Source organism: Antedon mediterranea, chromosome 10 (genome assembly GCF_964355755.1).
Source record: "Antedon mediterranea chromosome 10, ecAntMedi1.1, whole genome shotgun sequence".
Taxonomy (NCBI): domain Eukaryota; kingdom Metazoa; phylum Echinodermata; class Crinoidea; order Comatulida; family Antedonidae; genus Antedon; species Antedon mediterranea.
In genome coordinates, this window is record NC_092679.1 from 13,482,179 (window position 1) to 13,589,423 (window position 107,245).

A 107,245-nucleotide genomic window follows, 5' to 3' on the forward strand; every position below is an offset into this window, starting at 1 on the left:
CATATCAATCAAAGTGTTTCCATTAGGCCTATATATTATAGAAGTAAAACCAAAGTACACAAAAATGAACAAGTTAACCAATTTAAGTAGATCAAAGTTATAAGTAAACAAATTAAAGTTAACCTAACAAAGTAGATCTAGGCCCTAAGTAAGCAAACCAAGTAATTAAAAAAAGTTGAAAAACAAAGGCAACCCAAAGTAAATTTACAGAGGTAAAGTTAACTAAACAAAAGTAAGTAAACCAAAGTAAGGAGATCAAAGGAAAGTTTTTTTCCTTTTTCATAACTTTATCGTTTTATTGAGAATAAGTATTATTGTTTTTACTATTACCATGGGATGTACGCTTAAAACTATTCAAGTCAAGTCAATTATCATTTATTGTCATTTGTTTTAAGAAAAATAAATTTTGAAAATTTTAAGCGCGCGTACGCATGCGTTACATGCGCTACGCACGTAATTGTATTGCCATATGATGATTTATGCCCTGAAATTTATGAGTACCAAATTTTATTTAATTGTGATTCATGCTTGTGAAGATAATTATGATTACAAACGTGATTTCGTTAAATCCTGCGTAGACCGCGTAATTTTTTATTGCGCACCGTGAAAACATAACCACATCGATTCCTGACCATAAGGAATATACTGTGAAAAATTGACTTAGCTAGATTAAACTGATATCAAGATAAGGTCAGAAAGCAATAAAACGCATAGTGATACCGGACCGACAGACAGACCGACCGACCGACATAGTGAACTATAGAGTCGCGTCCACGCGACTAAAAACATAGAAATTCTGTTGAGTAAAGTTATTGTTTCATTTCATATTTCTGTATTTTATTTTTAATTATAAATTTTACTTTTTCAAAAAATGACAAGTTATTGTTTTTATGAATGATCCATGTGAATAAAGTGATTGGTCAAACTTATTTGAAAAAGAAAAGTAAACCAAAGTAGACGAAGATCCTGGGGGAAGGGTAGGGGGAACATGTCCCCCCACATATTTTTTAGTAAGGCACACCCCCCCCCCCCCCCACCCCCCACCCACTTTTCGACAGCAAAATCATTCAATTGAAATAGAAAGTAAGACTTTTATCGACATATCGTATGTAATTTTATAAATAAAAAAAAACTAAATACAAATACAGTATATATATTTTGAGTGAAACTGAAAACAGTGGGGCGTCAGGACCAGTGCCTAAAAAGTGCGTAACCCAAAATAATTATAATTATTCTTCTGGGCGGAATTTTTATGTGCTCAGAAATCGATTGAAACGATCTATAAATTATTCAAAGAGCCGAGCTTCCAGGTGGACCCCACCGAGGGCCTTTGGTGGCCCCTGGCTACACTGCCTAAGGTTGCTGGCTTTGCTCGCAAAGTATTTCATTTTTATACGTCCCCCCCCCCCCCTATTAAAAACGGATCTGCGCCGTTGGATACTAGTAAGTAATCCAAAGTAAGTAAACCAAATTAAGTAAATCAAAAAGTAAATAAAAGTAGATCAAAGTAAGTAAACCAAAGTTTAGTGGATCAACGAAAGGAACCCAAAGTAAGTAGATCAAAGTAAGTATACTAAATTAAGTAGATCAAAGTAAGTAAACCAAAGTTTAGTGGATCAACGAAAGTAACCCAAAGCAAGTAGATCAAAGTAAGTATACTAAATTAGGTAGATCAAGTAAGTAAACCAAAGTAAGCAGATCAAAGGAAATAAACCAAAGTAATTAGATCAAAGTAAGTTGATCAAAGTAAGTAAACTAAAGTAAGTAGATCAAAGTTAGTAAACCAAAGTTAGTAAACCAAAGTAATTAGATCAAAGTTAGTAAACCAAAGTAAGTAGATCAAAGTTAGTAAACCAAAGTTAGTAAACCAAAGTTAGTAAACCAAAGTAATTAGATCAAAGTTAGTAAACCAAAGTAATTAGATCAAAGTAAGTAGATTAAAGTAAGTAAAGCAAAGAGATTAGATCAAAGTAAGTAGATTAAAGTAAGTAAACCAAAGTAATTAGATCAAAGTAAGTAAGTAAACCAAAGTAAGTAAACCAAAGTAAGTAAACCAAAGTAAGTAGATCAAAGAAAGAAACGCAAAGTAAGTTTATCAAAGTAAGTAAACCAAAGTAAGTAGATCAAAGAAAGAAACGCAAAGTAAGTTTATCAAAAGTAAGTAAACCAACGTACAAAAGTACTAGTTAACTAAGTTACGTAAGTAAGTACACTGCTGGAAATCACAGTAAGTAAACCAAAGTATGTTTGAAAACATGGAAAATCAAAGTAATCATAATAAGTAAGTAAACAAAGGAAGGAAACACAATTAAATAAACCCAACTATGTCGATCAGAGTAAGTTTAAAGTACACAAAAATGATGAAAATAAAAGAAAATCAAGCTAAGTAAACATAAGTAAACTAACGTATAAGTAAAACCAAAACAAACAAAAAACATTCCAGTATACTTCTGACAGGGAAAGAAATCGTACGTAAGATGTCTGTAAAAATCATAAAACTTGATCTTGATCAAAACCAATGTAAGTAGATGAAAAGCTATTAACCAAACTAAGCCAAAGTAATAATTATATGACAAATTAAACAACATTAGTTATACCAATGCCAATAGCGAATATGTATTATCTAAATATCAAAACTGTAACGGTTTATTGTTTTAAAATATCAGTTTTAATCATATTATCAATATCGTTGTAACACCGATTTGAATATTGCATTTTCCTACAAACATTTATTGAATTATTCAAGGAAAACCTCTAATTGTGTTCCCTCTTCCCTTCAATCTAAGTAATAATAATGATTTTAATCAGAAAATGCGAAAATGAAACAGTTGCATATGTCACGTCTGTTTAGCCTTACCCAGTATTGCAATTCATATTCCTAAGATTGTGATTTAATTGATGGAGCTGTTGCTAAAGTGTAGAAACTACCGTTACTGTATTAGTACGCTTATGTAAGACAATTCACATGCTTCATAATGTTCAATGGCGATAGACTGTATCAACAACATACAATCTAATCTATGTTTCTATATTAGCTAGAAAAATAGAGGCTGAATGCGTTTCTATTTAGCTGGCGTGTTATGATGATATGCGGCTGACTGACATAAACAATGTTTTTAGTCGCGTGGAAGCGACTCTATAGTTCACTATGTCGGTCGGTCGGTCGGTCTGTCGGTCCGGTATCACTATGCGTTTTATCGCTTTCTGACCTTATCTTGATATCAGTTTAATCTAACTAAGTCAATTTTTCACAGTATATTCCTTATGGCCAGGAATCGATGTGGTTATGTTTTCACGGTGCGCAATAAAAAAGTTACGCGGTCTACGCACGATTTAACGAAATCACGTTTGTAATCATATCTTCACAACCATGAATCACAATTAAATAAAATTTGGTACTCATAAATTTCAGGGCATAAATCATCATATGGCAATACAATTACGTGCGTAGCGCATGTAACGCATGCGTACGCGCACTTAAAATTTTCAAAATTTATTTTCGATGAAATAAGAGTACGTTTCAGGCAATTTTAAGCGTTTACAAAATTGCCATGAGTGCGCAGATTTTTGCGCGCGCACTGCGCGTTAATTGTTATTGAGCACTCTTTTTGCCCGATTTCTGTTTTCTTGACTTACTTTTCAACTCGAAATTACGTTATACGAGCACGTCAAAAGTGACAGGCTACGCACGTGTAAATTAAAAAAACATAACTGTTTTTAAACATTTCAACATTTTTAAACATGTTCAGTCATTTCGGTCAGTTGGTAGGTTGGTCGGTCGGTCGGTAAACACTAAGCACGTGACTGCAGTCATCTATATGGCCTTGTTGTTAAAAGAGCATGTATATATTGTATACATTGTAATGCCAGCCTCATGTTTACAGAATCTACCGAATTCCTTCTTTATGAATTTTTAAGAAAATCGATATAGGCAGAACTGGCACAATATATAGCATATATTTTTAATTATTCATTTATTTCACATCATTTTCTTAATTGACCTAGATAATCGGTGAAATGTGTGTTTTATAGCAATATACTTTTACAATTATTCTGCAATTGAAGGCTCGTGCCTGACACGATTTAAAAGGGTTAGTAAGACGTGTGTTAATGGTCAACATGGGCCGTATATAAAGCATTACAAGATTTATGAAAAGCTATATAAACATTGAAGGCTGTTTGTAACGTGTGTATTACGATCACGAGATCGTTACAATTTGCCTTAAGTGCAGCGTAAAAAAGTCCTTATTACAAGTGTTTTCATTAGGTCATCAGCGGACAACTTCAGAGGCTTTTAAGCACGAGAGTATAATGCTGAGGTTTTTATCATAGTGTGTGTTTAGAGGTAATGTGACCGCGCAACCGCCCCCACCCTAACACAACAGCCATAAAACAGTAGGTCACCCATAATTGTATGGACGAAAAGAAGATTAGAAGAAAAATATCGCACAGAACGCACACATTGCGTGCGATATGGACGATTTATCGCTCAATATAGAAAACAAATTCCACATATTGTATTAATATTTTCTGTATTATGTAAGCCCGGAGACATTTAATGATAACATTTAGAAAGCGCTTGTGATCTTAAAATAAACATCATTCAGCCAGTACAGTTCCAATAAAATTTGAAGGCGGGATTTAAATTACTGAAAAGATGACAATGCTATGGTATCAGTGGCTGGATCTCAATTGAGATAAAAAATAAAATAAGCAAAAGCTAAATCAAAACGATAAAGTAAAAGAGTTGGAAAAATTAGCAGAGCTTTCGGGCAACACTAACCCTTCATCAGTGCATTTTATATAAATACATTTTAAAATACATTTATTGAAAATGTACTGTATTCTTATTTTCGATTTACACTTAACGAAATCAATTTATCAACTGTAAAAAAAAACGGAACCTGAATATGTTGCTTCTTGCCTTTAGGACATGAGAAATGCCCATTTTATACCATTATTATAAAATGAAATTCAACCTTGTGTTAATTTAGAAATAAAACCTAAACTATTGTGTTCTACATTTTACTGTAGCCTATCTACGTGAACTGTAAGATGAACTTGAAGATCCAAAATATGAAAATAATCTAACAATAGCAGTAATCCACCACGGAACGCCTCCCGCCTGCTCGCTTCTTGCTTGATCGTGACACCAACGAGCAAAATGCTCACAGTTGTTGGTCACCACATCGTACGGTCTGACTCTAAATGAAATTCCCTCTGCACCTTTCGCACGTTCTATAACATCTTGGCGTATCACATAATGAGGGCAAGATACACATTCCGAATTGTTACCACCAGCGAACTCCTGCAGTGTCACACGATGTACCTCGTTTTCAAGCATTAGGTGCATAACTTCACCGTTACCAATGTAGACTCCTGAAATCAAATTTAATTCAAACCTTTGTTTTATTTGTTGAAGATAACAGCCATAAACAATAAAGTCATAAACAAATAGGAACATCACATTTTAGAACTGAACTTTCGGTTAAAATAAATAAAACGTCTTGGAAATCATCAACATCAGATAGACATAAACAATGTAGCAGAATAGAATTTGTAGTACGATCCATTTAACCTTTTTTGTATAAAAAAAAGTAATGATCAAAACACAGCAAGCATTGTTTTTACCAAATATTTAATACAAATAATGAATGTTTATGATAGCCCTTTCACACCAAAACTCCGTAGTGTCTCCGGAGTTTTGCTTTTGGTGTGAAAGGGGTATTAGTTAGATAACTCGCTCTTGCTTGGTGCCCGCGAAGTTGATCTTAAACGAATACAGCAATTGCAGAACAAGGCGGCGCGACTGGTCTTTGCGTGTGGACGGGATCAACTCCCGGGATGATTTATTGAAAGATTTCCATTGGCTTCATATAAAAAAAAAAAAGAATTTTGTACAAAGTTATTGTTTTTGTTTATAAATGTATTTACTCTGTTGTTCCTTTGTCCATTTTTTAGTTAATTAAGTTTAACCGTGACCAGCTTTCATTTAATTTGCATATGCCGATTCGCTCCTCTGATGATCCCACCCGACTTTTCGTTCCACGATGTAATCGGAAAGCTGGTGACAATGCGTTTTCTGTCACCGCTTCGCGGATCTGGAACGCACTACCTGTCGATTTGAGAGGAGCGAATTCGGCACCTCTATTTAAACGTCAACTTAAAACTTGTCTTTGTTCTTTGTAGGAAACCAAAAAACTTGTATAGAATAGAATAGAATCAAGGACAATGTTGTTAGATTGCCTTACTTGGATGGTGAGAATACCGTGAGTTGAAAAATTGACTGCTCAAGCAGAGTTGAAAATTAAAGCAGTCAATTTTTCAACGAATGAATATTCTCTCCATTCAACGAATACAAAACATTCATTTATTTATAACACAACTACTCTTTTATTCAATTTACACCATGTATATAGGCCTATGGTAAATCATTGAGGAATATTAGGCCGAGAAGCTTGGTCATTAAAATGGTGAATAGGCAGTGCTGGCTCCAACTTTAGACGCGGAGCAGAACAGTTATATTACAACAAGTTGATTTCCGACCACGATCAGTCAACGTCACGTGGCAAACATTCTCAAAATGTTTACAGAAAGATGAAAGTGCATTATAGCACTCCAGTTCACTTTTATATCACCATTAGATATCACTTTTTCGTTATATAGGCCTAGGTTAATTCCTAATGACACGTGATGCAATCAAATTCCAATTGAGAATACAAGTTGCGTTATAAATGTTTTTAAAATTACCCCAATGAGTGCAGCCAATTTGATCCCGCACCTTGATAAGGTCACCTGCTTGAAACATTGATGAAAACGTATCGAAACTGTAAAAAAAAAACCATTCAATTTCTATATAAACGTTACAGTAACAGAATATTTGAAAATTATTGCCACTCTGGGGCAACTTACATGATACGTAGCCCTCGTCGCTGCTTTGATGTTTGGGTTTCCTCCTAGTGCTTTTACAGGATTTTGGCAATGGTAAGATTTTCTGGTGGTCTGGTTATGTTATGATGATAATGATATGATATGATATAGTAAAACAAACCTTTTGTAAATTTCGCCTGGTGCCCGATTAATTACCTCAGCAGCTGGTGTACAATATGCATCATATCAAAGGCGTATCTAGAATTTATAGCAATACAAAAAACATTTTTCGAAACTGGCAAAAAAAAAGAAAAGAGCTTTCTTACCTTAATCGTGAATCTCTCTCAAGCCTACGGTAAACCCGTTGATTTTGAGATCAAAACAAATGTGGACACTTTATATATGTATAATGGCAGAATCCAAAGACCATAAATAAAGCCTTTAGTGGTGTAAACCCAGATGTGGATTTTGGGACAATTTGAGAGAAAGATACAGTGGGAACAACTACAACAACTATGGAAATCTGTTCCGTTTGATGACGTGGGTTGAGTAATTAGAGATGGTGGATACGAATGCTTCTATAGACAACAATATATTCCGTTTCTATAGAACCATGGTTAAATTACATTAGGCCCTACATTAGGATGATTTAATTAATAAATTTAAAAAAAATATTCTATCAGAAATCGGATAAACCCAATATTTCGTTTACATTTCGCCACTAATTTCACTAACACATGTTATACAGTATTTATTCAATAAAACGTTTTTTCCTTTCAGTTCTAATTTAACAAGTGGTTTTTAAATTGTTTTATCGGAATCTAAACTAAGCTACTAGGCTGTGGATGGCCCATTCATTATATTTGAGCGTCCCCTGCCCCTGGTGATCTCCGGGATCACACTGACCCGACGGAAAAGTCCTACGGCGTCAGGAACATTCTAATTACAGAACAAATGCTGTTTAATAGTACATTACAGCATTTGTTCTTGTTACAAAAAAAAGGTAATAAGAATTATTTACAAATACTGTATGACTATTTGGCTCACACCAAACCAATATTTTATTCACTTAAAACACTTAAATATATTTGATATAATCGAATAAAATACTGCTGTAACAATGTACAAATCCCATAAACTACAACTTCCTCCTATAAGTCAACGGTATTTTAAATTAAACAGAGATGTCCAGAACTATAATACCAGACAGAAGGATAAATGTAATATTAAATTAAGGAAAACCTTAAAAGCAATGTGTTTATCAAATAAAGGAATTGTATTGTGGAATAAACTATCTAGTAATCTTAAAGAATCCACAAATGTATATGGATTTCGAAAACTATATACAAACTATTGAAAATTATACAAAATGAGTGTAAGTAATTATAAATATTAAGAACTTGTAAATCTTTTCTTCTTCTATTAACAAACGTATGTTACCGGATTTTTTAAGTTTAAAAGCCAGCTGATGAATAACTGAATGAAATGTTGTATTTATTTGCATAGTATTTGTATTGAAGTGTTGTAATTTGTTGAAAAACCTTTGCAATTATTATTTAAGAGCTGATTTTCATATATTTAATGAAATTTATATTTAAATGGGGTTATTTCTTTTATAAGCTTTTGCTTCTTGAATTTTCCCCTTTTCTTTGTTTAAATGTCATATTGAAATTTAATTCTTCTCTCAAAGAAAATAAAAGAATTTGTCATTGTCAGGATCACATCCTGGGTTAAGGGCAGCCAGATTATCTTAATTATTTTATCTAAATCTTTTAAATAATATCGTAGCATTAAGTGTCAATTTAATGTTTATTGTATCGTTAACACTGCTCGTAAGTAATAATCTTCTCTACGATTATCATCGTAACCATATTTGTTATTATAAAAGAGGCATAAAACAATTTGTCAATGGTCAAACCAAAGGTAATTGGTGACGATTTAAAACATTGAGATATCTATATATCTGTATAAATTTTATTCATTATGGGCAATCGCAAACGCAATATCGCGAAACCACGTGTGCGTGTCTTGGCAAAAATATGCTCATATTAGTTGCTTTTAATCCAATTCTTGAACTTAGCGTCACGTCAACGTATTGAGTGTATTTACAAAACACTCGGTCACCTGAATTGGTTTACCATTTCAAATTCAATTTAATGGCACAATATATTCATGAAAGTAATAATAACGGTGTATCAATGTGCAGGACAGCACTTAGTCGCATTGTTAATTTTCTTTAGTACATAATAAAAGTGCCAATGTAGAGTGTACAATCGGTAATGTCAAATATACCGATAATGTATAATATTCCGGTAATATCAATTTATCCATCTACCGTTAATTTCATTATTCCGGTAATCAATGTAGGCCTACAGTTGTACTGATAATTTCAATACACCGGTAATGTCAATGTCAATGCAACGTCATGCTAATGTACCGGTAATTCCAATGTACCGGTGGCAATGTATACAGGTAATGTCAATGTACCGATGTCTAATGTGGCGGTAACATCAATGTACCGGTAATTTCAATTTCAATGTACTGATAATATATCAATGCAGCGCCATGCTAATATAGCGGTAATTTCAATGTACCGGTGGCAATGTATACAGGTAATGTCAATGTACCGATGTCTAATGTGGTGGTAACATCAAGGTACCGGTAATGCCAATGTACCGATAATATAGCAATGCACCGTCATGCTAATGTACCGGTAATTTCAATGTACCGGTAGCAATATATACAGGTAATATCAATGTACCGATGTAATGTGGTGGTAACATCAAACTAACATCATACTGTACCGTATGTCATAAATTTGATGTTCGAAAACTGGTGAATATTGTTACTGTAAATACGCGCCCTGAATGTAGATGGAGATTTCATGGATTTTCCATATATGGAAAAAATGTATTGACAAGACTTTATTATAACATACGAAACACGTTAGAATGTGTCGAATTTGTACGCAATATCGCATCTTCACAGGTAATTCGACTACATTCGAACATTCACTCTACCAGAGTGAATGAAAATCGCATAATCTCACCGAGAGATGTAAGTGCACCAACTTTCTATCGGTGGAAATATCTTTTTAAAAAGTAAGCCGTCTCTTGTAATAAAAGTTTTTTTTCTATCGAATTATTATCAAAAGTATTACATATTCACCAAGTCCTATATTCATCGACCATAATCTATATCAATGAGTAATAGCACTTCAGAGTCAACATTCTGTAATGTTATCTATAACATAATAACACATGACTACATTATTGATTTTAGAATAAATAACGATTTTAATAGGGGTTATGCAGTGTCGACATCCAGGTCTCAATACAAAGCAACGATCTTTAACATTAAACATTAATCACATGATACATTATCATTATTACATGAGTATTTCAAGAATGACCTCGTAATGTTAGATACTTCACAAAACATTAAGCTTAAATATTTATTATCAGGCCTAAGTACACACAATTTCAACAAATACTATTGATACATGTTTCATATAAATCATTATGTATTTAATACAAATATAAGAATTTATTAATTAAAGATGTCAGTCTTTAAATCATAAAACATTAATTTGACAATAACCCACATCCTTCAACCACATTCAGTCTGATGATTTACAGTGCAGACATAATAATGAGACATGGCTTATATGAAACATACATAGAGTTGATAATATTTATTTTGTAATCCTCAAAGATTTGACAATAAACCCACAAGTATTCAATCATATGCCAGATAAAGAAAAATAAATACAGACATAATTGACTCAATTTAACATGTTTAAATCTTAAAACATTGTCAATAATCCCACCAACCATGAATGAGATTAAGAAAACAAGTTTGATGATTTTTTATAGGCATTTTGATCTTTTATCCCTACCTTGAAATGTTTTTCTATTGTCCTCATACAATTATGATTTTAACACTAACCAAACCCATTTCAGTGGACATTACTATTAAGCAGACACTTTGTTGGGTCCCAAAGATGTCCCTTTAATAGGGGTTTTACTGTTAATTAAATTAATGAAAATATTTTTTTATATCATTTGTTAGTGCAGTGGAATCACCTGCTAAGGTGACAGCTTTGGGACCCAGTAACGTGTCACCTTAATAAGGGTGTCAAAAAGGAATGGTTCTACTAGGAATGCCATGTATTGTGTCTATCTTAATCAATACCACAAACTCATTGCACATTATCTAGACAGATGTTGCTTAAATGTTTTTTTATATCTCAGTTAAAAAAATACTTGAAAAAAACTCCAATTTCTTCACCTTCATTAGCATTGGGCCATTAACCCATTTAAAAACATGATGTATTTTTAATTAATAAATATGTATATGTGACTATTTCCTTCCATGGAGAGAATCGCAGACATAGGTTATGTTCAGGACAAAAGAAAATTCTCATAAGGGAATTAAAAGCTCTGTGAAGGTGAAAATTTGCAACAAAAGAAATTCTGAATATAATTAGAAAATTCAGTATTATTTTATTATGAATAACAGATTGAAAAAGTATGAAGGATAATTGCTGATGTATACAATCCAGTATACAGCGTATATGTATAAGTAGTTTTTATTTACAATAACTCACAAACTTCATTTTAATTGACTGTCTTTTACAATCAGTACTGTCAATCTCTTCTTTTCTTATACCTTCTTCACTGCCCAACGAAAAACAATCAATCCCTATGAAAGATATTTTATAGCACACTTGAACACAAAACAAGTCTACTACAATATCAAGATACTTAATCGTCATTTCCTCGCCCTTCGGAATGGACATAAAAGCTGTTAGTATTTGAAAAGAGTATGGATGGTGATTATGGTTCTGTACTGGGCCATCTAGTAGAAAAGTCTTGTTCTGAAGAGGTCACCCAGTATAAAGAAGAAATAAATATTTATACAACAAACACTTTTCCTAGATTTAAAATAGTGTTTACTAAAGTTTTCATTTTAATCCTTAGAATTTATTATTAATAAGATTTCAATATTGTCATTAACCAAGGAATTTTAGTCCGGGACTCAATTTAGCATTGTAGTCATGATTTTTGGCCAGATCTAGAGGTGGGAGCTAAGGGCATGCACTCCTCACTTTTGACAGCTAAAATGAATTACTGTTTGATATCTATTTTTGAAGGACTATTAATATCATATGTTAGAGTTCCCGTTTAAAAAAATCCTGGATCTGCCACAGCCCCTGAGGTTCAGTCATTATTCTACAAGAAATGTAAATGGCTGATTGGTATTAAGGCCTAATAGACAGAAGAGCCATAATCACTACTGAGTTGCTTCATGATTCTGGTGATAGAAGTCTTCTCAGATAAAGGACTTTGAACTGTAGACTCAGTGTATTTCATTCACTTGTGTGCTCTAGGAAAAGATTTATTTTCTAGCTGGGTATAATTTTCTAAGAATTATTTGCATATTACGATAATGTTGGTCATGGGTGTCGTAAAATCGAAAGCTCCTTATTACAGAACCCATTAACTGTTACATTAGGAGAAAGACAATCAGATTAAATAGCCTATTCAACATGGCCCTGCTTTTTTCATTTTTCATCAAGTCTTATGTATTCTATTTTAAGGCAAATTTATACTAGGACGATAACGATTGACTTGATAAGTAGAAAAATATGTATTTTTTATACAGAAAACAAACAAAATCAAAAAAGTTTTCAACCTATAAGTATAGGATAGCCATTTCTGTTGTCTTTGATGAAAATAATATTGTTAAAATGCAATATAGAATTCATGATCTATAAGAACAATAAAATCATTGTAGTCACAATTGTTTGTATTGCTCTTACTAATCATGACATCATCTGATTGGACTTTATCTTAGCACATTATCCAACAACATTAAAACTTGGTATTAAGATTGTGTTCTTGGCAAAACTGGTGTACTGATAAAAACTCCATCCACACCATGGTAGTCATCTAACCATGGGTAGTCTAAAACTGGAAATCTCTGGAACGAAACAAGAGGTTCTGTATAATAGGCTGGAATTCTATAAAACAAGTCAAATTAAAATTTAACATTTTAATTTATACCAAATTCATTATACCAAATTTGCATGCAATGTGTGAAATATTTAATTGGTATATGTGGTAACTGTGCATTTGAGAATACATGTTAATAAGATGAATTTTGCAGTAATTAAGCTCTGTCTACTGTATACTATCAAACTAGTTTGTATAGAAACAAAAAAAGTGTAATGTACCCAAATATGGTAGTGATATACCCAAATATAGTAGTTATCTGACATCATCATGTCCATATATGAACACATCACATTTTTTTGTCACATAAAGTTTAAAATAAAGTAGACAGAGCTTTAGTTCTAGTAAGCACCTCTCAAAATATTGGTGCAGAATTATGGTTATAATTTCCACCTTTCATCACAACTCAAGGCCGTTATTAGGACATAAGTATGTAGCAACAAAGCTAAGCTTAGTCCTACAGTATAATATTTTCGATTAACATCACATCAAGTCATGTTTTGTGAAAATATACGAATAGAAAAGAATGAAAACAAAGACGAAAGATGAACTTCAATTTTGAATGAAACATTTAATCTATTTCTTATGGCCTTAGGAAAGTTATAACTAATAGCAGATAAACAATTTGGTTGCTTTGGCTAATTCATGATGATGATGATGAAGAGATTTGCTGAGTAACAAAATCAATTCAGTTTTAATACATGAGCTTTTTACATAATTGGAGGGGAATAGCTTTTAGTTCTACTTATGATATGACTCTTTATAAAAGAGAACAATTTATATTTATCTACTATAATTATGATGTACTGTTTAAAAGTATTGTAGATGATTAATTTCAGATGGGATGAGTGTTTAGTTTAATTGCTTAAAAGGTTTTATGCTTGATCTTACTCTTTTTTTAAATAGTAGTTTCCCATTCTAAACTTTTAAAATACGAAAATGGAATAATATAAAGAAAATGTTATACCATTTACGGAATCCTATCATATCATACATCAATATGATATTAACAACCGACCTATTTTCTTTTAAAAAGCATTTTTTACAAATAAAAAGTAAAAGTATACTTGCTTTGTTTTTGTTTGGTTATATTAATTTATAAGTGAAATCATTGTTTTGCTTTTATGGAAGTGAATAAATAATAATCTGATTTATATTTTTCATGTTTTGTAGACAATACATAAATTAGCACTATACCTCATAGTTGGTGATTTATTCAGTCATCATCTCCAACTGTGGTTTCTAAAAGTTCTATAAGCTCTTCCATTTGAGGAGTCATTGTTGCTATGGACACACTACCAGTACTTAAGCTGCGTACATGGCCTTCTGCACCTTCTGGTCTGGTACACTATAAAAACAATTACTGTACAATTACTAATACGGTAAAACGGGCAAGTTTCTTTTTGATATAGGCTTCTTTTTGAGATGGGCTTCTTTTCGAAATGAATGGTGTAAATTGAGAGTTGCTACTACAATAATAATAATAATAATAAACAGTATTTATATAGCGCCTAATGGATCACTGACCCCTCTAGGTGCTTTACATAGGACCTTAACTAATGGTAATAAACTATCCCCCGCCGGACACCATTCCGGTATTTCTTAGTCGAGGTTTCGGGGATGGAGACAATCAATAATGTGAAAAAAAAAAAAATGTAACTAAGCTTAACTATGCTTATAACTAAGGTAAAACTATCCCCCGCCGGACACCATCCCGGTATTTCTGAGTCAAGGTTTCGGGGCCAGAATTAAGAATAGAGAGTAAATGAAGCATGCACAACTTAAGCTAGGGTTAAACTATCCCCCGCCGGACACCATCCCGGGATTTCTGAGTCAAGGTTTCAGGGAAGGAATAAATGAATGAATGAATAAGTTAATTAATACCGGATGAGAACAGATGGGCTTTCATAATATGATTATTAGACATTCCCTGCCAACTTTACATATTTTCCAGCAAAACAGACAAGAAGAAGATACAAAATGGAACTTGAAAAACAGTGAACTGTAAAATAAATGAGGATTGAATGCTTAGGGTTGATCATTAATATATTAATATAAATAACTGGATCATACAAATTTCTATTTATTTGAAGTTCCATAAAATCTTTCTCGAAAAGAAACCCATACTATCTAATAAAGAAATTCATTGGGCTTTGATTTCGAGATGGGTTCCAAGATTACTTTTGCAAAACAAAGAGTGAGCTTTTTTTATGTTTGACAGTATAATTAATTAATATTAATAATTGTCTTTTATATAGTGCTTAACCAATTAAATTTTCTCTAAAGCGTTACGACCCAAGTCTCGAAACAAGGTAGAAATTACGTCATTTCATATGCTATGCAAAATAGATGGGTTTTCAGCAATAATAAACAACAATAATTAAAAATGTATAATAACTTTAGTCATGTTTACTGATTGGAAATCGTGTACATTGTTCTTGGGTGCAACACAAACCCATAACCTCCAGAGCACTGTTGTGGTACTCATACCTCTAGACCACCAATTTGTACGATTGATGACTAGAGCCAGGCTTTGGGCACAAGTTTGCAACTGTGTTATTACTTGCATAAAAATACATAATTGAAGTAACCTTTAAAGAACCATAAACATTCTAAAAAGCCTATACTTTACAGAACATGGGCAAAAAAAAAGGCTGTCAGATTTTTGTCAGATTTATTTGTCAAAACACACATTCAGGAAAAAAACCTGTGGTTTTAAAGTTTGCTCAACTTGCCGTTAAATTAAGGATCCACACATACTCATGCATCATAGGATTAGGAAACAATTCGTAGGATAAAAAATATGATACAGTATGAACTGAAAAGTTGATGAAGGAATTTCAGAGTTCAAAAGATTCATAACCGACTGATCTTTTCGAGTTTAAAACAGTATGAACTAATAAAGGTAAATCAGAGTCATTTAAAAAAAATAGTTGCAATGAATAATAAGATAGCAATAAGCATTCTAAAAATCATACATTTTTTAATATATTTTACGGTCTGCTAAGAAGTAATTTGGCTGAGTACATTTTTCAATTTTGATTTCCACAGAGTATGTGTTGATTAGACGCCAATAACATGCTTTTTTGCTGTTGCTCAAAGAATCACAAGGGAAATTTGCACAGATAGATGAAAGACACAGACTTGTTTGTTTCTCGTTTATTACAATAAAGTATTTTATCATAATTATGGTAATTAGAATTTAAGACTTTCAGGTTTAATGCAGTTTGTTCATTACACTCTCAACATCACAAAACGTTTGATGAAAAAGTAAAATAAAAAACATTAATACTATTAAAAAATGATTGCTTTGGCTCATTTGGCACCGTATATTATTTCTTTAAACACTTCATGGCCGCAGTATGTCTATAGATTTGTTTACAGCATACAAAGTGAATATTTTATTTAATCTTTCTTTATTCTGAAATACACTTTAAATACAATGTACTGATTTCCAAAGTGGTTCAGTTCTTAACTACATAAATGTAAACAAAATACAGTATATAAATGGACAAAAGAAAATATAAAATTAAACCTAAATTGTCAAAATCAAATTAACACAATTAAAGTAAACACATTTAAAGGTAAAAACAGAAATAATTGAGATTTTTAAACAAGATAAAAGACGTTTAATCATTGAGCATTAATTAGATTTAGTTTTGAATTAAAATTAAAGTTTTGAAATTTGTGATTTGTAATGAAATTTTGAAATCACACAAAATAACCAATGAAAAGAATGGAGTTGACAACTTGGGGAACCAACATAGTTGCATAGGGTTTGAAAGGCCGTAGTGTTAAAACATATTGTCGTCATCCTATAGGTCATGACTGACCCTTTGTGACCTTCTTGATGACGTTGCTACAACAATGCCGCTGGGTACAGTGGTACACTGTGCACATATCCATCTCAGTGATGTTCTTTATCCCAACGGATTCTTTGTCTAGACCATGCTTTCGATTGCCTTTTGAGTGACCTTGCATAATAATCTTCTCTATGTTTTCATCCTCTCTTCTCGCTATGTGCCCAAGGTATTGAAGTTTGTTCTTATCCTATCTGTTGGCACAAAGTGACATTAGTTCCAATTAGAGACTTGACGAATTCATTGGTCTTATGCTCCTTCCAGAATATTCTCAACATCTTCTGCCAGCAACACATCTCAAATGCTGCAACCTTTTTTCTATCTGCTGCTCTGGGTGAACAAGTCTCAGAACTATACCAATGCAAACCAGAAAAGAAAGAGAATTCATAATTTTGGTTTTTGTATTCCTAGAAATCCCTCGGTCCTTCCAAATACTTGTAAGGCCAATTGCTGATGATCTGGCTAAGTTAAGACTTCATTTTGTTTCAACAGAGCTACTGCCTTCCTCAACAACCATTGAGCCTAGGAAGTTGAAGTGATCGATAACCTTTATATCCTCACCGTCGACTTGAACTTGTTGGTCATTTCTTTTTGCACAAACCATCACTTTTGTCTTGTTAACATTATGGAACTGTCCAGTATCCCTTTTAGGCTAATTTACACAGTCAAGCGGTAATGGTAAACTTGTATGTGTCTTGTTTGTTTGTTTTTTATTTGTTGCTTAATCACCAAAATTCAAAAATTCATATACAAATGACAAAATGAGAGCAAGATGATAACTCTAGCTCTAGGGCTTGTTTCCATAGGACCCCCCCCCCCACATATATGAAAAATCTTAATTAACAGGCTAATTGTAAATTAAAGTTGCATTTCAGAAGATGTTTTTCAATTGAATTTATGGTTTCCAACATCCTTTAAAGTTTTTCATTCCATATTTTTATTGCATCAAAGTAGATGTTTTGAAGAATATTTTTGAAGAATATAATTATTTAGAATATCTCGTGTGTTGTAATAATAATTGAATAAAATTAAATTTGTGTCCCACATAGAATCTCTATGCTGAGCGCATTTTCGCTCCATGTTTTGTGTAAATGGAAAAAAGAAATAACATAGATCCTATATTTTTGGTTTCTGCTTTACAATTCACATTGTGTAAATTGGCCTTAATAGGGGTGTCCCAAAGGAGGGGTTGTAACAAGTAAATGCTCATATGATGTATTTTCTAGCAAGCAAGTATATTGGTTAAAAGTGGTGTTTTTTGGGCAATTTACAATTAACTGATGTTAGTAACAAAACAACTTATATAACAGTTCTTTAAACGTTAAGTTCCTTAATCTTGATAACTTCATTGATATTTTATTTGAGAAGAAAAAATGCACATTCAAATAAAACTATGAAACATAGGGGAAGTTATAGATCGATAATTATTAGGATATAGATCAATAGTAATAATATCAATAAATAAGATATTCAAAATTGGGTTTATAGTCAAAACCATCTCAATTTTGATGCTATTAAAGGCAATTGCACAAAGCAGAAATTTACCCCCTTTTCTAAGGGCTTCTGAAGGCCATGCAGAAAAAATATCTTGGTTAGCATACTTTAAATTAAATTAAAGGTGATAAGAATATCTTGTATCTGATGAGGTAATTGATTGTGTCAGCTTGCTGAGAAGATGGTATTCATAGAATGTGCCATTTACAATTTCATTAATTGATTAATGATCTCTGGAATTTAAAGAAAAACAAAACACACCACAATCATACAAAGTATTACTTAAGAAAAACATAAAGTTTATGATTCTAAGTAACAAATATAATTGGTAATATTATACAGGGGTTTGTCTAAACAGAAAATTAGATAATAATCTGATTAAAAGTTACCTGATGTCAAAATATATATATCACCGTCACAAAACCTTGAATATTTATACATAATAATAAAATAAATATTAGTAAATTTGTTTATCAATAAATTTAGGCATATTGAACTATTTTACTTATTATTATTATTTTTACATTAATTTTAAAATTTTGTTTAGCAATTGCTAATCATTTTTGTATAGAACATACTTTTTTTTATTGAATGTTTTGTTATAAAATTCTATAGCTTTTTCCTTTGCCACACTGGCAAAATTATTCCCTAAGGCTGTGTTTATACAACTCCCTAAAGTTGAATCAGTCTTTAATTTTTAGCGTGTTGCACAGGCCGAGGTCAACCCCACAAAAACCTTGCAGTTATACATGAAATCGTAATACCGTGTTATACCGTAGTTCATAATCCTAAGTTGTACAATATACTTGCATGCATTATGAATTAATATGAGTTTATATTAAGAATTTTAATAAAGGATGATTTCGTTTAAAATTTAGTTTATTCAATTATTGATTTTTTAAATCTGCTTTTGAAATTAGAAAAAAAATGTTTTAGAATTAGGATAAAACTATGCTACATTTTGCCAAATTATGCTAACATTTGATTAGCGTTAATTTTAAGTGCTAAATCAGTTAAAATATGCAAAAAAGCACAATTATCTACTAGATTTGGTCAACATTTTCACCGCACATACTTTTATTTAACGAGAGGTCAAAACAATACCCTGAGGACACTTCCAACACGCCAACAGCAACCGGGAATCCACAAAATTTTAGGATTCAGCCAAGTAGCCTTTTTTGCAATTAAAATCTCATTACACGGAATCTCTTCGATGTTATACAACACACTTTTTGTAGGCGTGTGGAATATGCGTGTAATAGCGTGTTGTATAAACGCGCCCTTAGTTAGATGCATTGTTCCCAACAATTCAAAATGATTAAAATTCAAAAGTATCATCAGACAATTGAATTATACGAATGCTATTCACAACAAATTTGGACTTTTAGAAGTTCTAGGCTTACATATATTGGCTTTTGGTGGTCGTAGTATGCAAAAATTAGAATATAACAGTTAAAATCATAGATGAAATTTTAAATGACATAATTAATTATAAGTAAGTTTCTATTTGAGTTATGACACTGCAGATTAAATAAATTAAAAATGTTTTAAACTTTGCTGCCATATATCATTCATTTCATTGTTGATTTATTCTTAACATTCCAAAAACAACTATAAAACAAAGATACTGCCTCAGCAGCTGTTTGATTACCTTGTGTAAACTCTGAATTTAATACCTTGACAATTATTTAATTAAAAGAAAATGTTTACCAATGATGTGTTAGTCCATGGATGAACCTTCATGGTTATTCAAATTACAATGCAAATTTAATAAAGTAATATATGTACCGTCATTTTGAACAATGTCTTCTAGAATTCTATATTTAGAATCTATTATCATGATTTTTATAAGGGGGTGGTGGTCGACAATAATTATTTTAATTGATGTTTTATTGGGGAGGTGTTCCGGGCGTTTATTCAAATAAATACCGTCCTAATTGGTGTAATTAATACATTATTCCGCGACACAGTGAGCCGTTTTGACCTAAGAAGGAAGACGTTTTAGACGGCTTGCAACATGGGCAGAAGTATCCCAGGGCCCTAACGGGACACATAGCGCACAGTATACATAAAGTCCTGGCAGCTTACTCAACAACTCGGCTATCGGGGTTTCACTCGATTTCAAACAACAGCTCTTATCATCAGTTCTCCTGATGTAATTTTATATACTTAATCCCCAAAATATACTCTTATGTTTTATGAATATATTTAATTGATCTTTATTAATGTACTACTGTACCTTCATACGTGCGGTCTGAAAATAAACAAAAAACTAAAATGGCTATCACCACCAACGGCCAACCAAGTTGAAACCAACCATACAGGAAGTTGCACTGTGATTGACACACCTTACCATGAACCCAGAAATTACCTCTACCGCGCGTAGAGGTAAAAAGCTACCGATGAAATCACAAATTTTGTTATAAAACCTTTTATAATATCTTCCTAAGATAGAAATATGGAACAATATCGTAATAGTGGAAACTAATGTTATCGCGGTACATCTGAGATAGATAAGGTTGCTATCTAAGGCGGAGATTTGTCCCGAAGTTTTTCCATTGTGCTCGCCTATGTCAGAATTAACCATAATTTATATATAGATTATTATTATTTATTGTTAGAGAAATAATAACATGGTCATAAAGGGCAAACATCAAAAGGGCAAACATTGAAAACTGAAAGTAAATGGGCAGGTACCATAAAAGGTTTCAATATTATTGGATTTGGATATGTAACATAAACACTTTGTTGATATAATAAAGTTAGTGCAGTACACCACGTAATATACTGTAGTTCTGAAAAAACTCTTTTGTTTCTCGACGTATTGATCAATATACTTTGTATCGTATATTGAACGAAATGTGGATAAACTCACTGAGGAACACTCAAAACTATGTATATGGTGTACCGCAAACTTTATATCAGCATTTGATTTTGACATGAAAACCTTCAAACAATATAAACACTTTTCTTATTTGGTGGCTAGATTGTGCATAAAAAAAATTTTTTTTTTCTTTCTTCTTGCATAAAATTTGTTTTGTGTTTGTTAATGATGCTTTGCTGTGTGGCAAAGCCATTGTAAACATTTTAGGAAGATCAAAAATGGTAAATAGTCAAATTGCGAATCTATATATCACTGTAGGCATTAATCAGGGAATAAATCCTGTAGAAACCAGCATCTCTTCAAACTGTATTAAGCCTGTGCACCTTAATATCCCATTGTAGCTAAAGTTGATTAATACTTAATAATGCTGTCGCATTTTGCACACACAGTGCTCAGATCCATTCTTAACATACTGAAAACAGACAGACGTTAGGGAGTATATGAAACAGCATCTCTAAGTAAATTAATATTGTATTCGGTCTTTTTCCTCAAACTACTTTCCTCGTGGGGTTTTATTAAACGTTGATTTATTATCATTGTTTGAGCTGGAGTTAGTAGATACGTAATAATACACTATACCATACATCATTTACTAATAAGCTCATCGACTCATAGATTCTTATTATTTGGATCCCATACTTTAGTTTGTCAATTAAGTACAAATTTAAAAAATGTTTCATGTTGATGTATGCTGTAGAGTAAAGAAAGGTATAAGCAATAAAAACATGTCTGAATATTGTATTCATTTAAATAATTACCCTTGTTTCTTGATTTACCAAGCAACAATGCTGTTTAATCAAAAAGTCATTCTGTGGACGTTCAGAAACAAATAAAAGAATTACTGATTGAGGTTCAATAGCTGCAAATTTGTATGGTACATTGTGAAAACGAATGTTGATAAGCAAACAAGCAGACGCAAATAGAAATATAACATATTAAAAGTATAAAGCTTTGCCTCTTAATTCATTTTAAACGTATGTATATTTTTGCATGTCTTAAAGACACCTTCCCTACAATTTGTGACGTTTTGTAAAAATAATACATATATATTACTTTCAAAACATTAAACCAGGTCATTCCTTGTCCTAAATGTACGTTTTATGGTAAATTATGATAAAAAGTGAGAAACAATGCACTACCTAAGTAGCTGGAGGCGACTGACCTCTCGTGGACGGTCTTAGGCCTAGCCTAGCTAGGCTTAGTTTTGTAGGCCTAGCTGGTAAACATCGGTAACGTACGCTAGCTATATACCTAGCCTGACGTTGTATAGTTGCTGCATTAATTGTCTTTCTATTTTTGCCAGACTCCGTTGATACAAATTGGGGAAAACCCGGTATTTTCGCTGAAAAGTTAGGAGTCTTCCATTTGTTTTGGCCTCACGATCGATCGAAAAGTGGGTGAATTACAGAAGAAAAACAGAAATATCAATCCATGCGCAATGCATTTTGGGATTTATAGGGGGCCGCTATAACTATTAGAATCGACTTATTTTCCACATTTTTAACCATTTAAAGACGAAAAAAGTTATCGCAATAGGACCACATAGTATTATTTTTACATTAAATATAGTTTGTGATCTTAAATTACAGTAGATCTAAAAAACGTAGGGAAGGTGTCTTTAAACTCAATTGAACTTTGACCCCCCAAAAATAACTGCAAACAATACAATACTATATACTGTACCTCCATGAAATGAACATTGCCACTAAGCCAAATTAAAATTTAAAAAAAATACTTTTTACTGAAAAGTTCAATTCACATTAGTGAGGAGCTTCAAGTCAAATATTTATATCTTAGCTAATTACAGTACTGTAGGTGATGATTAAAGACTTCATTTTCACTATGCTGTAAAAATAATAGTATTACAAATTAGGATTACAATTATCTTCATTTCTTCATCATAGTTTATATCAAATGAAACAATTCAAATTAAATTTAATTTGTGTTTACCAAGGCCAAGTATTAGCCTGCACAGTTACAACTGAAAATGCAGAAACAAAAGATTCACGGCTGTGGAGAGGTTAATTCATTTCAACACAGAAACTGCTGTGGCAAAAATGCGATAAAGCTGGATTAAACTCCTTCACATAGAAGGTGATATTGTGGTAATCTTTTTTAAAGAAAAAGTTGCAAAATTAGCGTATTTACAGAATAAACCCTGCAAAAGACCACATATTTTCAACATTTACAATTGTTTTACTATGTTTGCTGGATATACCAGGCATTACAGAGCAGATTTGTATATTTAACCAACAGTTTATAATATAAAGGCATATACAGTAGTTCTCCTGAGCAATAATGGATAACTACATGTATGCCCCTTCAGTCAAGTCAACTCATTCTGCCATGCCATCTGTCACATGACTTCCTGCCAAATATCTCTATGGTGGATGAGCTGACCAACATAGAATTCATCTTCAACGCAACACAAGAAAATTCCCTTCCAGTAATTGTGTTTGCGTCTGCGTGAAATCAAACCTGCTTAGTTGCGCGTAGTAGTTGCCATAAACTTTTACCTGGTTCATCCTGCGTACTACAAGTTGTACTATGTTTCTCCTAAGTCCTTGCCTTGCGTTATCATGAATTGATTTCCCATAGCAACATTTGCAGCAATATTGCGTCGTCGGTTGCCACTTGTGATTTACGCAATACAAAATGCTGCGTTAATATGTCGCTGCTGGAACCAAGCTTAAGGATATAGTTTCTTGATGTGTGATAGTGTGATAATCCATATACAGTATCTCACCTCAAACAAAACATTGCCTGTGTCCTTAGGCAAGACACTTTACTTATATTTGCTTCTATCCACAACTTTGCACTGATTATGGCTGCAACATTATGAAGTATATTTTACATGTTTGACCAAAATAGCTGGGGTAAAAATGTGAAAGCATCATTTGAACATGTATATATGGAATGTGTACTTTATAAATGAATACAAAAATGAAAATATTATTTCCATACTGGGATTTGGTGCAGGTGAACCTGATAAACAGCACGCCTCACACATCATGAAAGATGCCCTGGGTTCCGAGTGCGACCATAAGCCATAATAATGCCTACACTTCCTAGACCTCCATTTTAAGTCATTATTCGAGAAGACTTTATCACCTATATTAGGAGAGACTTAAACTTGTGCCAACATTATGACTTTGGTTTGCGGCCATGTGACTCTCCCAGCCAGAGAAACTTTTTAGCAAGCCCCATAAGTAGCCTCTTTCTAGCTGACATAATTTAACATACAGCTACTCTTTGCTGTCTGCCACCTGCTGTAAGGTTTTGTAGCTTAGCTAACCCATATATCTCAGCTAATAGGGTGACAATTATCGACATTATTTGCACTCAACTAGCATCAAAATCATTGCAATTGTTGATAATTGACACTAGAAAATATGAAGCTCATTGTTGTTGAATGGTGCTGTCAGCTGTCTGGCAACAGCAGACATCTGTTCAGCTGTGTAGTATACCACACGCAACTATGTGTAATTGACATTAGAAATCTATACAACAATGTATATGTAGCTGTATACATGTTTGAGAGATCCTTACAGGTGATTCAAACATACCCAGTAGCATAAAAAGTTAAATGAATTGTTTGACTGAGCTCATCGCACTTAGATATATACTGTATATGTATATATCGCACTTTTTATATAGCCAAATCTTTAATCTGTGTACACTCCTATCTTGACCAACTTTTTAATTTGGAAAGACTTTCATTCGGAGTCGATTGCTTACAGCATCACTCAATAAATTTTCCTGATCTACCTACAATTCTATTCTTCTAAGAATTGACAATTAACAAAAAGTATCAACTATAGCTAGGTATATGACAGATTAGATTTTGAGGATTAAAGAAAACAATGGAAAATCAGTGTAGGGTCTAATAAGCAAGTTACGCTAGTTAGATTTTCACAATGATTTCCAAACTTTTCTTGAAATTTTCTATTTTTGTAATTTTAGATAACTTATTGGAATATTTTTTTTACTTGTTGTTTGTGTAATACTAATACAATTGCCAAAGGACATAAATTGTAACAAATTGGATGAATCAATATACAGTACCTTGGCAGGCATACAAAGACAGATAGCGGAGTCAAAGTACAGCTAATACTATTTACCAAATAATACATTATTAGGAAAATTGATGTAACAAAAATGTTTTATTTATGTCTTGTTGTCTTGTAAAACTCTTAAATCACAAAACTAAAATGAAATCATTAATTTATTCATCAGGCTCTGTTGATCCATTGTTTTGGGTTAAGCCTCGTCCAAAAATTTTCCATTTTCTTCTGTCATGTCATTTTCGTCTAGGTTGCTGTGTTAGTGATTTTAGTGATTTCATCTTTTCTTTTGTCTTTCTCTTATTCTTTAAATCAAATAAATTCTCTTTAAATGATTAATTTCAAATATTTAAATTAATTCATCAATTGCGTTCTCTTTAAAGGGGAACTAAAGTGAACATTCAATATTTATGACTTCTAAAAAGCTATTTGAATTGAAAAAGAATTTGTTTAATGCTCTATTTGAGCGATTTTGTAAATTTATACTGCCAAAGAATTGTTAATGCTAGCATTTTCACTGCTATAGCGCTGCTCTTTGATGTTGTAAAACTCAACGAGATGTTATCAATAAAGTGTTTCAAATTGATTCTGGATCAATGCTGAAATCATGGTAAGCAAAAGAATGTAGTTTAGCATTTATAACCATTCTAAAAATAAGACCGAAAAGAATTTATGTTTGTTTATAATTCGAGTCAAATGGCCGAGCGATTAAGGCAGTGGTGCCGTTTTCTGTACCTAAAGAGCCAACAATATCAGCATGGGTTCAATGTCGACTCGCTCCTAGCTGGTAGTGGAACAAGTTTTCTCGGATAAAACTATAACCTTTGCCTGTGTACATTTTAAAGAACCTAGGTAGGGGATTACACCAGTGAACTGGTTCATAAAATAGACTACCACCTATCTGATAGGACAGTGATTAATTCACTATTGGTAATCCTTGGCCACATGTGCAAAAAGACAAATACATTTTTTTAATAATAATAATGTTGGAGGAAAAAAAAAAATTTTATCAAATCTAGGGTCAGGCTAATTGAGCATTACATTTGTTTAATGTAATTTCATACATAATTGAATTTCTTATATCATGTACCCTCAATTTTGTTTAAATTATAGATTTTTGCTAAGTAACACAAAATCAGCTTTAAAAAATGAAAAAACAAAAGAAAAACCGACCAATCCTTTTTTTAATGTAACAATTATTGTTACATTACATACAAACAAAATAGATGTGATATTTATAGATTTTTTTTAGAAGAATAGTAAGGCTATAATATTTAATATGTCAATGAAAATGTGTTATACATAGTTATAAAAAACAATTTATTAAAGCTGAATTGTTAAAAGAAAACCTACTGTAGGCCTGGGGGAAATTTACTAATTGTTATTACACAAAATAAAGAATTATTCTTCATCACTGAGAGTGTAAGTAAGTACCTAGATTTATAGAACCTGTAATGTTGCCTATCTATTGAATGTCCAACATATCAATCAATAACATACAGTACTAAAACAACCTACGGTTTTATCTCATCCTCCTCATACGATCTGTTAGTCGTTTGTTTATAACTCTTAATCGCCAACGGAGCCTTGCTTTGTGGTTGTCAGTATGACAACACCGATTTAAAAACTTGCATGAATTTTAATCATTAAAAGCTTACGAGAAAACTACAGGCAGTATCAGTAAACAATTATGATAGAAATTTACTAAATTTAGCTATGAAATGAATAGATGGTAATTAATTCTGTCTTCTGAAATATAAACCTAGCAAGACATACTACAGTATGTAGTTATGTAACTGTTCTATTTTCTGTATCGATATTCTAATTTGCTATATAGATAAATGTACATTTATGTCTTGGTGACTCACTATTCAATAAGCAACGGATTTGAAGATATAATGAAAATTCTAACATCATCTTTAGATGCTTTTAAAAATATTAGTCTGCCAAGTGGAATGACATTTCATGTACAAAACAAAAAACACAATTTGCATAATATGTCTTTGTTTTGATAAAATATTTCCTAGAAACCATGTAAAAAACCACTATTATTATTATTATTATTATTATTATTATTATTATATAATGGAATTGGGTTAGCATCAAATTTGTGTTAAAGAACGAAGTTTTTTTTAATAGAAGTTATTGTGGAGGTGTATTATTCAATGAAATATTGTTTGAATTTTTGGGGGGATTTAGCATCACCCAAAAGAGATTAAATGAATTTATACTGCTCATAAATGTGTTTCTTTGAATGTACAGTTTGTAGCATTAGAGGAATAAATTACAATTTTAGTTGAAACTGCTTAAGGAAATTTAATTTGAAGTATTAAATTTGCCCTATAGTATTAAAAAAGCTTTCTCATACATATTCATATAAATATGTTATTGTTAGGTTTACTGAGGTGATACTTGATGCAGCTAGAGTCTTTTATGCTGTATTTTGTATTTTTAGATTTTTTTGTACATAATTTATTTAAATGAACATTTTTATCAGAATGTAAATTTGACACAATTCAGATTTTTCTGCAATGCAATTTTTTTTAATACACTAAATTTTAATTGAATTGAACATATCCATATCTGATTTGTCTAATCTTTGTCTTGTGATTCAGCTTGCTTTGTTGGTAATACATTGCATGTAGTAGAACTAAGGCCTCTGCAATCCAGGTCTAATTTTTCCAATCCTGGAACTTTGTGACGAAACAGAACGTTTTTCTTTTGTAAGAACTCTTCTGAACATGAAATTATTTAGTGAGGTTATTATAACAACATATCTAGGAAGATCATCAGATATATTGATAAATCATCTCCACCCGATAAGAAACCCTATTGATTGAAACTTAAAGTATCCTTATGTTTTACCAGATATGTTACACTATAAAATAAAAAAACTAATTTGGTTGACTTCCAGTAAGGTCCATACATACTGAATTACCTTAATAGATAAAAAACAAGGCATTGTCATCATTATTATTATGAAAGGTCTAAAACCCTCTAAAAATAAAAAAAAAATCATGTGTAAATGCCACAAAGCATCCCATTAAAAAGGTATGATGATATAAATAGAAAGATATAATAAAAGGTCAAAGCTTTTAGATCTTAAGTGAAAAAGTTTAAATTTCCCATACAGAAATTTACCTTTGCGAAAGTCAGAGCAGAACTGTGGTAGAAAAGTAGAACAGTTTAGGTATGGACATAAACTGCTTTGAAACATAAGTTAAATTTATACTGGTTTACAAAATCAATAACAACATGAACATGTTAGTTAATGGACAACTATATTCAGTACACTATATTCATAAAGTTTTAAAAAACTTATAAAACATGGTGAGTAGAAGAGTTCTTGCTTTTGTGATCTTAAAATGAATAATAGATGACATTTGAATGCATAATATTCTAAAATGGTTATTTCTATGGTTCTTTTGTTATACAATTCATGTAAACAAAATTTTCTTGAACTAAATGCCAAAAAAACTAAAGAGGTTATTGTCGATTTTAGAAGGAAAAATAAAACTAATCATGTAAATATTGAAATCGATAATGAAATTGTTGAAATAGTAGAAAGTCATAAGTACTTGGGATTAATAATTGATAATAAACTAAATTGGCAGAGCAACACTAAAGAACTCCGTACCAAGGCTAATAAGAGAATGTACTTTATATACAAAATGAAATGGTTTAATGTTAGTTCTCATCTCATTCATATGTTTTATTCCTCTGTTGTTCCTTGGTTTTCTCATATCAATGTAAACAGTAAAAGTCAAATTCAGAGATTAGTAAACAAGGCCAGCAGAGTTATTGGTGTAGAAGTGAAATCTTTAGATGAAATGTTTAATACATTCATACTTAAGAAATTTGACATAATTATCAAGACCCATCACACCCATTACATTCAGACATCATTATAAGTAGATCAGGAAGGGTTAGACTGACACAGGAAAAAATATCCACAAACCGTTTCAGATTTTCACCAATGTACGTAGCATGCAATTTATTTAACAAAAACTTTTCAAGATAGTCACTTGTATCATTTGTATTTATTTATAGTTATCACATCGTATTATTTATTCTACTCAGGTACAAAACATATCTCGAAATTGTTAACAATTTTGACAATAAAGTTATCTTGTATCTTGTATCTTGTAATATAGTTTAGATGTTGATAGGAAACATTTTGAATGATCATGAAAACAACACATATAAAAAACATATATCTAAACACTCCCACCTGCATGTAGAACTCTCTTAAAAGAGAAACGAAATTAAAATTGCCTAACGCAAGATTAATAAAGAATTTGAATTTGCCTTTAAACTCTTGTTTGGAAAGAATGTTACTTTAAGATGACATAGAAAACTGGCAGAAACAAAAACAAATGGCACACCATCAAGAACGCCACAAACAAAATTAATTCTTAACAACATATAGTTATGGTCTTGTATCGACTAGTGAGATCACATTAGCACTGGACAGACTTGATTAATTAAACACTTTCGTTCCAAAAAAACTCAAGGCCAGTGCGTATTACAATAATATTTTTCAAGTTCCGATAATATAATATATAGTGCTATAAACTCTTTAGAGTATTATAGGTTTGTTTTGTATGCACCATAAAAGAAAGTAGTAACTTACCCGGGTTGCGTCAACATGTTCCTTCAATCTTTCTAGTGTCATATTAATTGTAGATTGAGGTAGTTGTACACGTACTTGATGTGCATCGTTGTTCTGGACCGAGATGGAATGACCAGAAGGTAGGAATGGAGAAAACCCACATAGGAGATCTTTATGACCAATGAAATTTTGGCAGATATTTAACATCATTTTGGCAATTGATGTGCTAAATAAAAAAGAAAATGAAATTAAAATCCATATGTTTCAATAAAAAAAAAAAAGATAAATGCATACATATAAAAAAGAACACTTTATAAATTAATGAACTCAATTTTATAGTAGACTGCAGAATTCCAGTAAAGTCTGGTAAAGGGCAACCACTTTACTCATTCCGATAACTATGTTCTTTAACCTTATCATTTTGCCACTAGACTACGGGCCTGTTCAGACCTACGGAGTTATGCTTTCGTATTGTACGCGGCGTACAAGTCCATAGGTCTGAACCAGGAAAAGATTAGTGGAAGCCACCTCGTACGACACTGATATTTCGTACGCTACGAAAGCTCAAGGTATGAGTTTAGTGGACGTCGCTTACAATACGAAAGTCACGCATCGATGAATATGACCTAGGTTATATATCTAGCCAATCAAATTACAATATTCGCCACATCACATCGTGACATGTGCTCCTCATCGTATAGCCAAGCTGATCCATTTGTTGTGATCGGTAAACATGCGAAAAAATCATACCTTTTGTTTGTTGTTACACTAGGTATACAGTATTATTATTATTAATATTATTATATTAATTAATTTAAAATGTCATCGAAGCGTGCGCATTGGCGAGAAACCGAAGTAAAATACCTTATTTCATTGTGGGGAAGCCCTGAGTTTAGAGATCGGTTGGAAGTGAAAAACTGGCGTAAAAGCACCGGCAACAAGATGTCTGTGTTCAACGAGATGGCGGACACGTTAGCAGATGGGCCATCCTCATAATATTAATAAAGAAGGATTTAAATTATATCCAAACGAAATTGAAGGGGTCGTCGTATAAAGCGGCGAAAGACCGAGTAAATAAGTACAAGTACGGGATTTGAACATTTTTCTGCCATAAATGATATTTTAGGCCTAGACCAAATATAAACCCAAACCCCAAAACGATCGGCTGGTTGGTATGCCTGACAACCCATCGATAATTCCGAGCCCAAGTGTTCGGTCTAGGCCTGTAACTCCTACCCCAACCACTACTACTTTTAATAACAACGAAGGTAGGTCTATACGTGCGTTAGAGTTTGGTTAATCACCAGCGAGTGACATCATATCCGTTTGTAACGCAACTTCGTTGCAATGAATCTGAACACTTTGCTCTTACGACACTCATTAAAATATGACCTTGGCTGTGATACGAAAGCATAACTCCGTAGGTCTGAACATACCCTATATAGCTGCTGTCATGTCAAAAATCATTCTGTGTAATGGCAGAAACACAACATGTTTAATAGGTGCAGTCATTTGGCACATCGTTAAATCAAGAAGTTGTTTTATTGCACATTACATAACAACTTTTTTGATGGAACAATTATTATTTGCTTGGCTATGTTGGCAAAACCTGATTCAAACAGAACTGGTACAAAACAGACCAGAGTTCTTTTATAATACAAAAAAGACCTAAGTTCTTTCATGGTACCAAACAGACCTCAGTACTGTTCTGCTATGGTAAAAAGCAGACCCGAGTTCTTCCATGGTACAAATCAGACCCGAGTTTTTCCATGGTACAAAAACAGACCAGAGTTCTTCCATGGTACAGAACAAACCAGAGTTCTTTCATGGTACAGAACAGACCCGAGTTCTTCCATGATACAGAACAGACCCAAGTTCTTCCATGGTACAGAACAGACCCAAGTTCTTCCATGGTACAGAACAGACCAGAGTTCTTCCATGGCACAAAAACAGACCTACTTAGGTCTTCTTAACTTTAGGAGTCAAAAGTTAAGAAGGGTGGCACAAAATAATACTTTCAAGTAGACAGAAGTTTCTCAAGTCAGGAGCTGGGTGGAAATATTGAACACATGTGGGTGATTTATCCAACCTCCATCCACCATTAAATTGTTGACAGGCAGATACATGCAATTGGTCCTCCAAAATTCAGAACCTCTGAAGGAGGATATGGAGATATTGAAATATTAATGGAAAAAAACTAATGTAGTGACAAAACACTATAAAAAGGATTTAAGTCAGAGGACATCTGTGATCCAATGAAGTTGATCCAAAATTCTTTGTATGAAAAACACAATTTCGATGCATGTTTGTAAGAAATCCTGTCTAGATTATTCTATTGCAGTTATTACATTTTCTTTTCTGCTATAACAAATATGATATAGTTTGGTACAATGTAGAGAAGTTTAGCAGTCATTTGTAATAAAAATTGTTTTATGATTAAAAAAATAGCTTGCTAAATAATTGCAAATAAAGAAAAGGTAGTTCCTACAGATTAATGACTTTGACATGGATGGTCCTTGAGAATAAAAGAGGTTGTATGTTTGAAATCTACACAGCTAATTTTAATTGCAGATGCATGTAGAATGGCAATATAAACTGTGTCATGTCATTAAATGCCCAGGCACCACTTTGTAAGCTTACAATAATGACAGCTAATATATTTAAAGATATCACAAAAAAGCTGATTGAAAATGTATCAACCTCTTTTCTGATACAACAGTCTCAGAGATCGAGTCACATCATTCATTGCTGTAAAATTATGTGCATCATTTAATATACTATATTACAAGTTGTGATAACACAATCCAAACATATACGTAAATCATTTAAAAATATATTTTGTGATAGGAAAGGTAAAAACAGATGATGGATATTTGTTAAAAATTATTCAACGTGATCGTACAGAGGATGCTACAGGGAAAATGTTTGCTTGTGTAGGCAGCAAGTGATAAATTTCACTCTTCCCTGGTGTAGAATAACCAAATGCTACACATACTATTTTTTATTCATCGTTCTTGATTCAAAGAACCTAGCGCCAAGATACTTTAAAAAAAGTATGTTTTACAGTATTCTTCCTTTCAATAGCCCCATCTTTAAAGCTCAGGTACAGGCATGAATTTTAAATATAATATTTGGTTAATTGTACATAAATCAAATATTTGTAACAGAAATCAAGACGAAAAAACATGAATTTCCCTTAATATGGTCAAATACAAAAGTTAGCAAAATTCTTCCATAAAAACCAGAAAGACTTTTTTTCAGTAGTAGGTAGTTAACCTAATGTAATATTAAACATGTCTTGTGACTCCCTAGAAGGTGAAAAAAGATGGTGGATATACAGTGGATAATTTTTGCTATAGCATGAAAATAAAAGTTGAATAAAAATACCAGAAATGTAATATTCAAGTTATATTACCTATATTTAGTCATCTGATAACATTTTTTACCACACTGTTTATTTTTCATAGCTTTTTAAAATGCCTCTCTATTTACAAAATTTGTGTACAAAAAAATAGAGATTTTACTGTTTAATTTGAACTATCCCCCCACTGATAAGAAAGTGCTTATTTTCAACAAGCTCTGTAACACACATAAAATCCCAAAAATTATGAAACATAGGGGAAACTATAGATCGATAATTATTGGAATGTATGATCAATAGAAATTTTTTGCCCGCACCTGGCCTTTAAAGTTCAACAGAAATGTCCTAATTTTGAGAATTCAGACCGTGTTCATAATATATTATTCATATTTGCTTATCAAAACTAAATACAGTATCAAAAAAGATTTTATTTCAATGCAACTGCGTAAATTTGCGTAATCTTAGATGAATATTTTTCACTCGATGTTGCATACTGCATTTAAGCAATTAACGAAAGAGATACAAACAAACAAGTTAAGTCTAAAGGGAATTTCTGTAAAAAGATCAAAGTTGAAGTGTATGTACTGTATATTATTATCAAGATAGGGCATAGTGTAATCAAATCAATTTTAATTCAGCATACACTAAAGTGATTATGGATTGGCAATGTTATCATTGTGTTTATGCCTACAGACTATTAATGGCATTCGTATGTTCCTCATCATCATTTAACTATGTGTTTAAAAGTGGAGGACAAATTAATAAATAAAAAATTATATTTTAAGAGTAAGATTCTAAATAGTATTAAAACCACATTGATTGTGTTTTACTTTACTTTGATTGTGTTATTAGAGTAAAGGTTAGTAGTGGGTTGCTATATTTCTAAGCATAATTTTGTAGGGCTGTTGAAATAGTAGCCCACCAGCTCACCATCAGTTTCTAAAAATTGTCATTTTTTAGTTATTAGAAGAGCATGAAGAATGAAAGAAAGAAGACTGTCATGGACCTGTCAAATAGCAGATGACAATCGTAGGCAATGCAGGTAGTAGGTATATTAATAGGCCACTGTCAATTTAAGATAGGTTACCAATAGAGAGTGTGGGGTTATTAATAGACAGAAGTTGGGGTGGGGATTATTAAGTAATAGAGGGAAGCAGGAAGGTACAGTATTAATTAGTCAATGTCTTATTTAAAGTTGGAGATGTTAGGAAACATCTGAACTAAATCAGATTGGGCAACATGACAAATAGTAACACCAGAATACTGGACTTTTAACAGATGATTAACAGAAAGATTATGCACACAAACACGCATTTAGGATTGAGAAACAACATTTTTTTTTTTACTAAAAAGGCATTTAAAATGAAAGATCATGTTGCTTCATATGCATCTAGTACTTGGTAGGAACTTACCAGTGTTGAGTGAAGTGAACTGACTGCTGGGCCAAAGAAATCCCAAAGAAAGAGTGACTCCATACAATCTTGACGTGACGCATATTGAGTGAAATTGACTGATGAAAACATTGAAACATGTAAGATTTATATGAGTAAATTATGACATCAATAAACAATGACAACGCTTTGTATATCATAGTGTCAATCAAATGGAGTATTGGAAGTCTACACGTCTCTGTTCCTGGCGGAGAACTTTAGTATCTGTGTACCGTAAAACCTTGTAAAGAAACCAATGGGCTTCTATCTTTAAAACTCTTTAGTTAGACTTCTTTTCGAGATGGGCTTCTTTTCAAGATTACTTTTGCAAACAAAAGGCTTCTTTTTTAAATGAATGCTGTTCATTGTGTGAATTGCTACTAAAAAAATATGATTTTTGAGACATTCAATGGCAATTTTACATAGTTGGCAAGGAGACAGACAAGAGAAAAAAACCATTTAGAAAATCAATAAATATTGATTGTTGAGATAATTAAGGATTGTAAGGTCATTAATATCGATATGATAACACGATCATACAATTATTTTCCTTTGACATTCAAATAACAGTCTATCTTGAAAAGAAGCCCATACAATATTAAAAAGAAGCTAAGTAGACCTGATTTCGAGATGAGCTTCTTTTCAAAACTTTTTCAACCCACAGAGGGGAATTTTTTTTCGAGATGGGGTCCTTTTTAGTATACCTTGTAACATCATTGCATACAGTTTTAAATCTAAAATAAGTATGAAAAGAAATTAATTAGTGTGCATTTAATGTTTCTTCAAAATGATAAATGCATATTGGATACTTTTAAAAATGAGATATAATATTATAGTGTGTATCACAAAATCAATCAATCATGCAATTCAAAAGCCTTTAGTGTTTCTAAGAACTGTGAGTTATGAGTAGCATTAATGATCGATATGATGAAGGTCACATTTTGCCTATTAATGATTTGTTTGTTTTGTGAATGAATATCTTACAGGAGATGATAAATTAATAGCATGGCTTTAAGATTTTTTCCACAAATCACTGTTATTTTTGCTTAATATGAATTTGATTGACATTTTTTTGCCAAATAAAATACTGTAGCTTGAATCATCATCATCAGGCATCCTTCATATCAGTCAAGATTGACTATGGAGATGACATTGGAGAGAATTTCATCCGTTTTCCAGTGAGTCTGTGTGAGTTCCAGTGGCTGATCTAGATTTTCTTTTCAGATACCTTTCTTCATTTTCCATACGATATCTTTCTTCACTGTGTACAAGTCCTGCCTTCATACAATCTTTCCATGATTTTCGGTCATCAGCCTTTTTTTCCCAGGTGTTAACATTGATGTCCATTGAAGTCTCTTTTACATGCATCTTTGAAACGCAAAAGTGGATGTCCTTTGGATCTTTTACAATTCGCTAGCTCACCGTACAACATAACCTTTGGAGTTCTTGTATCGTCCATTCTTCTGACATGACCAAGCCATAGTAGTCTTCGCTGTCGAATTAATGTAAATATCGAAGTAATGCCACATCTATCAAGGACACCGTTGTTTGTTACCCTGTCCTGCCATCTGATATTTAAGATAGTCCGGAGACAGCGGAGGTGAAAGACATTTAGTTTCTTTTCTTGTCTAGCATAGGTTGTCCATGATTCAGCTCCATACAAGAGGACGCTAATGACACATGCCATATACACTTTTATCTTCACAGCCACTCTAATATTTTATTTTCCCAAACACGTGTAGACAACTGACTGAGAGTACTAGAAGCTCTTCCGATTCGAATGTTTAGTTCACAATCTAGAGAGTTGTTAAAAGTTATAACTGAACCAAGATAAGAAAATTTACTAACATTTTCAAGTAGAAAAATGTTGACAGTAAAATTGTTTTGACCAGTTGTTTTAAACGGTAAAATCTTCGTTTTCTTTACACTTATGTTGAGACCAAAGTGTTCACAGGTACATGAAAATTTATCAAGTAGAAGTTGTAGACCATAAGGAGAATGGCTGCAGAAACAGGCATCCTCTGCATAAACAAAATCATGAAGAAGAACATTAAATATTTTTGTCTTAGCTTTAAGTCTGGCTGGGTTGTACAGCTTGCCAGTAGATCTACAATGCAATAAAACTCCTTCCATAAGATTAGGTTCAAATGCTCTTTGGAGGACGACTGCAAAGTAAATCCCAAAAAGAAGAGGGGCAAGAACATCTCCTTGTTTTGTGGGTGTGTAGTATATGATCATGGAAAATAATACAACAACCCCTCCCTTGGGACATCCCTATTTTGGAGACAACCCTATTGAGGGACACTTTCTATATAGTAGTATATGTTTTTACACTGCGACAACCCCTATTCAGGGAACATTCTTATAATAATGAGACACATTGTTGGGTCCCCTTGAAAAGGAATTCCACTATTATTAGTTGTGCTACCATTTTTTTCCCTGTAATATTTTCTTTTATAACATGGGTTCAAGTACCGTATGTAGCCAATCAGATGCTTTAAACTGATTCACGTGTGCACTCTTTATTTTTTCACTGTCATGCACTGGAGTCTGGAGTGCAAAAAGTGCACAGCAATAAAGCATACCAGCACTCTGCATGTAAATCGCATTGCAGAATACCGATCGCACTAGGCTGACTGCACAAGCAGGTCGTCTGCACTGCGGGCCCATTTAAAAAACAAAAAACAAACATTGTATCACCTTGTATATTTTGTCAGACGACTGTTTTTTTATATGACTAGGCTAGCTAGATTGATTCATTATGTTGAATTGATTGATTGTATAACAAATTTAAATTACTCAAGAAAATTACATTTCAAATAGTATTTTCACAAATTGATGATTCAAGTTGCTCTTTCAACTATTCTTTCATTTGATACTCTCTGAAATTGTATAATCCGTAACAAAATGCAGAAAATTATAATTTCAGATATCTCCATAAAATAATGATAAGGCGGGCGAGGATTAGTGCATCCTACATGAAAATTACATTTGTAATGAAGTGTTATTTCATCTTGAACAATCATCATTAGCCAACTAATCCGTTGGATTGGGCACTTGTCAAGTGGCGTGGGATGTTACGCAGCAGAGAGTCTTAGGTTCTGAATAGATGCCTTGTTATCTAGTCTAATGGATAAAAGACCATTACTAATTTAACTCAATATTACTGTACATGTGACCAAGGCAATCTCCAGAGATCAAAGGGTTTATTTGTGGCTGCGACATGATCAGATCCACACCCCAGTGTTTTATAATATAGCATAATATAAAAAAAACATTATAATTTACTAAAAAATCATTATTGTCACTTCATGAAAAAGCAAAATTCATTTCACATGTATGTAGACTTTCCGTAGTCATAATAGTGTTAATTAATTTATGTAATACTGGGTATTTATATTTTGCTCTAAATTTGTTATAATTGTGGCGTGGTGTTAAAATATAAAAGTTGGCAATTACGGTACATGTATCGTTAAAAAATCCGCACACTATTCTTTATCTCTTTATCGTAAAACGCAATGTACTAGATTTTCACCTAATGATTATCTTTTCGTGACTGCACGCTTAACTTGACAGAAAAGAACTCATCATCTTCAGATACGAAACAGAGAAGGCAGAATTAGAATTGATTTAAGTTGAGGCTAAACTCTAACGCTGATTGAAAATAGATTGCTTTTCGATGAAGAGAATAATTTTGTTATTAAATATTAAATGACGCTATCAACTAGAACGTCAAGTTTGCACGTACAGCCTATTTTATTATTGTCATTATATTGTAAAATGAACTAGGTAATTTTCAATCTACAAATTACTTTACTTTCATTTTTTTGTCCACTACTTCTAATCATACGTGAAGTGAAGAAGAGAATTGGCAGCGCTATTGGAATTTCACCGCAGGGGATGGTTTATGAGAGCCACCCTCAATTTTTTATTTTGTACGCAAGAATATTTTTTTCGTAAACTGAACTTGCATTAGAACCATTATCACCATTAGATTCACTTTTTTGTGCACATGATGCTAACTTAACCAATCAAATTGCAAGGACATACTATTAAGGTGTTATAGTAGATACATTGGCATCTGGGTTGTTTATGCGGCTATATTCAATTCAGTTCAGAATTCTGAGTACAAGCCTCAAGGCTCAGAGACCTTGAATCTCTTATATATGTCTTCTTGTAAGTAACATTAACTTGGATTTAAAAGGCATAGTGTACAAGGTTTGATCTGGGCGAAACCATCACTAATGCACAACAACATGATAATAGTGCTCTTGGGAAACACAGACCTTTCAAACCAATTCAAATTAAACTCGCATAAAATACTCTACAAAGAGTATACGCTTTTTCTACGGCAATTACAGTTGTTGGAATTAGGCCAAGAAACTTCGGGCAACATACAGTAAAACAAATAAAGATTATTAAATGAAGTATATGAAGAAAAGTTGATTACTTCTCAGACTCAACTTATATACAGTATTTTGTTCGATATTTGTGTTTCATTTTCACTTTTTCAAATTTATTAACGTGAACAAAAAGCGGTCAGCTTTTCCATTTCCAAATCATTTGCTGTAGTGAATTCTAGTCCCTTGAGCTTTTAATGAAATTGGTACTTTTCATAGCTTTTCTTCGTTTTTAAAGTGAACATTTTTGTAACCAATCAGTCGAGCCCGGAAAATTCACTCGTTTAATCATATTTACCAAAAGTCTTTAGGCACATGGCCAAGGATTATCAATAGTAAATCACTATTAACTCCTTAATCATACTGGACCTACGTTTTATAGTCCTTATCTGAGAAGACTTTTCCACAACCAGAATTATGATCGAGTCGCCATCGAACCCATGCCGATATTGTTGGCTCTTTAGTTACGGTAATTGGCGTCCCTGCCTGAAATTAACCACTCGGCCATTTCACTCACGCCTTACTATTGCTAATATAAAGTGGATCTACACTTTGAGCTGATTAATCATCTATGAAAATATTCTACCCACGACATTGAAATGTGAAATTTTATCTTTAAAATCAGAGATTGCACAAGTTTTTTCCATCTCATTTACATTAAAATGCCAATCCTAAAACATGTTTTAAGCCCAATGGCAGCTTTAAAGAGGTATTGTAGACACGTACATGTTAACATTTGAAAGAGAAATAGTGGTAGAAATTTAACGTCAGAAAACTTGGCAAATGCTCTAAGTTTAAATAATACAAAATGCATAGCCTCCAGTCTATGATGATTCTTACACTTACGCCCGTATTCTTAAACCGGACTTTAGTCGTAGTTCGAGCTAAAACTAAAAAAATGACGTCATTTTAATTCATAAACCGAACTTCAACTAAATCACCGACTAAATCAGGCCAACCTCGACTAAATCGAGACGGATTTTGATCGATTTTTTTAGTCCTTGAGGGGGCAGACTAAATGGTCGACTAAATGTTTTTTAAACGATGTTTATAAAAAACGTAACAGTCATTGAGTTGTTATATTGGCCAGATATTGAAGAATGAAATATCTATATTTATATTAGCTTAATTAAATATACATTGGTATAAATTATAATAATGAAAATCATCTTTATTTACAACTGTATACAAATTACATTATTTTCTTCGCGCAAGTCCGACTTGAGCTACGTCACGCCATAGCGACAATGGGAGATGCGGCAATTCACCACGCGATGGAATGTTTAGGGGGCCTAGCGCTTTCTTGTCACGCTATGAAGTGCGTGGTTCGTGGCGATCATACTTTGTTGGGGGCCTAGAAAATATAAAAGTTACCGTACCGCCATGGTTCCTAAATATATTTTGAAGATTTTATTTGTTGTTAATCAAATATACTTCACTGTTAAATTAATACTGATATTGTTCTAATAATTAACGATTAAAATTATTTTTCATGTATATAGTCCTGATGCGTAAAAAGTGTTGTAAGAAATGGAAAGTGATATCAATGCGCAAAATTTCGTCTGCTCCTCAAATACTCTCTTGTCATTGGCCAATGTATAGCCTTTGTTACCCAGACGTGTGCAACTCGACTAAAAGCTCGACTTCATTAAGTCGAACTGCAAACTTCGACTACTTCGTTTTTGAATCGAATTTGAAGTAATAGCTCGAACTACGACTTTTCCAAGTCGAACTTCGAACTACGACTAAAGTCCGGTTTAAGAATACGGGCGTTAGTGTCATTACATTTTGACAAATTTGTGAAATGGTTCCAACATACAAGAAAAACAATCATTTCTTATTTTCAACAAAAGCGGTAAGAACCGCCACTTAAAATCATATTAATAAAAGTGGTAGACTACCATGTAAGTCAATACATAGAATGTTGTTTTCTCATACATCCATTATCAGTATGCCGATGATTAAGATAAAAAGAATTATCTGTATTATTTGATTTTATCTATAAAAGGGTGCGCTCATATACCCTGTAGAATTGTACAGAATCTTTAATAAAATGCCTTGGGTAAACCTGATAATGTATCAAAGTGATTATTAAAGAAAAAAAGTTACTTTACACATTCAATATTACACTAGAATTTCATTACTAAAAATCAAACCCAAAAATCGATGTTTATCAGTGCAACAAACACAACATTTTAATTCAATTAAAAAAACATTGATTTATAGTACATTCAAAAGACAAGTAACAAAAACAATAATGGCAAGAGATATTTTATAAAATGGACAAAGGCAGGATCCCAAAACGATGAGAATCTTGTGGTGGGATTGCTTTTATAAATTAATTAAAAATAGATATTTATGAAAAAATAAATAAATTAATTAAAAATAATGAATATATAAATTATTAATACCGGTAGATAAAAGTTGAAAAAATTAAGTAAAAATGATGAGCAGAAAAAAGTACAGCTGCAGGGCATACTGTAGTAATGAAAAAGATGACAAAATGAATAAATTAAATCTAGCAAGTCACGGAACGAGACAAAAAGTGATTTTTAATTTTCTTGGAGAATGAGTAGCAGGTGGCAGCACAAGAAATTGAGGGGGGTAAATTGTTAAAGATAAGTGGTCCAGAATATCTAATGCTGTGTTAAAAATAGTTGGATAGGGATAATAAATGTTATAAATGTTGTGTCATATTTATGGTATTATTGGAAACGAAAGGGTTGTAAAAAAGACAAGGGAGAATGGAGTGAGTAGCCGAAAAACCAAAATCACCTTGCTGGGATAGGTTAATGTCTGAGAGTTTAAGAAGATTGAGTTTGAAAAATAAATGGGAGAAAGGCGATAGCTTTTTTTTGTAGAATAGAGAGTTTATTGATGTTTGTTGGGTAAATGTTGGCCCAGAAAATAATACCATAGCTCAAATGAGAAAGGATGAGTGTGCAATAAAGGGTTTTGAGAATACATAAGTTAGAAGGAAGGAAGAAAGCCTAAAAATGATCCAAAATTTTTAAGACACCTTGATTTCAATTTTCTGGATATGAGAGGCAGTTGTCGATGGTAACGGCAAGAAATTTAATAGACTTTACAGAGAGGATTTTATGATTATTAATAATGATTTTAAGTGGGGACACATCAATGCCCACATACTGTAACATATGAGCGAAGAATGTTAACATTTATAGTGTTGAATAATTGTGTCTATTATATGTGGGATTATATAGTCTGTACTGTACAGTAGGCATAGCATTGGTGAAATTACGGGACTTTACATTCCCATTTTTTGACATGATGTCATCAAAACATGAAGATGAAAATTCATTGTAGATACTTGAAAGTGGTTTTCGCCTGCTGTTAGATTTATACTACTATTTTCCATATCAAAGGTTTCAACCTTTCTGGCACTCTATTTGTGAAGAAGAGCTCAATCACAAAGTTTGCAAATAAAAATGTCTGATTACAATTGCAAATTATACAATATTTACTCAACAAAATCTCATTCTGTATTGAAGCTGCATGAAACCTATGCATCTATGAAGAAACAATAAGCCCTTATTGGTTCTTTAAAAGATCATCTATTTGTTAACCAAATTGTCTTACAAATTAAAAAAAAAACGTAAACAGGTGTAACTTTTGTAATTTTATGAAGAAAATGTACCCTGCGATTATCATACTCTAAGACAAGTATGAAATTAACACTGTACTGTATTAAAAGGTTAGAAGGATGTAAAATCTATGTTATTATGCTTTTAAGCCAGCCAAATTGGAAGAGGTAAACACATACTTAAAATAGCAACTTGTTTATCTACAGAAAGCCCTCATAATTAGAAAGTGAGTACATTTTTTTAAAGTTATTATTTTTTAATCCTATTTATAAACCATTATTATATTTTATGAAAAGTTAGACAATGGAGGCTCAGGAAAAAAACTTACCAATAGGGAGAAATTGTTTTCTTGTGCTTGTTTTTTCACACTAGCATGCCATGCTACTATTTAGGAATCCAGTCAAGAAGTCATTCTACATAGCCATGCAACATTCCTTGAACTGTTGGTGGCGCACATGGTTATGATAACAAGAGCAGATATTGCGAAAGGTAACTTATTACACTCTGTATATTAGTTTTAATCATTTTCAAAATAGAAATGATAAAAATACAAAATATGTTTTTGTTGATGCAACAATACAAATGTAAAAATAGTTTTGTTATTTCTTTTATACCAGCATTAAACTAAACAATTTTGAAATAACTAAAAATACTGTTCTAAATAGTAATTTGTTATTATCTAAATTCAATGTATTAATTTCATGCGTCAATACATATAGAAAAACGTAGATAAAGCGGTTGAAATAATTGCTATTGTCTTAAAATTGTGTTTTATTTTGAATTATCCAAATATAAAAGATTGTTTTTGAAATGTTGATGTCACTCATCTAAGTCTCTAATCTGGTCAAGTAACACTACAGCGAGATTGTTTGTTAAACTGTACACAGACAATTTTATATTTGTCCCTTTTTTCTGAATTTCTTCACCTTAAAGACTTTCTTTCAATGTTCAATTTATTAGATAGAATATCTCATCAGGATCATCTTTTTAAAGTTTAGTTGGCCAAAGTAAATTTTTTAATACCATGGGACGACATCAGGCAGATTATAAGCACTTTCCTGTTTTAAAAATCCTGGGTCTGCCTCTTTCGTAGGATATGTGTAGCATTTTAGAATTATGAGTTACTCAACATCATATGAGACAATGATGGATTAACAAGGATATTTGCTACAAGAAACATGTTTACTGTGGTTGTTGAGGCTAATGCACTAGTATCACAAACGACAGCTGCTTGGTAAATGATGAGGTTCGGTTACAATTTCATTGGCTTTTGTGAGTACATCCGGAAAAGTAATTTGTTTGAGGCTAATATGAAGAATCAACTTAGATTACCTACGTTCTTCACTATAAAATAAATGACTTTCTAGCTTTCTTAAATTTTCAGAATTATCGGGAATCACCTTGTCCTTGGCAAAGAAAAATAGTTATCTAATTACTTGCAAATTATAATTTGTGTCTATGGAGTCAAGAGAATCGAAAAAAAGAAATTGGTTGCCAATAGGGAAACCAGGGTTTAAAATTTGGTTTCCCTCTAATACTGTAGTTTGTTAGTTGCCCCTCCTTTTTTTCAAATTTGTTTTCTGATTCTACAAGCTCTGTAGTAAATCAGTCGTGAGGTAATTTCCCAATTGATCGTAATCAAAACGGTACTGGGTATAGTCTACTAGTTTTTCTGTTTCCTACCAGTACATCCATTCATAGAAGCCTTGATGAAGTAAGCCGACCTGGTGGTAACCATAGAACGGACCCGAGATAACGACTATACTTCGGCTTTAGTCGATAGAAGATTGAAAAAATTGTTAGAGATAGAGTACATACGATGTTTGATTATATGTGTATGTGATTTGTTCTTTTATTCTAATGATGTTCTGCATAAGGAAATGGAGATAGTAGTTGAATGATGTTTTATATCAATTAATTAAATTATCGTAGATTGTATATTATGCGATAAATATTATTTAATAAATTTCTGATATAATATTATTAATTAATTATTATAATATTAATAAAAAGATATTTGTTAGTATAAATTTAAAAAATATAGATATAAGGAAGAAAAGCAAAGAGATTATGGAGCGACTGTACCAGAATATACAACACTATAAGTATTGTAAAATTAATATACTAAAAAATTTAGGCGATCTTGTCAAAGGTCAAGAGCCTTCAGCCTGCCACGTTTCGATATTCAATATTGAACTTGACCTGACGTGGTTCCACAATATCTTTATATGAAAATGGTAGAGTGGATATTCACTGAAAATTTCAAAATCGTATTCTATTATAACATCAAGTTGTCCACTTTTAAACTTAAAAGTAAATAAATGCTTATTTTGAATTCAAATAAATATGACTGACAAATGCTGACATCCTACCAAAATATATGAAATAATATCAATAACAATTGTTTGTTTTGCGTTTACGTTTTTGGGTTGCATCCACGTTTGTGGGTTGCATCCTAGTGGGAACTACATTTTAAAAACATGGTACAGTTATAGTTGGGGATCGTCTGCTGGCAGGTTGATCATGTTAGGTACTGCACTTACAGCTGAGCCTGTGAGTTTGCTGAGAACAAACCCAAATAATAAATACATTTAAATACCTTTTAAATATTAACAGTTTTTAATGATCCATTTATTAAAATAATTATCAATATTCTATGTAGAAACATGAATTGCATACTAGAGATTTAACTAAGGTATAAATATGAAAATCATAAAAATGCATTTTATGGAAATCACATTACAAACTGTACTGCAGTAAAATTAATTATCGTCGTCTCTCAAAATCTTTTGTTTACATCATAATTATTACGATTCTATATGTCAATGCAAGATTATTACAATCAAAAGAGGAGAAAATTCTGTGCATCCATGTGGATCGTCAGAGTGTCTGGAGCCGGCCAAACTGCAATGTTTGCCGTACTTAAGGATATAAATATAAAACACGCCAATCTGGTTTAATGAACGGTGTGCTTTGCGTGCTCAAGCCCAATTAATGATCATTCACAAAACTTAATTAAATTAAGCACTATTGAGGAAAGTGGATTTGTTATGTATCCATGGAAACAAAATAAGGAAGTAGATTTACAATGCATGGTGAAAATTGAAATTGATTGTGTTGTTTAAGTAGAATAATTGTGTGTGTTTTTGTTGTGGTATAAAGACAGTAAGAACGTCAAAATATCAGGAAAAATGACATAATGATTATCATATGTGTACAGTACCTCGCAGAAGAAAAATATCAATTGAATAATACTTTTATTACTGGAATGGTTTAGTCACATTTAAATTTAATATAAAAAGTAAGGATAAATATTCCTACATGGTGACAGTGTTCTCCCGAAGCAGGTTTTGCCAGCAAGATTTGCCGGACTAAATATTGTAGGCTCCTACCGGTATAAAAAAATGGTGCAAGAAAATAATAAAATAAAAACTTATCTATTAGTGGTAAGTTAGGCCTAGCCATTAAAAACATACACTAAAAGAGCAATCGAAGGCTATATATTTTGTCAATTGGATACACAAAGTACAATGTTATTTTACTTATTTGTATAGATTACTTTACATCTAATAGTTATATCCATAATTCGGCACTCCGCTTTAATTTGCCGAAGTTATTTCTATATTGGGAGAAGAATGATACTGTAAGATTGGGTGTACCATATTCCCATACCTCAAGATATGAATTCTTTTTTTCCAGATTTGATTTAAATTTTATTAAAGAATCTTTAATAATTTACTGTACAGTAGGTCTAATTTTGATTTAACCGATTTGATTTTTTGATAGCAGTTTTTATTATCATTTATATTATTGTGATATTTATAAATAATTTTACTTGTACAGTATTTAAGTTTATTATTGTTTTTACAGTTTTTAGTGAGCGAGTGGCTGAGCGGTTAAGACAGTGGCTGTAGCCATAATATTTGAAAGGATTCAAGCGTCACTAATTGCTCCATGGTTCTGGTGGTTGAACATTCCTTCTCAGATTTGGATTTTAAACCGTAAGTCCAGTGTGCACAAAATGTTTATGTACAACCTAGTACATCTTTTAAGACGAGTAGGGGGTTAACTCTCTTTGTGAAAATTTAGTAAATGCTCAACGGATGTTAAGATTACTTTGTTTAAGTCATACTGTATTAGTATGTATTGTGCGGCCTTATGGTGCGATTTTAATGTAAAAACTATGAAGTCATTACAGGTCTGTTATAATAACGCATTTAGAAAGATTTTAAAACGCTCAAGTTGTTTGTTTGTTGTTAAGTTAACCATGTTCCATCCTTCTATGAGTACATTCGGAACTCAATTTTTTGTTTCAAAACAAAAATTGAAAAAAGCTGTAATACTTTAATAACATGTGTTTTTTCTCGAATTCTAAAATATTCAAAGTTGCACAGAAAATAGATTGAACTTCTGTATACATAAAGTTCATGTATACCTTTACGTATGTTAACTTGTTATCAGTATAACCATTATAATGTTCTATCACTCCAGTTGAAAACCGACGGTTTTCCGACGGCATTATGATGTGCGACATGTGGTATAGATGTTTTTACTTACTTACATTTATTTTTTGAAATATTGTTATGTGTTATGATATGGACTTTGTTCTGAAATAAAAGTGAATTGAATTGAATTGAAAAGCGCCGTATTTTGACTGATACCCTTTAGGGAAGAAGCATGTAGTGTAAATCTAATAAATGAGTCCACATATTATTTGTAATACTTGTAATTTAATATAAGGCACAATAAAAATAATGTATACTGTAAAGATAAAGGTGAGTACCGTGTTCCCTGAACGTAGGGGAATGAGCTGTTAGGAGCTCATTGTACTAAGCCTCGGCATTATGTGGTAGGGTGGCCAGTTCCTTTCCACGCCGCCTTTTTTCTCCCTAATATTTTCAACCAGGTACTCATTTACAGCTGAGTGGACTGGGAGTTGTCGGGAATTGAACCCGGGTCTATCTGTATGACAGTCAAGTGTGCTAACCACTCGGCTATCCAACTCATGTATACTGTAATGTAATTTATTCAATCAAATTTCTGATTGTAGGCCTAACAAATTGGATGAATAAAATATTTCTTATCTTATCATACCAAGCTGGCGACAGGTATTCTAACATTAACACTATAACAGAAAAATAAAATTAAATTGAATAGAAATTATAGTGAAGATTAATACTAGGAAAAACATTTTATTCTTTGTTAATTTCAATTTTTCAACAACTTCTACAAATGATATGATCTGTGACAAATGACATGAGCCAGAAGCTACAGAATTTCTCTGTAAGTAACGCAAGTATGCAGGAAACGTGTACCGCATTTATTTTTTTATTATTTTATTTATTAATTTAGCATCCATTTAACAAAACATTTAAAATATATAACAAAGAAAAAAAAAAAAACAATTGGAATATTAAAATTGAATAAAACCAAAGTGAATGGATGCAAGGTCAATTTATTTCCAATGGGGTAAATTTCAGGAGAAATCGGAGATGTGAAAATGAACAAGGATCATAAGACAGCAAGTCGCTTAAAAACCAGAACAAATCCATATTAAACTTTAGAAAAGACATCTGTAGAACACCCACAAAACTTGTTTAAAACTGTGAATTTTAATCTTGATACTTCTTAAAATAATAGTGTTTTACTAATAAATGACAGAGTGGCATTTAGCATGAACCCATTAGAGAAAAATACTTATTATTTTAATGGTCTGATGGATACAAGTGGGCGTTAAAAAAGTAGTGTTTTTTTGTGTATGAAAATGTAATGTGTTGTACAGTATTAATATGTTGTTCAGTATACCTGTAGTTGGAATGAGGGTATTGGGACACTATAAAGGGAACATTTTCCTGTAACAATAAAAATGTAACACTACAGCCTACAGTACCCTTTCAGGGGACACGCTATTAGGGGGCACTTGTTGGGTCCTGAAGGTGTCACCTTAATAGGGGTTCTGCTTCATATAGCTTATTGGTAACTGTTAATTTTTATTTTATTGCTCAATCTTATAGTTTAAAGTTTCCTATTTTTGTTTAAAGTATTTTTTTTTACTTGAGTTTAAATCTAACCCTAGCCAACACAGAGACAAGAGTCTAGAAGGACAATAAGTTACTTTAAGTCTCATCCAAAAACAACTTGGAAATTTTGTTCATGTTATACTGTACTTTTAATACAACAAATTCTTCACGCTTTTGACCTTACTGTCTGGATTGGTTTAGAAGCTAGTTGAAATTAGCCTTCTTATCCAACCAACCAATACAAAATAATTCTTAAACTAATAATTCCCTTAAAATCTCAAAAACAAAACAAAAAATCAAAGGGATAAATGTGTTTGTTTAGGATGACTATAACTTGCACATGATGGTATTACATATTTCAAAAGCAAGGGACTTTTTAAAAATTTTCTGTTGAATGAATGTTGTTTAGAGTAGGAAGTGTTGTTAATCAGAAAAGCAACATCCGAAGGCGTATTGTAATTTGCACAGATTAATCTATTCAAAGTAAAATTAACAATAGAGAGACATACTGAAAAAATGTCTCTATTATACTGTAAAGTATAACACACTGACTCTATCCTTGCCATGTGATTCTATCTAGCTGCAACGTTAATAGTAAATTACAATCTGGCCGATGGTAATAAACTGTTGAGAACCACTGGCCTTTAAAGCATTTGACATTTGATTTTAAAATTTCTATTCACACTGCTGACATTTTTTTAAAAACTAAAACATATATCATATGCAAAATAATGATAATGTGAAGAGTCATTATTGCTGTACTTTTTTTCTTTTGTTTATATTAATCAATAGTACCTCCCAGAAGCTTGGAAACTTAAAATGTGCAGCTGCGGCGAGCTGAGTTTTACTTGACTATACAGATCATACACACCTATATCTATGTCATTTGATTGGTTAATTTCATATCAAGTATTATGACACAGCCGATTATATTCTTGCAATTTGATTGGTTAATTATACGTATTACGTGTCATTTTTAATTAGCCCTACCTAATAGAAAAGAAATATGTAATAGTTATAATTAACACGCTCTAATGCACATTCACTTTTTGAGAAGTTTTGCGTGGCGATATGGTTGATTAATCGCACTCGGAAAAATTGGTTGGTTGTGCGCGCCGTATATAATTTTTTTGAACGATTGATAATATTAATAACCTTCCCACGACCTGTACATCCTCTCCTTCCTCAAAAAGGGAAGATCCAAACAAAGCTAAAGTGTCGGGCTATGGTAGAGTTACTGAATTACAAAATGTCTGTTCACTAATGGCCAGTCGTGTGTCCTCAAGAGAAGCACTTACCTACTCTATTTAGCTTCATAAAAAATAGGACTACTAACTGCAACAGATTAAAATGTAATCAAGTATAATAAGAACTGGGTTAAGAATTTAAAACCTCTTTATTTTCTAACTCAAGTGACATATAAACCAACTGTAGAGGGGGCCAGACAATTACAGATAATCAATGCTAAACTAGATCATGTCCAATAATAGTTGTATGGATTTAATAGCATGATATAAACACATTATACGAAACAGCATGCTTAAAAAAGACTAAATAGGTTAGATTATCTGACTATGCACTCCCACGCAAAAAGAGACCAGGTATCTTAAACGAACATATAGTGTTTGTCTGGCTTTTTAGTAATCGCTACATGATGCCACATTTACTTTTATATTGTACTAAATATGGAGGTGTTGCATGTTAGAATATGGTAACGAAAAACAGTACATAATTTTTAATCTCTGTTTCATTCGTCAAAATGTATTCATTTTGGCAAGGTCAGATCAGATTTTGAAAAAACAAAAATATAACAATCTTCGGACTGGAAGGAAGGGGAATCCTTGAACCGTTCAAAATGACCCGGATCAATAGATGACGCACACAAGACATATTTTCACCGGGCATCCTCTGCCTAAACCACCACTGATCGGCAATAAGATAAGGAAGGAGAGGAGGATCCCACAGATGTTAACAGCGCGGATCCCTTCCTGGGCAGCCCTATGAGTGTGCTGGTTACTTTCCAGTACTTGCGTTTTATTCGGGAAGATGTTCGCTAATGGCTTTAATTGCTGATCATCTCGGAGCCGATTCTTAGCAGCCCGGGGTAATAACTTTTAATTCAGAATTAGATGCTGATAATTTGCAAATTCACTCATCAATACAGACTGTTTGTCAGACCAAAAAGGGGAAGGGAGATGGGGGAATGAAGGGATTAAAAGCAATATATAAACAAACCTGACATGTGTATTCTCTTGTTGAAGTAGAGTTTTAAGTGCATTTTTGGCTTAGAATCTCACCTCACAGATGGTGAGCTATTGTCATGTAACTCAGACGTTGTAGTTTACGCTGAGGCATAATAAAGCTTTGAACAAGAATGACAGCAACAAGCGGACACGGTTCACAGCACAGTCCACCTGTTTAGACGCCCGTGCCACACAACACTCAAATTAATTTGCATTCATCACTCTCTACCATTAAATAAAAATATATTTTACCTTTTATTTTTATAATTGTTCAGAATTCGAAGTAGTTTTGCTAGACAATCAGGCTCTTCTGAAAATGCTGATGATACTTTTTTAATGTAATTCCTAGTCTTCTCTGTTGTTCTTTCCTTTGGTTGTGCTTTAACAACAGCAATTGGAGTTTTTGATCCAGCCTTTTTAGATGAATACAAAAAGAAAAAGTTATTTTAATTTATAATAAATTCATATTTATTGTTTAATTAAAGAATAGTGATGTTCCGCCACATCACAAGTGTCGCCATCCAATCGAATTTGAATTATACCATGGTCTAATCATTAGAATATCTGCATAAATGATCAAGTGTGTTAAAGAGTCGCTATCCAATCAAATTTTAATGTTGGTCCTTTTCTAATTTCTTTTTTTTGTTCCTATTCTTATACCATTTCCTGTTTCTCGTGTCTTTGTTTTTATATTTTTTAAATATTTAAAAATACATTTCTTTCTCTTGGCATCATTTCTCAAAATGTTGTTCTCTCAAACTTGCATTAAGCTGGAGTTTCTAAAAATCATTATAAATATTGAAATAATGTTTGATGATAATGGTTTGGTTTAAACATCCAAAAATACCAAACATTCTAAACAGTTTAATAATTAAAAAATATAGGCTGAAATTTCTATATTTATATAACAGTAACCATTAGAAAGTTAAATTTGTGTTGATCAACAATAGAATATGATGATGATGACATATACGTTATTGCTTAATACCATAAACGCTGTCTTTAATCAAGCTTAATGTTTTTAGACAAAATTAATAACAGTAAAATCACAAATCCGGATTCCTTCTAAAATATGATTTCAAGGAATTGGAAGACAAAAATGTCAACAACCAATATACTGATAGTTAGTAAATTATAAAATTCATTAAAGTACAACACCTATTAGAGAGACACTTTCGGGATTTTACTTATTATTTATTGATTAGAAACTCGACACAAATAGCAAAAAATACATCAATATTCATTGAGAAAACAATGGAACAATAATGATAAAAATAACCGGGGTTAATGGTGTGTCCAGAGAGAATAATGGGATGATAGCCAGACACAAAAGTGTCTGTTAAAAGGGTGGGGGGGGGGGGGGAGGGGTTGTCCTATGATTTAGGGTTGGTTGCAGTGTTAAAAACTATTCCCCTAATTTGACGGGAAAGTTCATTAGGCATTTCTCTCCCTTAGCAGAATCAGTCCATTTCACCCGGGTTTTTGAAAAAATCCGGGTAATAAATCTTGGTCTGTTTTAAACAATTTACGAGTTCTGATTGTTTATCTTGACACACATGAGAGGCCAGCTGGAGTGTGACAGATACTTCACTACAGAAATTGCTGAAAACCATGTAGGAATTTTCATGACCTGTCCAGGTGACCTTGTTGTAAATGACCTAATAGTACCCTTGGGTTGTATTTAATTGGCAGTTAATATAATCAAATTACAATTGTGTGTTTTATGGGCTGACACTCTGGACAGGCATGTGGACCATTTCTGCTAAGGGAGAGTTTTGCCTCATGTTCCCTTTAATAGTGGTGTACAAATGAGGGTCTCTCTGTAAATACATTTATTAGATTTATATAGAACTACCACAATGTTATCTATCTGTCTATTATTATGCGACACTAACACTTTCTTTCAGTATCATACTATAGTTTATAGAGTACATCTGTCATTGAAAGTATTCTCACTTTTAGTATTGTTGTGATTTGACAGGGCTACGTGTAAGTAAAGAAGTAAAGTTGGAACTCCAAAGAAGTATTAATTATGCTTCCTGTATTATTGGAATTGAGTATCCATTTTTTTTTATAAGAGAATATTCTAAAAAAACACATCTAATTTTACAAGACTCAACATATCCATTGTACTTTTTTTTTAAAGTTTTTAGGAGCAGCAGACGCTTCCATAGTCAGACGGAGTTTTGTCTTAATATTAGTAAAAATATATATATTTTTGCACATATGGCGTTTCATACGTGTATTACTTGAGTTTGGATACTTCGTCTGGGGAAACACGCACAAGTCACATGGTTTGACACCAAGAATTCTTGGTGCATAAATTATCCAGTTGACTAGTTTAAGCCGCATGCCATTGGCTACTCATTCGTACGCAGTTTTAATATTCATATTTCAGAATTCCAAAGACTCAACATCTAAGACGATGCGCATGCGCTATGTTACGTTTAGACAATGTGTACTTGGATTGATGAAAGTTTCTGAAGGCTAGAAATGATTTTATATGCCAAGTAGTCTGGTAAACATTTGATGGGATTCTTCCCAAGACACGTGAAAACTCGTCTTGATATGATAGGCTAGCTTCTCCGCCAAATCAAACATTGAATGGATCATTTATTATGCGGAGATAATTTGATTTAATTCCCACCCAGATCCTGTCCTGCTATGTGTGGAGGAGTAGCCCTGTTGTGTGCCGGTCGGTGGTGGTATGTACCTTATTGGCGTTTTATTTGACAGGTCATACGTACGAGTTGAGTAGCCCTACGAAGGAGGCCTAGGCCAGGACTAAACAATTAATAAACAAAACAACTTGGCAACACGATTTTATATTTCCACAGTTGTTCAGTTTCGATCGTACATTCAGCACTGTACGTACGTACTCGATCTTTTTTCATTTTGAAACAAAATGATCATTGGTTGATTCGAAATACATATTTACACTGCCCGCCCCATATAGCCAAATACGGTATGATAACATACGTCATTCTTATCGGATGTTTGCGGTCTGCAAATCGATTTCTATACATGTTTCACAAGTCTGTATTTTCAGACAAAAATCGCTGTCGAAATAAAAACAAATAAATAAAAAAAAAAGACAATACAGACTTGAGGCAAGTCTAACGCTTCCAGTTCATCACCTCTTGTAAAATAGATTCCGATGATGATGATATTTGACCTTTGTAAACCAAAAACATTAAAGAGTGAAACACACCTTTAGGTAACAAACTACATACAACATCACCTTTTATTTCACACAGTGAAAAAACTATATTTATGTTAATGACACAACAGGGATTAGACGTACAAAATGTAACAATATCTCTGTTATGCTAATGATTTAACTAAGTTATTTTTACTTTATGCATAAAATAATATGTATTATGGTTTATTATTTATAGATATAACTTAAGCCCAATAAATTGACTTGACTGAATTGACTTTTTGTAACTTTGTGTATATTTTAAACATATTTTATTGATATTTGTATCGTTAAATAAGAGAGAGTCAACCTTACTGTAATATATTATGGGCCTGTGGCCTAAATATGAAAAAAAGGCAGGCACCATTGCCTGGAATGAATAAGTTGTATTGAATTGAATATGATTTGATATCCTGATTTATTACACATTTGCAATCGCAAACTAAGTATAGTTGATGCGCTATAGTATACATGGTTGACCACATAAATACCAGGGAAATCCACATGCACGAAATTCTTCGGTGGATTTCACATTTTTACAATTTGTTACATTTTGCAGATGTGAAAGTGATATAAAACTGCCAAAATATGTTTTTTAATACTGTAAATCCTTCAGCGGTTGAACAACAATCACGAAATCGCCAAAAGCGCAAAATTCTTGATGATGTTATTTTAGATATTGACTTGCTTACTTACAGTGAATCAGGCCTTTGGGGGCCAATTGCTGTCTATATCGACAAAAATATTTATAAAATAGATTCAATAAATTCTGTATTCTTTGAAACATTTACATTTATAATCTCTGATTATTTATATTGTTTGTTCAGATGTAATTTCAACTGACGGAAAAAAACTCCTGCGTCTCATTGAAAACAATAGGGACTTTATGAAACCCGACGGGAAGCCACATGACGGTGCTCATGAATAATTTATGCATGAGCTTTAACAGAGTGGGCGGAGCTTAGCGTGAAATTCCGTCGTCTTAACTTTTTGAGGACGATAAAGTTGCCATTTTCCTGTTTACTGAGAACGACTAGAAATAATGTACAATAACCTTAAATATACAGTTCAAATTACACTTGGAAGGCTAGGCCTATGGTGTATCACCAGAGCCAATTGATTCAGAAGAGCCCTGCGACACGAGACGGGGCAGGGAGAGATGCTGCCGGTCGTCGTCTTTCGCGCAAGGGTGCGTAACTAATATAGTGGCTATGTTGACTGTATATGAATTTACGCTCTAGCGAACACTGGATATTCGTCGTCCTCCCCTAACCGTCGTGTTTCGTAAAGTCCCTAATGAGGAAATTCCTCAGCGATCGTTGGTTACCTTTCTTTCTAGAGTTGACGGTTTCTTTGGCGTCTCTTCAACAGCATCTGCAATGGGCGAGTCAATTTGTATTGTGACTGGACCATCATTTTCTATATGGACTTGCATATAAGCACCAAACTGACCATCTAGTAAAGTAATCAAAATATTAACAATCATCTAGCAGTTTGTTTCATTACAACAAAATCATGATTTTAAGCTTTGAAAATGTCTTTACACGATGGGTTCGGTCCGGTGCCCTGAGAAAAATATCATGGAAAATGGGTTTAGTGGTAAAGCAACCCTCTTAGTGCCACGGGCGGCGTTAGAAACCCCATTTAAGATCGTTCACACCAAAATCCGTACCAGTTTTGAACAGTGAGCATGATGAACTTGTTTGACACGCTCAATGCTCACAATATTTTTCTGAGGGTGCCGTACCGAATCCGGACGCTATGTGAAAGCAGCTTTAGGGTTCCTCGCTCCTCATTTGTACAACATGGACTGAGATGGAATAGAACAGTGGATGTTGAATAGCGAATCTCTCAACTTATGAAAATATACTGCCCATTCAACTCATAAACATTCATACTAGTATTAAGTATTTTTGATTTAGCTTTTTGCTTATTTTGTTAGTATCTCTACACAGATCCAGCCACTGATACTCATAGCAGCATTTTCATTTTTTCAGTAATTTGATTTATTATATAATTATTATAATATATTTTTTTAGCTCTGACAGAAAAATGATCAACACATTGTTATCCTTTTATACTCATTGGGATATAAACTCAATATAAGTTATTTATGTACTGTGTACACATGACCAACAGCTTTTACATTTAAAGAGAGAATTTAAGTATCTTGCCCAGGATAAAATCAATGGGACAGACATGCTAGTCATACCTTTCAAGCCATACTCTTAAATATGACAATTATTAATAATAGTACAGGATAAATCTAAAATGTTCACAACATCTTTCAAAAAGTGTTTTTTTATATTAATCTTGGAAAAAGATTGATGAGTCTTAATACCCACCTACTCCCACAAATTGCAAATAAATATGCATGCTTGTTGTATTTAAAATAACTTTATATTATTTGCAACAATTATATGATGTAAAGAACATTAATTATCCCTCAAAAAATAAAATACATTAGTAGAACCTTAAAATTAAGGGGACACATTGAATAGAGGTTGGCCAATTAAAACATATATATTTGCCTCATTCATTTCATGAACACCTGAATAAGAGATCATGTCCCAAATGTCCAATTCTTCAGATAAACTTGGCATACATTTTTAGATAATATTTTGCATCCTAATCTGGTGACTTCATAGAAAATTAAAATTATTCATGTATACAGTGTACACAAAAATAAAAATCATAATATTTTTTTTATATGCCTCTAATAAAATTTGTGTACAAAAGAATAGGGAAATAACTGTTTAATTTATCTAATAAAAAAAAAATCTGTAAAGCACTGTCTACACTATCAGTATCAAACTAGTTTGTGTGATATGTCCAAGTATGGTAGTGATATTACCAAATATGATAGTGGTATGACATCATCATGTCCATATATGGGCACATCACAATTTGTTTGTCACATAAAGTTTGATAATGTAGACAAGGCTTTACATAGGGGGGGGGGAGGGGAAGACTATAAATCGATAATTATTGGAATGTATGATCAATAGATTGTTGCAAATGTGACACCTGCTCTTTAAGATGATCACTTCAATATCTTCTGTCGCTCCTACACATTTTTCTAAATTTACCTTTGCATCATCTGCCTTAATATTAGACTGAAATAACTTTTTTTCGTTAGCAACATTAATTAACAATGCAGAGGGTAATTTCCTTTTATTTTCAAATAGTGAGTTAAAATAGTTACATATCTAAGTTTAGAATCGCACAAATGGCCAGATGGTAAATAGATAATAGTTTTTAAACAAAATTATTAATAATAATAGTAATCACCAATGATACATTTACCAATGGTGACCCATTAAAAGGAAAATTGAACTGACTTTATAAAGATATATTGCCCCCTGAAAAAATAATCAAGCACTTTTTTTAATATGCCATTTAAATGTAACATATTTACACTTACAGTATTTAATTTGACAAAAAAACTGTAGTTTTGGGATGAATTTAACCATTTATTTGATTTTTTAAAGTGAAATCACTATTTGTTCGTTTTTTTTAAAGGAAATGAATAACTTTATTAAAACTGCAAAATGGCATATTCAAAGTCTGATTATATTAATCTTCAGCCTTATACAAATAGCATAAACTATACCTTTGATCAATTCTGGTTTATAATCTTTGCCTAATAGTTGTAGAAATTCTTCATAAAACAGTTTTGATTTTTCTCCTGGCATAGCACAATGGAAGTCTGGTTTATTTCCCTTTAGAATTGCGTATAATGTGAACTGCAAAGAAAATTGGACATGCTATTGAAAAAATGATAGTTTGTTGTTGTAGTAGATGCAGAATTCACATTCACATCGCCTAACAAACTCAAGAGTGTTTTCCTCAATATGCACATAGCTCGCGGCATCCATGACAACAAAATTCCCTAATGATGTACGAGCGCGCGCAATCAGATGGGAATATGAACTAAATCCGGACCGGACCAGGTGTGGAAGAACAATATACAAACGTTGTTTGGAAGTTCACTCTGGAATGGCCTACTGTACCTGAATGAATTAAGAAAACAAAACAATTACAACCGTTTTAAATCACTTAAGATTCATTTAAGTGAATTGTTACCGGTGGTCTAGGATGGTTGCAGTGAAAATAATTAAATAAAAATGGTATAAAAAGTTATAATTAATAATGAGATTGAGAACATGCTTTGAATTGAAGTTTAGTTTCAGTTTAAGTTGTTTTAAAATTATGTTTAAATGTGCCGTAGGGCCCGTCGGAAGAGCAGTTTTATTTTATTACTGAGAGGGCTACCCTACTGAAAGAAAACGAAATAAAAATAAAACCATCATGTCGCTATAAACTATGTTCAAAAGCAAATATGTTTAATTATATAATATTATATTATATATTGTATTCTTGCAATTAATTGGTTTATCACATGTCATTTGGAACTAGCCCTACCTGTGATAAGTGATAATGCGTTCTAATGCATGTAGTTTTCAATAAACATTTTGAGAATTTTTGCTATGCGATCATCAGTTAACTGTAATCAACTTGTTGTGCGCACTGTCTATAAATGTTCTAATCCATGTCTAAAGTTAGAGCCCTGCCTTTTAAATGGCCTAGGTTCCAGCCTAGCATTCCTCAATGATTTACAATGGATAAATTGAATAAGGTAGGTGTGTAATTAAACAAATAATGAATGTTTTTTATTCGTTGGTTGGAGAGAATATTTAATTGGAAGAGAAATTGACTGCTCTATTTCAACTCGGCTTCCGCCTTGTTAAAAATAGAGCAGCCAATTTTTCAATACATGAAATATTCTCACATCCAAATCATAAAACATTCATTATTTGTATACCAAACATGTGCATTAGGAAAAACCCTGGCACTACAGACATATAGACAAAGTTAATAATGTAATACCATGCTACAGTGCACTAACCTTACCTGACTAACACATAGAATTTCAAACTGCTTGTCTTTGACACTTTTACACCATCGTTTACCACCATCGTCATCAAATACACGCAAATTTAAAACCTTTCTTGCACTGAAAAAAAACTCAATTAAATGTTAAAATACTGAATAAAACTATCTGTAACACATAGCCTTTATTATAGACCATTGCTATACCGTGGTCTAACCTGTAAAATTAAAGCCTCCTCAAAAGAAGTCTTGAACTGTCTTAAACCTCTGTTTATGTCAACATAGCATCGCCGATACAGACCTTGGTATTATTTATTGTGAAATACAATGTACAAGACATTGAACAAGTTTGGATGATGCATAATAACGATGATCTTATATAGAAAGATAGATTTTCTCACATAGAAACGTATGTACTGTTTTTGTGGCTTGAGCAAGCATGACAAACATTACCTTATTTGGTATTCTACACAAACAGTGCGCCCTCAATTTGTCACTTTTCACGGCCTTAGCGAAGACTGTTTTATAGCAATGGTCTAACAGTGGTGGCTTTAATAAGACCATCTATCTGATAAAGTCGGCTTTAATCGGGGAGTTAAGACCATCAGTTAAGACTGTTTTATAGCAATGAACTAACAGCGGTGGCTTTAGTAAGACCGTCTATCTGATAAAGTCGGCTTTAATTGGGGATTTAAGACCATCAGTTAAGACTGTTTTATAGCAATGGCCTACAGCGGTGGCTTTAATAAGACCATCTATCTGATAAAGTCGGCTTTAATCAAGGAGTTAAGACCATCAGTTAAGACTGTTTTATAGCAATGGTCTACAGCGGTGGCTTTAAGACCATCTATCTGATAAAGTCGGCTTTAATTGTCAGTTAAGACTGTTTTATAGTAACCCGCTCCTGATCATTACTTACATGTATTCTCTTTCTTTAGGTGTATCATCTTTTGTAATTCCTACCAGAACACATAATCCACGTCCAATTGAACTCACCAGTTCACCACCAACTAAAACATGAAAGTACTGTATGTTAAATAGGAAAAACTGAAGACATAGCAGGGTTTGAGACTAGTTAAGCATCTCTACTTGATATTATGCACAATTTCAATTGTATGACGCACTATACAACCGGGAGAGGTGAATAATTTGTCTGATGTTGTTTGTGCTTCATACTTATGTATGACCATGATGCACACCTGCATAACAAAAATACTTACCTTTAAGTGAGAAAGGCGAACACATTTTAAAACTAGAAAGCCACTCCGAGAGGGCATACCTCCGCCTACTGTAAAATTCTCCTACATAAGATTTCTCCGGTAAAAAAAAAAATATATATATATTTGTGTGTGTCTTAATGCTGTTTGTGATTTAGGCTAATTTCATTACAAGCATGTGTATGCGAGTTTGGTGTAATGGTTATGTAACAAGCCTTTCAATTAACAATAGCTTCAGTTGACTAATAATAGAACAGCAACGCGAAAATCAAACGAGTGAATTTGAAAAGAAATAGGTTTTTTAAACTACTCGCATCAAAAAACGTGCACATTAAATCAAATTATGTTTTAAAATTACAAATCACAAATTCTAACTCTTGCCTCTTGTTAAAAAATGAAGTTTTTTGGACAAGTAGTTCTCGAGAAAATGCAATTTCAGTTTACTTGTTACTTTAAGACTGCTCGCCGGCTTTTGAAAAATTCTGTCCTATCTTTTAACACTAGCAGGTCTAAAAAAGTATAATAAAAAGTGGTCCAGAATTGGGACTGTGGTCCCAAAATTTAATGGAATGGTCCTTGACCACATATCTATCTGTCTATTCATTTTGGTAAAGATCTTGTAATTACTTTGAGTAATCCTGCTAACAAACAAACAAACAAACACACGCTACCGATTACATATACCTCCTTGGCGGAGGTAAATTAGTAACGGACCGTAAAGAACAATGACGCACCATGACTCTCCCTTTGACGTTTCTTCAATGATTAATATTTGTCCAGGCTTGGCCCGTGGTGAGTGATGGACATTGACTCACCATTTAGATTTTTCGGACTCGCCGAGATACGAATTCAAGATCTTGACAACAGGGTACTGTACTCGCTATGTATTTTGTATATTATTATTTAGAGATTTTCAAAAATGTCATGTGTGTATGTACTATGTTTGATGCTCAATTTGAAATTGCGGCTTGAAATTGCGCAAATCGTTCAAATTGTGCACAACATACATACTGTACATGCATAGACTAAACCCACAATAACATTTTCAAGAAGAGAATCAACCCTCCTGGTTCCATATCCTCATCACTAGCTACACCACCAGCTCGTCAATCGAATCAAAAAAATATAATATAAGCCTACATCACATATTGTAAGTAAGCATTTTACCTTTAACCGACCAATCAGAACTGAGAGTTGACGTCTTGCTCTACTCAAATAAATGTATTCGATAGATATCCACTTCCGTGCATACAAAGCCTCTCACTAGATTTTTTTACTGAGGGGTGTTATATTATAAGACCATACCATACTGACAAGTAAGAGCATGCAGGTGAGGCAGCCAGAGTGTGGGCTGGGCTGATCTGATTGATGGATGCTGATCAGTCTGTCTGGCTGACTGACTGACTGAGTCCATATGCATGGAGGGAGAGGTATTATACCTCCATCATATGGTGAGTCTGTGTCACTAAAAAAATCAATTAAACTAAATCCAGTGAGTGAATTTTTCGTTCTTATTTAACGTTACCTGATACACTGGCCTTCGTGACACGTTGTATTACTACTTTCATCTTTGTTTAGTTCGAAATGATGATAAAAAACAGATTTGAATTGTGAAAGATAGAAAGATAAATACACCGGTACACCTTCTGGCTCACCTAAAGGTGACCTATTATATGGTTCGATGAGCAAAATCGTTGCGGATCATCAAAATTAAAATAAGAGGAAGTTCTTATTTTACAATTATCCAACTTTATGTCTATTGCGCATGCGTTTTTGCTTATTCCTATGGAAACTCAAGCTTTCGTTGTTTTTGTCTTCAGGTAAAGCCAATGTATGTAGAATTTTCACACTTTTATAGTTGCATAATATTTATTTATTTAAATGCATTGTAAACATATGTAATTACTTTAAGGGGTTATGAAATCCTATGTAATATTTATGTATGTAATCATTGAAAAAACGTTAATATATCTAGGCTACCGAGCCTACTACTCAGCTAATTGGGCAGGCCTAGCTAGCTAGTATGCACAGCAACCTAGATTTATAAGGACCACCAGGCGAATCAGAGACGTTTCGACCCACTTTAATAGGTTGAACCGAAAGATTGTTACTAGGCCCTAGGCATGTTGTATTTTCATTTCATTCAAGTTTTTTGTCTCCATAAAAATACAATTCATTTATAAAAATAAATAGGCTAGCCTAGATAGATAGATAAAAATCTATTTTTTACACTACAGAAAAGTTCAGGAGCGGATTGCTATAAAACAGTCTTAACTAATGGTCTTAACTCCCCGATTAAAGCCGGCTTTATCTGATAGACGGTCTTACTAAAGCCACCCCTGTTAGACCATTGCTATAAAACAGTCTTAGATAAGACCGCGTAAAGTAACAAATTGAGGGCGTACTTTGCGCGTAGAATACCAAATAAGGTAATGTTCGTCACGCTTGTTCAATTCACAATCATAACAGTACGTACATTTCTACGCAAGAAAATCTATTCTAGGGCTATATAAGAATAAAATCACCGTTATTATTTGATTTAACACTTAAAACTCGTTCTATTGGTTGTCTTTGACGATAAATAATACGTAAAAGCAACAAAAAGAGAGGTTTAAGACTGTTTTAAGACTCCTTCGAGTAGGCTTTAATTTTAAAGACCGTTTACAGGTTAGACCGCGGTATAGCAATGGTCTATAATGTAAGACTACTTGCTACGTCACGAATTATAGCCGGCTAAGCGTTAAGACCGGTTATAGACCGCTTATAGCAATCTGCCCCAGTTGATTAATTCCAAAACCTTGAAGAAAAATGACTGACGAGGAAACAGTGAAGCAAAGATCTCCAGAACCAATCAATGTAACAGTTCTGAGAGCCAGAAATTTGGTTAGTAGTTACATAAATTAATACCATGTTGATGTTTATCTGAATGTTTTATATGATTGATTCGATTGTATTCAACTACTGATTGCAATAACTAAACAGTAACAGTATTCTTATCTGATCTAGGCCCTAGTAAAAGATACTATTACTACTGGTCAACTTTTATATTGTGCTTTTACAGTAGAAATGTTTTTGCAAATATAAGAAGTAAAAAAACTGTTTATGGTCAAGTGCAATTATTTATTAGAATAAGAAAAGAACTGTTTAAATCGAATGTTATATAACAAATAGAACAAATTTTACTATTAGTATTGTTATTTTTAAGAAAAGAAATGCATTCTTTCCTAAATAAATAAATTTCAGTAAGAGTTGGACTCTTCTGTTAACTAGCGATAGAAGTGGTGGTATACAGTGATATAATATAGTGTATTAGCCATGAGCTGTTTTATTTTATAAAATAAACAAACACATATATTTTGGTTTCAGCGTGGTAGTAAAGGAGATGCGTTGACGTCACTAGTTCGTGTTGAATGCGGTACAAATGCGCTTGGAGAATCAAGTAAAGTTGACTCTAACGCTGATGTTGCCGCTGAGTATAACTTTAACACAAAAATTGATTGTACTTTTGAAGACCCAGTTGTTCTTGATGAAATAGCATTTAAACCTATCCTTGGTAAGTTAAGTGGTCTAGCCACAAAATAGTTTTTAAACCTATATTTGGTAAGTTAGGTGGTCTAGACAGAAAATAGCATTTAACCCTATCTTTGGTAAGTTAGGTGGTCTACAGTAAACAGAAAATAGTTTTTAAACATATCCTTGGTAAGTTAGGTGGTCTAGACAGAAAATAGCGTTTAAACCTATCTTTGGTAAGTTAGGTGGTCTAAACAGAAAATAGTTTTTAAACATATCCTTGGTAAGTTAGGTGGTCTAAACAGAAAATAGTGTTTAACCCTATCTTTGGTAAGTTAGGTGGTCTACAGTAAACAGAAAATAGTTTTTAAACATATCCTTGGTAAGTTAGATGATCTAGACAGAAAATAGCGTTTAAACCTATCTTTGGTAAGTTAGGTAGTCTAAACAGAAAATAGTTTTTAAACATATCCTTGGTAAGTTAGGTGGTCTAAACAGAAAATAGTTTTTAAACATCCTTGGTAAGTTAGGTGATCTAAAACTGTAGACATATCTGCTGTAAGTTTCGTGGTCTAGTGAATATTATAAATTTGACACTATTTTTCTATAATAGCATGTTTGACTGTGCATCTAAAGGTCTGCCTACACTATCAAACTTTATGTGACAAAAAAAATGTGGTGTCCCCAATAATGTCATATCACTACCATATTTGGGCACATCACACATTTGTTGTCATTGAACTAGTTTGATAGTGTAGACAGCTTTATGTCATGTTCTATTTCAGTATGGTCGACCATGTGCCTAATGGCCTGCATTTAATTGATGTATGATCGATACAGTAATATCCTCTACATCAAAATGACTATAATTGGCACAGTTTACTGTACCAATAGTAAATACTAATTTACACGCACAAAATGGGTACACTGACATATTCTAGAAGTACTGTACCTGATATGGAATAGTATCCCATCCAATGGAAGTTATTGTACAGTATATTCTGTTTTCTATGGCACCAAACTTGGAATAGGTTCCAGTCCTAGCCATATGTTTCCCTTAAATGTGTAATGTAAACATTTAAAATTTTAATTAAAAAAACTTTCACTTTCTTTTTTTAGTCACTCTTGTCGAGGTTCTTCCCAAAGAGAAGAAACAAAAGGAAGAGCGAATAGCGCTGCTTGGACAATGTACTGTTGACCTCCTTCCAGTTTTAAAGGGTGAAGTCAAGTATAAGAGTACACTCATTGTTCACCCACTTGCAGGATCACCATTCGAAAACCTTCCCCCTGATAGCCCAAAGGTATGGTAGGCATCATTTAGTGTGCATACAAGTGTATCATTTGAATAGTGGGGGGTTTTATCTTTGTTGGCTGTACATTGAATAAAATTAAAATGACCCCATAATTAAAGTTGTTGAACTGATTTCCTCCATGCACATTTTGACAGGCATTTGATAAATTAATATATATAGGCATATCAATTTGATCTCTGTCGCATGTACATATATGGTGTTTAAGAAGCAAACTTATAACATTCAAGAATCTGAAATAGGGAGGCCCCAGGCACTAAGTATTTGATCTATAGGGTCCCACCCCTCACCTTGGGCGAAGTGAATTTAGGTAAATGATATCCCTAGATGGTCGGAAATGGTACTCTTGACAGTGTTTTGACTTTTTTCTTTTGACTGATTTAATTTCAAACCACCCAGTGATATACTGCAAATTTATCAATTAATTTAAGGTAAAAATTAAAAAATTTGATTTATTACATTTTTGGTCACTTTTTTAGCCGGAGTTGGATGTGGTAATCTCTGTGAATGAACCATTGTTGACCAATGACCAGTTGCAAGAGAGCAACCTGATGACAGTGACGGTTGAAGCTGCTTATTCAGTACCAGAAGCATGGAACCCAAGTGGTGCACATTTTCTTTACAATGTCACACTACCAATGCCAATAACGCATGATGTAAGGTTCATATTTTTCTGTGACATTTCAGGGCCAAAATCCACTAGTACAGTTGGTAAGGTTTTAACCTGACCACTTTTTCTCAGAGGCCTTTGATAACCTTGTGGCCTGCACAGAGATTGTTCTTTTTTCTTGCGATCACTACTGCTAATGAAATATAACATACTGTACTATAGAATATCGTAAATAAATTCACAATATGTTTTAGAATAAAAATAATAAAACTAATGCATTTCTGTTAATAGAGAGAAACAACCGTGGTTTTATCCAATGGTGTCTTGAAGTCTGCGTCTGACAAAGATCAACCATCGAAACAGAAGAAATGGGCAGCTCCAGGTGCAGCCCAGGGAGCTGCTGTTTATATTACCGACCAGTAAGTATATATCTTCTACCTTCGAACACAAGGCACACAGAACTCTAGTCAAACTGTTAGCAGCAATTCCATGTCTACAGATAATGACAGCGATTTTTAGTTGTCCTGTTTATCTGTTCATTTTCACTTCTTTTCTAAATTTAATAATTGACCATTATTTCTCATTTTTAGATTTGTGCAATCAATTAATTATGATGAGGAAGACGGTGAACTCAATGGCAAAGAGGTTGGTTTTTACTTATTACTGCACTTATTATAAAAAAAAACCTATTTATTGATTACCTACCATACTTTATTTCCTATTCTTATTTTTTTAATTTTAAAAGGATCGTGACTTTCGAATCGAAGTTGAAACAGAAAAGAACCGCGTTATTTGGAACAGCGAAAGAAGATGTTATATGGATAAAACAGCAATCCAAAGGTAAAATCTCAATACACACACAATGAATCACTGTATTAGACCTGAAACAGCTGTTTAAGTGAACAAATAATGATAATGAAAACAGCTTTTTTAAAAAAATGAATAATTTTCTCTTAAACAACAAGTGACATATTGTTTTTTTATTAGTATATCACAATATACTTGGACTGATGCACAGTATTTTCTGCTATATTTCTTACCTTCTCACAAAATGTAGAACATTAATTTGTAGTTCATATTCTAAAGCAGCTAAAAACTATAGTATAGCTGTCCTTTTAACACCCTAATTAGGGGATACTTAATACATGTTTTAACACTATTCCAACCCCTATTAAAGGTCACTGACGGGTCCTGCAGGTATGCCCTTGATCAAGGCTCTACTGTAATCTAAACAAAATCAGTAATCTTTATCTTGTCTATTTTAGCCTCCAAAGTAAGATTGCGCAGACAAGAGTTTGGCCAGTTGAGATAATGAGAACACCTATGCCTGCTGCTGCCAAAGCTAAAGGCAAAGACGAGGACAATCCAATTTACTTTCATGGAATTTCATATGTGAATTTTGCACCATTGCTATACCCTGGAGGTTAGTAGACAAATATAAAACACACATACGTATATCTATGCCATTTGATTGGTTGATGTTGTATCACTTGCCATGCATTATGGTAATATTTCATGCTTCTGTTGATGACATAGGCTCGTGAATAATGCTCAATCAAAATTCAACCTGTAGTATACAAAAAAAGAATGTTTATGTGTGAGAATATTTTATGAGACAAGTTAAATAGAATAGTCAATCTTTTAAAAAACATTCACTATTTGTTTTATATACACCTACTGTTCTAATATAAACTTACATTCTATGACCTCATCTTGAATTATCATCCTAGGAAGCTAGGCCATTCAAAAAGGCAGCGCGCCAATTTGAATTAGGAAAGGTGACGATCACTAGAGTTTAATTATCAGCTGTCGAGAGGTGGACACTTGTTAAATTCTTGGATTCTATATATCATTTGATAAAGTTATTGTTCTTTATTTCAGTTAAAAAGATCAGAGGTGCATTTAGAATACATTCTTTCAATGACCAAGAACTATGTGAAAAGGTACATATATATACAAGTCTCTTTAATGTAATGCATGGCTGGCATGTTTCTAATTAAGAATTATTCATTATTTTAAGTTAGTTTTTTCCCTTTCACTTCTTAAGCTCAGCCGACACTAAAAAAGTGTGATGTGCCCAAATATGGTAGTTGTATGAAATCATGTCCATATATTGGGCACATCACCTTTTTTTTTGTCACATAAAGTTTGATATTGTTCACAGAGCTTTAAGGCATAAAGACATGAGCTGGCACTTATTTGATAAATAGCATAGATGTCTGCTATCAAAACAATTAAGAATCTAAATTACAAATAAAAAGAGAATCTAAAACGTGTTTTGTAATTGTTACTTAGACCAAGCGCAAAGGTGGTTTAGCTGAAGAAGCTGTCCGGTTGGCTACTGCTATGCATAGAAATGCTTCACCATTTGTGAAAGCAGCTGGCAAAGCAGGCAAAGATGATAAGGCAGCCAAAGACCCAAACAAGAAGGTAAAGTATACAAATCTTTAGTACCAGTTGTGGAAACAGTTCTGAAAATTGCAATGTCAGATTCACTTTTCCCAAAATGCTGAGTTTTCGCATCAGGACGGAAAGCGTAATGAGACGTTCAGTGTGTCTTCCCTCCTGTTGTTAAATGGTTTTCCTATAAGCAATGATGGTAAGCCTTGTCCTAGGCCGCATACCTCGTACACTTGACGGGCATGTTTGAGTAGGTTCTGCATTGTAAATCCTAATAAAACCTTATAGCTTGGAAAGTCTATTGTTTGAAAGAGTTACTTATATGAAACTGTGGAAATTCAGATTAAGCTATATATACCAAGTTCTTTATTGTTTACATGAACATTGTAAGTATACAGGTTTATGTCCCATCAGTGGGCAATGAGAGTAAACTAACTTGCCTAAGAATACAAGCAATATGGCACAGACATGTCTTTCACATGCTAGTGTGATATCCCTTACCTTTATGTCATATCGCTCTAAGGATCTTCCTCCAAAAGTAAAACTTATTCCAAGAAAAAGTTACTTAGGTTTTCTTGACAAATCTTTACAGCAACCTTCCTCAATGTTAAAGACAGCACCAGCTTCTGAAACTGTTGTAGAAACTGAGATACCACCACAACAGAATCTAGAAGGTCAACAGTATGATGAGGCTAGAAGCTACATTTTTCTTGAGTTCTCATTGGATAAGCCTATAGTACCAAAGCGAGAGCCAGAAGAATTAGCAGAGAAGTAAATATAATGTCATTATTAGTTCCTTTTCATGCCATTGGGACATTATGCCACTATTTGGTTTCCATAACAAAATGATTCAACTAGCAGCGTTGTTTGGCCACTGCTGTGATAAACACAAGGGGCTAAAGCTGAAGCTGTCTTTAATAGGGATTCTACTACTGTACTTAACTAAACTTTCTTTAGTTTCAAGTTTTATAAACATAATTTTCTTTTTCCAGAGTATCTGAGTACATTCCGCCGAGACCACTGTTTCCTCGCAGAACAAATGGTGCCCAGAAAGCAGTAGATGACTTTCATCAACAAGTTGGCTCTATTTCAAATTTGGTCCTAGAAGAGTTCAGAGGCTTGTTTGCAGATCAATTAGACAATGGTGAACTGCCGCAGGGTAATGAGGCAGTGGAAGATAGACGTAGAAAACTGATCTATGAACTCAATAGCAGTGGCAAGTATTTTGCCTTTAAGGAACAGCTTAAGGTTTGTTATTTTTAAATTCAGGCACAGGAGAGTATACTGAACTACTAACTCAATAAGAGTGGCACCTTTCACAACATACAAACATTTCAATAGGATGAAAGACATGAAATAATTAGGAGAGTTCGAGTTGAGTCATGAAAAGCAGGACTTTAACCTAAAATTTGTAAAAAAAACTGCAAACAGTTTGATGATGCAAAAGTGCTTGTTTCCTCTTTTCAACTTTGAATAGTGGACGGAATTGGCAACCACGAATCATTACAATCAGTTCCTCTCACACACAATACAATTCTGTTCAGTTGCTTGAAAGTTCACATAAGTGCTCTTGCGCAATTAGGTCCTTTTATCAAAGATGATTTGAGTTCTGTGTTGACATAATTTGGCAAAGTGAAGGATCTTTAAATAACATTCAATTTACTTTACAGCATTCAGTGGTTAAAATTGTACGTGAGAAATACCTAAAAACCTCAACATTCACAGATAAGGAACAATTACAGGTATAACATTTGTTTAAAAAATTGTTTTATATTTTTTAATTGACCATTTAAAACAAAGTTTGAAAATATTCCATCAACAATAAACTTGTCCTTTACCCTTTATATTCTAATCGCGATCAAAAATGTGGCCGCTAGGCTATTCATAAAAAGGCAGACAAACATGGAAGTAATACATTTAAATTCAGGCTGTATATGTTTATGAATGCGACCTTTGTATTAGACATGGCTAAGCCCAATGGTTGTGATTTTAAGAATGTTTACTGTACTAAATTGATTGTTCTAAACAGGCTTTTTTGAGTGAGCTATATGTGTTTCTTGTTGATGAGATGCATACTGGAATGGGTAAAGTGCTCTCATTAGAAGATGAAACTCCAGTGCCATCACCACTCATGGACAGCATGCAGTTAAAACATTTTGCCAGAGAGGCAGAAGTGAATGAGAATTATGAGTTGGCTGCAAAATATTATCAAGAGGTAAGTATACTCTAGTTTATAAAAAACCTTAGAATAAATTTCCAGTCCACTGAATGTACTGTATAGACTTTGTTCAAAAAGTTTAAATGGGGAAATCAATATTCTCTCTCCTGAGGACTATGAAAGGATATTGATCAAAATGTTGATTAACTTGACAGTTCTCTTCAAAACGTCAAGGAGCAGAATAATAATAGAATAATAGAATAATGCTGTTGTATAGGTGTGTGAAATGTTAGGTTGAAGATGAAGGAAGATTTGAGTGATAATTAAAATTTCTGGAAGTTAAACAGATAAATTAAAAGACACTGTTCTACAGGATAGTCTTTGATAGTAACTGGCTAGACTGCTCATAACTTATTGAGTCTCAAACTATATAAAGCTGTTTGGAATAAAAGGTTTTGTGCAATCTAGCACTGTTCACTGAAGTACGGCCAGTAATATATGATTACTTCTGGTTATGTTTTCTATAGAGATTGGCTCAGAACCGGAGTGACGCTGATAATTGGTTTGACTATGGCACCTTCTGCTTACTGATCAATGACACCACAAAGGCAGAAGAGTGTTTTAAAGAGACAATCTCAATAAACCAACAGCATTTATCAGGCCTTCTCTTGTATGGAGCTGTTTGTGCAATGGAAGAACGTAATGACATGGCCGAGACGTTCTTTGAGGCTGCTACAGCAGCTTGTCCTGACAGTGTCCTTGCTTGGACAATGCTGGGTAAGAAGTGCAAGATGTTGACTGATTCTGTTGACAAATTTAAATTTCTGTGTAATTGCCACCTCAATAAAATCCAAATATTTCTTTTAGTGTTAGGTGTCAACCAAAGTATAAATACTGTGTTATTGTGTTGGCATGAGTGTAAACCAGATTGATCAAAATTTTAACTAATAAGAACCAACTATGGTGAGCTTCTAATGCATATAGTTTAATCAACGTCACCAGAATATCCAGGATTTTATGCAATCTGCATCAGTGGCGTAATGGCTATGAGCGTTACTGGCTAAACCCAGAAGTTATGGAGTCCCCTGAGCAGTGCCCAGAGGAAAAACAGGCATTAAAATATATCAAGCCCTCCAGCGTTTAGAGTACGCCACTGCCCTGTTTGTTACATGCTGTCTTACTAATGTAAGAAAAATCTACAAGATTTGCTATTTAAGCGCTACTAACTATTGAAGCTATACTGGCTATTCATGCATCACTAACCTAATTGTAGATGTCCTGTAGTGATTATCTGGAAGCCAGGCTTAAATTACTAGTGTAAATTCGTCCAAAAAAACAACTCTCATACTCTCTGATACTTATTTTTGACTTTAGGTTTGTTTTATGATGGTGTTGATAATGACATACAAGCAGAGTTTGCTTTCCTCGAGGCCCAGAAATTGAACTTTGCTCATGCTGTAGCAAAGCAAAAGCAACAGATAGCAAAAGATCAGGCAGAGGCCTCAATCGCTAAGCCCGTTCCTCCATCAGTCATTTCAGTAATTCCCGAGGCTGGCACTGGTGATGCAACAGTTGACAACCAGCCTGATACAGGTTAGTCTTGAAGGTGTGCTTGTCCAAAAAATAAAAAACAATTAATGATTTTTTAGCTAACAGCTAACAAATTAATTACAGGGATACTCATTTTGGTTATTTTGAGCTCCCACTCAACTTATTGAAGGGGCTGTTGTTAAGCCTGTTTTCCACTAGGCTAACTTGCCGCTCTACCCTTTCCACTACACGAGCAAATAGCTGTGACTTTGTTTGGTTCATTGCTTATCTGCTGTGCTTCTCATTTCCTGAACTCTGATTTGTTGCAAACGCTTTGTTTTGAAAAAAACAATTACTGCTAATTTCACTGAAGCGAAAAACTCAGAAGCAAAAAACTAGTATTCATCGCAGAGAGGAATTTGGAAGATGGAAAGATGAATATAAGCTGTTCGCACAAACAAGTGTCTAGTGGAAAATAGGCTTCAGCAGTGGTGTGTGGACTACATTGCTATGCATAAATCTATACAAACATTTTTAACATGGAGTAAAATATTGATCTGACCTGATTGGAGATTCTCTAAACCTTAATTAAATCAGTGAATGTATTACCTCTGTAATTAAGTAAAATATTGAATAACTAATTTTTGAATAAAATAAAGGGGAGATAGATTGATTTCCTACTAATTTTCTTTTGTTTTAAACTAATGTTTGCTTTTAATCCTGTAACTCTTGGTATGATTTTAGTTTCATTTTTGTTGGATTCTTCTCTTAATGTTCTATAGTTTCACCTACTAGTGTATTATAGAAACAAAAATGATAGAAATACAGTAAGAGAAATATCCAAAACAAACTTACTGGTAATCAATGCTATGCAGTGTTCTCCTGAAACTATAACATAAAATAAACACTTGTCTAGTAGTGATTGGCTAGGATACCCAACAAAGATATTATAACAAGAGCAACAAGACTATACTTTGATTGATAAAGGTTACTGTACCTTAGGATTCGATATCTTGCCTAATAATTGTTTGAAATTGATTTGGTTTTCAAATTGAGAGAACACACTGCTATGATTGAAGTGTGGCTCTAAAAAAAATTTGCAAATGATAGCCACATATGCATCACATTCATACAATGTTTCTAGATATGCAATCAAAATGACTATACAAGCTATTAAATATTTCATTTAACAATGTATTATTTTGTTTACTAATTGATTGCTGTTTAAACTTTAACCTTGCATTTTTAAACGTTGCTTCAGGCAGGCCACCCCCAGTGCCACGAGTAAGCAAGACGTCTGCCACGCCAGATGGCAGACATTTATCTAACTCTCTGTCTAAAGACAGGCAGGGGGGAATTGGCAGTAAAAAACGCTTATCTATTTCTTCTTCAAAATCAGGTTTGATTATTAAACAATATTATTTTAGAATTTTACATTATCACACCTATAATATATACGGTATTTAGTATTTTCCATGGATGTGATCTGTTATCTAAGGTTGATTTTCTCAATAATGATGTTGCCAGCAGTATGTACTCAATTGAGATTCAAAAATTGAAATGACTAAAATGAGCCAAGAGATATGCTAAGCGCCATCATGAGTATTTTTTTGTCTGTTATTTCTTAAACTAATCTTTTTGTTTATTGAATATTGAAGCAAAGCCATAGAGGTATTATACAAGAGAGTCTAACTCCAACTCAATCACATCCCAACCTGTCACATAAGTACATGTCCTGTTTACATAACTTCAGTGAACTAACTACCCAACAGTGAATCACTGTTGGGTAGTTAGTTCTCTAGTTGTATAGTACCTCTATGAACAAAGCTAAATTTCATACTCAATTTACAGTACATCCATGTTAGATCCAGATCCACTAATTATTTAACACACACAAAAAAAAACGTTATTTGGCAACTCACCTAATAGTGTCACTTAGTTTGTTGTAACATTTTATAGCACTGTCATTCACTGCAGTTCAACATCACTATTAATCATTTTACTATTTTCTTTTCTTGCTTCCATCCATTTGTGTTGCATATATGCTTGATCTCTATATATTATCACTTGTATGTACATTCCTTTGCTACTTTGTTTCAATCACACAATTTGAAAAAAATAGCAAAACATTTTGCTCAACGTTTGTACGTGTAACATGTACTGCATGATTAGTAAATTAAAGTAAGTTGCTTCTCCGTTCGGACTCGGACCTACAACCTCCAAAGCAAGCACTTCAACAATTGGATACTGCAGATTTGTAAAAATTTAGTAACTTGATTTCCGATGAATCGGAATTCAAGAATGTATCCATCTTTATTTTTTATTCACATAATGACATTTTTAATTGCATCCAGTAAGGCATGTCAAACCTGTAGTTACAGAAATCATGGGTACCATGCATCAATGTTATGAATGAATTTTATCAACATTTTTGCATTTCATAAGCGGTAATCGCAATAAAAACTTATTACCGATACCTTGACAGTGGTAAAACAGCCATGAAAGCCCATGTGCGGACAGTATTAAGATTTCCTTTCCTGAGGTTCTGGTATTTTACTCAAATAAGTCCAGTGCGATTGCAGCTATAGTTGACATGAAATAATTATATATTATATATGTTTATGAAAGAAGATCTACTATATTATAGTAACATCTATATTGACAAGCTCTCTATATAAAGAATGTCCTAACCAAACTGATTTTTTCACTACAGCTGCACTAAGCAATGAAGGATTGCGTTCTAAGAGCCAAGGTAGTGTCAGTAAAGCAGGGAGCAAGCCTGTTACCCCTGAAGCACAAGAGCCGGTCAGGGAGCCTACACCAACACCTGAATTTAGCATATACATTATGGCTGCAGAATTCTTGCTTGAAACCAAAGCCATGCAGGTAGATATTGAACCAGATTGTACAATTTTAAAACACTACTGTATATCCTCGCAATTTTGATAGATTTATTTTGTATCACATTGTTGGTAATTCTGTTCCATTCAATAGTAAAATAATATTAAATCGTTATTTTTAATGGCTGCTCATACAAAAATGTGTATTCATTGAAAAGAGAAACCATGCAGTCTTTCAAAAACATATTCACCCATTGTACTATTGAATCTTTAACAGAATGAGTTTCTTTGCTATTGAATTAAAACAATAATATGTACTGTTTCAGCAACCTTTTAATTGTCATATTTCATTTCTAGTTCTGTGAGAGAGCTCTAGCCCATGAGTTACTTGCCCCTAAAGGTGGACCAAGCGCCATTTATTATATTGCATTAGCAAGACTAAAACTACAAAAGAAGGAGTTGGAAGAAGCAGAAGAAAGCATCAAAGAAGCACTAGTTATAAGCAATCAGGTAATTGTATACAACAGGTTTGTATTCATTTTTTGGACATAACAAGGGGTTGAAGAGGAGTATTCTTGTGCAATATCACATGTAGCGATGTTCAACGTCCTGCAGTTAAAAGTATCTATGGATAACAACAGTATTGATGTTACAATAATTTGTTCTCCCAGGATCCAGAAGCATGGTCAATTCAAGGACATTTACACTACTTACAAGGGAACATGGCTGAAGCAAGAAACTGCTATGAAAGAACATTATCATTTATTGCTGATGCGAAAGAAACACATGCAATATACCTACGATTAGCTTCAATATACCTACAAGATTCTAAGGTGAGGATTTGTCTCATCAAGTCTGGTAAACAGGACCTGAGAAACATTTGCCATATTCCCTGTTGAGTGCTTTATATTCTATTGAGTAATTGTAAAGTTGCATACTTAATGGAAAAGTTTGCATTATTTAATGTTTAACATTCAAATATAAAATCAACCGATGTTCTATTAAGCACAAAAGACAAATATATATTTGAAAGAATTTGAACAGCACAGACTGTGGGATGTGTAGCAATTTTAATCAAGGTGAACTGTACTACTGATACTGCATAGTTAAATAGGTTCCGACATCAATGTCAACTATTCAACCATGGAGTAATTCCTCCATGAATCAACCAACTCTTACTTTGGAGTTCACTTTCACTTCAGTTTAATTTCTTATTTCTAGTTTCAAGAAGCAAAGAACACATTTTTACTAGCATGTAAGAGATCTCCATCATGTGTTTCCTGGCTTGGTGTTGGAATAGCTTGCTATCGGGTGAGTTAATTTTATTTAGTTTGCTTTATACATATAATATAATAATAGTATTCATGAATGAAGGTTCCTATACGTGTTGGTAGTAGACAGGATAAGAATAAGACTATTCAATTTAATTTCATGTCTATTATTGAACGAATATTTCATCAAGGTCAAGGATGTCATCTATGGTGACATCCAGAAAATCAGTTGGAACTTATATTTAGAACAGTGAAGTGTATTACTGTAATATTTTTTCAATAATGAACGTAATAATAATAACTTCACCACACATTACTAAAACTAATCTACACCTTTTCAGCTTGGTGAGTTATCAGAAGCAGAAGATGCCCTATCAGAAGCAAATATATTAAATAACAGTGACCCATTGGTATGGGGTTACCTTTCACTGGTGTGTCTGCAGACAGACAGGCAACTTGAGGCAGAGCAGTCGTACAAGTACGCCCTCAAGGTCAACCTCCAAGATGAAGAGCTTCTTGCCGAGATCCATAGTCTTCAAGAACAGGTTGGATTTGGCAATCCACAGTTCTAAGCTATCAAATTTTTCAGATAGAAATACCGGGCATTAAAGGAAATTAATTACTGGTTTTGTAGTCAAAAAGTAACTCTTTGTCAGTCTTCATTCAAGTACTGGACTTTTTTTATTTGAATGGTAAAAGTTATTAAAATGCAAGCTTGTTTTAATATAGAAATATGAAATAGTCAAACTGAAAAACAATACACTGTCCCTAATTAAATTCTAGAATAAGACTAGCCTTTCAATTGCATTCTTCATTTCCAAATGATGGTAAGATCTCTTATTTACTTGGTTATTAGAATTTAGCAAAATCATTTTCAGCAAAAATTGGTGTTTGAAATATATTTTATCTCTACTGTAACTGGACTCCCAAATCTTGATATACCAGACTACAGTGTAAGTATTGACTACCATGCAACTTAATGTATATAAATGTAACTAAAGATTAAGTTGTACCAACGATGAAGTTGTACAGACGATGAAGCATAATATAATAATTAAATTTATAATTTATTATAAAAAAAACTCCTGTATTTAAAATCACTTCAAGAGTACATTATAACTGGCTTCCCTTTCCATCAATAATTGTAAATAATATTTTACCTAGTTTTGTGTTTGTTTCAATATTAATATATACAAATAAATTTTAACTTTATTTTAATTTGTATACCTACAAAATGGTATTACTGTAATCCCAAACCAAGTTTCTGAATTATAAACTTTATTTTATAATATACAATTTTGAAAATTATTAAACCTATTCATTTGATATGTACATAAACAAACTAATTTTTATTTTTAGTAAAAGATGTGATATTAAAACGATAAGATAAACAATCAAGTATTATTGTCTACATTTGCCTCCATTTGTGTTTTTTATGAAATATGTACAAAGTGTATTATTGCCAAAGAAAGAACCAAAAAAAAAAACAGGGAAGGAAAATGAAGCAAGAAAAAAAGAAACAGAAGAGAAAAAACATAATTAGAAAGACAGAAAGAAAGAATTAACTTCAAATCATTCTTGGTTATGAATCACATGATAAACGTTGCTAAACTGGTGAAGAGGTAAAATTGTTACACAGCAAGTTATGAAACAGGTAATTTAAGCATTTAGTATGAAGTGATCTTTCTTAGTTATGAATCACGTGATAAACGTTGTTAAACCAGTGAACAGGTTAATTGTTACACAGCAAGTTATGAAACAGGTAATTTAAGCATTTAGTATGAAGTGATTTTTATTGGTTATGAATCACATGTATAAACGTTGTTAAACCAGTGAACAGATTAATTGTTACACAGCATGTTATGTAACAGGTAATTTAAGCATTTAGTATGAAGTGATCTTTCTTGGTTATAAATCACATGATAAACGTTGTTAAACCAGTGAACAGGTTAATTGTTAACAGCAAGTTATGCAACAGGTAATTTAAGCATTTAGTATGAAGTGATTTTTCTTGGTTATGAATCACATGATAAACGTTGTTAAACCAGTGAACAGGTTAATTGTTACACAGCAAGTTATGAAACAGGTAATTTAAGCATTTAGTATGAAGTGATTTTTCTTGGTTATGGATCACATGATAAACGTTGTTAAACGGGTGAACAGGTTAATTGTTAACAGCAAGTTATGCAACAGGTAATTTAAGCATTTAGTATGAAGTGATCTTTCTTGGTTATGAATCACATGATAAACGTTGTTAAACCAGTGAACAGGTTAATTGTTACACAGCAAGTTATGCAACAGGTAATTTAAGCATTTAGTATGAATTGACCTTTCTTGGTTATGAATCACATGATAAACGTTGTTAAACTGGTGAACATGTTAATTGTTAAACCAGTATGGTAATTTCAATTTTTCTCAAGACCAGTAAAATATTATGGTATTGGTATTGGTTTTGTAAGAGACAAAGAGACCTCAGACGTTGCCCTTTTTCAATAACATGCTTCTTTCTAAAGGGCCATGTTTTGTCTTTGGCAGCTATTTACTATCCACTATAAAAACGGTCAACAAAAAGATAATAAAACATCAGTACAAATGGAGTTTCTTTTATTTTATTGAATAATATAAAAAATATCAGAGCATATTTGGTAAGTTAACATCTACAGAAAAAAACTCTTTTTACATGCTAATGCTCTGTCTACACAATCAAAGTAGTTTGACAAAAAAAGTGTGATGTCCCCAAATATGTTAGTGATATGAGATCATCGTGTCCATATATGGGCAGATCACATTTTTTTTTTCAACATAAAGTTTGACAGAGCTTTTAAACATTTTCACAAGCACAACAAAAGATAATATACAACACAAATAGAGTACATTATTTATTAAGTTTGTTTTGGCATACGAAATGAAACTTAATTTTATTTGAAGATATATTGTCCGCCTAAATTTTTTCAAATTCTGTTGAATATGCCATTTTGATGTTCCATAATAGATTTATCTGTAAAACTGTAATTTAATGCAAAAAATAGTCAAATGGGCTGCAAGCCAAAGGGTTTTTGTTGAATTTAGCCATCTATTTGGTAATTTTATAAATGACAGCAATATTTTTTTCCCTGCAGAAATGACTACCTTTATTAAAACTAGAAAATGGCTTATATTCAAAATCAGATTTTATTAATCTTTATTTTTCATGTTTTTTGGTGGACAGTACATCTTTAAAACAAAAAATCTTACACCTTTAATGCCACTTAGTGCTAAATAGGTTTTAATCTTCAGATCTACGACGTAAAAAAGGAAGTGTTTATTTTTTCGTTTTACTGGGTGCCCTATTCAATCTGAGACTGTTCTCCCAGGGGCCAGTAACGATGAGTGACTGTGTGACAGCGGCTGTGTGTGTACTAGTACACACTGGGGTCACCCCCTACTCATCTCATAAGTAGGTTCTTTAAAGTGCACATGAAAAAGATGTGTACACTGGACCTACGGTTTATAGTCCAATTATCCAAGAAGACTTGTTCTACAGAACCATGGAGCGAGTGAGGTTTGAATACTTGCCGTTGTTATTTATACGCACTACGGTATGTATTAGAGCAATGGTAAATAGTCACTGACCAAGGCGATTTGCCATTGTGGTATGAATGGCCTATAAACCTAATTGTATTCCGAATACGTTTTTAAATGGGCCTGTGTTTGCTGTATTGTGGTCGATAGGAGGCTTCTTACATGTTAAGTAAGTAGCATACACTATAAAGAAAGAGTGTTGCAACATGAACATGAAATTGACTCATTCTGTTAAAGACAATGCTTATTGGGTACATACTAAACACTAACTCAACCTTCGATTGGTCTAGTATTTTGAAGAAATGATTATCTCTTTTGGCAGTACCATCTCGTCAGATTGTTTGCTGTTTTCGATATCACTTAGGTACATACATTGAATTATATACATAATTATGGAGTTTGAATATCTTTAGAGAAGAGTTCATTCAATATTGTCTGTACTGTCTTTATGGTACTGGTTCAGTCCTTTTAACATAACTTATAGTGCACAAATATCTTAATATATAGTTTTTTAATATAGCTTTATAACAATTCAATTCTATGCAAAATGAACAATTTCTAAAAAGAAATAGCCACCATTTTTTCTGCTTACTTTAAAAGGAAATTTAAAGTAGTAAATTATAGTTTATACACATGCACAAGTACTTTCTTTAAATACGAAAGATGTGGTGTATGTATGTGGGTAGATTTCTCCACAGGGTAAAGTTTTAACCACAGTAAATGACAACTTATCTTTGTAGACCAATAATATCTACAGTGAAACCATAAACATGTAGGACATGCTAATTTCTAATACAATTAAAACAAATAATTTTACCAATAATGTATTGTCCCTTGAAACACAAAAAATGAAAAAAAAATATTCTAAATTTAAATTGGCCATATCAAAGTAATGTTAAAGTTATTCACTTTAAGTCGAAAATTCGAGCCAAAAACAACAGTTTATGTAATTAACAGGTAAATTAATTAGATTACATTTCGTCTGAGAAATCGTCGCAAGTGAAAGTAAACAAAGATTTCAAACCATGAGTATGCATTATGCATGATGCTAATTAGGATTGTTTACAACTCATCACGGTTGAGAAGGTGTTTTCACACAGATCGCGAGGAAGTTTTATGATTATGCATACAGAGTAGCCAAACAAGCGCATTGCATTATGGGATATGTTTTGATTGAAAACTTTGACTGGAAGTCAAAGTTATTTTTTGAACACAAAAACATCTGTATTTCGGTTAAATAATTTTTTTTGGGACTAATTTTTGGTGAAAGTTAATAACTATTATGATACTTCAAAATGACCCAATTTTTTTAAATTTAAAAAAAAAAATTTTTTTGGAATTAGTCAAAGGGACAATACATCTTTAATATTAGGATGGCTCCAACTTTTCATTTTTTCTAATAGTTTTTCATCTTTAAAATATAATATTTTATATCTATTTTGATTATTATATGGATTTAGTGCAGGTTTCCTGTAGACATCTATATAGAAAATGATGCTGTATTACACATTCCAGAAGACCTAGACTTTGATTTAAATGTAAATTTGCCATGTCGTGCAATTTATTCTGCCAATAGTTTTGGCTGTATTACTGATATTCGATTGTTGTAAGTTTGATTGATATATTGTTGGGTCTGAATGACTTTCATTGCATAGCCCTTCTTGTTTCCATGGGCCAGCTCATCTTGAAGGTCTCTTTAACCTTAAGGCAAGGTTGCTTAATTAAAAGATTAACCAATTACAGTGTCCTGTGGATTCACCCCTGCTGTGACCCAGGCTTAGTTTATACATAGGCCCTGTACCGTATATATATGCAGTATATATACCACATAAATATCCCCATTGTTTGTGGATATTATACGGTATATTCCAAAATATAACATATATTTCGTAGCCCGTTTCTGCTGCACTCAAAATATACCGTATATGTGACCCGGCCCATGACACAAGGTCAAAAACTAACAAAGCGCGACGCGTTTGTTTGGTTTTTCTGCTGCATTGACACACACGTGTACAAGCAAGAAACAGATCAAAATTTCACTGTGGACTGAAGAAATAACTATTTTTGCAATTCAATTGGTTGGGGGGGGGGGGGGGGAGACTGCATGGCAACAGAAGAGATACCGAGATTTACAAAAGTATCTCAAACAAAATAAAAGCAGAATTTGTGGTAGACTTAACGCCAAAGAAAGTTAACAGCAAACTCAAAATTGTACGAAAACAGTACAATTTGGCAAAACACAACACACATTCCAGAAGACCTAGACTTTGATTTAAATGTAAATTTGCCATGTCGTGCAATTTATTCTGCCAATAGTTTTGGCTGTATTACTGATATTCAATTGTTGTAAGTTCGATCAATATATTGTTGGGTTTGAATGACTTTCATTGCATAGCCCTTCTTGTTTCCATGGGCCAGCAACCGAACCTCAAGCTGCAGAGAGTATAGACACCAGCTTGTGGAAGCTCTTCCTACAAACAGGGAAACAAGAAGCAAATTGGTCTGTAGCAAAACTAAAAGGAGAACTGAAGAAACATGCAATTGTACACCCATCTAATGCTAAAAAGGATGTGGTGTATGTATGTGGGTAGATTTCTCCACATGGTGAAGTTTTAACCACAGTAAATGATTGTCATTTCATTAATTAATAAATATTAAAAGGGCTCCAACTTTTTTTTTTCTAATAATTTTTCATCTTTAGAATATTATATTTTATATCTATTTTGATCATTATATGGATTGTTTGATTGCAGGTATCCTGTAGACATCTATGGAAACTGATGCTGTATTACACATTCCAGAAGATCTAGACTTTGATTTAAATGTAAATTTGCCATGTCGTGCAATTTATTCTGCCAATAGTTTTGGCTGTATTACTGATATTCGATTGTTGTAAGTTCGATCAATATATTGTTGGGTCTGAATGACTTTCATTGCATAGCCCTTCTTGTTTCCATGGGCCAGCAACCGAACCTCAAGCTGCAGAGAGTATAGACACCAGCTTGTGGAAGCTCTTCCTACAAACAGGGAAGCAAGAAGACAATTGGTCTGTAGCAAAACTAAAAGGAGAACTGAAGAAACATGCAATTGTACACCCATCTAATGCTAAAAAAAACTATTTTGTTTATTTGAACTCTTTCTATGGAAAACATACAAAACCCCACGTTACACTAGGACAAAGAGAATTTCAAGTAGAATTTATACAAAAAATATTAAGCAGAAACTTATATCTTTTGATAGACAGAAGTCTCAAGACAAGATAAAAAAATTTCAGAAGCAAAAAGAAAGAGACGGCCACGGCGGCCATAGCCACCATCCTACGCAGCACCCTGTTTGTTCCAGTAGTGATGGAAGGAGGTTTTCAAGCCCACACAACCAACGAACAGCTCAACAAGTGAATGAGAATGTAGAGGTGGTTGAGGATGTGAAGACAACACTCTCCTAATCACCACAGCGGCCATAGACACCATCCTTAATACGCGGCACCCCAGAGTCCTGCGACTTGGGGAACATGTTTCTTTTATTATTGACCTTTTCCAGTCATTAATTAGAAGGTGGTACATATATTATAACAACCGATTCTATTATCTCTATTTCGAATTAGAAAACAATATTGCTTTATTTCACAGATAATGTGGACGGAACATTCGGCATTTTGTTACTAATGGACACTTAACATTAGAACAGTCAGGAAAATTCAAAAGCATTGCCATATTACTCTATACGAGGTACCTGCTATGTGCTGTACACTTGTTAAAAAGTTAACACTAGACTGAAACAACGTTCATACAGTGTAGTATGCCTCCTATCTACAATTCGCAATTGATATTCAGATTCTGAATGAATTTAGGTTGAGACAGCAATGCAAAGAGAAAATTAATAAGTGGTCATACTGCATTCATGTGGTGTCTCCTGTGTGTATTCTCAAATGATTCATGAATTGTATATTTAAATTATTAAAGACAGCACTCTCCCAATCGTCACGAAGGCCTTAGACACCATCCGTACATCCAATAAATACTACTTTAAAAAGCCGCTATAAATATGCATCGGAATGAGAGTGGCAATGAGGATTAACTTTAAAAGAATAAACACTAGGACAAAGAGAATTTCAAGTAGAATTTATAAAAAAATATTAAGCAGAAGCTTAAATACATCTTAAGACAAGATAAAGAATTTGCAGAAGCAAAAAGACAGATGTAATTGGGTATACCGCATTCATGTGGTGTCTCCTGTTTGTATTCTCAAATGATGCATGAATTCTATATTTATAAGACAGCACTCTCCCAATCATACACAGGACACAGAGTTCAAAATATTGCTTTCAAAATTGACCAACATATAATAGTCAAATGCTGATTGTGTTTAATTTCTTTCCACAATGTTCACATTCATAGGTTTTTCTCTTGCGTGTATTCCTATCTATTCTCTTTAAAGTTCTTGCCACAATGTTGGCACTCTCCTAATTGCCATGACACCATTGGTACTTGGCACCCTAGATCCAGGGACTATTATTGATCCACCATGCTAGGGTCCAATCGGAATCCAGTTGCTGGTTCCTTTAATGGTGGAAGAGGTGGAAGATGTGCAGGAATGTGGGAAATTTTAACAATGTCAATGATTCCAAATAAGGATCAAATTGATGCTGTTGACATTTGTGAACATTTAATCCAATGTGATACTCAAGACATCCAGGAAAACTTAAACAATCAATTATTATCAAAGGAATGATAAATACTTTAGATTTAAAATATACTAAAGAAAGTCCTGGAGAAATGCAATTTCATGACTGACAAAATGCTATGCTAAAATATCCAAGACAAGATAAATATAAATTAATATTTGTTATATTTAATAAGTAACGATGAATAATTCAGATTTAAAATTCAATAGTCAAATGCTGATTGTGTTTAATTTCTTTCCACAATGTTCACATTCATAGGTTTTTCTCTTGCGTGTATTCCTATCTATTCTCTTTAAAGTTCTTGCCACAATGTTGGCACTCTCCTAATTGCCATGACACCATTGGTACTTGGCACCCTAGATCCAGGGACTATTATTGATCCACCACGCTAGGGTCCAATCAGAATCCAGTTGCTGGTTCCTTTAATGGTGGAAGAGGTGGAAGATGTGCAGGAATGTGGGAAATTTTAACAATGTTAATGATTCCAAATAAGGATCAAATTGATGCTGTTGACATTTGTGAACATTTAATCCAATGTGATACTCAAGACATCCAGGAAAACGTAAACAATAAATTATTATCAAAGGAATGATAAATACTTTAGATTTAAAATATAATCAAGAAAGTCCTGGAGAAAAGAAATTTCATGACTGACAACAATGCTAAAATATCCAAGACAAGATAAATATCAATTAATATTTATTATATTTAATAAGTAACGATGAATACTTTAGATTTAAAATATACTAAAGAAAGTCCTTGAGAAATATGCAATTTCATGACTGACAACAATGCTAAAAATATCCAAGACAAGGTAAATATCAATTAATATTTATTATATTTAATAAGGAACGATGAATAATTTAGAATCAAAATATACTAAGGTCCTGGAGAAATATGCAATTTTATGACTGACAACAATGCTAAAAATATCCAAGACAAGGTAAATATCAATTAATATTTATTATATTTAATAAGGAACGATGAATACTTTAGCGTTAAGCGTCAAGGCCCAGTTTGAAACCGATTTAGATTATTTCAATGGACAAAGTGGAAGCCTACTGCTGAAAGAGCATTACAGAGTGATTTTCTGTACATGGTTTCAAGATTTAACAACCCTCGGATACCTGGCAGGATCGGATTTTAACATCAGGCAGCCAAGATTATCTTAGGTACAGATACTTATCTGCCATATTTTATTTATCTGTAATTGAAGCATCGCCTATAGAGATGAGCACTGTAAAAGCAATTATTGAATGTAGCTTATAAATGGCTGACAAATTCCAGCTGAAGCAGATAACTGCTCATATTTGATCCAAGCAATTTATGCTAGTCAAAGAGATGCGATGAACAAATAAAAATTTTAAATATTTTAGATTCAAAATATTGCTGAAAGTCTTTCAGAAATATGTAATTATCTGTTACAGCGGAATGCTAAAAATATCCAGGACAAAGTAAACATCAATTCTTATTTCTTATATTGAATAAGAAAAAATGAATACTTTCAAAATATACTAAAAAAAGTCATGAAGAAATATACAATTTGTTACGGAGAAGAATGCTAAAAATATAAAGGTAAACATCAATTGATATTTCATATAGAAAATGGAAAGATTTTAGATTCTAAACACATTTTGTTAATTTTTTTTCCACAATTTTCACATTCATAAGGTTTCTCTCCATATGTATTCCTAGATCAACAAACCGAAAATAACAATAATGCCAAATTTCCTCAATTTTCACTAGGCCTAAGTGACAACTCACCTTGGTATCAAAGTAAAGAGCCGCGATTTACATAAACAACAGCTTGTGGTCTGACAGTGCAACATAAACAGAGAGAGTATATTGATCCAGTTCGTTTGGTCAAAGTTTTGCTTTTTAAATATTCCTTTTTACAAGACAACATAAGTATAAAGATTCAAGGAGATGGTGCTCAAATGGGTAGTCGTAAAATTACTTGTGGGAATTTCATTTCTTAACCACGAAATAAAGCTGTTTGGCATATCCTATCAAAATCTAAAAGAAATTTGCCCAGTTACACTTTTCTATGATTGTGATAACCTAGAAGAAAACTTAAAAATTCCTTTTCTGGAAAGATTAAACATTTTCAATCAAATTTTACCTTTTATTTAAGTGGAGATGAAATGTTCATCCAAGGTATAAAAAGAGAAAGGTTGGAATATCTATAATGAATGTAGCAAAAAGTAAAAAAAAAATGTTATAGAAAACGGTATGCGAACAGACTTGACCATGCCTAATATTGATAGTTATCCATTCATTTTCATACTGCCATCCATTCCACTTATCCATATACTGGCATGCATTCTTCTCTGGATTTCAATGTGTACCGAAACATTTTTGTCATTAGAAGTTGAGAAAATATTTTCACTTGGAAATAAAAGTAATGGTTAACAATTCGCTTAGAGACTTCCCAAATCGGTGGAAGTATGTAGATGATTTGTCAATATGTGAAGTTCACAACAAGAAAACCCCGCCTAATGTTCAAGATCAATTAAACGAACTATCACAATGGACCAAAGACAATAATATGATAATTAATATTGAAAAAACTAACTTTATGAACATTTCTTTTGCCAAATCTCAACCCATTGTTAAATCATTTACGATAAATAATATAAAAATAACCAATGTTGAATGCTTAAAGTTACTTGGGGTTCAGATCACTAATGATCTGAAATGGAATATGCATATCCACGATGTTGTTAATAGAGCCAGTAAGAGATTACATATGTTGACATGTTTAAAAAGATTTGGAATGCCTTGTAACCATCTGCGTCAAATGTATATTAGCCACATAAGACCTGTAACTGAATATGCGTGTCCGGTATTGCACTCTGCCTTAACCATAGCACAATCCATGGAGCTTGAATCTATACAGAAACGCGCATGTAGAATAATTCTCGGACAAAAATATGCATCTTATGATCAAGCAATTAAACTACTTAATCTTAAATTTTTAGATCAAAGAAGAGAAGATATTCTTCTTGATTTTGCTAAAAATCTTAACAAAATCGTCCCTAACGCACTTCCTAAATTGAGAGGCGAAACGTGTGGCAGGATACTTAGGAATGCTAAGAAGCAAAGTGAAATATATGGCAATACTAAAAGATTCAACAACTCATGTTTCCCAGCACTGTGTAGACTAATTAATAAACCAAAATAAACACATTTCGTGCTTAAGAACAACAATAATAATAATAAGTACTTTCATCAGTTTTTTCCATGTGTAATATCTCCTTTTTAAAAATATTTTTTTTTTTAACTTTTTAACTTTTTAATGTTGTAAATTTTGATGTTTGAAAGCTTGTACCAATTTTATATGTAAATCTCTCGCAATTAAGTTTTATTTTATATATACTGCAAAGAGAAATATTGAATAAAAGCAGAATGAATGAATGCAATTGTGCCATGTTCAGTTGGAGTTCCTTTGTTAATATTCTTTTCTAAACATCTGCTGTGTTTCAAATCTAAAACATATTTTTACAAATAAGTAACGTACATACAATAATTCTGTATTGTATGTACTTTAAATGCCAATGAATGTTATTTAGCCTAGGCCCCTTTACCATTTTAAAACTTGGGCATTGTTTAGAAGATAGCAGTTTATATTTAGGCATCATTCCTAGGCTAGCTAGGCCCCTATATCACACACATGGATAGGTAGGACTGCAGTTTATAACTGTTACTAAGCCTAGCCCTATACTTACTAGCCTAGCTAGGCTTTCTTAGAGAGGACAGTTTTAATATCATTGATGGAGGAAAATGGTTTTATAAATTATTTATTTAATATAAAATTATATTAATTATTACTCAGAAAAGAAAATCAATCTCTTTTGGTTCAAATGGTGGCTCTGAAAAGAGCCTTTTGGTGTGAGAAGTCTTTGACTGTGTGTACTGCCTATCCACGGATATATTCAACACACCGCGACGGGTCCATTGGATATTGTCTCTGGCAAAGAGTCATTAACCTTTTCAATCCCTGGATGTATTTTCTTTGTGTTTTATCATTTAGCACATGAGCAACGTGTTGTGCGTAGATCTTTTCTCTTCCAGTACGGGCATGAATACCCACCATAGTGACTCCTATTGGCCAAGGGGCATTGCCTACTGCCATTTGGAGATAAGCATCATTTGCCTTCACATAGTTTCTGTCCAATAAAAATCCAACAATCAACTTTAAATGTTCCAAGATATCTGTTGCAACATTCCTTTTCTTAAGTTTCCTTAAAAGTGGCTTAAGATAAGTTTTGGTTTGCGAATGAGTGGCGCTCAGTAACTTTCCTTTTGTACTTCTTTTGGTTCAAATGGTGGCTCTGAAGAGAGCCTTTTTGGTTTGAGAAGTCTTTGGCTGTGTGTACTGCTTATCCACCGAATCCGTAAAGAGTTCGGCCTTGTCTCTTTAGGGCGTAGACGACATCCATGGCGGTGACTGTCTTTCTTTTGGCATGCTCGGTGTATGTTACAGCATCACGGATGACATTTTCAAGAAATACCTTTAGTACACCGCGGGTCTCTTCGTAAATGAGACCAGATATACGCTTGACACCACCACGGCGAGCTAGACGACGGATAACTGGTTTCGTGATACCCTGGATGTTATCACGCAACACCTTGCGATGACGCTTAGCGCCTCCTTTTCCTAGTCCTTTTCCTCCTTTACCTCTTCCAGACATTTTACTTGGTACTTTTTGTGGTTGATTGATACGAAAATCGATCGAAAAGTACCGAAACCTAAAAAAAACTGAAGGATATATAACACTTTATGCGGACGTGAATCTAGCCCTACAGTAATAACGTTGACATAACTCAATGTGACCTCTTACGGGTTAGGAAATTCCTTATTGTGATTCGGGCGGTAAATTAAAACTAAAAATTAGAATTGCGCTTAAAAATTGAATATTAAGAAAATCATAGCAACATTCTTAACTTGTATAAGATAAGAATGTTGCTATGTGTATCCTGCTCCTTTGTTTGGTCACCTAGGTAGGGGTCCGGGACCGCGACAGAACGAGAACGGATGGGGGCCCTCCAAAGAAATTGCATTTTATTTGTCAGGCATTTGTATGATTTGTTTTTATTTTTTTTTAATGCGCCTTGAGCAAAACTTTAAAGATGACTTACCGGACCGAGATGTGGCTAAAATCAAGAAATTTGCACTAAAGAATTCCCGTTTGTGTAAATTACATCCAATTCTAGATGAATCTGGAATTCTGAGAGTTGGTGGTCGAATACATTATTCATCTATGCCTATGGAAATAAAACGTCCTATAAACGTACCAAAATCGTACCACAAGAAAGTAAACCATATGGGCAGAAGTGTCACGGTAAACAGTCTAAGCAAGGTGGTTTCTGGTTGATCGGCGCAGTATCCGCTGTCTCACAATACTTACGAAAATGTGCGACATGTAGACGATCCAGAGGTCAACTAGGTGCCCAAAAAATGGCCGACTTACCTATTGATAGTCGGAATCGCCTCCATTTACACATAGTGGAGTTGATTTATTTGGCCCATTTATTATCAAAGAGAGAAGGAGTCGAGTCAAGAGATATGGTCTTTTGGTTTGAGAAAGTAAACACTGCTTATGCACGTTCACCACGGATACGACGGGCCAGCTGAATGTCTTTAGGCATGATGGTTGTCGTTTAGCGTGGATGGCACACAAGTTGGTGTCTTCGAAAAGACCGACCAAGTATGCTTCGCTCGCCTCCTGAAGAGCCATGACAGCTGAGCTTTGGAATCGAAGATCCGTCTTGAAGTCTTGTGCGATTTCACGGACAAGACGTTGGAACGGGAGCTTTCAGATGAGAAGTTCGGTACTCTTCTGGTAACGACGGATCTCACGAAAAGCGACGGTTCCAGGCCTGTAACGATGAGGTTTCTTCACTCCACCGGTAGCTGGTGCACTCTTTCCTGCTGCCTCGGTAGCAAGTTGTTTTCGAGGAGCTTTTCCTCCAGTAGATTTACGAGCAGTTTGCTTAGTACGAGCCATTTTTTACTTTCGAATTTCGAAATTAGATTTACGGTTTGGGTTCGTTTATAAGCAACCTGATAAGCAACCTGATTGCTGAAGGCAATTAGGAAACGTAATGTGATTGGAAAAAATGTAGCTTATTACACGTCCGCATACAAATCTATCAAATCATCAATAGATACTCAGATCGCGCTGGTTTTCGTGAAACAAAAATAGGCCTAGATACAAAACAAAAGGATAAATACACCTAGGCCTATATATACTGTATTATCCATCTTCCTCCTATTCGATTTTAATTAAACAATAATACTGTAAGTAATTATAGTAGTAGTAAATTATAGTTTATACACAGCACAAGTACTTTCTTTAAATATGAAGGATGTGGTGTATGTATGTGGGCAGATTTCTCCACAGGGTAAGGTTTTAACCACAGTAAATGATTGTCATTTCATTAATTTTACCGATAATTAATATTAAGATGGCTCCAACTTTTTATTTCTTCTAATAATTTTTCATCTTTAAAATATTATATTATATATATATGCCATAGACACCATCCTTAATACGCGGCACCCCCGAGTCCTGGGACTTGGGGAACATGTTTCTTTTATTATTGACCTTCCGTCATTAATTGGAAGGTGGTACATATTATGACAACCGATTCTATTATCTCTATTTCGAATTAGAAAACAATATTGCTTTATTTCACAGTGGACATTCGGCATTTTGTTACTAATGGACACTTAAGAACAGTCAGGAAAATTCAAAAGAATTGCCATGTTACTCTATACGAGGTACCTGCTATGTGCTGTACACTTGTTTAAAAGTCAACATTAGACTGAAACAAGGTTCATACAGTATATAGTAAGCCTCCTATCTACAATCCGCAATTGACATTCAGATTCTGTATGAATTTTGTCCAGACAGCAATGCAAAAAGAACATTAATAAAGTGGGCATACCACATTCATGTGGTGTCTCCTGTGTGTATTCTCAAATGATTAATTGAATTATATATTTAAATTATTAAAGACAGCACTCTTCCAATCGTTACGAAGGCCTTAGACACCATCCGTACATCTAATAAATAAAAAGCAGCTATAAATATTTATCGGAATGAGAGTGACAATAAGGATTAACTTTAAAAGAATAAACACTAGAACAAAGAGAATTTCAAGTAGAATTTATTTTAAAAAATATCAATCACAAGATTAAATACATCTTGAGACAAGATAAATAATTTGCAGAAGCAAAAAGAAAGATGTAATTGGGTATACCGCATTCATGTGGTGTCTCCTGTTTGTATTCTCAAATTATGCATGAATTCTATATTTATAAGACCACTTTCCCAATCATACACAGGACAATATTGCTTTCAAAATTTACCAACATATAATAGTCCAATGCTGATTGTGTTTCTTTCCACAATGTTCACATTCATAGGTCACGTGCACCACGACGATAGAATTATTGCCGAAACCGATTTGTTCGTTTACGGTGTTCTATCTCTGGTAGCGTTGGTGTACGAACCGACCATCAACAACGGTTCGTTGATGATACGCGTAAATGGATTGTTTTGTGGAATAGTTGCTTCGAACATTAACACTAAACTGTGCGTCGAGTTCGAAAAAGAAACTCGACGTTCTTGTAAATATTTGAAGATTATGCACGGCGTAAATCGAAAACGACACAAAACGTGCACGAATACGAATACAAAAGACGACATTGAGGTGCATCATCGCGAATACGAATTTTTTCCTTTGGTGTCGGCCAGAAACGAAGATCCCGACCTAGTTTATTCGTGCTATAATCCATTGTCGATGCACACCGAACTCGAATTGGAAATTACGCTGATTTCTTCATGGCGACAAAGTGTATCTGTTGAAGATGAAGAAATATGTAGGCGATTGAACGACGAACACGGTATATTTGACGCGAAGAATTGTGTACAAAAAATCGATTTCGATGTAATGTATTTGAATTGGATGGAAATCGAAATAGTGAAAAGAATGCTTTGGTTTTTAATGTCTCAACAGCCATCTGCCCGCGACTGTTTTTCGTCGATGGTTGGTGATAGACGGTGGTTATATAAATTTACGAGTTATATTTCAGGTACTTGGCACCCTAGATCCAGGGACTATTATTGATCCACCACGCTAGGGTCCAATCGGAATCCAGTTGCTGGTTCCTCTAATGGTGGAAGAGGTGGAAGATGTGCAGGAATGTGGGAAATTTTAACAATGTCAATGATTCCAAATAAGGATCAAATTGATGCTGTTGACATTTGTGAACATTTAATCCAATGTGATACTCAAGACATCCAGGAAAACGTAAACAATAAATTATTATCAAAGGAATAAATACTTTAGATTTAAAATATACTCAAGAAAGTCCTGGAGAAATGCAATTTCATGACTGACAACAATGCTAAAATATCCAAGACAAGATAAATATCAATTAATATTTATTATATTTAATAAGGAACGATGAATACTTTAGATTTAAAATATACTAAAGAAAGTCCTTGAGAAATATGCAATTTCATGACTGACAACAATGCTAAAATATCCAAGACAAGATAAATATCAATTAATATTTATTATATTTAATAAGGAACGATGAATACTTTAGATTTAAAATATGCTAAAGAAAGTCCTTGAGAAATATGCAATCTCATGACTGACAACAATGCTAAAAATATCCAAGACAAGGTAAATATCAATTAATATTTATTATATTTAATAAGGAACGATGAATAATTTAGAATCAAAATATACTAAGGTCCTGGAGAAATATGCAATTTCATGACTGACAACAATGCTAAAAATATTCAAGACAAGGTAAATATCAATTAATATTTATTATATTTAATAAGGAACGATGAATACTTTAGCGTTAAGCGTCAAGGCCCAGTTTGAAACCGATTTAGATTATTTCAATGGACAAAGTGGAAGCCTATGTGATGTGATTTTCTGTACATGGTTTCAAGATTTAACAACCCTCGGATACCTGGCAGGATCGGATTTTAACATCAGGCAGCCAAGATTATCTTAGGTACAGGTACTTATCTGCCATATTTTATTTATCTGTAATTGAAGCATCGCCTATAGAGATGAGCACTGTAAAAGCAATTATTGAATGTAGCTTATAAATGGCTGACAAATTCCAGCTGAAGCAGATAAGTGCTCATATTTGATCCAAGCAATTTATGCTAGTCAAAGAGATGCGATGAACAAATAAAAATTTTAAATATTTTAGATTCAAAATATTGCTGAAAATCTTTCAGAAATATGTAATTATCTGTTACAGCGGAATGCTCAAAATATCCAGGACAAAGTAAACATCAATTCTTATTTCTTATATTGAATAAGAAAAAATGAATACTTTCAAAATATACTAAAAAAAGTCATGAAGAAATATACAATTTGTTACCGAGAAGAATGCTAAAAATATAAAGGTAAACATCAATTGATATTTCATATAGAAAATGGAAAGATTTTAGATTCTAAACACATTGTGTTAAATTTTTTTCCACAATGTTCACATTCATAAGGTTTCTCTCCATATGTATTCCTAGATCAACAAACCGAAAATAACAAACAATAATGCCAAATTTCCTCAATTTTCACTAGGCCTAAGTGACAACTCACTAAGTAAAGAGCCGCGATTTACATAAACCACAGCTTGTGGTCTGACAGTGCAACATAAACAGATAGTAGAGCAGTTAATGACATGAGCTGTGCATTTTATTACCAAAGCATGAAACTTGGCACAAAGTTTCTTTGATGTATATAGATTCAAAATATCAGGGGGTGCCAAGTGTCCAACGTCCGGTATGGCGGCCATCTTGATTTCAAAATGGCCACCATAAAAACAAAAAATTTTCATATCTTGGCAACTATACACATTAGAGACTTAATTCTGGTCTCAAATTGTTCACAAACCATATATTTCTATTTGCTCTAATGAAAAGTTTCGTCCAAAAATGACCGGAAATGACGTTTCTTACAGTTTGACCTTTGACCTCGTATTTGTATATCTCTGATTTTGGTGTCATTTTGTTCAGAATAAATACATTTATATTTGTAGTAATGAAACATTTTCACATAAAATGACCGGAAATACAATTTATGACCTTTGACATTAATTTATTGATTTTTAATGTGAATATACTGTAGGTGGTTTTTGTTGGTCTAAAGTGCACCTAATTTTGAACTTTAACCTGATAGGCGTAATTATATTAAATGATTAATGGACTTAAATTGTATATAGTACATAAAATTGGTAAACATTGTGCTTGGTGGTACCATTAGTTCAATGATGTTGGCACCTTCTGATTCGCTAAAAGTTTTAATAGTTTGACAGAGGAAATAACATACATGTTATTGAATACCGTAAAACCTCGAAAAGGTGATAGTATGAGCTTCTTTTCGAGACAGACTGTATTTGATTGTCAAATGAATACTAGTATGATGATCGTGTTTATATCAATATATTATTAATGACCTTACAAAGAACCCTTTCTATTTCAACAATTAAGCCACAGTTATTCTACAATTTATTGTTTTCCAAGTGGTAGGCTTATTTTGATTGCATCTTATTTTTGTATGCTTCCTCGGTTAATATGGTCCTAACCCTCCTTCTTTGTCTGTAGATGATCTTATACCCCATTCTTTGTCTGTGGATGGTCTTTACCCGCTTCTGTGTCTGTTGATGGTATTATTACACCCCTTTCTTTATGTGTGGATGGTCTTACACCCATTTCTTTGTCTGTGGATGGTCCTACACTCCCTTCTTTGTCTGTGGATGGTCCTACACCCCTTCTTTTTCTGTGGATGGTCCTACACCCCCTTCTTTGTCTGTGGATAGTCTTATGCATCCTTCTTTGTCTGTGGATGGTCTTACACCCCTTTCTTTGTCTGTGGACGGTCTTATACCCTTTTCTTTGTCTGTGGATGGTCTTATACCCCTTCTGTGTCTGTTGATGGTATTACACCCCTTTCTTTGTCTGTTGATGGTATTAAACCTCTTTCTTTGTGTGTGGATGGTCTTACACCCCTGTCTTTGTCTGTAGATGGTCTTATAATCCCTTCTTTGTCTGTGGGTGGTCTTACATCCCCTTCTTTGTATGTGGATGGTCCGATGGTCCTACACCTCCTTTTTTGTCTGTGGATGGTCTTATACCCCTTCTTTGTCTGTAAGTGGTCATATACCCCTTTCTTTGTCAGTGGACGGTTCTACACCCCCTTCTTTGTCTGTGGATGGTCTTACACCCCTTTCTTTTTCTGTGGACGGTCTTATACCCCCTTCTGTGCCTGTGGGTGATCTTATACCTCTTCTTTGTCTGTTGATGGTATTACACCCCTTTCTATTTGTCCGTTGATGGTATTACACCACTTTTTTTGTATGGCTGGTCTTGCACTCCTTTAATTTGTCTGTGGATGGTCTTATACCCCTTCTTTATCTGTAAGTGGTCCTATACCCCTTTCTTTGTCAGTGGTGGATGGTCTTACACCCCTTCTTTGTCTGTGGACGGTTCTACACCCCCTTCTTTGTCTGTGGATGGTCTTACACCCCTTTCTTTTTCTGTGGACGGTTTTATACCCCTTCTGTGCCTGTGGGTGATCTTATACCCCCTTCTTTGTCTGTTGATGGTATTAACACCCCTTTCTTTGTCCGTTGATGGTATTACACCCCTTTTTGTATGTGGATGGTCTTATTTCTTTGTCTGTGGATGGTCTTATTTCTTTGTATGTGGATGGTCTTATACCCCCTTCTTTGTCTGTGGATGGTCTTATATCCCCTTCTTTGTCTGTGGATGGTCTTCTCCCCTTCTTTGTCTGTGGATGGTCCTACACCCCCTTCTTTGTCTGTGGATGGTCCTACACCCCTTATTTGTCTGGGGATGGTCTTATACCCTCTTCTTTGTCTGTAAGTGGTCCTACGCCCCCTTCTTTGTCTGTGGATGGTCCTATACCCCTTTTTTTGTCAGTGGATGGTCTTATATCCCCTTCTTTGTCTGTGGACGATCCTACATCCCCTTCTTTGTCTGTAGATGGCCTTACACCCCTTTCTTTGTCTGTGGATGGTCCTATACCCCTTTTTTTTGTCAGTGGATGGTCTTATATCCCCTTCTTTGTCTGTGGACGGTCCTACATCCCCTTCTTTGTCTGTAGATGGCCTTACACCCCTTTCTTTGTCTGTGGATGGTCTTATACCTCCTTCTTTGTGTGTGGATGATCTTACACCCCCTTCTTTGTCTGTGGATGGTCTTACACCCCCTTTTTTGTCTGTGGATGGTCTTATACCCTCTTCTTTGTATGTGGATGGTCTTACAACCCCTTCTTTGTCTGTGGATGGTCTTACACCCCCTTCTTTGTCTGTGGATGGTCTTACACCCCCTTCTTTGTCTGGACCCACTACTTTGATTGATTAAATTAGACATTGTTTCTCGTATGATTAGGAAACCAAGACCTTTAAAGTGAAAGTCCACAGGTGGATGCCTAAACAGGTCTTGTACAGAACAGTATATTGTAGGTCCATGTCACTAATTTGAGGATTACTTGAATAATTATATTGAGATGTCTTTTACGAATTGATTTAGTTCGGATTTTGCTAAAAAATCAATGACTAGAGAAAATCGAGGAAAAGGATTCAGATGAAAAGTTTACAGCAAAGGCCCATTACCATAAGAATGGAGTACATTTTTTTAGATGCAACGAAAAAACGATTGACACATCACAGTTTAGCAAACATGTCGGCATAGATGAGCTCAGTGATCTGTCATACTTTATGCCTATCCTATCACATCAAAAGTTAAAAATTCAGAATAATAATTCTGTGTCATTTATTTCGGTAAAAAAATTAGGTGCATTTATACCAATTTAACCACATACAGTATGTTCACATAATTATATATGTCAAAGGTTATAAATTGTATTTCCAGTCATTTTATGTGAAAATATTTCATTACTACAAATATAAATGTCTTTATTCTGAACAAAATGATACCAAAATCGATTGAAAATGATCAGTAGTTACTGAGATATACAGATAAGAGGTCAAAGGTCAAACTGGAAGAAACATCATTTCCTGTCATTTTTGGACGAAACTTTTCATTAGAGCAAATAGAAATATGTGGTTTGTGAACAATTTGAGACCAGAATCAAGTCTCTACTGTTTATAGTTGCCAAGATATGAACACTTTTTGTTTTTATGGTGGCCATTTTGAAATCAAGATGGCCGCCATACCGGACGTTGGACACTTGGCACCCCCCGATATTTTGAATCTATATACATCAAAGAAACTTTGTGGAAAGTTTCATGCTTTGGTAATAAAGTGCACAACTTGGCTATTTTTATGGCGTTAACTGCTCTACTAGAGAGAGTATATTGATCCAGTTCGTTTGGTCAAAGTTCTGCTTTTTAAATATTCCTTTTTACAAGACAACATAAGTATAAAGATTCAAGGAGATGGTGCTCAAATGGGTAGTTGTAAAATTACTTGTGGGAATTTCATTTCTTAACCACGAAATAAAGCTGTTTGGCATATCCTATCAAAATCTAAAAGAAAATTTACCCAGTTACACTTTTCTATGATTGTGATAACCTAGAAGAAAACTTAAAAATTCCTTTTCTGGAAAGATTAGTTAAACATTTTCAATCAAATTTTACCTTTTATTTAAGTGGAGATGAAATGTTCATCCAAGGTATACTGGATGGGTCATCTGTTTTAGGACCACTATAAACAGAGAAAGGTTGGAATATCTATAATGAATGTAGCAAAAAGTTAAAAAAAAAATGTTTTAGAAAACGGTATCCGAACAGACTTACCATGCCTAATATTGATAGTATCCATCCAGTTTCATACTGCCATCAATTCCACTTATCTATATACTGGCATGCATTCTTCTCTGGATTTCAATGTGTACCAAAAAACTTTTGTCATTAGAAGTTGAACATTACAAGAACCTAGTCTGACATAAGTGGGCATACCGCATTCATGTGGTGTCTCTCCTGTGTGTATTCTCAAATGATTCATGAATTATACATTTAAATTATTAAGACAGCACTCTCCCAATCGTCTCGTAGGCCTTAGACACCATCCGTACATCCAATAAATCCTACTTTAAAAAGCCGCTATAAATATTTATCGGAATGAGAGTGAAAATGAGGATTAACTTTAAAAGAATAAACACTAGGACAAAGAGAATTTCAAGTAGAATTTATAAAAAAATATTAAGCAGAAGCTTAAATACATCTTAAGACAAGATAAAGAATTTGCAGAAGCAAAAAGACAGATGTAATTGGGTATACCGCATTCATGTGGTGTCTCCTGTTTGTATTCTCAAATGATGCATGAATTCTATATTTATAAGACAGCACTCTCCCAATCATACACAGGACACAAAGTTCAAAATATTGCTTTCAAAATTTACCAACATATAATAGTCAAATGCTGATTGTGTTTAATTTCTTTCCACAATGTTCACATTCATAGGTTTTTCTCTTGCGTGTATTCCTATCTATTCTCTTTAAAGTTCTTGCAACAATGTTGGCACTCTCCTAATTGCCATGACACCATTGGTACTTGGCACCCTAAATCCAGGGACTATTATTGATCCACAACGCTAGGGTCCAATCAGAATCCAGTTGCTGGTTCCTTTAATGGTGGAAGAGGTGGAAGATGTGCAGGAATGTGGGAAATTTTAACAATGCATGTCAATGATTCCAAATAAGGATCAAATTGATGCTGTTGACATTTGTGAACATTTAATCCAATGTGATACTCAAGACATCCAGGAAAACGTAAACAATCAATTATTATCAAAGGAATGATAAATACTTTAGATTTAAAATATACTAAAGAAGGTCCTGGAGAAATGCAATTTCATGACTGACAACAATGCTAAAATATCCAAGACAAGGTAAATATCAATTAATATTTATTATATTTAATAAGGAACGATAAATAATTTAGAATCAAAATATACTAAAGTCCTGGAGAAATATGCAATTTCATGACTGACAACAATGCTAAAAATATCCAAGACAAGGTAAATATCAATTAATATTTATTATATTTAATAAGGAACAGAAAAATACTAATGCTTATTGGTACATACTAAACACTAACTCAATCTTCGATTGGTCTAGTATTTTGAAGAAATCATTATCTCTTTTGGCAGTACCATCTAGTCACAGATTGTTTGCTGTTTTCGATATCACTAAGGTCCACACATTGAATTAGATTTACAATGATGGGGTTTGAATATCTTTAGAGAAGAGTTCAGTATAAGATCATCCAAAATTAACAATTTCTAACAAGAAATACAGTAGCCACCCTTTTTTCTGCTTACTTTAAAAGGAAATTTAAAGTAGTAAATTATAGTTTATACACAGCACAAGTACTTTCTTAAAATGAAAGATGTGGTGTATGTATGTGGGTAGATTTCTAAACAGGGTAAACTTTAAACCACAGTAAATTACAACTTATTTCTATAGACCAATAATATCTACAGATAATATCCACAAAAATGTGCTAATTTCTAATACACTTCATGATTAATTTCATTTATTATTTTTCAACTGTAGTTTTCATTTTTACCGATAATTAATATTAAGATGGCTCCAACTTTTTATTTTTTGTAATATTATATTTTATATCTATTTTGATTATTATATTATTAGATTAGATTGTTTGATTGCAGGTATCCTGTAGACATGTATATGGAAAATGATGTTGTATTACACATTCCAGAAGATCTAGACTTTGATCTAAATGTAAATTTGCCATGTCATGCAATTTATTCTGCCAATAGTTTGGACACACATTAACTTGAGAGTTATACCAACAAGAAGCAAACATTTGAAACTAAAAGGAGAACTTAAGAAACATGTAATTGTACACCCATCTAAAGCCAATATTCCTAGGCCAGAAACCGAACCCCAAGCTGCAGAGAGTAGACACCAGCTTGGGGAAGCTCTTCCTACAAACAGGGAAACAAGAAGCAAATTGGTCTGTAGCAAAACTAAAAGGAGAACTTAAGAAACATGTAATTGTACACCCAGCTAATGCCAAAAAAAACACAGTTGTTACGCTTATTTAATGAAGTCAATATTCCTAGGCCAGAAACCAAACCTCAAGCTGCAGATAGTAGACACCAGCTTCTGGAAGCTCTTCCTACAAAGAGACTACTGATCCACTTAGTTTCTATGTTGTCAACAACATTACAAAATCTTCAACAATATGTGGCATCATTGACACGAAAAGTGAGTTCTTTGAGCTCTCAACTACAGCCGCAGTTGGTAGTCCTTCAACCATCAATAATACTGCCACTAGTTCCCAAGCAACGATAAGCGAGGACGTCACACTGGAGCCATACACAATTAATTCAGCAGTCGAGGCAATAAATCAGCCTAGTACGTCGACAAATAGACGGTAATAAACAGTATGTGTTGTTTTACAGTAAGGAACGATGAATAATTTAGCGTTAAGCGTCAAGGCCCACAGTTTGGATTATTTAGATTATTTCAATAGACAAAGTGGAAGCCTACTGCTGAAAGAGCATTACAGAGTGATTTTCTGTACATGGTTTCAAGATTTAACAACCCTCGGATACCTGGCTGGATCGGATTTAGGTACTTATCTGCCATATATTATTTACCTGTAATTGAAGCATCGCCTATAGAGATGAGCACTGCAAAAGCTTTTATTGAATGTAGCTCAGAAATGGCTTACAAATTCCAGCTGAAGCAGATAGTGCACATATTTGGTCAAGCAATTTATGCTAAAGTCCAAGAGATGCGATGAACAAATAAAAACATAAGTATAAAGATTTAAGGAGATGGTGCTCAAATGGGTAGTTGTAAAATTACTTGTGGGAAATTCATTTCTTAAAGAATATCACAGATACACGACCTATATGAGTTGTTGATTTTTGAAGTACTTTTTGTGCTGAACACATATTTGATATAATTTTTTGTTTTTAACAATCGGAAATTGCCGAAAATACATAATTTTAATATTTTTCTAAGCCCCGCCCCCGGCGATGTTCAGCGAAGCGCGTCCAAGCCCTGTGACGTCAAAGCAGTAACATAGCTTTCTTGGGATATCGCTTGCCTCCTCCTGCATCGTGCGCTATATACACACAACACAGTACTTTTTTATCAGCTATTCGCTATTTATCGTGTTGAAAGAGATGGATTATATACAGCCGTATCAATTTGAGCCACTAGCAAATGAAGATGAGAGTATTGCAGAAGATGCATTAGTAATCGAAAAACAGAAGAGACTGGAAAATACGGAATGGTAAGTTTCGATTTTAAATTAAAAAGCCCAGCCTCCCCATCCCATTTAATTATTATAGGCCTAGCTAGGCTATGCTAAGCATGGATGTATTATCCGTATTAAACCTCCATGGGCTTAGGCTGCCTTACCTTTGATTAGAGCCGGGCCTAGCTAAATAGGCCCTAGTTTAGGAATAATTTGTGACTTTTTAACCCCACTTCAACAGTACAACGAATCCAATCGGTTTTTAAATGTGTTGGAATGGTTTCCGAAATGACGACTACTACTACAGTACTACTACTAGGCCTAGCCTAGCCTTAATAAATAATACTAGGCCTCTAGGCTAGTTAATCAAGCAACACTTTCTAGCCTATCTCTTAATTATATTATAATGGATAAAGCCATTGTACAATAAAGGGTAGTAGTACTGTAGTAGCTGTTATCGGTCACACCTACGTAAGACAATAGAGCCAATTTATTGTTATGTTACATGGTCTCCCTTTTTAAAAAAAAAACAATACTACCATTTTTGTTAAGGTGCACATGTGGGAATTGTAAAATAATGCAGTCCTTTGAAGAGTGCCTATGTTGCACCGAGGTAGCAGATGTCATCAGCACCAGAGACCGTGATGCGGAGATTACAGGAGAATTTCAGTGCATCACCGACCACCCAGGATTTCATGCAAATTGTCTAGATGTGTGGGCTTTACAGATGGCAAGAAAAAATACACCCAAAAAATTCTTGACTAAAGAAGCTAAATCAATGCATGAGTAAGTATTTATGACAACTGTTTTAATAATCAACAATTTTCAGCCAATTCTACAAAATAAATGTATATAACATTATATGGTTTCTGAAATTGACTACAAATCTATATTTTTTGTTATAGAAAGTACAGGCACACAAGTTACAGGAACTTCGTGAAATGGACACATGGATACATGGGTCGAAGCAATCGTGTAATTATCCCAGCATGTGTTGTTTCGAGAATCCGAAACACATTTTCATCCGAGCAATACACCGGTTTCAAATATCCATCTCTTTAGGTTGAAAGCGTGTACGGTGAGCAGCTATTGCTTCAGTTTTGTTGGGACGGGCAAACTCGCTGCATAGTGGCGGTGGCACATCTTCAATTTGTCTAGGCCAGAAACCAAACCTCAAGCTGCAGATAGTAGACACCAGCTTCTGGAAGCTCTCCTACAAAGAGACTACTGATCGACTTAGTTTCTATGTTGTCAACAACAGTACAAAATCTTCAACAAAATGTGGCATCATTGACACGAAAAGTGAGTTCTTTGAGCTCTCAACTACAGCCAGCAGTTGGTAGTCCTTCAACCAACAATAATACTGCCACTAGTTCCCGAGCAACGATAAGCGAGGACGTCACACTGGAGCCATACACCATTAATTCAGCAGTCGAGGCAATAAATCAGCCTAGTACGTTGACAAATAGACGGTAATAAACAGTATGTGTTGTTTTACAGTAAGGAACGATGAATAATTTAGCGTTAAGCGTCAAGGCCCACAGTTTGGATTATTTAGATTATTTCAATAGACAAAGTGGAAGCCTACTGCTGAAAGAGCATTACAGAGTGATTTTCTGTACATGGTTTCAAGATTTAACAACCCTCGGATACCTGGCTGGATCGGATTTAGGTACTTATCTGCCATATATTATTTACCTGTAATTGAAGCATCGCCTATAGAGATGAGCACTGCAAAAGCTTTTATTGAATGTAGCTCAGAAATGGCTGACAAATTCCAGCTGAAGCAGATAGTGCACATATTTGGTCAAGCAATTTATGCTAAAGTCCAAGAGATGCGATGAACAAATAAAAACATAAGTATAAAGATTCAAGGAGATGGTGCTCAAATGGGTAATTTCATTTCTTAACCACGAAATAAAGCTGTTTGGCATATCCTATCAAAATCTAAAAGAAATTTACCCAGTTACACTTTTCTATGATTGTGATAACCTAAAAGAAAACTAAGAAATTCCTTTTCTGGAAAGAAGATTCTGTTCATCCAAGGTATACTGGATGGGTCATCTGTTTTAGGACCACTATAAACAGAGAAAACTTGACCATGCCTAATATTGATAGTATCCATCCAGTTTCATACTGCCATCAATTCCACTATCCATATACTGGCATGCATTCTTCTCTGGATTTCAATGTGTAGCGAAAAACTTTTGTCATTAGAAGTTGAGAAAATATTTTCACTTGGAAATAAATTAGCTCAAGTTGATGGCTCTTCAAATGTTGAAGACCTAATAAAAAATTTAGAGGCAAATATTAATTTGAGAGGCATAAACAATGGTAATTTTAGAATACCATTAGATAAAAATGGAAAACCAGAGCAGAAAGACGCTGCAATCACAATAATTTGCCCAAATCCCCTCACGAGAGTAGACCTATCAAGTTTATATGTCTAGAGTTTATTAAGTTGAATAAAATTTGTAGATTTAATATTTATTATACATATTTTGCATAATGGATTCACAATTCTCAACAGTAGTGAATGGTATAATGTTCTTAATGATCTCCTTATTGATATGTTGTTTATGTAAGGATTTGAATAGAAAAGATACAAGTATAAAGCACAGCAGTGTCAATACGTCTGGTAATTGTAGTAGTTGAATTATGGATAGAAAATCTGAATTTAAAACAGTCATGTATGACATCTTTGACCTACATGTGCTGTCCATCTAAGAATGTAAACGACATAGGCACTATAAATTAGGAAAATGGTAATAGTAATACCAATTGTGAAATTATCAAAGATACAACTTAATTTAAAGGAATAGTTGATGATATCCTAGCATATTATCTTATGGAACAGCGCTCGCTTCAGAGTTTGACAAATGTGGTCTTTGTAGTATTGAAGTGAAAGAAAACAATATTTACGTATCATGTGACTGTTGCAGTAAATGTTTCCATGTGACCAGACAAACAGTTTCCAGAGTAATTTGGATTTGTTCAATGTGTGGGAATAGTAATTTTGCTGATCATATGTTAGGTGAGATAGGAATACCTTGTCATTTCAATAGGTATATGATTTTAGAACATGATGACTGTTGTTACGGACTTCCAAAAAATAACGAAAAATGAAGATAAATGTTGTTCAAGACTAAGAAACCGAATTTAACAAAGAATAATGCCAATGTCAACTTTTTAGTAGTGGAATTATGGATAGAAAATCTGAATTTAAAACAGTCATGTATGACATCTTGGACCTACATGTGCTGTCCATCTAAAAATGTCAACGACATAGGCACTATATATTATGAAAATGAAGGAATGGAAATGAATTTTACACTAAAGATCTCGACAAGATATTGACTCTTAGAAATGAATTGTACTATTATATTCAAAAAGATTCAACTTTGGATGATGACCCTTTGATGATTTCTGAACTGCCAAAAGAATTGGATATTTTGGATAATACATTTGTAATATCTCCCAAAGAATCAGTGTTTGGCATAATAGATAGGAATCTCAAATTGATTGCTGAATACGGAGGTTTTCCATTAAACCAAAGACATCAATTATTATTTCTTACATTTAAAGGAAAGATGAATATTTTAAATTCAAAATATTGCTGAAAGTTTTTCAGAAATATGTAATCATCTGTAGCAGAGGAATGCAGAGGAATATTGAAATAAGGAAAAAATGAATACTTTAGATTCAAAATATACTTTAAAATATGTCCTGAAGAAATATGCAAATTCCTATTTCAAAAGAATGCTGAAAATATCCAGGGAAACAATTAATATTTCTTATATTAAATAAGGAAATATAAATATTTCAGATTCAAAATATTGTTTCTGAAATTTGTAAACATATATTATAAACACAATTGCCCATTGTGTTAATTTTTTTCCACAATGTTCACATTCATAAGGTTTCTCTCCATGTTTATTTTTCATTGCAGATTACATCAATTGTTATAGGATTTGAAAACAGAGTTCACTAATTTGAATAAATTTGTAGATTTATTTATTATACACATTTTGCATAATGGATACACAATTCATAACAGTAGCGAATGGTATATTGTTCTTAATGATCTTACTAATGTTATTTATGTAAGGATTTGAATAGAAAAGATACAAGTAAAAAGCACAATAAAAAATCGTAATGCCAATTGTGAATTTATCAAAGATAAACCTGCATTTAAAGGAATAGTTGATGATATCAAGCATATTATCTTTATTACAGTGCTGGCTTTAGACAATATTTACGTAAAATCTGACTGTTGCAGTAAATATTTCCATGTGCCCTATGTAAAGACACATTTTCTAAGACAAACTCTGATTCCAGAGTAATTTGGATTTGTTCAATGTGTGGGAATAGTAATTTTGCTGATCATATGTTAGGTGACCCTTTGATGATTTCTGAACTGCCAAAAGAATTGGATATTTTGGATAATACATTTGTAATATCTCCCAAAGAATCAGTGCCCTATGTAAAGACACATTTTCTAAGACAAACTCTGATTCCAGAGTAATTTGGATTTGTTCAATGTGTGGGAATAGTAATTTTGCTGATCATATGTTAGGTGAGATAGGTATACCTTGTCATTTCAATAGGTATATGATTTTAGAACATGATGACTGTGTTACTGACTTCCAAAAAAATAACGAAAAATGAAGATAAATGTTGTAAGACCAACAAACCGAATTTAACAAAGAATAATGCCTAATGTCAACTTTTTAGTAGTGGAATTATGGATAGAAAATCTGAATTTAAAACAGTCATGTATGACATCTTGGACCTACATGTGCTGTCCATCTAAGAATGTCAACAACATAGGCACTATAAAGTAGGAAAATGGTAATACCAATTGTGAATTTATCAAAGATACAACTTAATTTAAATGAAAAAATGATGAAAAAGAAGGAATGGAAATGAATTTTACACTAAAAAGATCTCGACAAGATATTGACTCTTAGAAATGAATTGTACTATTATATTCAAAAAGATTCAACTTTCGATGAGGACCTTTTGATGATTTCTGAACTGCCAAAAGAATTGGATATTTTGGATAATACATTTGTAATATCTCCCAAAGAATCAGTGTTTGGCATAATAAATGGGAATTTCAAATTGATTGCTGAATACGGAGGTTTGTCATTAAACCAAGCTCTTGAACAAGAATGCCATTATCATGATGCTTGGTTTATGAATTTCAACAGAAGCACATTTTTATTATTAAACGTTAAAATGGTTTTCTTATTTTGATCGACATGCTAGAGATCGTGTCGGTAGTGTTATTTGGAGTAGGTAGATATTTACTACAGACTCTCAAATTTTTCCTCCCACCACTTCTATAATTTCTTCCTATGTTCAAATTGTGGAAACTTGGGACAAGATAAATAATCAGTCTTTAAATTTGAATATTTGCTGAACCATCCTTTTGACATTTGTCAAACACTTCAGTCAAATACCCAAGACATCAATTATTATTTTTTACATTTAAAAGATGAATATTTTAGATTCAAAATATTGCTGAAAGTCATTCTTTGGATTTAAGCACTCTCCTGATCACTACAGTGGCCATAGACACCTTCCTTACATGGCACTTCAGGTTTAGGAATTTAGGGAACATGTCTGAAAGTTCTTCAGAAATCTTTGAATATATGTTGCGGAAGAATACCAAAAATATCCAGGACATGTTACACATCAATTATCATTTCTTATATTGAATAAGGAAAGATGAATATTTTAGACTGAAAATATTATTAGGAGTCCTTCAAAAATCTGTAATCATCTCTAAATTTATTTTTAAAAAGTCCTGAAGAAATATGCAATTATGCGTTAAAATATCCAGGACAATTAGGTACATATCAATTATTATTACCTTGGCCAAGGATGTTTTCACCCCTATATGTGTGCGTGTATATGAACAGCCTATAGG

At 33.3% G+C, this 107,245-nt stretch overlaps 4 protein-coding genes and 1 pseudogene across 5 annotated transcripts; 2 read left to right on the forward strand and 3 right to left on the reverse strand.

Annotated features, from left to right (window-relative positions):
• Positions 1–10,169: 10,169 nt before the first annotated feature.
• LOC140060277 (uncharacterized) lies at positions 10,170–61,819 on the reverse strand. 2 transcript variants are annotated; one of them, XM_072106420.1, is made up of 9 exons: positions 61,695–61,819; positions 59,872–59,962; positions 58,974–59,076; positions 57,673–57,805; positions 55,387–55,514; positions 51,113–51,273; positions 29,823–30,027; positions 14,085–14,235; positions 10,170–12,855 (listed from the first exon to the last, which is right to left on the reverse strand). In XM_072106420.1, the coding sequence occupies exons 1-8, from the start codon at positions 61,735–61,737 to the stop codon at positions 14,104–14,106; spliced, it is 996 nt and encodes a 331-aa protein (XP_071962521.1). In that variant the 5' UTR covers positions 61,738–61,819; the 3' UTR covers positions 10,170–12,855; positions 14,085–14,103. The 2 variants fall into 2 exon arrangements, with proteins under 2 accessions (XP_071962521.1, XP_071962522.1); XM_072106421.1 differs by having other exon boundaries at positions 10,170–12,895.
• Positions 61,820–61,962: 143 nt separating this feature from the next.
• On the forward strand, positions 61,963–77,127 carry LOC140060713 (cilia- and flagella-associated protein 70-like). Its single transcript, XM_072107031.1, has 22 exons — positions 61,963–61,989; positions 62,899–63,052; positions 63,536–63,722; positions 64,799–64,980; positions 65,469–65,645; positions 65,891–66,018; positions 66,190–66,244; positions 66,345–66,439; positions 66,865–67,022; positions 67,481–67,542; positions 67,895–68,029; positions 68,592–68,770; positions 68,992–69,247; positions 69,670–69,741; positions 70,029–70,214; positions 70,685–70,934; positions 71,532–71,750; positions 74,401–74,573; positions 74,885–75,037; positions 75,199–75,360; positions 75,749–75,838; positions 76,140–77,127. The coding sequence occupies exons 2-22, from the start codon at positions 62,978–62,980 to the stop codon at positions 76,368–76,370; spliced, it is 3,225 nt and encodes a 1,074-aa protein (XP_071963132.1). The 5' UTR covers positions 61,963–61,989; positions 62,899–62,977; the 3' UTR covers positions 76,371–77,127.
• Positions 77,128–86,447: 9,320 nt separating this feature from the next.
• LOC140061253 (uncharacterized) lies at positions 86,448–87,227 on the forward strand. Its single transcript, XM_072107761.1, has one exon. The coding sequence runs from the start codon at positions 86,448–86,450 to the stop codon at positions 87,225–87,227; it is 780 nt and encodes a 259-aa protein (XP_071963862.1).
• Positions 87,228–88,266: 1,039 nt separating this feature from the next.
• Positions 88,267–88,751, reverse strand: LOC140060120 (histone H4-like). Its single transcript, XM_072106197.1, has one exon. It carries the CDS (start codon positions 88,735–88,737, stop codon positions 88,426–88,428), a length of 312 nt encoding a protein of 103 aa, XP_071962298.1. The 5' UTR covers positions 88,738–88,751; the 3' UTR covers positions 88,267–88,425.
• Positions 88,752–89,644: 893 nt separating this feature from the next.
• Positions 89,645–90,054, reverse strand: LOC140060119 (histone H3-like; annotated as a pseudogene).
• Between the last annotated feature and the right edge of the window lie 17,191 nt (positions 90,055–107,245).

What these genes read in the sequence shown, in the direction of transcription:
- LOC140060277 (XM_072106420.1), bottom strand. Translation starts at nt 61,737, where the DNA reads ATGAAAGTAGTAATACAACGTGTCACGAAGGCCAGTGTATCAG. An exon ending in CACGAAGGCCAGTGTATCAG is followed by an intron (nt 59,963 to 61,694) that starts GTAACGTTAAAT and finishes TTCATGTTTTAG; the next exon opens with TTGGTGGTGAACTGGTGAGT. An exon ending in AACATGTTGACGCAACCCGG is followed by an intron (nt 14,236 to 29,822) that starts GTAAGTTACTAC and finishes TTGTTTTTATAG; the next exon opens with TGTACCAGACCAGAAGGTGC.
- LOC140060713 (XM_072107031.1), top strand. Translation starts at nt 62,978, where the DNA reads ATGACTGACGAGGAAACAGTGAAGCAAAGATCTCCAGAACCAATCAAT. An exon ending in GCTGTTTATATTACCGACCA is followed by an intron (nt 66,019 to 66,189) that starts GTAAGTATATAT and finishes TCTCATTTTTAG; the next exon opens with ATTTGTGCAATCAATTAATT. An exon ending in GATAAAACAGCAATCCAAAG is followed by an intron (nt 66,440 to 66,864) that starts GTAAAATCTCAA and finishes TGTCTATTTTAG; the next exon opens with CCTCCAAAGTAAGATTGCGC.
- LOC140061253 (XM_072107761.1), top strand. Translation starts at nt 86,448, where the DNA reads ATGGTTAACAATTCGCTTAGAGACTTCCCAAATCGGTGGAAGTATGTA.
- LOC140060120 (XM_072106197.1), bottom strand. Translation starts at nt 88,737, where the DNA reads ATGTCTGGAAGAGGTAAAGGAGGAAAAGGACTAGGAAAAGGAGGCGCT.